The sequence below is a fragment of the Ochotona curzoniae genome, unplaced genomic scaffold (assembly GCF_017591425.1).
Source record: "Ochotona curzoniae isolate NIBS_2020 unplaced genomic scaffold, NIBS_Ocur_1.0 contig_293, whole genome shotgun sequence".
In the NCBI taxonomy this organism is placed as follows: domain Eukaryota; kingdom Metazoa; phylum Chordata; class Mammalia; order Lagomorpha; family Ochotonidae; genus Ochotona; species Ochotona curzoniae.
In genome coordinates, this window is record NW_024465655.1 from 873,394 (window position 1) to 1,013,007 (window position 139,614).

The 139,614-nt window shown below is 50.4% G+C and overlaps 7 protein-coding genes and 1 pseudogene across 7 annotated transcripts in view; 4 read left to right on the plus strand and 4 right to left on the minus strand.

Annotated features, from left to right (window-relative positions):
* Positions 1–1,264: 1,264 nt before the first annotated feature.
* MARVELD2 (MARVEL domain containing 2) lies at positions 1,265–18,103 on the minus strand. Its single transcript, XM_040979085.1, has 6 exons — positions 16,928–18,103; positions 13,485–13,520; positions 8,942–9,087; positions 7,176–7,347; positions 4,123–4,173; positions 1,265–1,657 (listed from the first exon to the last, which is right to left on the minus strand). The coding sequence occupies exons 1-6, from the start codon at positions 18,101–18,103 to the stop codon at positions 1,535–1,537; spliced, it is 1,704 nt and encodes a 567-aa protein (XP_040835019.1). The 3' UTR covers positions 1,265–1,534.
* Positions 18,104–23,403: 5,300 nt separating this feature from the next.
* On the minus strand, positions 23,404–52,728 carry RAD17 (RAD17 checkpoint clamp loader component). Its single transcript, XM_040979059.1, has 17 exons — positions 52,435–52,728; positions 51,277–51,380; positions 49,232–49,489; positions 48,599–48,682; positions 43,942–44,098; positions 39,473–39,609; positions 38,818–38,870; positions 38,112–38,237; positions 37,963–38,032; positions 35,582–35,693; positions 33,531–33,713; positions 31,580–31,665; positions 31,351–31,497; positions 29,302–29,451; positions 27,733–27,853; positions 25,849–25,906; positions 23,404–24,010 (listed from the first exon to the last, which is right to left on the minus strand). The coding sequence occupies exons 1-17, from the start codon at positions 52,448–52,450 to the stop codon at positions 23,779–23,781; spliced, it is 2,094 nt and encodes a 697-aa protein (XP_040834993.1). The 5' UTR covers positions 52,451–52,728; the 3' UTR covers positions 23,404–23,778.
* Positions 52,729–52,841: 113 nt separating this feature from the next.
* On the plus strand, positions 52,842–69,571 carry AK6 (adenylate kinase 6). Its single transcript, XM_040979061.1, has 5 exons — positions 52,842–52,923; positions 54,972–55,064; positions 66,153–66,211; positions 66,311–66,456; positions 69,109–69,571. The coding sequence occupies exons 1-5, from the start codon at positions 52,896–52,898 to the stop codon at positions 69,299–69,301; spliced, it is 519 nt and encodes a 172-aa protein (XP_040834995.1). The 5' UTR covers positions 52,842–52,895; the 3' UTR covers positions 69,302–69,571.
* Positions 54,975–56,898, plus strand: TAF9 (TATA-box binding protein associated factor 9). Its single transcript, XM_040979060.1, has 2 exons — positions 54,975–55,064; positions 55,861–56,898. The coding sequence occupies exon 2, from the start codon at positions 55,878–55,880 to the stop codon at positions 56,670–56,672; it is 795 nt and encodes a 264-aa protein (XP_040834994.1). The 5' UTR covers positions 54,975–55,064; positions 55,861–55,877; the 3' UTR covers positions 56,673–56,898.
* Positions 69,572–73,879: 4,308 nt separating the features above from the next.
* Positions 73,880–98,125, plus strand: CCDC125 (coiled-coil domain containing 125). The gene is made up of 11 exons (XM_040979086.1): positions 73,880–73,975; positions 75,803–75,861; positions 80,105–80,191; positions 82,030–82,107; positions 83,019–83,104; positions 84,927–85,009; positions 86,780–86,889; positions 89,513–89,620; positions 91,566–91,740; positions 96,376–96,503; positions 97,311–98,125. The coding sequence occupies exons 1-11, from the start codon at positions 73,951–73,953 to the stop codon at positions 97,626–97,628; spliced, it is 1,257 nt and encodes a 418-aa protein (XP_040835020.1). The 5' UTR covers positions 73,880–73,950; the 3' UTR covers positions 97,629–98,125.
* A 5,094-nt stretch (positions 98,126–103,219) lies between these two features.
* On the minus strand, positions 103,220–122,551 carry CDK7 (cyclin dependent kinase 7). The gene is made up of 12 exons (XM_040979062.1): positions 122,375–122,551; positions 122,008–122,067; positions 119,898–119,931; positions 117,749–117,816; positions 116,992–117,060; positions 115,958–116,068; positions 115,001–115,119; positions 114,079–114,178; positions 111,038–111,124; positions 107,756–107,905; positions 103,836–103,983; positions 103,220–103,509 (listed from the first exon to the last, which is right to left on the minus strand). The coding sequence occupies exons 1-12, from the start codon at positions 122,438–122,440 to the stop codon at positions 103,481–103,483; spliced, it is 1,041 nt and encodes a 346-aa protein (XP_040834996.1). The 5' UTR covers positions 122,441–122,551; the 3' UTR covers positions 103,220–103,480.
* A 10,241-nt stretch (positions 122,552–132,792) lies between these two features.
* MRPS36 (mitochondrial ribosomal protein S36) overlaps positions 132,793–139,614 on the minus strand; it is a 10,557-nt gene continuing 3,735 nt past the window's right edge. The window contains exons 2-4 of the mRNA XM_040979063.1: positions 136,626–136,689; positions 135,684–135,862; positions 132,793–133,058 (exon numbers count right to left, since the gene is read on the minus strand). Coding sequence (XP_040834997.1) covers positions 133,041–133,058; positions 135,684–135,862; positions 136,626–136,689 — 261 coding nt within the window. The 3' untranslated portion in view covers positions 132,793–133,040. The remainder of the gene's footprint in view (positions 133,059–135,683; positions 135,863–136,625; positions 136,690–139,614) is intronic.
* Positions 134,115–135,286, plus strand: LOC121155635 (annotated as a pseudogene).

Below are 139,614 nucleotides of genomic sequence, written 5' to 3' on the forward strand. Positions count from 1 at the left end.
TCCCTCTGTTACTCTTTCGAATTAACAAACAAAAACAAAAGGACTGGTGGTCTTAAAGTGAGATGGTTACATGGGTTCCCAGAATATACAACAGAATGTAAAATTCACTTGGGGGGTACCCATACGGGCCTCAAACTTCCTCGATGCTATCTCCTAAGTCATAGCTCAATGGCACAATGACTCAACTCGCCTATCTTCTACCTGAAAGCGCTGGCATCCCATATGGGCACTGGTTCAAGTCCTGGCTGCTCCACTTCTGATCCAGCTCCCTGCTTACGTCCTGGGAAACTGGCAGAGGATGACCCTAAGTTTTAGGACCTGGCACCCTCGAGGGAGACCCAGAAGAGGCTCCTGGCTTCAGACTGGCTCAGGTTTGGCTGTTGCGGTCCTCTGGGGAGTGAAACAGTGGATAGAAAGTCTTTGCTTCTATAAATCTGCCTTTCAATTAAAAATACATAAACTAAAAAAAAAAAAAAAATAGTGCCACCAGTCTGTGTATCCCAGGATTCTAACGATCCACACTGACAAAGGAAACCCAGGCAGTCCACTCAGCGCACAGCACTTGTGGGCCTCTGCTCCTCCGAGAGGATCTGTCGGAAAGCTCCTGGGTGAGTGTCCGGTCAGCAACCATAGGACGGAGGCAGAAACGTGTGTGTAATGCCGTGTGAATGTGGCCAGGGCAGCAGACACACAGGTGCACCTGTGTGACAGGGAGGCTGAGCTGAACCACGGGACACGGAGCCTCCACCTGCTGGCCCAGAGGCACAGGTAAGGAGCCCGCGGATGCACGCACGCACACACACATGCGTGGACCTGCAACTGGGAGCAGCAGGCCGAGCTGGCTCGTGTAGCGGCACTTTCTTGAAAGCTCATTCATTGATTCATCACACAGCTAGCATCATGCTCACAGGGGCAGGCTCTGTTGTAAGCACTTTAGACTTCTGACTCATATACTCTTCCTAACCATCCTGTGAGGCGGGTGCTGTCACGTGCCAGCCTCCTATTACCCACGGCAACCACACACAGAGACCGAGCTGCCTCAGATGGCACTGTGCATGCGTGGGTCTGTGGTTTGAACCCCTCCGAAGGTAAGGGGGCAAGTGACTTCTTTCAAGAGGGGTCATGTAACAGCCCCGGGGGAGACTGTATCGCGATGTCTCTGAGGATGAGAAATCTCGCCCAGGACAATGCGAGGAAGCTGAGGCGAAGCCAGAACGGATGGCTCAGGTGCTGGTCACCCAGCCAGTGGGGACACAGGGACAGGGTCTCAGAAATGATACACTGACAGGCGGCAGAGTGACATGAACCCCGCCCCTCCCAGGGATGGATGCAGGCACACTTCCATTCTCATAGAGGCCCCGGGGTGAGTCCATCTTTTGAAATGTTTGAGTCCCGCTGTTGAACGCTACATCCTAGGATAACCAACCGGAAGCTAATTCAGGCAGCACTTGCTCCCCTAACACAGAGACGAGCATCGAACAGGCAGGAAATAAATAGTGACTTCGCTCCTTCGAAAAGCCGACTTGAACACAGCCTAGGAATAACCTTGCACGTCCCAGTTCATGACTTTATCATATTCCTGAATCCTCTGCTTTATGTGTGAGAGTTTGTTCTTTAGGTAGTCGCAGCGTTCCTTTTTCTCCAGAAATGAAGGATCCTGTAAGAGAGACACAGTTACCGTTCAACCCAGCTGCCACGGCAACGGATGCAAAAACGCAACCCAACATAAGCAGGATTGCTGCTGTGGGTTTCAACTAACAGCCAACTCTCTACACACAGGAAATAAGACAGCTTTGTTTCAATATTAAAATGCATTTATGATTAAGAGAGGAGAGAGAGAGGCGGGGGAGGGGAGTTCCATTGGCTCATTCACTGTCCAAATACCTATATGGACCCAGACCTGGCTGGGAGCTGGGAACCCAACGTAGGCCTGCCACGTGGGTGTGAGAGACCCACCACTGGAGCCGTCATCACTGCCTCCTAGGAACGTGTCTGCGGCAAAGTGGCCTGGGTGGCCTGAGTCAGGAACCCAGACACGGCCAAGTGGGATGTGGGTTTCCTGGATGGAGTCTTAACCAGTGGGTTAAATGGGTATACATGGGTGGCCATGTATACGGAGAACTATGTCTCATTTTAGTTGGTCCACAGTGTTTCTGCACGATACATGTATACAATGTGTGGTGATCAGAGCCTGGCGCATCCATCCAGTTCTTTGTCTCGGGAACATTCAAAGTCCCAACTGTTACTCTGAAATACGTAGTGAGTTATTGTCAAGTTTATAACCATCCCGAGTGGGAGAGCCTCGCCTCGCCCTTGTTCCACGCAGCAGCGCCGCTGAGCCCATGAACCTCGGCCCTCCCCACCCCGACCTCCAGCTGTGCCCTCATGCCCACCACCCTCCCCCTCGCTCTTCCCTCCTGGTCTCTGGTTCATCCTGACCTCTGCCACACAGGAGTGAGGACATTTGTCTTTCTTTCTGTGCTGTGCTGACTTTGCTTTCTACTTTTTAAAATACAGACTTAAACTTTTTTTTGATTTATCTCTTTGTTTGAAACACAGAGTGACAGAGAGATCTTCCACATGCTTTGCTTACTGCCACGAAGGACCCACAGCCCGGGCTGCTCCAGGCCAAAGCCAGGAAAGGCTCAAGGAGTTCCATCCGGGTCCCCCAGGTGAGGAGCAGGTGGCAGGTGCCCATGGACTTGGGCCATCTTATGCTCTTTCCCAGGTCCTTTATCAGGAAGCTGAATCGGACATGTAGCAGCTGGGACCGGAGCAGGGGTCAGTGTACAGGTGATGGCTTAACACACTGTGCCACACAACAACCCCCTTTTTAAAGCAGTTTTAGGTTCATGACAAAGTTAGGCGAGAAGTGCAAAGAGCTGGGGCACCTTCAGTCATGTGAAGTATAATAAAAAAAAATAAACAGAAAAAAAAACATGAATAAAATGTCTTGCAAGTGTACTGATTGGTGAGATTCAGTTAAGGACGGGGTTGGAAAGCTGCAGAATAAACTGTTATGAAGGGTTACAGTGTGCACTCCATGGCTGTGAGTCAGCATGGCAGGATGCCCCCGGGACAGAGCCTGCCAGGCAAGGTGAGCGCGGTGGACCCTGGAGCAGAGTCAGTTAAGTCATGGCTGGGACATGTGCGTTCCATACAGGGGCCCCCTCCTGAGTCCTAGCTACTCCGCTCCCATCCAGCCCCCTGGTAATGTGCCTGGGAAAGCAGCAGAGGATGGCCCAAGTGTTTGCGTCTGGCCTACCCACTTAGAAAACGGTTGGGAATTTCTGGTTCCTGGCTTCAGCCCAATCCAGCCCTGGCTTTTGTGGGGTGAACCAGTGGGTGAAAGAGAAAACATACTCTCTGTCACCATGCTGTAAAAACAAGCTAACTTGAAAAAAAAAGAAAGTTCTACAGATTAGGCACCACTTGCAACATGGGCAGCCATTCTGGGGTACCAGTTGGAGTTGCAGCTGCTCTTGGCGATCCAGCTCCCTGCAAAGGTGCCTTGAAGGGCAGCAGAGTATGGCCCGGATGCTTGGGCTCCTGCTGCCCTCGTGGGAGACCTGAAGGAGCCCTGGACCTCTGCCTTCAACCCAGATCAGCCCTGGTCATCCTAGCCACTTGGGGAGTGAGCCAGCAGATGCAAGATCTCTCCCTCTTTCAAATCACCCATCCACTCAGTCAGTAGCCTGACACGTGATTCCCTCTTGCCTGTAAACTTGTGCAATAAGTAAAGAAATCTTAAAAAGGAAGGGGCAGCACAATGGCTCAACAGACTAGTCCTCCACCTGCAAGCACTGGCATCCCTTATGGTCACAGGTTTTTGTCTTAGCTGTTCAGCTTCTGATTCAGCTCCCTGCTAACGGTCTGGGAGAGCAGTGGCGGACGGGCCCCTGCACCCACAAGGGAGACCCGGAGGAAACTCCTGGACGAAGGCAGTTCCAGCCGTTGCAGCCATTTGGGGAGTGAACCAGCGGATGGAAGATCTTCCTCTCTGCATCTCCTCTTCTCTCTCTGCAGTGTTGACTTCCCAGCCAGGAAAGAAATGACAGAAGGCAAAGCTGTGGCCAAGAGGCGGGCTGAGAACACACGCGGAAGAAGGCTGTGACTACTTACATTTTTTTTCTTGGCAAACTCTTCATGGATTCTTGAAATTCTCTCATGTTCCTAAAAGTAATAACAGATGTTATTTTTATGCAACTTGTGTTAAACTTCAAATAACTTGTGTTAAAAAAAAGGCCTGCATCTACTCCAATCAGCTCTGAAAACACACACACACACAACTAATTTTTACCAAAGATGACCAGGAAACTATTTAGCCAACAATCTTCAATTTTGAAAATAACTCTTATAAGATCCTAACTGAGCCTGGCACGATAGCCTGATGGCTAAATCCTCACCTGGCATGCACCTAGCACATACGGTTTGTATCCCAGCTGCTCCACTTCCCATCCAGCTCCCTGCCTGTGGCCTGGGAAAGCAGTTGAGATGGCCCAAGGGCTTGGGACCCTGCACTGGCATGGGAGACCTGGAGGAGGCTCCCAGCTCCTGGCTTCAGATCAGCACATCTCCAGCCACTGCGGCCATTTGAGGAGTGAACCAATGGATGGATGATCTTTCTCTCTGTCTCTCCTCTTCCCTGTATATCTGAGTTTCTAATAATAAACAAATAAATCTTAAAAAAAAAGATTATAACTATTGCCAGTTTTTGCAATAAAGATGACATTTATTCAGGGCTTGGATCTTCCGCACTGGATCAGACTGCCAGAGCCAAGCCCTTGATGATCTGTGATCTGAGCTGCCCAGGCACAGAGACTGCCACATGTGGCCCACCTCATCAACAGAACGCAAAGGCAGTGCCTTCACAGCCCTGCCCGGGCACCTTCCCCAGCCCCTACCCCCATCCTTTCCTGCACTGTCTTGAATTCTTCCATGTTCGCCATAGATTATATCTCGAGATAGGCTGCTTTTGTATTGCTTTGCAGTAACCACAATGAACTTGATAATGCCAGGGCCATCCGTGCCAGCAGGTCCTGGACCATGAGTAAACCTGCTGCTGGGGCTGAGCTGCCAATGCTGGAGACGCAGGCAGAGGCTAGAGCTGCTGAAAGACTCCTCTACAGTGTGTCAGGGAAAGACAGAATCTGAGACCTTCTCCCTGCTTGTTAACTCCCCAGATGGCCACAACAGCCAGGGCTGGGTCAGGCTGAAGTCAGGAGCTTTTTCTATGACTCCTGTGTGGGGATGGGGGCCCAAGAACTTAGGCTGCCCTCTGCTGCTTTCCCACCTGCATTAGCAGGGAGCAGGACTGGAATTGGAGTAGCCAGGACTTGAACGGGGGGCCTATACGGGATGCTGGCTGGCAGGTGGCTGGCCCTGATGGTTATCGTTTGAAGGGTGCACAGCCAAGTGAGGAAGAGACCTGTGGTTTGCTGGGTACAAGGGAGCCAAAGGAACGGGCCTGGCAGGACGCTGCCAGCTCAGCAGGTGCCAGTGAGAAGCTAACCTGTGTGACAGTGACGCAGCATGCCTGAGGGAAACGTGGGCAGTGGCTACGGGCCTGTCACTCTTGAGTACTTATTTGCCAGGGTCTCGTAGCAAACAGAGAGGTCATGCATGCTGTGTGTCTGCGCGGGAGCATCCCCGGATCTCCACTCTGACCAGGGCGCCCTATCCTTTCCCCCGAGAGTGTTGGGCGGCCCTGTGCTGCTGGCTCCTGCCTGCACTGCTTGGGGGAGGCGGGCTACTCTAAACCTGGCCACCTTGCTTGGGCCTGTGGATCCCGCCTCTTTCCCAAATGGAACCAACACGCGCCGCCCTTTTGGTACCCGGATTTCTCCCGCTTTCCGTGCACATGTCTCCTTAGCCTCTGGGACTGGATGTCTCGGCTGCACACCATGGCCTAGGGAGCTCATGGCAGACACTGAACAGTGGGCACCTGAAGAGCTGGGCTTGCAGCTGAGACCTCCTACTGACACGGGGGTGCAGGGTTTACATACACGCGCATGCGCTCATATTGTCTTAACATTTCTCTGAAAGTTGTGTGCACTTTTAAAAAAATTCATTTATTCACTTGAAGCACAGAGTTGCAGCGCAGGGGAGGGGTGTCTTCCATCTGCTGCTTCACTCCCCAAATGGCCTCAATGGCCAGAGCCGGGCTGGTGGGAAACCAGGAGGACCCATGAGCTTTGTCTGAGTCCCCCAGGTAGGTGCTGGGACCCATGGCTATGGAAAAACAGCATAAAGATAGCCCAAGGCCTGGGACGCTGCATCCACTGGGAGAGCTCGAAGAAGCTCCTGACTCCTGGCTTTAGATCAGCCCAGCTCAGGTCATTGAGACACCTGTACTAACAGAGTTAGTTACTCTATGTGAATCATTGTAAGTGGCTGGTTATGTGGCACAGCGGGTAAAGCCGCTGTCTATGAGGCTTGGCACAGGTTCGAATCCCAGCTGCTCCACTTGCGGTCCAGTTCCCTGCTCACTTGCCTGGAAGAGCAAGTGCTGGATCCACTGCACCCATGTGGAAGAGCTGGAAGAAGCTTCCGGTTTGCCACTGGCACCTAGCTCCAGCCCTTGCCGCCATTTGGGGAGCAAACCAGCAGTTGGAAGAACAACTTCCCTCTGGGCTCCAGGACCCCCAGCCCCGAGCCTTGTGGGCTGTGTAGCTCTGCCTTTCAAATAAATCAGTGAAGCTTCAAATAAAAGCCACCGATCATGAAGCATCCCCATTTCAGAGAAACAGTGAGCAATGAGGCCAAAAAAACCCCCAACAGCCCAGAAGTTTCAGCCCCAGTGTAGCAGTGCTGGGCCCCGGGTGGCAGGGATACTGGTGGGGTGGTTGACAGGGGTGCTGGTGGGGTGGGTGGCAGGGGTGCTGGTGAGGTGGGTGGCAGGGGTGCTGGTGGGGTGGGTGGCAGCAGTGCTGGGCCCCGGGTGGCGGGGATGCTGGTGGGGTGGGTGACAGGGGTGCTGGTGAGGTGGGTGGCAGCGGTGCTGGTGGGGTGGGTGGCAGGGGTGCTGGTGGGGTGGGTGACGGGGTGCTGGTGGGGTGGGTGACAGCAGTGCTGGGCCCCGGGTGGTGGGGATGCTGGTGGGGTGGATGGCAGCGGTGCTGGTGGGGTGGGTGGCAGGGGTGCTGGTGGGGTGGGTGCCGCGGAGGGTCACGCACCTGGCGGTTGTCAGAGCGCTGTGGCAGTCGGCTCATCACCGTGTCCAGCTCGTCCAGCTTGCGCAGCACGGCCTGCACCTCGGCCGACAGCTCCTTGTACTCCGAGAACTGGTCCTGGAACACGGCCTTGTAGCGCTCGCGCTCGTCATCCGTCTGAATGGCCGGGTATTTTCTGGAAAGGGGAAAAGAGATGGCCAAGCTGCTGGCTTCTCCCAAGTGTACTGCTCCTTCAGGGACCGCAGGGAGCCCTCAGGCCCGCCTTGGCAGAGCACCCCTCACCAAAGGGCTTCCGTGATTTGGGTGTGCTGAGATCCTAAGGGCACACACAGATCTTGCAGATGTACAGTCAAGGTTTAGCAGGAAAGCATCACGTTACCCCCTAAGATGATGTCGCACAATGTTTTAAATAATTTTGTGTACAAAAGTTTCCTGCTGTGGAATTTCTCGCTTGCAGCCCTCATGGTGATACAGGAACAGTTTCAGATTTGGGGTTATAGATGCTCAACCTGTGTGACTCCGATAACAGCTTTTCACATAAACGATTTTAAATAGTGTATCCTAGATTTAGAAAAATTGAAAGACATGCGCGTCCGTGTGCAACACACGTGCATGTATGGAGAGGGGGAGATGCCTGTGGCAGCTGAGAACGGGAGCTGGGAATGCCCACGGAGGTGGCTGAGACTTCACTCGCACACCATCAGCGTGCACATGACACGAGCAAGATGCTGGCACTTAGCTGAGCCTCCAGCGGAGGTGCCAGGCTTCCCTATGGGCACTAGTTGCTGGATTGTGTCCCCGTTGCTCCACTTCTTATGCAGCTCCCTGCTCATGGTCTGAGAAAGCAGCAGAGGAGGGTCCAAGCCCTTTGCACCTCCTAAGCCACAGCCCAGTGTGGGGCTGGTGTGATGACTCAATTTGCTAATTCTCCACCTCCAAGTGCCAGCATCCCATATGAGCACTGGTTCGTGTCCTGGCTGCTCCACTTCCCATCCAGCTCCCTGCCTGTGGCCTGGGAAAGCAGTCAAGGATGGCCCAAAGCCTTGGGACCCTGCACCTGCGTGGGAGACCCCGAGGAAGCTCCTGGGTCCTGCCTTGATCAGCTCAGCTCTGACTATTGTGGCCATTTGGGGAAGGAACCAATGGTTGAAAGCTCTCTCTCTCTCTCCTTTTCTCTCTGTAACATTGCTTTTTAAATAAAGAAAATGGGATTAAATTTTTAAAAATAATTAAAAGCAGGGCCCGGCGCGGTGGCGCAAGTGGTTAAAGGTCTTCGCCTTGCACGCCTGGGATCCCATATGGGCGCCGGTTCTAATCCCGGCAGCCCCGCTTCCCTTCCAGCTCCCTGCCTGTGGCCCGGGAAGGCAGTCGAGGACGGCCCAAAACTTTGGGACTCTGCACCCGCGTGGGAGACCCGGAAGAGGCTCCTGGCTTTGGATCGGCATAGTATCGGCCCGTTGCGCTCACTTGGGGAGTGAATCATCGGACGGAAGAACTTTCTCTCTGTCTCTCCTCTCTGTATATCTGCCTTTCCAATACAAAAATAATAAAAATAAATCTTTAAAAAAAAAATAATTAAAAGCAGCAGCACTTGGGAAAGCAGCTGGGCCTGGAACTCAGATACCCCACTACTGGGTAAAGACAGGTCAAATGGCATCTTCATGGTCGCGCAATCTGTCCCCCCCCACCAGGGAGCCACACCGGAGGACCACAGGCCTGCAGGGAACTCCTCCACCTCTCCCTCCCAAAGATCCCTGACTGCCACTCACGCCACGTAGTCGGGCATCACGATGGGTTTAGGGGTGTAGCCTGGCGGGATGTGTCCGCTCAGGAGCTCCGGCTTCACTTTTGTTGTCCTTAACTCTTTGAAATTAACGTCCGGGTCTCTGTGTCTGTCGCTGGGGGCCATGTCACACTGCAGTTCAGGAGAAGAAAACAAATGTATAAGCAAACCAAAGCCTGGAGTTGTTATTCTTGGAGGAGAGTGAGTAGAGAGGGGGGCAGGAGGGAGGGAAGCGGCAGTGGTAACAGACTCTGCCCTTCAGAACTGCGTGCACCGTGGGCGTAAAGGCATTCCCATGGCTTTTGCACAGGCTGAAGGGAATCATGCTGGCATCCCGGCGTACACAAGGCACCCTCCAACCCTGAGGGCTGCCTTTCAAAGGTGGAGGACGAAATGAATGCAAGGGGTTGTGAATGCTTCATCTAGGATCTATCCCTTACCTGTCAAATAACAAAACACGGTGTGGCACGTGGCACGTCAGTCCAGAGGCTGACCACACGTGTGCGCACGTGTGTGTGTGTGTGTGTGTCTGTGTATGTGTTTTACTGGAACAGCTTAAGCTTCTGCTTGCATCGCCCGGATCCCACATTCAGTGCAGGGTTCAAATCCCAGCTACATGGCTTTCGATCCAGCTCCCTGCTAATGGATCTGGGAAAGCAGTGGACGATGGCCCAGGGATTCAGACCCTGGCCGAGGTTTCTGGCTCCCGGCTCTGACCTGGCCTAACCCTTGCCTACTGTGGCCATCTGGGGAGTGAGGCTGTGGATGCAACATCTCCTGGACTTTGTCACTCTCCCTTTCAAACCAATAAAAGGAATTAAAACAAACCAAAAAACAGGCAGGTTCTGGGTGTCTGCACCTATGGGTCCCTGCCGAGGCTCGATCAGGAATCCTGGGTGCAGACAGCAGCTGACGTCATCCCGGCTTCAGCACGGCCGTGGGCTCTTCGAGGCCTTTTAGTTAAAGGAAAGAGAGCACCAGAAACAAGAGAAGGCAACAGGTTTCAGAGGATGCATTCAGGCGTGGACAGACACACGGACAGTCTGGCAGGTGCAGAGGGATGCAGCTGCAACAGGCAGGTGAAGGATGCTCGGCCTTGAAGCAGGAAGAGGACCGTCCAAGGCTCCACAGACAGCACTCGGAATGGCACCCCTGTTAGTAAGAACGGAAGGGCCAGAAGGGAGATGTCCACTTTTTCACTTTATACATCCTGACAGGGCACGGCAATTTTTATTTATTTTGATTGGGAATTCGGATATATAGAGAGGAGGAGAGACAGACAAGAAGATCTTCCATCCAATGATTCACTCCCCAAGTGGCCACAACGGCCAGAGCTGGATCCAAAGCCGATTCAAAGCCAGGAGTCAGGAGCTTCTTCTGGGTCTCCCACGCAGGTGCAGGATCCCAGTGTTTTGCGCCGTCCTCAACTGCTTTCCCAGGCCACAAGCAGGGAACTGGATGGGAAGTGGGGCTGCCAGGATGACAACCAGCACCTATATATGGGATTCCGTGTGTGTAAAGCAAGAACTCTAGCCGCTAGGCTACTGCACTGGGCCCACAAGAAAAAAAAATTTTTAAAAGATTATATGAGAGAGAGAGAGATAAAATCTTGCATCCACTGACTCACTACCCAAATGGCAGCATTAGGCTGAGCTGAGCTGAAGCCAAGAATTCCTTCTGGGTCTCCCACAGGTGTGCAAGGAGCCATCCTCTGCTGCCTTACAAGGTCACAATCAAGGAATTGGACTGGATGTGGAGCAGGCAGGACTAGAATCGGCGTCTACAACGGATACCAGCCCTGTAGGTGAAGGATTAGTCTGTTGAGCCACAGCACCAGCCCCAGGGCAAGGCAATTTTTGCAGGCTCACAGGGTCATTAGGGGGGAAAAAAACCCCACAATTATAACCCACAACTCTTTGGCTGCTTGAACATACTGTGCTCAGGTCCTGTGGTCTTGGGATGGAGAGGCAGTGGGGGGCATCCACTTTGGGGACCTGCTGCCTGGAAGGGGTGAACTTTCCAGCTGCACTGCCCTTCCGACTTCCAGAATGTGCTTACTGAACTGAGCCCGGAAGCATGGCATGGCCCCTCCTCGCCGCAGCAAACACACACAGAACTTTCAACCCTAGCTCTTGATCTCCCGGGGTGGTTTTTGAAGTCCTTTGTTTCCTCATTTCCCTACTGGGGGTGGGGGAGACGGGGAGACTGGCTTTGAGGTCTGGATAAATAGGAACTCGCCTCAAAGCCACCAGCACGGAATTCAGCACTACCAGCACCACCCCTACCCCGCCCCCAGCACCCTGGGATTGGCTGCCAACGGCGGGGGGGGGGGGGGGGGGAGGGAAAGGGTGTGGAATGGAGAAGCCAGCCTGGGGCCGGGGGGGGGGGGGGGGGAAGTGAAACCGGAACCCAGGTGCAGGCAGGTGACCACGGCACGCCTGGCATGGGCCCCACCGGCAGGAGACGGAGCAGGGAGGAAGCTAGGGTGCTTGGGAAAATGCCTTTTGTGGCTGGGCCTGCTTCTGCTGCCTTCTTTGCTGGTTAGGGACCTGTTTCTTCCGCCTCGTGAATTCCTGCGTGTTTAATCTTGGAAGTGAAGCACCAGGTTAAGACACGGCACAGCTCTCTTCTTTCGGCTCAGATACATGGGTTTCGATTTCATGGCCTCTCCCCGTAGCTTTTAAATATTTCACAGAGCCGTAGGCAGGTGGTTGCCCGGAGAAGCTGCCATGTGGCCCGGCAGGTGCTCCTCCCAGTCTCAGCAGCAGCCCGGCCTTCAAGCTTGATTTCCTGGTCAAAGTCACGACTATTGATCCAGTGGTGTCACAGGGTACGAGATGGCATGATAAGTTTTTACTTTAGAGAAAGTTCCCTCGCCCCAGGGAAGAACTATCCATTTCCCTCCACTGCCCATCCCTAATGAGACAGCTTCATTTTTTATATAAAAAGGAAATTTCAAGAAATCAGAGGGTGCCAGTATTGTGGCATGGTGCATTAAGCTGTGTCTGTGACACTGCCATCCCATATTAGGTACCAGTTCCATTCCTGACTACTCCACTTCCAATCCAGCTCCCTGCCAACAGCCTGGGAAAGCAGGTAACAATGGCCCAAAGGCTTGGGTTCTTGCCATCACAGAGAAAAGTAAGAGGAAGTTCATGGCACCCGGCTTTGGACTGGACAGCTTTCAATTCGGTTCAACTGAGAGACATACACAGTTTTCCGTGTTTTCATCCAATGGTTCATCCCCCACAGGCCCTCAACAGTAACACCAACAGCTCCGCCGTCCAGGTCTGTCCAGGTGGGTGGCTGGAACCCAGGATTGCTATCTCCCCAGGAACGAAGCTGGAATTAGGACCCGCACCGAGGCCCCCCAACATGGAATGCAGGCAGCCCGGGTGGTGTGTGCACACTGCACCAAGAGGCAGGATCCTGTAGGACTGTTTCCACCGTGAACGCTGGGAAAAGACCTCAATGCTCACGTACGGTTCGATCAAGTACAGTCCACCTACTCAATGCAGCATTACAGAATTATAATTTTATATCAATAAGAACCATCTTGCAAATGGATGCATTCAGTGAAAGGAACGACATAACTCAGACATCGCTCAGAAGCAGGAAGAGGGTAAACACAGGTGGGTGTGTGAAATCTATGCAGTGAGTTCAAAACATCTTCAAGTCCAAATAAGCTTCTCTCAATTCCATGTTCCCCAGGAACTTTCTGGAAGTAAATTAAAGCTCTGGGTAACAATGTTCCTTCCAGCTGGGTAGGCGTTTGTGCTAGAGACCCTTTGGGTTGTAAAGAAATCGAGTCCCTTTTCAAACAAACAAATCTAAAGGTTGGATCCTCAACTTCCTGTACAGAAGCAATGCATAGCATGTCGAGAATTCTTAATGAGGATAAAATTCTGATGATTAAAATACATTAAATTATGACATGCATGCAATTAATTATATTAATAGCAAACCAAGGACTCCTCTCAGTAAACTCAACACGTGGAAATTATTATTACTGAGCTGGCACTGTGGCATGGTAGCTAAAGCCACAAGCTATGATGCCAGCATAGTATGGGCATCGCTTCGAGGCCAGGCTGCTGCACTTCTGTTCCAGCTCCCTGCTAATGGTCTGGGGAAGCAGCAGCAGATGACCCACGGCCTTGGGTCCTCGCACCCTTGTGGGAGACCCAGAGGAAGCTCCAGCTTTTCCTGGTTTCTGTCTGGCCCAGGCATGGGCATTGTGGCTAATCAGGGGGTAAAGCAGCACACAGACGAGCTCTCTTTCTCTCCAACTTTCAAAGAAATCATTTTTGTTAAAGAAACAATTGTTCTTATCCCGGTGCTGCGGATGAAGAAACAGAGGCAGGCTAGTAGGCGGTGGGACAGGAACCCCAGACATCGCAAAGCGAGAAGAGCTGGAGACGAAAGAATTCCATGTGACAGCTATTCAGCACTTGACCATGCTGACACAGAGCTGGGACAGAGAAGCTGCAAGCAAATCCACAGGCAAAGTATAACATGAAGGAGACTCTTACCATTTTCCTTTTTGATGGCAATGATGATTCATTCATCTGGAACAGAAAGCGTTACAATGAGGCTACTTTGTGACTGCTTCCATTCACCTGCACTTGGTAAGTACAAGTTAACCTCAAGTTTACGGAGGTGGAGCCTCAACTTGCCAGACGCCCCTCCCACTCTCCAGCCTGGTGCTCCACGGGCTATGGCAAACCAATGCAGGGACGAGACCCAGCCTGCCTGTCACTCCAGAGCAGTGGTGGGACGGTGGGGGCTATGAGATTAGCTGCCTGAAATCACGCAGACTAAACCCTGGCTCCCATACCCTCACACAGTTCAACAGTTGGCATGGTTACCTTACTCCTCAACAGAAGGCAGCCTCAGCCCATCTCATCTAACCTCCAGGAGATGCCAACGGCACTCAGGCAGGTCTGCCTTCAGCGTCAGGGGGACTCGGGTCCCGTCATGCACTACCAAGTCTCACGGCCGTGAGTCTTGATTGAGAAAGGAGAAATAAGTAAAAGTATCAAGTTGACAACTAATCATATTCCTGCAGAATTTTGAAATACTGTCATTATCTGAAATATTATGTTGTTGAACCAGCAGAAACTTGTAAGGAAGTGTGTGGGTTTTATTCTCTGGATTCCATATTGACTCGCATGCCCAATTCTCCATTTTATAAGGAGATGTACACTTAAGAAATGTGCTTAGGAAAATAAATAAATAAATAAAAATAAAATAAAAGAAATGTGCTTAGGAGGCCAGCATGGGTGGCTCAACAGGCTAATCCTCCACCTTGCAGCCCTGGCATCCCATGTGGGTGCCAGTTCCAGTACTGGGCGCTCTACTTCTAATCCAGCTCTTTGCTTGTGACCTGGGAAAGCAGGAGATGGCTCAAGTCCTCGGGCTTCTGCACCCATGTGGGAGATCCAAAAGAAGCTCCTGGCTCCTCGCTTTGGATCAGTTCAGCTCTGGCTGTTGCATTCATTTGGTGGTGGTAGGGGGGAGGGTAAGCCAGTGAAGAGCAGGTCTGGCAGGAGAACTTAAGGAACTCCCCTGCTGGGTCTGTAGTTCCCTCTGGGGTGCCAGGACTGGAGGCAGGCCAGGCCAGGCTATGCCAGGTCTTAGTACCTGCTGGCAAGCACGATAGCCAGGGCAGGTGTGGGCCATGCCTGGCTGAGCCACAACATCTGCCAGCAAGAGTTGAGACTGTGGACAGGTTATGGCAGTTGAGTCGAAGCACCTGCCAGCACACACAGGAACTGAGGCTTGGGAACGGGTCTGGTAGGGGAACCCTGGGTACTTCCTTGTTGGGCTGCAGCTCACATCAGTAAGTGACAGAACTGGTGTTGTGGGTGGACCAGGCTGGGCAAGGTTGCAGCATGTATTAGCATACCTGTGTCATGGGTCTTGGGGCAGGCCAAACTGGGATGGGCTCCAGCACTCGCTGGTGCTCCTGAGTGCCAGGATGGGTGTGGGACAGACCAGGCTAGCCTATGGCACCTACCAGGTCACATAAGAGCTGGGTCTGGGGGTGGGCCAGGCTGGGCTAGGCCACAGCACCCCTTGGTGAGAGCCAAAATGAGTATTGGCCAGTCAGGTTAGGCTGTAGCACCCACTGTTGAGTGCCAGATTGGTAAGTACCAAATTGGCCTGGGCAGTGGCACCCAATGGCACATGTATGAGCTGGTTCTGGGGACAGGCCACACAGGGTCTGTCCACACAGTGGCATGAGTGTGAGCTAGGACAGGGTGCAGGCCAGCCTGGGTTAGAATGCAACACCTACCAGTTCACATGAGTTCTAGGGGTGGGCCAGGCTGGACAAGGTGGAATACCTGTCGGCATACATGAGGGCTGATTTTGGGGGGCAGGGCTGAGCTCAGGCAGGGCTGAGCTAAGCCTTAGCATCCATGGGTGTACATGGGAGTCGGATGGGACATGGGCTGAGCCAAGCTAGGCCACAGCAGAGGCTGGCATGTGCAAATACTGGGTCTGGGGGAGAGCCGGGTGAGAATTATTGGGGCTTGCCCCTACTACGTCATGGCACCCACTGGTATGCATGAGGCCTGGGTCTGTGCTGGGCTGGCTGGGTTGGGCCACAGTACCCACTGGTTTGTGTGAGCTTTGGGGCTGGGATGGAACAGACCAGGCAGCTGGATCCATTGGTATGTACACTGCTGGTACAGGTGACAAACTTCACCTGAGCCTGCACTGGCTGGCACACCTAAGAGTCAAATCTGAGGTCATCCCAAGTGAGGCTTCTTGGGGGGGGGGGACTCCCCGACTAGACCCCTGAACTCAGACCTTGGCCACAGGAGAACCACAGGCTGTGTGGTCTGACTTTGGAGTGCATGTGTCAGGACCAGGCCTCCTCAGCTGCCGATGCCTGTGCAGTGGAGACAACATCCAGACACACATGGGGCTCCTGCTGGCCAGGTCATCTAGGCCAGAGGGGCCTGTGAACGGCCTCGTCAGAGGATGGAAGGCAGACCAGGTAGACCACTCTCCTGGCCAAGCTTTGCAGCATGTTCCTGACTCTGTGGCTGCACTAAGGTGGACTCTCTTAACCAGAGGACCTTGGAAAGATTTTCTCAACCCTGGAGCAACAAAACCACCCTTGCAACACCCTTGGAACACCCTTCCTGACACTGCGAGCTCTAAGTGTCATCAATGCACCGTCTCCCACCCCGGGGTACTGATGTGGTGTGACAGCAAGGAGGGGGCCCTTGCTCCCTCCTTCCCTGCGGGCAAGGGGAAAAAAAAAACCTGAAAACCTGTGTCCGCCATCTTCCTCCACGCCTGACTCCCCACCCTAACCAGAGGCCCATAGGCGTGTGCATCCCTCTTAACCGTGTAAACAATATCAAAGTTAACATTTTTTTAAAAGGTAAAAAAAAAAAAGGAAGCAAAACATCAAGTTCTCTCAGGGTGTATCAAAACTAGAACATACCTGAAACATTTTTTGCCACCAATTAGCTTAAATAATTTTAAACAGTGATTTTCCATCATCACAAACATGGTGAATTAAACATCAAAGGCTGGGGGCGGATGCTGGGGTGCAGCTAGTAACGGCACAGCCTCTTGGGGCCAATACCCCATACGGACGCAAACTTCCGTCCCAGCTGCTTTACTCCCAACCCAGTTCCCCACGAATAGCCTGGGAGAGCTGAGGAGGATGGTCCAAGTGCTTGGGCCGCAGCACCCACATAGGAGACCTGAAAAAAGCTCCTACTCTGGGTCTCCCAGTGGGTGTGTGGGGGACGCTAAGCACTTCAGCCTTCTTGCACTCTTCCCAGGCGCACGGGCAGGGAGCCGTGTAGGAAGTGGAGCAGCTGGGACTTGAACCAGGACCCAGCTGGGATCCCAGCCTTGCAGGCGGAGGCTTAGCCTGCTATGCCACAATGCTGCCGGCAGTCAAGGACAGTAGCCAACCTGTAAGAAGTGACAGTAGGCAATGGCTCACCTCCTGCTGTTCCATGTACTCCCTGTGCCTCCGCGCTGCCTCGTGCCGCCAGAGCTTCAGGCACACCAGGGCGCTGATGAGATAAACCATCATGGTGACGAAGAGGAAGATCATGGCGGCTATCTGGCCCCCCTCCACGCGGCAGAACACCGCATTGACGGGCGTGTTGAACAAGGGGTAGTAGCAGAGGCCGCCTCGGTTGGTGTCGTTCACGTAGACTATGGCCGCGGCCATGTACAGAATGAACAGGGCCACGTTGATGCCAAACTCCGTGAGGGGCCACCAGTGTGAGTCCAGGAGGATGGTCCGGTAGTACATGGACATGCCCAGCACCAGGATGATGAGGGTGGTCACCCACGCCAGGCCGGCCACCACCAGCACGAAGGGGGTCTTGGGACCCGTGTAGTAATAGCCTCCGTACATGCTGCCCAGGCCGCCCGCGCTGCCCACTCCATAGGGCTGCGAGTAGCCGAACAGGTTGTACCACTCGCTGTCCTTGTGGATGTAGGCAGTGACACAGGCGAACACCCCTGCACCCAGCAGCAGCTCCACCACGCCCAGCAGCCGCAGCAGGCCGGCCCACGACTTCATGTAGGAGTAACGCAGGTGGTACTCCTCCACCTTCTCGCTGTAGGTCCGGGCGGACTGCGTGTGCCGCCCCAGGGAGCTGTCGGTGCCAATCATGAGCTCAGTCTCTCTCCGGGCCTGGAAGGTTCCTCCCGAGGGGCCGCTGCCGCTGTCACGGTCTGGCTCTTTGCAGGAGGAGCTGGGCGCAGAGCGCTGGTTGGCTCTGCCCGGGGAGGCGGGAGGGGAGCACTCCACGCCATCCGAGATGTACGGGACGTCAGACAGCGACGATGTCTCCCATTCCGGCTGCTTTCTCTTCCCCCTGAAGAAGTTCTTCCAGGAGTCGGGGATGAAGCGGTGGACAGGTTTGAGGTGTGGAGCGACGGCGGGCGACTCTGTGTCACTTGAGGAGAAGGCGGGGCCGAAGGGTGGCTGTAACGGGAGAGGCGGCGGGGGCAGGGGATCTGCGCTCAAGGCCAGCTCGCTGTCCTGAAGGCTCTGCAGGGTCCTCAGAGTGCCGTCCTCAGTGGGCACGTCCCCCGGGACCTCACGGGGGACCTCACGGTAGCCCCTGTCCCGCGTCCTGGATCTCCCATCACTGGACGACATTGGTGATGCCCACACCTGCGGTCAAGGGTGAAATGTTCATTTATCCTCTGGACAATGCTGATATCCTTCCCAGAGTATTTGGGGGAACTGAACACGACCGTGGTGACTTGTTACGCCAAAAATGACAAAAAAACCAGCCGTGTCTCTGTCACTACTGCATTGCCAGGGATTTAGCTATTATTCCAAGCCACTCGGAAGCAAATGCAACGTTTATGAGTCTGATTTACCTATAAGCAACAAAATGCAAGAAACAGAAGGAGTAGTTTCCAGTGCTGCAGCATGGTGGGTTGAGTATAGCTCACACTGTGTGAACATAATGAACAAAGGCACTCGGACCTTCCAACCATTAGTTACAAAGTAGAAGGTGAGAGGCCAGAGAATGATGCTGTGGCTTAGGCACGACCTGTGAGGCCAGCACCCCCTTCTGACCCAGCTCCCACCTAAAGCCCATGGTCCTATTGTTGGGCTCCTGTCTGCACCCATGTGGGAGACATGGAAGGAACTCCTGGCTCCTGGCTTCAGCCTGGCACAGCCATTGCAGCCCTTTGGGGAATGAGCAGGGGATGGAAGACGTATTTCTGTCTGTCTCTCCCTCTCTGCAGTTTTGCCTTTCAAACAAAAGTCAAATATATCTTAAAAAACAAACAAACAAACAAAAAACCAAAAAAAAAAAACCCAAAAAGAAGGGGACAGGCCAGGCCTGGCACGGTAGCCTAGTGGCTAAAGTCCTTGCTTTGTACACGCCAGGATCTATATGGACGCTGCTTCTAATCCCAGCGGCTCCACTTCTCATCCAGTTCCCTGCTCATGGCATGGGATGGCACTGGAGGACAGCCCAAAGTCTTGGGACCCTGCATCCACATGGGAGACCTGGAAGAAGCTCCTGACTCCTGGCTTTGGATTGGCTCAGCTCCAGCCACTGCTGCTGCTGGGGGAGTGAACCATTGGATGGACGATTTTCCTCTCTGTCTCTCCTCCTCTCTGTATATCTGACCTTTTAAAAAAGATTTATTTATTTTTATTACAAAGTCAGATATACAGAGAGGAAGATCTTCTGTCCGATGATTCACTCCCCAAGTGAGGGCAACAGCCAGTACTGCGCCGATCTGGAGCCAGGAGCCAGGAGCCAGGAACTTCTTCCAGGTCTCCCACATGGATCTAGGATCCCAAAACTTTGGGCTGTCCTCTAATGCTTTCCCAGGCCACAGTCAGGGAGCTGGATGGGAAGTGGAGCTGCCGAGATTGGAACCAGCACTCATATGGGATCCTGGTGCGTTCAAGGCTAGGACTTTACCCGCTAGGCCACACAGCCAGGCCTGTATATCTGACTTTTTAATAAAGATGAATAAATCTTTAAAAAAGAAAAGAAAAGAAGGGGACATGTTGATCACCCTGATTTAATCAGGCACATTGTACGGATATCACTTTGTAGCCCCAAACACGTACAACCACTGTCAGTAGCAATACATTTTAAACCCTGCCCCCGTCCTTGCAAATCACTGAATGTCAACAAGACGGGGAGCTAACACACTCCCAGTGGAATCCTTTCCTCAGACATCTGAATCCAAACATTCGCGCACCCCGGGACTTGCTGGGTCAGCATGTGTGTCACTTCCGGGAACTTCCGCCTGCTGTGCGACGGCCAGGCAGCAGTCAGGGAGACAGACCACCTGCTGGCCAGAGTGCCAGCCTGCCCACGCCACGCGAGCCATCACAGGACTCGCCTCTCCCACTCAAAAACACTAACACACGACCTGGGATTCGAAACCCTGAAATCTCAGAGATAAAAAATCCGCAATGTGATCCTGAGCGCCACCAACAGCATTCCTTCCACCATTGCTACAGCACGTCATCAGGGGGAGACCCAAGCATCCTGGGACGTATTCCCCCCTTGTCGAAAGTGAATCAACGGAGCATGTTCACTAAAGGGCATCACTTGCTGACGTAACTCACGGGGCTAAGGCACTAAGAACTCCTCCCTCCGGCGGCTTACATCGAAGTCAGGATTAAAGACCTACCGGTGCGACACTTCAAAGCCCCCAAAACTAAAATGGATCCTCTCAGTCCCAGGGGGCCGCACTATACCCAAGGCTTGATTTCTTTTGCCTTGGACAATACAGGCCTGTTATTTGACAAGTATTAAGCCAGCACCGTGTATGCATTGGGCACATCCAAGCTTCAGCAGGGAGCAAAGCAGGCTGGCGTCCCAGGCTTCATGGGGCTTACATGTCACTAAGTGGGGAGACAGGGGACAGTGACAATTTAGGAGGCTAAAAGAACAAAAGTTAAGTAGGGTAGTAAAGAGAACAGCATTTGCCACCTGTAGCACCAGCATTCCACGTAGGTGTCAGGTCTAGTCCCTGCTGCTCCACTTCCCATGATGCTCCCTGCTTGTGGTCTGGGAAAGCAGTGGAGGATGGCCCAAAGCCTTGGGACTCTGTACCCATGTGGGAGACCTGGAAGAGGCTCCTGGCTTCGGATGGGCTCAGCTCCAGCCATTGTGGCTGCTTGGGGAGGGACCCAGGGGATAGTAGATCTCTCAGTCTCTCCTTTTCTCTTTCTCTAAATTTTTCAATAATAAAATATATATACATATTTTAAAAGGTGGTAAGGAGTGATCGGAAGGCAGATGTAGCAATTTTATTTATGTTTTATTGCAAATTCAGATATAAAGAGCAGAGGAGAAACAGAGAGGAAGATCTTCTGTCTGGTGATTTACTCCCCAAGCGTCACAACAGCTGGAGCTGTGCTGATCTGAAGCCAGGGGCCAGGAGCCTCTTCTGGATTCTCCATGCGGGTGCAGGGTCCCAAGTCTTGGGCCATCCTCCACTGCTTTTACAGGCCACAAGCAGAGAGCTGGATGGGAAGTGGGACTGCTGGGATTAGAACCAGCACCCCTATGGGATCCCGGGGTGTGCAACGCTAGGCTACCGCGGTGGGCCCAGATGTAATTATTTTAAGTAGGGACCAGGGAAGTCACCTTATATTGCCAACAACATCTAAATATAGGATTGCAGGTGGGGGCCCAGCAACGTGGCCTAGTTGGTAAATTCCTCACCTTGAAAGTGCCAGGATCCCATATGTGTACTGGTTCTAATCATGGCAGCTCCACTTCCCATCCAGCTCCCTGACTGTGGCCTGGGAAAGCAGTCGAGCATGGCCCAAAGCCTTGGCACTCTGCACCCGTGTGGGAGACCTGGAAGAAGTTCCTGGCTCCCGGCTTCGGATCGGCATAGCACTGGCCATTGCAATCACTTGGGGAGTGAATCATCAGATGGAAGATCTTCCTCTCTGTCTCTCATCCTATCTGTATATCTGACTTTCCAATAAAAATAAATTAAAACAAACAAACAAAAAGGATTGCAGGGAGAGGGGGAAGCCAGTAGACGTTAGGGGAGAAGGTGCTCTGGGCAGTGGGAACTGAGACAGGGTTGTCCCCAGCATGCTCCCAACCCTGCTCCAGGCAGAGGGACGGCACGGCAGAGGTGGGTGGAGCAGCAGTCAGGGGGTAGACCTTGTGGTACATCAAGTGAAGCTGCCTTCTGCAATGCCACCACCCCACACCCGTGAGCCTCTCCCATCCAGCTTCCTGCCAGCGCACCCGGGAGGCAGCAGATGCTGGCCGTGGACTTGAGTTCGGGGCTGGCATTCCTGGCTCCTGGCTTTGGCCCGGTCGAGCCCTGGGAGTCATGGGCATCTGGGGAGTAAACCAGTGGATAGAAGGTACCTCTCTCTGCCTTTCAAACCAACTAACCAATCATGAAAATCAAAAGAAATGTGGCAGGAGATGCCCAGCAGGCAACAGAGGGCCTGCTGTGACTCGGTCAGCCGAGGGAGCTGGTGCAGGTGGGTGGTGGGGCAGCGTGTCCCACAAGGCACTCCGGGGGTCTGCCAATGTGGGTTCCAATTACATGATTAACTGGGACAGCCTGAGGCCGCACCACCGCAAGGGAGGAGCCCGTATGTGACAGTAATGCATTGCTGGTGTTTTTCTGTCCTTTCTGCTGTAGCTGCCTGAAAAAGGTGAAGTTCCAGAAACACAGCAGTGCTCCGACAGTTTTTGAAACACTCCTAAGAAACGCTGATGAAGTTACTTCAGAAAGTTTCCCAGCACACCTGCGGGGTACCCCGCTGCTCAACCTCACTCCACAGGAAAAGTGTGAGTCACTGGAATGGATTTAATTCTCCTTCAGCTGTGAAAACCGACAAACCACTTTCATCAATTATTAAAAACAAAGGAACATTCAGAAATCTGGCGGGGGGAGGGGGAATGTGCAAAAATAAACTACACGACCTCAGAAGGCCACGGTGGGCTGAAGTTTGTTACTGAAATTGTGGTCTCATCACTGGAGCTTTGGTCCCAGCCCCGCCGGATCCATTCTGAGCCCCAGCGCGGTGGAACACAGCTGCCCTCGCCAGGCGTTGAGGATCCGGCCCTCCTTACCTGTCTGCAGAAACCACCTCTCCCGCAGGCTCCACAGTTTCGCTGGGCCCACGCTGGGGCAATTACAGAGATTTCTGGGTTTCGGGGCAGGGGAGGCCTCTGCTGGTTCTAAGAACCCAGGACAGCCAGGGGGCCTGGGGTCCCTCAGCAGGGGTCTCTCCCCCCGCAGCCAGCCCCACCACGCCGCGCCCCAAATCCCGGCTCTGGGTGCGCTCCACCCTGCCCGGTCCGGATGAGAGTGGCGCTCCTCGTGGAAAATCCACTTTAGATCTTCTGTGAGTCCACCCCAAAGTGGCTGGAATTCAGGCGGGCCAAAAAGTTCTAGGTCAGGAAAAGCCAGGCGGCCGGCCCGCGCGCCCCGGAAGGCCGGCGCACCTGTGCCGGCTGCGGGGGAAGCAGCGGGCAGCGACGCCGTGGCCCCGGGCTCCAGCGTGCGGCCGCCGAGAGGGCCAGGGCTCCCGGGGCCGCGGGTTACGGCGAGGCTGAGCTTGCAGGTGGTCTAGGGGGCTCCGAGGGGCCGGGGAGGAGAAAGGCACCCAGAGCGGCCCCACCCCTCCCCGCACTCACCTGCGCGCCGGCCGGAAAGGCGCGCGCTGCGCCCGGGGCGCTGAAACCCGGCTGGCTCCCGGGGCGGGGCGGCCGGGCAGGGCCGAGCTTGGCCCCGCCCGGCTCCGTCAGTCCCCGGCGGCCGAGGGCCCGGTGCCGCTGCTGCTGCTGCTGCTGCTGCCCTGGGCTGGTGACCTCTCCCGGGAGGCCCCGCGGCCAGGTGGCCCGCATCGTCGCCCGACCCAGCCCCCGACCGGGCGTACCCCGGCTGCCAGCCCCCGGCAGGCGTGCACAGAAGGGAGAGACAAAGTGGGATTCAGGGTTTTAATTTTGATATAAAGTATGTATGTTTTCCCCCAAAGTATCTGAGGCACTCCAGTGTACAACGTACAAAAGTGGTATCTGAGACGACACTGCAAATAAGGCACCGAGTTTATTTACACCTGTCCCTGCACTCTGACAGCTTTCTGTCCATATTTACAACCCCGGGAGAGTACTGGATACTGGATTATCCTTCACATTTTCTGATATTTGGCATCGGGTTCAGACACACTTCATACACACTGGCCTCCTCTCCCTAAACCACTCGCAGAACTAAATAAATACTAGAGAGGGAATCACAGAGCCCCGTCGGGCTTGGTCCCAGGCTGCGGAGGAGGAACCCCGGAACCCCGACGGAGCCCGTCTAGGGCCCGTCGCTCTCGTACTCCTCTATGACCAGGTCCTCCTCGTCCACCTCCGCCTGGGCTGAGCAGGGCTGCGGCTGGCTGGCCGGAAGCTCGCTGCTGCTGCTCTGGCTCAGGGGGAGCGAGCAGGAGTCGGCCCTGGGGCGCTGAGCGGGTCCCCAGGGCGCCTCGTCTCCGCTCTCGGGCTCCGGCAGCGCCTGCTCCCTGTCGGTGAGGGCCTCCATCTTCAACCTGCAGGACATCCACAGGAGCCCATCAGTAACAGGCAGGGCGCAGGTCCTGCTGCGGGAGCCGCGCAGCCTCTCCCGTGCTGGCCGGCGTCCCTCCCGGTCCCTTCAAACACCTCTAAGAGGGAAATGACACACGGCAACCTGCCCACCCTCACTGAGAACACGATAATGGTCAGAAAGACGTGCGACAAACTCAAACAGAAAGGACTTAAAAATAGAGAAAGGCTAAAAAACAAACGTTACTGAAGTAAGTCACTCAGCTCAATTGGCAATTTTTAAAATGACTGCGACGGCTAGAGTAGGGCTGGGCCAAAGCCAGGAGCTCTTCCTCCAGGTCTCCCACGCAGGTGCAGGGTCCCAAGGGCTTGAGCCTTCCTCCGCTGCTTTCCCAGGCCGCAAGCAGGGAGCGGGATGGGCAGTGGAGCACCTGGGACTTGAACTGGCACGATGCTGGGGCCAAAGGTGGAAGATTACCATGCTACACCACCGTGCCGGCCTTTCTGAAACAGGGGACGCTGCGATCATTGAGGCATTTCCGGTCATTCACGTGATATACTGACAATATTCCTTGGCTGGGAATGGGCGTCCTGATTTGTAAGACTATGTTGAACCCTCTGCCTTTGTAATTCCATGATTCTACCTAGTTTTATATACTCCTTTGGAAGTAGGTGAAAATATGCTGTATCGGGCCCGGCATGATAGCGTAGTGGTTAAAGTCCTCGCCTTGCACGCCCGGGATCCCATATGGGTGCCAGTTCTAATCCCAGAGGCTCTGCTTTCCATCCAGCTCCTGCTTGTGGCCTGGGAAAGCAGTCGAGGGCGGCCCAAAGCCTTGGGACCCTGCACCTGCGTGGGAGACCCGGAAGAACTCCTGGCTCCTGGCTTCGGATCGGCACAGCTCCAGCTGTTGTGGTGCTTGGGGAGTGAATCAACAGACAAGATCTTCCCCTCTCTCTCTCCTCCTCTCTGTATATCTGCTTTTCAACAGAAATAAATAAATCTTTAAAAAAAAAAAACCTTAAAAAAATATGCTGTATAATTTAATAAAACTGGGGTGGGAGGGAGTGTTGTGGCGTAACCATGTAAGTCGCTGCCTACAATGCTAGTATCCTATATGAGTGCTGGTTCGAGTCCCAGCCCTTCTGCCTCTGATCAAGCTCCGTGCTGATGTGCCTGGGAAAGCAGCAGTGACCCAAGTCCTTGGGCCCTTGTACCCATGTGGGAGACCAGGGGCAAGCTCCTGGCTTTGGACTGGCCCAGCCCAGGCTGCTGTGGCCATTTGGGGAGTGGGTGGAATATGTGGCTTTCTCCCTCATCCTGTAATTCTGCCATTCAAATAAATAAAACATAAATACACAAAAAAAAATTTTAAAAAGGGTTCAAATGCACTTGTATGGTCTTTGATTACTGGGTAAATGTACAATTCTTTTTAAAAGCTTTTATTTACATGAACGGCAGAGTGACAGAAAGAGATGGAGGTCCTGTAGCTACGGGTTCATCCCCAGACGCCTCGAACAGTTCAGGCTGGGCCAGGCCGAAGCGGGGAGCCGGGAACTCCATCCGGGTCTTCAGGTCAGTGCTAGGGGCCCAAGCACTTGGACCATTGTCTGTTGCCTCCCAGAGATATTGGCAGGAAGCCAGATCAAAAGGGGCAGAATTCAATGCCAATCTCTCAGACACGGAATGTGATACCCAAAGTGCCGGCTTCACGCTCTGCCAGCGCAGCTGCCCGCGGCCGGTGTTCCCGGCTCGTATAGATGACCTCTGTCGGCCGTCCACTAAGCGTATTCCCTGGCCAGTTCAGTAACTGCTCTTTGGAAAACCAGAGGATGAGTTTACCTTCCAAAGTGTCGCTTCAGGGGAAGTCTTCCAATATCTTGGATAAAAGAAATCTGAGCTGAAAATAAAGATTAAAAGTTTTAAACAGACAATTCGAGAAAGAAAATATAAAATGACTAGTAAATATGTGAAAAGGTGGTGTTTATATAGATTTTTATCAGAACAACAGAAAGACACCCAGAGTGAGCGAGAGTACTTTCCACCTGCCAGCTCACTTCTCAAAAGCCTTCAACGGGGCCAGCGCTTACGGCATAGCAGGTTAGGCCTCAGCCTGCAGTGCTGGCATCCCATATGAAGGTTGGGGTCCTGGCTGCTTCGCTTTGATCCAGCTCCCTGCTTATGTGCCTGGGGAAGCAGCAAAAAGATGACCCCTGTTGTTGGATCCCTGCTCCCACAAGAGACCCGGAAGACAGGGGAGAGGACAAAGAGAAGAGAAGCCTCTGTCACTGCTGGTGAGAATGTAAACTGGTATAGCCACACTTTATGTAAAGCTATTTGGTACGCGGAGTATGGATATGGGTTCCCCCATGGCTGAACTGAGATGTTTCTAGTTGTGGCCAGATGTCCTGCATAAATGAACGGCTAACTGCACAGCCATGCTCACGGTGGCTTGTGGCCAACAGTCAGAGCTGTCAACAAGCCCCGTGTCCAGACTCGGGTGATATTTGTGCAATATGAAATATGTGAATACCATCAGGCTTAACAGGGAAGGGAAGTGTGACACAAAGGAACCTCAGGTGTAACTGATGACTTACGCTAAGTGAAGTAACACACAGGACACACACTGCAGGATTACGAGGCTGTGAAGTATCTGTAAGAGTTAAATTCCCAGCAGTTGTCCAGGCTACGGGGAGGGAGGAGCTCTGGATGTGCCCGCAGAGCAAGGTGAATACATCCGGTGCTAGGGAACTGCATAACCACAGCGGTTAGGATGCTGTGCATGTTATGGTGAAACATGTCAGGGGGGAAAAAAGACACAGCAGGCTTCCTGGATGACTGCATGAACTCTTCTGTACACATTCCCCAGGGAGATAAGCAAATCGGTGAAAACTCCCAAAAATAAACAAACCAAAAAGAACAATCATTTAAACTCTATGGAAACTGTTGCAAGAAAATATGGTAAATAAGGAAGGACCAATTCAAGGACGAGCGGACAGGCAGCGTCCATGCGGGCCTCACTGCGGGCTCAGCGGGCAGGCGTTGGCTGGGGACGGGCCGCAGGGGGAGGTCTCTCCACCCACCCCACTCACAGGCTGGCTGCCCCACCCAGCGTGTGCTCATCGAACACGGCCGTGGGCCTACAGCAGCAGCAGAGGCTGGGCACCTCAGCAGGTGGCAGCTCAGGAATCCTGCCCCGAGAGAGGCAGCCCACAGGAGAAAGAGCTATGGAGCTCTGTCCAAAGGAACTGGCTTTATCTGAAGCACAGGGTGGGCAAGTTCAAGTCTAAGGGACTGTTGAAACCAGTCTTCTTTTCTTTATAAAACTGACTGACTTATTTTGAAAGAGTCACAGAAAAAAGGAGAGGGAAAGGGAGAGCGAGAGAGAGAGAGACAGTGAGAGAGAGCGAGCGAGCTTCAGCCCACTGTTACTCCCCTGAGTGCTGCAACAGCCAGTCATGGCCCAGGCTGAAGCCAGGATGGCATCTGGGCCTTGCCCGTGGGTGGCAGCATCCAGACGTTCCAGTCACCCACTGCTGCTCTGCCAGGCCATTAGCAGGGGGCCGGGTCAGAAGCAGAGCATCTGGGATGCGAACCGGCATCCTTGCGGGATGCCTGTCATACAGGTGGCAGCTTAACCTGGCACACCACAGCCAGTTCCTTTCTAAGTCCCCTCACTTAGCAATGGTCATGATGTTCATTAGGAAAAGGAAGACCTGTTATTACCTTGGGTTCTCATTGGAATGGTCAGCATAGCAAGGTACGGCAACAGCTGAGTTTGGAGGCATAAAGCCGACACACAGAAGTCAGAAAAAAGTGCTCTTGCTGCTACGCAATTGTCCCGATACTATATGGGAAAGAAAAAAAAAATTATAAAACAAGAAAACCAAACAAAACAAGGGCTAAGTGTTCCTGGAGGCCTGAAGCATAGAGCACAGGCATTCCTCAGAGCTCCTGCAGGGACAGCGTGTGCTGCTGGCCTCATACCCCGGGGCTCTGCTCCGTGTCCGTCCAGCTTCCGGCAGACCAAAGAGGCGCTTTATCATCACAGTTACTATACTGTAACAGCAATTTTAAACTTCCTTTTAAAAAACATGCTTTTGTTTTTTTCGAAATGTAAAATGACAGAGGCAGAGATCTTCCATGTGCTGGTTCACCCTTCCAATGCCCGCAACAGCCAGGGCTGGCCCAGGTCAAAGCCACGGACAGCTGCCAGCTCCATGCAGTTCTACTGTGTGAATGGCAGACACCCACTACTGGGCCACCATCTAACACATTCAAACACGGACTAAGCATTAGCTGGATGGACTAACTGGTACTCCAACATGGGATGCCGGTACCTCAAGCAGCCGGATAGCTTGCTGTGCCACAACACCCACCCTTACGCTATTTTAGTATGTATTTCTATTAACACACAAAAATTGTAAGGTAAACAGCGTGGCATGGCATGGCAGCTGCGGCCACCTCCATCTCATGCCTACCATGTCTCTTGGTTACCTCAAGAAGGCATGATGGGTGATGGACCTGCCCAACACTGGCTTGCCTACAAACACTACCACTTCATACAATAACAAAGCTGGCTAAGGTACCATCTTCAGGACACAAAGTAGAGCATAACCATGCACTGTTACTAAATTACAACAGGCAGCATGTTGTACAATAGACCTCGAACTTATGCTTCCTGTCTAACCGAAAACCTTTTTAAAAGCTTTATCTGCCATTCGCTGGTTCCCTCCCCAAATGGCTGCAACAGCCAGAGTTGAGCTGATTTGAAGCTAGGAGCCTGGGGGCCTCTCCCAGGTCTCCTCTGGGAGTGTAGGGTCCCAAGCCTTTGGGCCATCCTTGACCGCTGTCCCAGGCCACAAGCAGGAGGCTGCATGGGAAGTGGAGCTGCCGGGATTACAACTAGCACCCTTATGGGATCTTGACACTTTCAGGGAAAGAATTTCGCCACGGAGCCATCATGCTAGGTCCTCTAAGTGAAATCTGTATTCTAGGTTTAGTTTAAATCAAAATCCAAGTATAAATCCAAGTATACTTTGATTCTAATAAAGTCAACTAATACATTAATTAGGTATGTGCTTTCAAATTTTGCTTCCTTTCATAAAAATTACTAGAAAATTTGGCATTTTATGTTTCTCTATAGCTGTAAAAATACATGGACCTTAGCAAAAATTTTCTCAAGATAGGTGCATCATTTATTGTTCAAATTTGATTTTACTGAGACATAGCTCACATATCTGAAGTTGATGATTTAAAATGTATACAAAATATATCAACTTTTTTTTTTCTTACCTTTTTATTTATTAGAAGCCACTGGGGTTTGTGCAAGGGCCGAAAACTGGAACCTCCTCCCTGGCAGTGAGCGAATCCTCGGGCCTTGTTGGAATGCATCACACCTCGGGTGGCTACAGATGTGCTGTACTCGTGCAGCAGAGAGCGGGTCTAACAAAGGAGACAGGACGAAAGACAAGAGATTTATCACAGAGCATTATGGGTACCTAAAAATAAGGCCCTAAAAATAACAGTGAGACAGAAGTAGTTAGAGCAAAGTCAACCGAGACACAGCAGCCAAATGCAATGGGTGAACCAGGAGCACGTCTTGGATGGCATGAGAAAGTAACATCCTGGCACAGGAGGGGAGGCTGCCACCTGTCAGGCCTTCATGGCCTGCGGGCACGGTGGTCCTGGCCTGGCCACTCCACCTGGGATCCATCCCCTCTCTGAGGGCCTGGGAACGGCAGATGTCCCAAGTAAAGTACTTGGGTGCCTGTCACCCGCTTGGAGACCTGGATGAAGTTCCTGGGTCCTGGTAAGTATGTGGGCACGTGTCGCCCGCGTGGAGACCTGGACGAAGCTCCTGGCTCCTTGCTCCGGCTGGTCCAGGGCTGGCCTTCGCAGCCTCTAGAGGGTGATCAGTACACAGAAGCTCTCTCTCCCTAACTCTTTCAAATAAATTTGTAAAACCTTAGAGCATTTTGGAAACACCTGGAAAATCGGAACCCAGTGCATATGTTGCTAAGTGACTGTCACCGTTCTTAGCTATGATGCTGACTGTAACCGAGCAGTCTCTAGTCATCCTTTAGTAGCAGTTGTCACATCGGTAATCACCTTCCAAATAAAACCAAACGTGCAACCAGGAGGAGTGAACTGTGCCAAAGTGTGAGCTGGTAGGCAAGTGCTAAGGGTACACATGCATTCATTCGAATATTCTTTCAACTTAGCTCTCTACAGGTTCGGAACTTTTGGCAATGAAAAGAAACAAACAGAGAGAGAGAGAGACAAAGCCTGTGATTGAGCTTCCTGTTGATGCGTGGAGGAGAGACTGATGCTCTGAGGTCTTGGGTTCTTGTCACCCACATGAGAAACCTGGACGGTGCTCCTGGCTCCTGCCCCAGGGCCACGCGGAGAATGAACCAGTGAAGCAAGCATTTGTCCTTCCCTTATTTTCTGTAATCCTGCCTTTCTTCTAAAAAATTTATTTAGCCGCAACGGCCGGAGCTGAGCCAATCCGAAGCCAGGAGCCAGGAGCTTCTTCCTCCAGGTCTCCCACGCAGGTGCAGGGTCCCAAGGCTTTGGGCCATCCTCGACTGCTTTCCTGGGCCACAAGCAGGGAGCTGGATGGGAAGTGGAGTTGCCAGGATTAGAACCGGTGCTCATATAGGATCCCGGCGCGTTCAAGGTTGAGGACTTAAGCCGCTAGGTCACGCCACCAGGTTCAATAAATAAATCTTTTTTTTTAAAGATTTATTTTTATTATTTTTTCATTGGAAAGGCGGATATACAGAGAGGAGAGACAGAGAGGAAGATCTTCCGTCCGATGATTCACTCCCCAAGAGAGCGCAACGGGCCGATACTATGCCGATCCGAAGCCAGGAGCCTCTTCCGGGTCTCCCATGCGGGTGCAGGGTCCCAAAGCTTTGGGCCGTCCTCCACTGCTTTCCCAGGCCACAGGCAGGGAGCTGGAAGGGAAGCGGGGCTGCCGGGATTAGAACCGGCGCCCATATAGGATCCCGGCACATTCAAGGTTGAGGACTTAAGCCGCTTGCGCCACCGCGCCGGGCCCCAATAAATAAATCTTTAAAACAAAACAAAACGACAACAACAAAAAAGCAATCTGAAAAAAATGGAAATTGAAAAAAAAAAAAACATAATAATTGTAGAACAAATGTAGTGCTGTTGCCAGAGAAGTCGGCGTTGGCCGTCCACTACACGCTGCGCGTTAGGTGTGAGGCTGGTTAGGACAGCAGGCAGGTGGCAGGCCAGTGCAATGAGAGGGCCAAGAGCAAGCCGCGTGGCTCGGTTACCGAGGGAACAAACACCACCCACGTCCGACGGACTTACATTCCAGTCCCCGGCGAGCATGTCCGCAAAGCTGAGCAACTCACTGCCTCTCTCCAGGTCCTCCACTTCCAGGAAGAAATCTACATAGTTCTGGTGAAGGTACAGATTGAACAGCTCTCCCGGCATGTGGGACATCTCCACCACTTCCTGGAAGAGAGGGGAGAACACCAGTGGGGCAGCGACACCTGCACCGACGGGAGACAGGCACCGAGCGCTGACGAGACATTACCTCCGGGCAGACAAGCAGCGGGTCCCGCTCATGCTCTGACAGGTGAGATGGCAAGCGAGGGGAGACCAACTCTGTGGAAGGCGCTCCTAGAAAAGTGTTGAGAATCGTTAAAGATGACACCATCTTTATAATTACACAACACCTCCATTTAAAAAAAAAAAAAGATTTATTGATTTTTATTGGAAAATCAGATATTTAGGGGGGAGGGCACAGGTAGGGGCTGAGGGAAACTCAGAACCTATGAAACGATGTCATAAAGTGAAATGCAATAAAAAAAAAAAAGAAAATCAGAGACAGAGAGGAACATCTTCCATCCATTGACTCACTCACAAGTGGCCAAAACAGCCAGAGCTGAACCAATCCGAAGCTCCCTGCCGGTGGCCTGGGAAAGCAGTCAAGGTCAGCCCAAAGCCTTGGGACCCTGCACCCGTGTAAAAGACTCAGAAGAAGCTCCTGGCTCCTGGCTTCAGATTGGCTCGGCTCTAGCCATTGTGGTTACTTGGGGAGTGAATCATCGAATGGAAGATCTTCCTCTCTGTATATCTGACTTTGCAATAAAAATAAACAAACCCCCCCAAAAAAGAGAAAATGCTGCAGACACTTAATGTCACAATAATATGCAAGGTGATAAAATAAAAAACAAGAGGCATGCCTTTGGCCTAGTGGTTACACCATTGGTTGGTTGAGTTGCATCCTGTATGAGGATATGCCATTTTAAGACGCTACTCTGCTCTAAATTCCAGCTTCTTGTTATTGCACAGCCTGGGAAGCAGAAGGCCTAAGCAGCTGGTTCCCTGCCACTTGTGTGGGAGATCCTGTGTGAGCTCCAGGCTGTGACCTGGCCCAGCCCCAGCCTTGATGGCACTTGCGAAGTGAACCAGCAGATGGCAGTATTCCATCACGAATGAATACATACACACTGTAACTTGCTGCAACTGCAGGCTTATGTGATTTCAGGTGTGGGAATCCCTTTTAGTGCCAACGGCAATCTGCATAATTATAAACTCATTTCCAGGACACAAAAAAATTATCCAGTGAGGGGCCGGCATTGCAGTAAACAGCAGGTAAAGCCACTGCCTGGGATGCCAGCATGCCATCGTGGGTGCCGATTCATGTCTCAGCTGCTCCACTTCTGGACAAGCTTCCCGCTGATGGCCGGAGCAAACCAGCACACAGCCATCATGTGGGAGAGCAGGATGAAGCTCCTGGCTCAGGCCGTCTCAGGCCGTCTCAGGCCGGCTCAGGCCGGCTCAGGCCTAGCCACTGCAGCCATCAAGGCAGTTAACTGGATCGTGCAAGATCTCTGCGTTTTTATTAATTCTGATTTTCAAATAACATGAAAATCTTAAAAACAACAACAACAAAAAATGCCCAACTTAAGAATCAGCCTGGCATAAATGTACTGAATTTCAAGTCCTGCCTCCAGTTGCCTTGGTACGCCAGACCTAATGCCTCATTTGGTCCACGGACGAGATGCTCACCATCTCTGCTCAAACACAGTAGCCAGAAGGTGGGGTGAGGGGCACAGGCATTGAAGGAGACAGAAGGCAATGGGCTGGAGCACAAGGTCAGGGAGGACAGAGCAACACAAGAGGACCACAGCAAACTCCATGCTACCTGCAGCTTGCTGCGGGCTCGCCTCGTGCTCAGGGACCCCAGGAGGACAGCACTGGCCACTTACAGCCTGTCCGGCGTGGAGCACGCCACAGCCCTCAGGATTTCCGGACACAGATAATGGACTACAGGAGCCTTTGTGCCATTCGACCCTGCTCGGGGTTGGAGAACACGGACCAACACACATTTCCCCATTACGTGTGGGGTCTTGCAGAATAAGATCTGATCTGGTCTCTGCTCGTTCTTATAACATTTAAAACAAATATATTTCATTTTTCCATTGTAAGACTCATATCCAACAGATTTTAGTCTTTTCTAAAAGAGTACAGATTCTTACTTTTACAGTACAGAATTTTGCCCAATGCTCTGAAGAGAAAGAGAGAAACATCTTTGCCACCAATAGCTTGAACCTCTTGGTCTTCAGAGCCCACATCAGGTTTTCGTCTTTGCCTGGACTTGGACAGCACAGCATCTGATTTTAATGAAGTTCCTTTTTTCCTTGGCCGGAAGTTGCTCCCTCCTAAATGATACACAACCAAGTGATAATAAGTAAGACAGATTCAGGCACAAGAAACAATTTCAAACATAGCTAAATAAAAACAAACACATTTTAAATACTGTTACAACTATACAACTATTCATGGCTGGGCCGTTAGTGGACCCAGCTACTGCACAAAGCTTTCTGTATGTACTTAGCTTTCCTTCACACACTTGAGAAACCCGTGCAAATCACAGAACATGAGGATGCTCCCAAAGCCTGCAACCACGGGTCCACAGGACACCAAGGCTCCTCATCCAGGAAGTCCCACTTCCAATAACTTGGCAAGGTAAAGTAGCAAACGACACAGATGAATCAAACTTTATCTCAAAAACAGAAGGCTGGTGACACAGTCACAGGTGGGACACACGCATGTGCACATGGATAATTTTTAGACACCATTTCCATTTAAGCTGCCACTTGAGCATCAACATCCCTGACTGAGTGCTAGCTGAGATCCTGGCCTCTCTACTTCCAAGCCCTGGCTTCCTGTTAGTGCCCTGGGAAGCAGCAGGTGGGCAAACGGGATGGAGTCCTAGCTGCTGGCTGCAGCCTGGCCCAGACCTGGCTGTGGCAGAGCAGCACTCGGGGAGCGAACCAGCAAATGCAAAACCAGTCTCCCAATGCATCCCTCTCCCAGTCCCCCCTGGTCACTACGCCTTTCAAACAGATACACTGTGAAGTGTACAGAGCATCCTTGGGGTTGGGGAAGCACATCTGGGACCCCGAGTGGACACTGGAAATCAGTACCAAACCCTCTACACACTATCGTTTTTTCCCTGTACATCAAGAAGTAAGTTTAACGCCTCCTCCTGACCAAGGATGCTGCATTCTCTGACTATATGTCACATGCAGCTTGAGGTGGCAGCAGGATGAACATGGCATTTTTCCTTCCTCACAACTTCATGGATAGAAGTCATTCCTACTGTAGATCATAGCTCAGCATGACTCTCCCCCCTTCGCCCCTCTTTTTATAAATTTATTTTTATTGGAAAGGCAAATTCACAAGGAAGGAGACAAAAATCTTCCGTCCGCTGCTATACTCCTCAAGAGGCTGCAAAGGCCAGAGTTGAACCGATCGGAAGCCAGGAGCTTCCTTCAGGTCTCCCACATGGGTGCAGGGTCCCCAAGACCTTGGGCTGTCTTCGACTGCTTTCCCAGGCCACAAGCAGGGAGCTGGATGGGAAGTGGAGCAGCTGGGAAATGAACTGGAACCCACATGGGATCCTGGTGCGAGCAAGGCAAGGATTTAGCCACTCAGTCATTGTGCTAGGTCCCTTCCCTGCCTTTTCTTATTAAGTAGAGAAATACTGTTGACTTAAAGAAGCACAGGGCAGTCTGTTTTTCTCTGGCATATCCTAGTTAGCACCGTCACTACTCCTGTGCTCGTGGGTTTCCTGAACATTAGTGCTGATCACCAAGACGGCCACAGGGCGAACAAGGCGTGGGCAGTGTGTGCAGCATGGACACGCTGGACAAAGGGAAGTGCCACTCCCCGGGTGGGAACGTAGCACATCTCATCACACTTCTAAGAACAGCGCACAATTTAAAACTTGCGAATTTAAGTGGAAATTATCAGAATAATTTCTGATAAGGCCGTAGTGGATTATTTGGGCTGGACAGAAGAGATTTCTCCCTCTGTGTCACTTTGCTTTTCAAATAAATAAATAAAACAAAAGCCCTCATGACTTATCTGGAATGTTCTACCAAACATTTCTGGGTCACGAATGTCTATGAGTAGCTGAAACTTGAGTAAGTAGAGAACGCTGTTTACCTGGCTTATCATTTAGTTGAGCTCATTTAATAAAGTCAGCCATACAACGTGACATGAGTCCACTGCCCAGAGTTACCTTGAGAGGAAGAAAACTGCAGGCTGTTTATGGCACTTCTGATATCACCACTACATCCTTGACAGAGCGAATCTAAACAAGCTTTATCAGGGACAGAGATGTTCCTTCCATTCTAAAAGGAGAAAATCAAACGAAAACATTTAAAAAAAAAAAAAAAAACCTTACTTTCTAAGCTTAATAGGAAGAAATGAAATTCTTTTAAACTCGAAGGCATAAAGGCCTTCATTTTGAACACCAGTCTACCTAGAAAGTCTACAAGCCTCGATGACTTAGCTCCAAATCCAAAATATTCAATCTAAACAACACAAATCTGACAAATCCCCAGAGCAGAGCTTGGCACGCCGATACAGACTGGCTTTTCATTCCAGCTTTACGTATGTGCCGCCGAAGTGAGCAGACTGTTGATTTTCAAACAGCCCCAACTGAAGGCCGGCACTGTGGTGCTATAGGTTCAGCTAGGGCCTACACTGACGACACTCCATATGAGCACTGGTTCAAATCCTGGTTGCTCTCCTTTGGATCCAGCTCCCTGCTAATGTGCCAGGGAAAGCAGCAGAGGATGGCCCAAATGTCTGGCCCCTGCACCCACGTGGGTGACCCGGAGGCCAGAAGAGCCTGGGCTCCTGGCTTTAGGCAGGTCCAGGCCTAGCCATTTGGGAAGAGAACCAGGGAATGGAAGATCCTCTCTTTCTCTCCCTCTCTGTATCTCTGCTTTTATACCTTTCAAACAAATAAAAAGCAAAACAAAGAGAAAAACCACATTTATATCAAGTTACACTGAAAGCCCAAGTTCGGGGCTGGCACTGTGGGGCTAAGGGCAAAGCTGCCATCTGCGACCGTGGTACGCAATGTGAGCACGAGCTGTGGCCCGACTCCTTCACCCTGGACGCGGCTCTCCGGGGGCGGCCTGGGAGAGCAGCAGGGCACAGCCTATGGGCTGGCTTTCGTGTTCTCCACGAGGGAGAGCTGGATGCTGCGCTGCTGGGGCGGCTTCAGTCGGGCTCCCCTGCTGCTGAGGCCACGGCAGGAGCCAAGCAGCACAGCAAAGGCGTCTTTGTGGCGAGATCTCCATAGCAATACTTTCAAAAATAACTGCTCTTAGGGGAGACATTTTGGCTTAAGCAAGCACATTTTTGCTTGGGATGTCCTCAACCCCTATGAGAACGCCTGGGTTTGAGTCCCAGATATGCTCAGATATGCTCTCAATTCTAGCTGCTGTTTTTTTTTTTTTTTTTTTTTTATTGGAAAGACAGATCAGATTTAATGAGAGGAGAGAACAGAGAGAAAGATCTTCTATCTGCTGGTTCACTCCCCAAGTGACTGCAACAGCTGGAGCTGAGCCGATCTGAAGCCAGGAGCCAGGAATTTCTCCACACAGGTAGAGTCCTAAGCCTTGGGCCGTCCTCTCCTGCTTTCCCAGGCCACGAGCAGAGAGCTGGATGGGAAATGGAAAAGTCGGAACACAAACCGGCACCAATGTGCGACTGTGGTACTTGCGAAGTAAGGGTGTAGCCATTGAGCCATCCAGCTGGGGCCCCAATCCTACTTCTTGACGCACACCTGGGAGGCAACCAAAGAAGGCTCAGGTATTTAGGTCCTTGAGACAGTTGAACTGTTCTGAGTTCCCAGCCAAGACTGGGAAGGCCAAAGGCAGGAGCCTGGAACTTCACTTGGGTTTCCCATGCAAGTGACAAGGACTCAAATACTTGAGTGATCATTTGTTATCTCCAAATGTGTGTATCAGCAGAAGGCTGGAGTGCAGTGTGGAACCTGGATCTGTTCCCAAGCACTTCAATCTGGGATGTGGGAGTACCAAATGGTGGCTTAACCCACTGCGCCATAATGCCCACTCCAAGCTCAGGAATTTTTAAATCAATACTTCTTAAAATGACGTATCTCAGGAGTGAATTAACATTTTCTAATTGTAAACACCAAAACACTATGTCTCTAAATTGTATACCCTTACTAAAGATGGGATTTCTGGGAGCCAGCATGATGGCTCAACAGGCTAATCCTCTGCCTGCAAATGCTGCAAATGCTGGCATCCCATATTGGTGCCAGTTCATATGGCAGTGGATCCACTTCCCATCCAGTTCCCTGCTTGTGGCCTGGGAAAGCAGCTGAGGACGGCCCAGAGCCTTGGAACCGTGCATCCACGTGGGAGACCTGGAGGAGGCTCCTGGCTCTTGGCTTCAGATCAGCTCAGCTCTAGCTGTTGCAGCCATTTGGGGAGTTTACTAGTAGATGGAAGGTCTTTCTCTCTGTCTCCTTCTGTCTGGAAATCTGTCTTCCCAATACAAACAAATAAATCTTTAAAAAAATATAAAACAGATGGCTTCTCCATGACTGTGATATAAGATTCCAATCATTCCGAAGCTTACCTTACTAGCTTCTATTGTCACGATCCGGTTAAGGAACTTCATCATAATCGTTGGAGCCACAGGGTTAAAACTGTAAGGAAAGACGGTGGCTGAACAACTCATCTTAAAAGACCAGATGTCAACATGGTGAGTGGAGAATTCTTTCTCACCTGATATGCGAGATAGAACACTCCTCCTGAATTTGTTTGGGAAACAGCAGCCTGTGATTGCTGTCTCCGCTGGCGCTGTCGGAGACGATAAAGACCAGAGGACAGCGGCCGATCTGCACGTACTTCCTGCAACGGGAACACAGCAACGCTGGCATCCATGCCGCACAGCAATGCTGGCATCCACGCCGCACAGCAATGCTGGCATCCACGCCACACAGCAACGCTGGCATCCACATCGCACAGCAATGCTGGCATCCACATTGCACAGCAACGCTGGCATCCACGTCACACACCATTGCTGGCATCCACGCCGCACAGCAATGCTGGCATCCACGCCACACAGCAACGCTGGCATCCACATCGCACAGCAATGCTGGCATCCACGCCACACAGCAACACTGGCATCCACATCGCACAGCAATGCTGGCATCCACGCCACACAGCAATGCTGGCATCCACGCCGCACAGCAATGCTGGCATCCACGTCGCACAGCAATGCTGGCATCCACGTCACACACCATTGCTGGCATCCACGCCGCACAGCAATGCTGGCATCCACGCCGCACAGCAATGCTGGCATCCACGTCACACACCATTGCTGGCATCCACGCCGCACAGCAATGCTGGCATCCACGCCGCACAGCAACGCTGGCATCCACGTCGCGTGCCGGCCAATCGGACGCTCTAGAACACTGCAGAAACTTACCTGAGAACTTCATGTAGACTATGAGAATCTCGATAAAACTGGTTAGGCAAATCCTACAAAAAAATACAGAATGAATATAGTTGCTTCATTCCATTTCAAATTTATTTCCAGATTTAGATTTATCAAGACAGGAATCACGCCGGGCCCTCCTAGGCTTTTTCACACTTAAGTTATTATCCAGCTTTTATTCAGCTACTGAAAAAGACTTTAGATTTCTATTGCCTTTGTGTTGCATTTTACCAGTGTCACTGCTACGGAGCGTTCATGTTTTAAGACACATCTTGGGTCCGGTGCTGTAGCCTAGCCAGGATCTCATATGGGCACCAGTTCCAGTCCTGGTGGTGCCACTTCCCATCCAGGTCCCCGCTTGTGGCCTGGGAAAGCAGTCGAGGACGGCCCAAAGCCTTGGGACCCTGCACCCACGTGGGAGACCTGGAGAAAGTTCCTGGCTCCTGGCTTCAGATCGGCACAGCACCGGCCATTGCGGTCACATGGGGAGTGAACCATCAGAATGGAAGATCTTCCTCTCTGTCTCTCCTCCTCTCTGTATGTCTGACTTTGCAATAAAAGTAAATAAATCTTAAAAAAAAAAAAAAGACACGTCTCACAGTTCTTTATTCAAAAGCTACAGCCGGATGTGAGAAGCGGTCCTTACTTCCACCAGAATTATCTTCTTGTTAGTTCTCAAGTCATCCCCGAGCATCTGTAGTTTGTTGTACTTTGTCGCTCTCAGCAGAAACTCTTTGAAAACTGCCAACTGAGACTGATAGGCAAGCACAGGGAAGCTCGCTTCTGAAAAACCGAACACATGAAAAATAAAACACCGATCTTATTGTTTAACAAACCATATACATTACTTTTATACTAAAAAGGTACTACAAAAGCCTCACCAAAAATTAGAATGAAAAGACAAGCTTATTTCAGGGCAAACCAGTTTTCAAATCTGAAAAGAGTGTTTACATTACAACTCTTCCGCAATTTTGGAAGATCCCTTGTACATTTAACTGTATAAATTTCATTTTATTTTTGAATAAACTTACCTTTAAAATCTACTTTCTACAAATTTTGGAAGTACTCTCATGTTCAAACACATTTACAAGATACTTTGTGCGGGCCCGGCGCGGTGGCGCAAGTGGTTAAAGGTCCTCGCCTTGCACGCCCGGGATCCCATATGGGCGCCGGTTCTAATCCTTGCAGCCCCTCTTCCCTTCCAGCTCCCTGCCTGTGGCCCGGGAAGGCAGTCGAGGACGGCCCAAAGCTTTGGGACCCTGCACCCGCGTGGGAGACCCGGAAGACTCTCCTGGCTTCGGATCGGCATAGTATGGCCCGTTGCGCTCACTTGGGGAGTGAATCATCGGATGGAAGATCTTCCTCTCTGTCTCTCCTCTCTGTATATCCGCCTTTCCAATGAAAAAATAATAAAAATAAATTTAAAAAAAAAAAAAAAAAAGATACTTTGTGGGACCCAACGGCATGGCCTAGCGGCTAAAGTCCTCGCCTTGAATGCGCCAGAATCCCATATGGGCACCGGTTCTAATCCCGGCAGCTCCACTTCCCATCCAGCTCCCTGCCTGTGGCCTGGGAAAGCAGTCGAGAACGGCCCAAAGCCTTGGGACTCTGCACCCACATGGGAGACCTGGAGGAGGTTCCTGGCTCCTGGCTTCGAATCAGCACGGCACCGGCTGTTGCGGTCACTTGGGGAGTGAATCATCGGACAAAGATCTTTCTCACTGTCTCTTCTCCCTGTATATCTGCCTTTGCAATAAAAATAAAATAAATCTTTAAAAAAAAAAGTACTTTGTGGAGTAAATTCTTGTCAACTATATTTTTCCTCGTTTTTTAAAAAAGACTACTGGGGGAGCAATGCAGTGGCTCAGAAGGCTGAAGCCCTGCCTGCCAGCACTGGCAAGTCTGTTTGTGTGCCAGTTTGTGTTCCAGATGCTCCACTTCCCATCCAGCTCGCTGCCTAGGGGCTGGGAAAGCAACAGAGGGTGGCCCATGTCCTTAGAACCCTGCACCCGCGTGAGATACTTGGGAGAAGCTCCTGGCTCCTCCTCAGCTCAGCTACGGCCTCTGCAGCCATTTGGGGAGCAAAGCAGCGGATGGACCATCTTTCTCTCTGTCTCTATTTCTGTAAAATTCGTCTTTCAAATAAAAACAGCTCTTAAAAAAAAAAAAGACTATCTATTAGAAAGGCAGAGTTAGAAAGAGAGAGAGAGAGAAGCAGAGATTTTTCAGCCATTGGTTCCTCCTGAAGTGATCCTGAGAGCTGGCCCATCCAGTGCCCACAGATGGCAAGGGCCCGAAGAGGTCCAGAAGCAGCAAGCTGGACTGGAAGTGGAGCGGCAGGGGACCCTGCACGACGGCTCAACTGGCTAATCCTTTGCTTGTTAGCACCGGGACCCCACATGGCCACACAGAAGGTGCTCCTGGCTCTTGGCTTCAGACAGGCTCAGCTTCGGCCACTGCAGCCACTTGGGGAATGAGCCAGCAGATGGAAGATCTTTCTACCTGCCTCTCCTTCTCTCTGGAAATCTGCCTTTCCAATAAAAATAAATGAGTGTTAAAAAAAAGGTTGGGGGAGGGCAGAGCAGCAGGGACTTGAATAAGCACTCACTGCGGCTGCCTTATCCTGCTCTGTCACAATTCTGGCTCTTTCTATTTGCTAACGATGCAAAAAAAGTTATTCAAATTTGAAAATAGGACATTCGTTTCCAAAGACAAGAGTTAACAAGCACTGGAGTAATTTTTCTATACCAGTAAACTAGTAGTAACACAGGATTAACTGCTTTAGCACAGAACTGCCAAAAACATGTATCACTTCAGTCTACACAATGAAGTCTCTGAACCTGTAACCGAATTAGCTTCAGTAACAAAGGTTCAATGAAAGAATGACTGAGTAGTGACCTTGAGAATAAAGGAAGTAGATTGCCAACATTTAATGCCAATATCTAGAAAGCAACATAGTGGTCACTCTGACTGTGTGAAGGCAGAGTGTGTTGTGGACAGACTTGGTCTGGGCCACAGCATCCGTGGTTTGCGTACGAGATGGGGCTGAGGACAGAACTGACCCAGAAACTTCAACCACCAGTTTGTGCCTAGGCTGATGCAGGTGATGGACCGAGCTGGACCCCATATTAGCTGGCACACGGGAGTTAGGCCTGGGGTTAACTCTAGCGAGGTTTCTTTGGGGAACCCCCAACTGGACCACTGGACTTAAAAGTTCCCACCATAGGGAAGCTCACAGGACCTGTGATGACCACAGAGCGCACATGTCAGAACTGGGCATCCTTGGTTGCTGAAGCCTGTGCGGTGGACATCATGCCTGATGCACATGGGGGACATGACAACCAGTTGACTGGGGCCTAACAGGACATCTAGTACCATGGAGGACAGAACAGAATGGACAACGCTCTCGGCCGAGCTTTGACTCTGATACGGACCGGGTCAGCCAATGGACCTCGGAAGGATTTCCTCAACCCTGAAGCAACAAACTCGACAGCATCTCAGAACAGAACCACTTAGGCAGTACTGTCAGAGCATGCTCCACACTGGGGACCATGGCACAACACTGAGTGGCCGTCCCGCATCCCGGGGACTGCTACGGTTAGGCTGCTGGGAGTGGCCCGCTCCGCTTCTCTCCTCCCTTCCCCCAGACACGGGAAGAATAAAAAGGAAGACTGGAGACAGTTTTCTCATCCACACTTCCTCCATTTCTTGACTGTTCCCATCTGAATTTGTGGCTCACACGATTATACATGCTTCTCAACTATGTAAACATTATAGAAAATAAACCCATTAAATACAAAAAAAAAATTCTAAAAAAAAAGCAAGCAATACAAATTGAAGGAACAGCCTAAAGATATGGACTGGCTAGGGCATATTAAAGAAAAGCCCGGAGAAGGAGCTTCGAAGGCTCCACATGCAAATAACGCTGTGTTCCTACAGACCCTGCCTTAGCCAACCACTGGGTCAGAGAGAAACTAGAGGGACCCAGTGAGAGTGCAAAGAGGACAGTGCATGTTTACATGCAGGCAAAGCATCCTTGGGTGGATCCTGTCAGTGAGTTTTTTCCAAATATATATCTGTTGGGAAGTAAGAGTTTAACACATCTTGAGGCTTGACTTGTAATTAAATCAATCAAAGCTCTTTTTTTAAAAGGATTTATTTATTTTTATTGCAAAGGCAGATATACAGAGAGGTGGAGAGGCAGAGAGGAAGATCTTCCGGCCAATGATTCACTCCCCAAGTGACCACAACAGCCAGAGCTGCACCAACCCGAAGCCAGGAGCCAGGAACTTCCTCCTTTGGGTCTCCCACGTGGGTGCAGGGACCCAAGGCTTTGGGCCATCTTGACTGCCTTCCCAGGCCACAAGCAGGGAGCTGGATGGGAAGTGAAGCTGTTGGGATTAGAACCGGTGCCCATATGGGATTCTGGCGTGTTTAAGGTGAGGACTTTAGCCACTAGGCCACCATGCTGCGCCCTCAAAGCTCTTATTGACACTCCCTAACTGCCTACCCAGAACCTGCAACACAAATCCCACATAATGCAAACAGACCTTCCAATCCAACCTAACAGCTAAAAAGACCAAGTCTCCAGACTCAGCGCCGTGGCCTAACGGCTGATGTCCTTGCCATGCACATGCTGGGATCCAGATGGGCACCGACTCTAACCATGGCAGCCCTGCTTCCCATCCAGTTCCCTGCTCGTGGCCTGGAAAGCAGTGGAGGACGGCCCAAAGCCTTGGGACCCTGCACCTACCCGCATGGGGAACCCTGGGAGAGGCTCCTCACTCTGGTATGGCTCAGCTCTGGCCATTGCGGCTGCTTGGGGAGTGAACCATAGAATGGAAGATCTTCCTGTCTCTCCTCCTCTCTGTATATCTGACTTCCCAACAAAAACAAAATAAATGCATTGCCTCTGTCCTGGGCAAGCGCAGTTCTCTTCCTTTCTCTAAAGAAACCTCTCTCGGAAACTGGGAAGCAGAGGAGACAAACGCATTCCTGCCCCTGCAGCCCCCCCCAGCCCCGGTTATTGCTGCAGCCCCCCTGAGCCCCGGTTATTGCTGCAGCCCCCCTGAGCCCCGGTTATTGCCACTTCTACTACTTTTGCCAAAACCTTACCATGATTAAACATCTCTTTGAAATCATCTTTTTGGAAGTCTGGTAAAACTGGATTAATCCACTCTTGCACGTGAATACCATGCTCCTTTGACAGGACTTTCAGAGTAGTTGTCTTCCCACAGCCAGGAGGCCCTGTTACTAATAAGACAGATCCACCCTAAAACCAAACACAGTCATTAACATTCAGGATCACTGCAATGCTATGCTGTTTCTGCATTTCTTCCTACATCTTACTTCCAAACTATTTTAATAAAAATCTAGTACATTAAATTCATCACGCATGCCAGCTAGAATAAATCTGTTTGAGACAAAGCATAGTATCTGATTCTGAGCTTGTCCGCAATGCTGGTCTGACGTTCCTTCCACTGAATAGTTGCCTAGACCGAGGAAGTGATGCTTGAAAGAAAAATGTTAGAGACTTCCCTGTACTCACCAAGTTCAACCTTAATACAGATCTCCCGCTGAATACAACCTCACAAGAAAAGCATTGTTATGGGAAGACTTCAGTTTGGATAAGAGATTCTTAAAAAATAAATAAACGAATAAATAAAGGCTACAGAGTTTCAGAGGAATTGCTTACTGATATATTTTCTCGAATTAGAGAAGGTAAAACCTCTGCCTGTTTGGAATCCGAACAAAGCCATTTTAATTTTTTTAAGATTTATTTATGTTTATTGGAAAGTCAGATATACAGAGAGAGACAGAGAGGAAGATCTTCTGGCCAATGATTCACTGCCCAGGTGCTGCAATGTCTGGAGCTAAACTGATCTGAAGCCAGGAGCCAGGAGGTTCTCCTAAATCTCCTGTGAGGATGCAGGGTCCCATGGCCTTGGGTCGTCCTCGACTGCTTTCCCAGGCCACAGGCAGGGAGCTGGATGGGAAGTGGAGCAGCTCGGATTAGAACTGGCACCCATTTGGGATCCCGGCATGTCCAAGGCGAGAACTCTAGCTGCTAGGCTATTGTGCTGGGTCCATTCAGTTCAATTTTTAAAAAATATTTATCTTTACTTGAAAGAGTTACGTGGGGCCAGTATGGTGGAACAGCACGCTCGCTCACTCTGTGGTGCCTTCGCCCTACACGGGCACTGAGCTGTGTCCTGATTACTCCACTTCCCATCCAGCCCTCTGCTTGTGACCTGGGAACTATGGAGGATGGCCAAGGCTTTGGGAGCCTACTCCTGTGCAGGGACCCAGGGAAGCTCCTAGTCCCCATGTGGATCAGCTCAGCTCTGGGCATTTGGAGAGTGAAATGGGAAGTTATTCTCTAGCTCTTCCTTCTCTGGAAAAATCTACGATTCAAATGAAAATTAACTATTTTTTTTTTAAAAGTTAGAGAGAAGCAAATACAGAGGGAAAGTTGTCTTGTTTTTTTTTTTTTTTTTGATTGTTTTCAAACTATATTTCTGTCTTCTAATGACCAGAGAGATTTTACACCTGCTGGTTCATTCCCTAAATGGCCACAACAGCCAAAGCTTAGCTGATCTGAAGCCAGCAGTTAGGAGTTTTCTGGGGGTCTCTTGCCTGGGACCCTCTGCTGCTTTACCAAGCCCTTAGCAGAGGGCTGGATTGGAAGTGGAGCAGCTGGGACTAGAAGCGGTATTCACATGGGATGCTGGTGCTTGTTATACCACTGCAGCAACCCCAAGCAGCTCTCTTTTTTTAATGGTCGTTTATGTATTATAGCACTATTGCCCATGGGTTTCGTGCTTGCAAATCAATAACATATACTGATGACTGTGCCTGTAAAGAGAAATTCACAGACCAAGGCTATGGGGCTGGCACTGAGGAACAGTGGGTTAAGCTGCTTTCAGTTCCAAATGCACCAATCCAGATCCAGCTTCTTGCCAACGTGCCTAAGCAGGCAGCAGCAGATGGCCAAGTATTTGGGATCTGCCTCTCCTATGACAAAGTAGGAGTGCCTAGCTCCTGGGTTCAGGTTGGCACAATCTTGGCTACTGTGGCCATTTCGGGAGGGAATCTGTGTAGGAAAAATTTCTTTCTCATTTTACCTTTCAAACTGACAAATAAATCCATAACATACATAGAGAAGGGGTCAACATTGTTGTCTGCAGTGTCAGCCTTCCATGCAGGCTCTACTTCCAATCCAGCTTCCTGCTAATGGGCTGGGCAGAGCAGCAGCAGATGGCCCAAATGCTTAGGCTCTGCTACTCCACACGGGAGACCAGGATGAAGCCCCTGACTCCTGGCTTCAGCACAGCTCAGTGCTGGCCTCTGCAACCATCTGGGGAGTGAACCAACACATGGAAGACTTCTTTCTCTCTCTCTCCCCACCTACACTGTAATTCATTCAAATACATATATAAGTATTCAAAAGCAAAAAAGTAAAACAGGGTTATGTATTTATCAGTTGACAAGAATGTGACTTGATGCTGGCAAAATTCAAGTATAAATTTCTTTTTAGGAACAATGCCTTAGTGTGTGCTAATTCAGCAACTTCAAACTTACAAAAAGATAATTTTTTAAAAGGAAGCCCATTCATGGGAGCTGGGCACTATTCTCATGTAAGGATTAAGTGTCTGCTTTCTGACACAGTGTATACAGCCACACAGAAAAGCCTCCAGTAAGAGAGCTAGAAGATAATCTAATCAGAACAAAACACAAAACTTCTGTTAATCTCCCCATTGTCTACACTGTGTAATACATTTATCACACTGTCTTAAAGAAGTTGCCTTGAGAATTCAAACTTAGCAAATATTTGACCTATTTGCAAACAAGAAAAAAATTTTTTCAGGGCCCAGTGCAGTGGCCTAGGGCTAAAGTCCTTGCCTTGAACACGCCAGGATCCCATATGGGCGCTGGTGCTAGTTCAGGCGGCCCCACTTTCCATGCTTCTCCCTGCTTGTGGCCTGGGAAAGCAGTCGAGATGGCCCAAGGCCTTGGGACCCTGCACCCATGTGGGAGACCTGGAAGAGCTCCTGGCTCCTGGCTTCAGATCAGTGCAGCAAAGGCTTTATGGCCATTTAGGGAATGAGATAGCAGGTGCAAAGTTGGAAGATCTTTTTGTTTCTCCTTTTTCCTATAAATTTGATCTGTGTTTCCAATAAAAAAATAAAATAAAATAGGGTCCAGCACAGTAATCTAGCAGCTAAAGTCCTTTCCATGCATCTGCATGGATCCCATATGGGCACCAGTTCATGTTCCCGTGGCCCCACTTCTCATCCAGCTCCCTTTGCGTGGCCTGGGAAAGCAGTCGAGGACGGCCCAAGGCCTTGGAACCCTGCACCTGTGTGGGAGACCTGGAAGAGGTACTGAACTCCTGGCTTCACATCAGCTCAGTTCTGGCCATTCTGGCCTCTTGGAAAGTAAAGCATCAGATGGAAGAGCTTTCTGTCTCTCCTCCTCTCTGTAAATCTGACTTTCCAATAAAAACATAAAATAAATTGTAAATAATGCCTTTTTTTAAATTAGAAAAAGGAGCTGGGCAGTTGCTTAACCTACCAGTTAAGACACTCAAATGCCAGGGCCTGGTGTTGCAGCTTAGTGCGTTATAAGGTAGCCCCGTGCCAAGCTGCCTGGGAAAGCAGTGGAGGCCCCAGTGCTTGGGGCCTCAAAGAAGCTGCCGGCTCTTGGCTTCAGCTTGGCCCTACCCAGGATGTTATGACCATTTTGACAATGAACCAGCAGATCAAAGAGCTCTCTCTCTTTTATTTTCAAATAAATAAAACCTTAAAAAAAAAAAAAAGATAAGTTCTACATTAGAGTATCTATATTTGATTTGAAGCTGGTAACTACAAACTCAGGGAGTAAGCCGTGATGGCTCAAGTTTAACTGGTATCGGCTATCCAAGTGGGTGCCCGGGGTTAAACTCCAAGTTCCCCTTCAGCCCCATCCCAGTGCCACCCGTTATGGGCATCTGGGAAGTGAATCAGCAAAGGGAAGCTCTCTCAAATAAAGAACACTAAATATCAACAGCCTGAAATGCCCTGAAGCTAATAATTTACGTTAAGTCACTTGTGGGGTTGTTAAAGAGACACACAGGCAGTTCCTGGCCAAGGCGCCCAGGAAGGCAGTTCCTGCTGACCCAGACTTCCTGGCTATGGCTGGCGCAGCCCCGACAGCGTCTCACTGGACACCCAGGCCCCTCCACCCCAGCAGACGGGGTCAAATCGCTTCCTCTTCCTCACTCTGTGTCCCTGCCTTTCAAATACACGAATCCTAAAAGAAAACAAACAAACAAACAAACAAAAACCTATATATGATGAATACATGAGTACTTTCACTAGTTTATTTACCTTGGTCAAAATATTTCAAACAGAAATTAAGAAGATAGATTGCAAGGAGGAAATAGTCCACTTTGGGGGCTGAAGGTAACTCGAATTGGGAAGTGAAACCAAGAAACACCAGGTTGAGACCACGCTGGCTGTTTTCAACTATATTTAGCGCAAAAACTACTGTGTGTTTTGTGGTGTTGGAGGTGTTCATTAGATGACAACCCTAACTAGTTACTGATCCTTCTGCTGACCAGAGGAGCCGGGCAGGAGAAAGAGGCACATTTACAGGGGAATTTCAAAGTGACCAGCAGGCAGGTCCGGGAGCGCTCCACCCCAGCCCATCTGGACGCATCTGACCAAAACCATCCCGGAGGTTCAGAGAGACAGCTGGCGTCCCACGTTTCTAAACACGCTTATTTAATTACCTGTTTTTGTTGTCTTTCCAAAACTTGAGCCTTTAACCAGGCTTCAACTTCTTCAATTTTCTTCTTATGCACAGCAAGTTCATGCTAAAACGGAAATGCGAAGTTGAAACTTTTCAACTCAAGGATTTTTGGCATATCAGCACTTATTAAACCAAACATTTTAAACAAAAAAAATCATCAAACTAGTAGCATGTCGTATTGTAATAATGCAGGACCTTTCGATCACACTTGAATTTTTATATTATTATGGAAAAAAAAATGTATTTTGAGCTGACACCACTGTAATCTTGGGCAAGTTTACAATTTTTTTCTCTAATCTAGAAACACATTTGGGGAAGGGCATAGGGAGGAATATGACATTTCATAAAAAAATAGAGATCATTTTTTGGTTGGGGTTAAGTTCATCCTAAGATAAATAACCAACGGTTCAACTTCAGAATAACTGTTAGGAAAATCTGGAACTTAGAACGCAAACACATATAACCGAGGAAGAACTATTCCACTCCAGTTCATTATGCATTAACAATGCTGAGTGAAAAAAAAAAACAATGTGAGACTTTACACCTCTTTCTTCCCACCCGCTCTCATCCTCCTTGAAATAAAATTACAGTGCTGCTTGCTGTTACTCAGTACCTGAGTTTCTGGTTGGTATCTGTCCACCCATGAGTCATCTTCACAGAGGTGCTGTTTGGAATTTTCTAGACTGTAAATCGATTCTGTGGCAGCCTGCTTCCCTCTTTTTCTAGCTGGAAGTCTGCTACTTTCTAATGTGGAAGGCACATGTTTTCTTCTCTGGGTCGAGTTATTCACACCTAAGGATGCGGCGCTAACAGCAGAGATGCCTACATGCTCTGTAAAGTCATCAAACGACGGGTCCACCCAGTCTGTCACCTGAAAAAAAGGTCACACCAACATCGTTACATCTGATGCACCCATTCTCTACACAACTGAACTGCTCACGAAGCAAAATACGCATCATATGTATGGTATTTAAAAAGAAAAACCTCAGAAATTAATTCTTTAAATAGAATTGTCTCGTTATATGTTAGTTCCGTCCCACTTCACAGTAACTGCAACCACATACTTGTCCGCTAAGCAGCTTAACGATGAATACCACATGCACAACATAAGCTGTATTGTTTTTATTAATTGTAATTTTCCCAAGGTAACAGGCAGCACAGGAAATGCTGCCAGCAACGTTAGCGTCACATACGGGCACTGGTTCAAGTCCTGGCTGCTCCGCTTCCCATCCAGCTCCCTGCCACAGCATCTGGGAGAGCAATGCAAGGTGGCCCAAACGCTTCGGACCCTGTGCCCATGTGGGAGACTGGATGTAGGATCCTGCCGGGCCCAGCCCTGGCTTTTGTGGCCATTTAGGGAGTGAATCGGTGGATGGAAGATCTCTCCTTCTATAACTCGACTTTCAGACAAATAAAATGTATAAAAAGGAGACAGAGAGAAGCACAGTTCTTAAAAACACTCTGGGGGAGCTGGTGTTGTGAGAAGGAGTTAAGCTACTATCTGTGGCAGCAACTTCCCGTGTGCGCACAGGTTTGAGACCAGCTGCTCCACTTCCGGTCCGGCTGCCTGCTGACATGCTGGGACAGACTGGAGGGGTGTCCGAGTGCTTGGCTGCCCGCACCCACATGGGAGACCCAGACAGATGGAGTTTCTGGTTTCTAGGTTTGGCCTGGCCACAGCACCAGGAGGCAGGGCCTGTGGCTGAGCTGTATCGCCAACTACCATTTAGACAGCTCTTTCCTCTATGTTGAGCTTTCAGCCTTTTGTTTCTTTTTTTTTTTTTAAGATTTATTTATTTTTATTGGAAAATCAGATATACAGAGAGGAGGAGAGATTGAGAGGAAGATCTTCCATCTGATGATTCACCCCCCAAGTGACCACAATGGCCAGAGCCGAGCCAATCCGAAGCCAGGAGCCAGGAGCTCCTCGGTGTCTCCTACATGGCTGCAGGGTCCCAAGGCTTTGTGCCATCCTCGACTGCTTTCCCAGGCCACAAGCAGGGAGTTGGATGGGAAGCAGGGTCGCTGGGATTAGAACCAGCAATCAAAAGGAGTCCCGGGCATGTAAGGTGAGGACTTTAACTGCTACGCTATCGTGCCAGGCCCGAGTTTTCAGCCTGTTCTTGGTCAATGGGCTTTTCTAGATGCTCTTTCAAAATAAAACTGTGCTTTGGTGTTGTTTCACAACTCCCATTAGCCTTGTTTACATTACTAATTACAACAGTTCTGAATACCACAGTTGGAGAGTGGAAGCTAAGTCACTAGGAGCATATGAGAAGGGGCTGACACCAGATACAGCAAGTTAAGCCCCCGCCTACAGCGCCAGCATTCCATATGGGACCCGGCTGGTCCACTTCCAATCCAGCTCCCTTCTAAGGCACCTGGGGAAGCAGCGGAAGGCGCTACATCCTTGGGCCCTGATACCCAGGAGGAAGCCCACAGCTCCTGGCTTCAGTCTGATTCAGCTCCAGCCGCGACAGCCATCTGGGGAGCAAATCATTCCGCACCAACCCCCCCAACTGCTATGGAACTTTGCTTTTCAAATAGGTAAATGAATCATTACCCAAAATAGTCAATATTCACAAAAAATGACCGACAGATGTGCAGACATGCGGTTTAATTAGGTAATGACCCCATGGGCATCTTAGTGCATCATACCTTTGTGGAAGATACCTTTGTTCGAAGCAGAGTGTCTGACATTATAAACCTTAATAGTTCCCATCCATAGTACACAGCCTGTAGTCCAATAAAGTATATTTCACCTAAGGAAAACAAGAAAACACTTCAAATCAAGAAAGACTATAAATACAATATTACAGTAATCATTCTATATTGATATAATCAATAACAAAAGGCTCAAGAACTAGCAAAGCAAAACACGGTATGTAGCAAAATTAGAACGCTAATGTAAGTATAAAGTAATCTACTTGTGGTGTCATCATGGAAAGTTTTCCATATGAATACAACCATGTTTAGAAAAAAACCAGAAAAATAATATATTTGATGCTGACCTCTTTTCAAAACGAAAAAGTAGAGAATTCTATTCTAGCTTTTATGCCCCCGAAGTATTTCATACAACAAATTAGCTGGTTTCCAAAATTTCAAAAAAAAGCAGAATACAATGAATTGGATGAGTCATTTCCTTTAGATAAAAGAAAAACCTGAAATCTCACTGAAAAATGTTCTAAAACTGTATTTGAACTTGCTACTAGGCAGGATCTTGGCAACTCCGCTTTTCAGTTTTCGTAATTTATCATTCCTTAAGCAAAGTGGCGAGTTCACCCATGTTACATTAGCCAAAAGTAAAGGCTTGAGGCCAATCGACCTGTACGCTGGAAGGTGTAGTCGACTTACGGGGGGCACAAGCTCCAAGGACCCCCCCACCCTATAAGTTATTCATCTCTGCCCCCGCCCCCAACATCGTTTGCCATTAGGTAAGTTTCAGAAACACACACTGTTGCAAAAACAACAACGAAAACATTCAATGCAAGCCGACGGGTGGAAATAAGGACCTGTGGTAGGGACTCTAATCGCTCTATGGAAAAAAAGAGAGGCCGACAGTGACATCCTCTGATTAGCGGGGACCTGTCCCTGAGGCGACACGTCACGGGGAGAAGACACTACCGGGGACGGACTCCTGGCGCAGCCCGCTGCCCTGCACGCTGCACAGGCGGGGCTCAGCTCGGACACTGGCCCGGACTCGCCCTGCAGTGAGCCGGGAGCGGGGTGCGGGCCAGGACCCCGCGATCGCGTCCTCCCCATCGCACTGGGTCCAGGACACCCACGTCACACACACCCTCAGCGCGACGGCCTTACTTTGCGGGAGCTGCATCCCCTCGCGGACGGGGAAGAGCGAAGCAGCGCGGGGCCGGCCCCTCGCGGGCGGGGAAGCCAAGCCAACCCGACCCTCCCTGGGCTCCCGCCTCCCGGGGGACCTTCCAGAACGCTCGGCGCATCCGTGACGCAGGCTGAGGGGGCGGGACAGGCCCCGAAGGACTTAGGCAGCCGGCGCACTGCCTGCCTCAGGCCGCGGAGCCGAGTGGCCGATGCGCCTCGGACGCTGCCTCCGAAGCGTGTTCTAGAACACCAGGTGACCGGTGGGCGGCGAGTGGACGGCGGAGGTGGCTTGGGGACGGGCGCCCGGGCGCGGACTTGGGTTCCTCAGGCCCCGCCGGCGCCAGCCGCCGCCCGCGCTCCGCCCCTTCCGGCTCCTCCTGGCGGTGCGTGAGCCGCGCGCGTGCCGAGAGGAGGTGCTCGGAGGCTCCGCCGGGAGGACTATGTTGCGGCCGAACATTCTGCTCACCGGTCAGGACGCGCGACGGGTAGAGGGGCCCGTTGGAGGGGCCGGGCGGGGGGCCTTGAGGGCGGCTCGGAGAGGCCGGGGGTCGGCGGCTTCTAGAAGCCGGGCTGCGGGATCGGGCGCTCGGGACCGGCGAGCGGGCTCCGTCGTTTGTGTTTTGCCGGTGGAGGTAGGCTGTGGCGTCTTGGGGAGGGTCGATGCCGAGGTCTCTCCTTGAAGAGACGAGCGCGTGCAGGCTCTTCTCGCCCTCGACCGTCGAGGGACGCTTGCGGCCGAGCAAGGCCGCCCGGCTCGGGGTGCGGGTGCATGGGTTTGGGGTGAGGGGTTGTGGCGGAGGCGTGTGGGGCCTCCCTTTGGAGAAAGGAGCTCTGGTGAGGGGCTGGACGGCGCGGCGTGGCCGGGGCCGCTCGTGGGCTCGCTCGCTTCCGGGGGACAGCGATCCATCGGGCTGCAGGTGCGGGGCAGTTAGGATGAAAACAGACGCTCGTTGGCGGAGACCTCTCATGGGTTGTATTTGTTACCACCACGCACCGAAAGACTGTGAACAGCTCGAAGAAATTAGATATTTTGGGTGGAAAAGAGAGGGACAGAGGTGTGTCATCTGGTGGCCAGGGTCTCCCCTGTGCTGGCTCGGATCTGAGCCCCTGGCCATCTTCTGTTCTCTTGGGGCCGTTAGCAGGGAGTGTTAAAAGTCCGGGCTAAAGCCCCCAGGACGTCAGGGTGCGAGCTAGTCAGCCCCCAAAGAACGGCAGAGAGTCTCACTGGTAATGCAAACAGCAAACAGTTTATTGCGCTAGCATGCTGGGGTCAGACGGCACTTGGGGCACGCAGGCCAGCCAAGCAGGGCGATCAGACCCTGAACAGCCCCAGACAGAAGCTTATATAGGCCCTTTGGGGCTGGGAACTACATCAGAAGTAACAACCTTAGACATGTTCGTTTTTATGGCCTTCAGGCACAGGCAGCCTGTTCTGTTCTCATACCCATTATCTATGGCTCATCCCATTCTCACGCCCTTATCTTCCTCCTGTTCCTGGGACCAGAGAAGAATTGCGCCCTTGCCCCCCTGCACCTGAGTTCACAAAGTTGCAGGACAGCAAAGAACGGATTTATCACTAAAGCGGAATCCTCCCAAGCTCCAGGCGCCTCCTGGCCTAGCAAAGTAGCAGTTTTCTCTACACAAAGGAACCTCATCACACTGGCCAACAATAGCGTTTTACCCACACTCTTACAGGAGCTGGGTCGGGCTGCAAGCCTGTCAGGCAGCTCCCTGCTGCATAGTTCCTTCAAGTGTTTTGTTTTTTATTTTTGTTTTTTGTTTTTTTATCATTTAATGAGACTTAACCTTGTGGGTGGCTCACAAATCCTGCCTCAGGGAGCTACACGTGAGCTCCTGTGAGATTCCTTATCAGGCAGGTTTTACAGCATCTGATTGGCTGTGAAACAGCCCAGGGGTCCAGAGCTGGTGGAATGTAGTCAAATACTCTCCTGCAAGTGGAGGTTTCATTCATACCTGTTACAGTGCTCAGATTTAATCCTTTTACTGCCGTTAAAGCTGAGCATCTGAGAACCATGAGTTTGTCTTGCGGTAGAAGTGTTCTAGATGTGAAAGGGGGGAGGGAAAAGGCAGGTCCCTGAGCATGCGCATTGGCACACAGCACGCTTCTCTAGAAAGCCAGTATGCAATGGGCTTGTTAGAAAGGTAGGCCAGAAACTGGTTTATGGTGGCTCCCAGCCCAAGGCTTGTTATGCAAACAATTTCTATATGTTTTTCAATGAAAGCGCATAATGACAGTGGTTTACTTGAGACTTGAGGCTTATTCTGGGCAGTCCTGGGTTGGTGACAGCAGGCAGGATGTGTATCCCGCCCTGGGAGACACGCGGTGACTCTCAGGTTAGCTTGGGAAAGCGTTTTTAATTTGGGAGAGCAGTCAGGCATGTTCTCATCCACTTGTTAGAGAAGCTTCTGTGTGGGTTGTTGCAAAATTCTCAGGGCACAGGAGTTGAAGTGTGAGAATTAACGTTTCATGGGCATCTCTCTGGTTTGTCTTACAGGTACGCCAGGGGTTGGGAAAACTACGCTAGGCAAAGAACTTGCCTCGAGGTCAGGACTGAAATACGTTAATGTGGGTGACTTAGCTCGAGAAGGTAAGAGGCCCTTCAGTGTGGGGTTGGCCCTTCTGTTTGTGTTGTATCTGGCAAGTGTGGCCACTGGGGCTGTTAGGTGTTACCCGAGGGCACAGAGGCAAAGACAGGCTGCCAGTGTGGCATCTGTGCTCCATCCGGGCCCTTGGAAAAGGAAACAGCAAGTGTCCTGTACCATGTCCTGGTTGTCTGGATTATTTCTAGCTCCCAAAGTAGCTAGCAGTTCTTGTGTGAGGATTGTAATGGGGAAGGTTTCCAGGAAGAGATTGGACTTGGGGTCGGCGTGAGGCGGAGGGGAGGGTACTCTAGTTGGGTAGGCACTGGGTGTGTGTGGTGCCCCCCACATAAGGAGGACAGGGAGTGTGTGCCAACCCTGGGAACACAGCCTTTGCAGTGGAATAGGACTCTCACAGTATTGAGTTGGTTGGATGGTTGCATGCCAGCGCACAGCTGCATATATTTCAAAGTAGTATGGTTTTAATTCTTTTTTACTATGTTTTCCCCTAGTTTTTTTTTTCCTTTATTTTTTTCTCTTTTTTTTTAAGTAAATCCTATACTTGCATCATCATCTTTTTATACTCTACAATGATTTTTAACAGGATAGGAATTTAGTACATTTAAGTAATGGGAACTTGAAATATGTTTTGTTAAAATTATTTAACATGATTTAAAATTTTAAAAAAGAATTTTTTTTTTGCAAGAATGTAACACATTTTAAAAATGAAAGTTCCTAGACGTTGCTACTGCTGAAGTATTTCAGTTTGATCTAATCCACATATTTTTTTCGAATGATCCAAAGTCTGATCAGCAGATATCATGGAGTCTGGCAAGATGGCTTCTCCCAAGAGCATGCCGAAAGACGCACAGATGATGGCGCAGATCCTGAAGGATATGGGCATCACAGAATATGAGCCGAGAGTGATAAATCAGATGTTGGAATTTGCCTTCCGATATGTGACCACAATTCTAGATGATGCAAAAATTTACTCAAGCCATGCTAAGAAAGCTACCGTTGACGCAGACGACGTGCGCCTGGCCATCCAGTGCCGCGCGGACCAGTCTTTCACCTCTCCTCCTCCGAGAGATTTTTTGTTAGATATCGCAAGGCAGAGAAATCAAACCCCTCTGCCACTGATCAAACCGTATTCGGGCCCTAGATTGCCACCCGATCGATACTGCTTAACAGCTCCCAACTACAGGCTTAAGTCTTTACAGAAAAAGCCATCCACTTCTGCAGGAAGAATAACAGTGCCCCGGCTCAGTGTCGGGTCGGTCGCCAGCCGACCAAATACGCCCACATTAGGCACGTCGGCTCCGCAGACCATGTCTGTCCCAACTAAAGTGGCTGCTCCGATGTCCCTCACGGGCCAGAGGTTTACCGTGCAGATGCCAGCCTCACAGCCACCTGCTGTGAAGGCATCGCTGCCTGCCACCTCCACGGTTCAGAATGTGCTCATTAACCCCTCGCTGATTGGGTCCAAAAACATTCTGATTACCACCAACATGGTGTCATCCCAAAATACTGCCAATGAGTCGAGTACATTGAAAAGGAAGCGTGAAGATGATGATGATGATGACGATGATGAGGATGATGACTATGACAATTTGTAAGCTCGATGCATGTAACATGTACCCTTGGTCTTGAACCCATTGTACTGCAATTAAACAAGTATGTTCTATGTTTTCAAGCTGTGTTTGAGAAAACTTGTATAGTATTTAATAAGTGTGGTTTTTCAGTTGGACTGTTGAATGTTCTTTAGCAAGATTAATGATGGTTTTTCATAGCTTTCCAGTGTAAAAAAAAAAATAAAGTTGTTTAGCTGTTTGATTATTTACTGTGCAATTATATTTTATAGTTTTTGCGCATTAACAGGAGTAATAGGTGCAGCAACTTCAGGCTATTTTAATCCATTACTGTTGCTGCGTCTCCTCTGGTACCCTTAGATGGTTAGAGCATACGGCGAGCTCTGGTGTAGCAGTCTCTCTTAGCGTGTGTTCTCTCAGATTGTTGAGTTACAACTGACTCGCCAAGGCAAGGTTTTCTCAGAGTGAATCCTCTACTTGGATTTATTTTTCTCAATTCCTCAACTTCTTTTTAATAGATTATTTTTTTCTTAAAGATTTATTTATTTACTGTTTACTTACTTATTTAAAAGCAGAGTTTGAGATCCTCAGTGTGCTGTTTTACTGCCTACATGGCCTCATCGGCCTGGATCCAGGCTGAAGCTAGGAGCCTGGAGCCTCATCAGGGTCTCCCATGGCGGTGTCAAGGCCCCATATTTGGGCTCTTACTGCCTTTGCAGGTCCATTAGCAGGCAGTGGTCAGACGTGTAGCAGTAGGGATTCAAACATGCAACCATTTGGGACTGAGACCCCTACGCCCCACCTTTAGGTACCGTGTTTATATCTCGTTGGTTATATTTAAGCATCCTTGGCATTTAGGATTATTTTTAGTGCAAAGTCATATATAGAGAGAGGAGGAGAGACAGGAAGATCTTGCGTCCAATCAGTCGCTCCCCAAGTGACCCCAATGTCCGGAGCCACACTGATCTGAAACCAGGAGCCTCTTCCACGTCTCCAGCACAGGTGCAGGGTCCCAAGGCTTTGGGCCGTCCTCAACTGCTTTCCCAGGCCACAGGCAGGGAGCTGGATGGGAAGTGGAGTAGCCTATATTAGAACCAGCGCCCATATGCCCATATGGGATCCTGATGCGGTCAAGGCGAGGACTTTAGTCACTAGGCCACCCGCGTCAGGCCCTCAGCTCAGATCTTTAAAAGTGTTCCATTTGAAAGGTACAAAGAGACAGATCTTCCATCTGCTGGTTTGCCCTGTTGCACCCTGGGCTGGGCCAGGCCAAAACCTGGAGTTAGGAACTCCATTTAGGTTTCCCATTTGGGTAGCAGGGACCCAAGTATGCCTGCTGCGGGGCATCAGGAAAGGAGCCGGGTGGGAGGCCGGAGTGGGCTCGATGCCAGGTGCTCTGGTCAGGGGATATGGACATCCCCAGTTGCAGCTGGGCCTGCTAAGCCGCATCTGGGCCAGGCCGAAACCAGGAGCTTCATCTGAGTCTTCCGCGTGGGCACTGGGACCCATGTTTTTGGGCCACCCTCTGCTGCTGTCCCAAGCACTTTCAGCAGGGAGCTGGATCGCAAGCAAAGCAGCAGGGACTGATATTGGTGTCTGTTTTGAAACTGTTGGCGTTGCAGGCGGCAACTTAACATACAGTTCTGTCTCAGGCATGAATAATTGTGCTCAGTTTTGGCTATGTTGAAGTCCCAGCAACTCAGTTGGACATTTCTGAATTTAATGACATATGTACAGAATCTCAGGGTGTATGCGTTCAGGGGAACGGTCTTGCCAAACCAAGGGTGGTAATGTCAGGTTTCTGCGCTGCCTGTAGTCCTGTCCTGTTAGGTGACTGTCCCAGCCCTCCAGGGATGTTGTTTGGTACAACCTAAGCCTTAAGGGAGAGCAGTTTCCTTTCCCTGGTGCCAGACGAGGGGTTGCTGGAATGACCTAACTTGGAGGTGCAGAGTGGTTTCCGGGATGCAATTTGAGCACAGACGCATCCTGTCGCATCTGCCACCTTTCCCACCTAAGTGGCATTGTATTTTTAGAAAAACAGGCTGTCATGTATAAAGCAGTGGCTTGTCAGTGGGTGGGTTTTTACCCCTCAGGAGACATTGTCGCAACTGGGAGAAGGGACTTGGGGAGGGGTGAGGCTTGCTGTTGACAGTTAGTGAATGCCAGGGATTATGCCAGCAGCCTGTAAGGCCACTCCCCTTTCTACTTCCCAGCATTGAGATTGAGAAATCCTATATCCACCTGGCTTTAAACCTTTCTGAATGGGACTTATTGTGAGAGCAGCCATGATCCTTCTAAGAGGTCATCCTTAATCCAGTTGCAGCCAAGACAGAATTACACTGAGAAATAATCTTAGGGGACTGCTATGAGCCAGAAGGTGGCGTACCTGGAAGGGTGCTTTCCTTTCATGGTCTCAAGAGTTCTCAATTGATGCTGTTTTCCAGAGGCAAACATTCAGTTTCGGTAGCATCTTTAACTTTCCTGACACCATTTTGTCAAGGTTGTTTTTTTTTTCCCCCCAAGATTTATTTGTTTGAAAGACAGAGTTCTGGAGAGAAACACTGAGAAATTGCATTTGCTGTTTTTCTCTTTTTTTAAAGATGTGTTCGAAAAGTAGGTTTTACAGAGGAGAGTCGGAAATCTTCCATGTGCCGGTTCATTCCCCAATTGGCCACAACAGCTAGAGCTGAGCTGATCCAAAGCTGGGAACCAGGAGCTTCTTCTGGGTCTCTCACATTGCTGCAGGGGCCCAAGGACCTGCCGCTTTCCCAGGCCACTAGCAGAGAGCTCGATTGGAAGTGGAGCAGCCGGGACATGAACTAGTGCCCATGCTTCATGCCGACGCTGCCGGCAGAGGATTAGCAGGGTACAGTGCCACACCAGTCAGATGGTCAGAACTTGGCCAACTTGCTATGGGCAGAACTTGGCCAATCCTATGCCAGGAGCCAGGTGTTTCTTCTGGGTCTTCCACGTGGGTTCAGAGTGCAAGGACAAGAGACCTTCTGCCACCTTTCACGGTCACAGAAGCAAGGGAGTGGGGCATGAGCAGAGATGACCCTGTGTCCACATGGGATGCCAGCACTGGAGGTGAGGGCTTTTCCCAAAAGCCAGCAACACCACAGCACCATTTTACCATCTTGAGCCTGTTCCTACTCCAGTATTCCCAAAGATCCAGGTGAAAAAATTCCCGGGGAAATAGTGGGTGCATTGCAGGTAGAGATCTTTTTTTTTTTTAAAGATTTATTTTTATTATTTTTTATTGGAAAGGCGGATATACAGAGAGGAAGATCTTCTGTCCAATGATTCACTCCCCAAGTGAGCGCAACGGCCGATGCTATGCCGGTCCGTAGCCAGGAGCCTCTTCCGGGTCTCCCACATGGGTGCAGGGTCCCAAAGCCTTGGGCCGTCCTCGACTGCTTTCCCGGGCCACAGGCGGGGAGCTGGAAGGGAAGCGGAGCTGCTGGGATTAGAACCAGCGCCCATATGGCATCCCGAGGTGTGCAAGGCGAGGACCGTAACCACTGCGCCACCGCGCCGGGCCCGCAGGTAGAGATCTTAAGGTATGCAGCACGTACGTCATACTTCCAGAAACCAGGGGTTGGCAAGCTACTGGTTTTTTTTTTCCTCCCCCCTGTGATTCGAAGACTGAACTAAACAGCCTTAAGTGCATATTATCTGACCCTTTGCAGAAAAGATCTGCGAATCCCTGCTCTAACCTCTTCTGAACCCGACTGCTGCCCCATCAGCTACCCCTGGAAGACTGAAACTAATCAGTCCCATTGTCCCTTCTCCGCCTCTGTTCCTCCCACGGGTCCCCTGCAGCCACTTCCTCTGACGGTCTGCTGAGGACCCTGAAGCCACCATCTAGGCAATCTATCATCGAAGCAGCCCTGTTTCTAGACCCCTACATCAGCCCTGTTAGTTGCCAAGTGATATCCAGTGTTGCACAAAGTAAGTCCATGCTCCCTGGCTCCACAGGCGTCCTTGACCTCTAAACCCCATGATAGCTTGGCACAGCTTCTAGTGTCCCTAGCCCAAGGCTGCAGGTGCTGTGCCAGACTCCCGGAATCAGAAAGCTCTTCAGCATCTCTTCCACTCCTCTTCTGCATTGTCATTTCCTTTAGAAGGTGGAGAGGGGAAATGACACGATTTGAACCCGAGCTGTGCAGTCTGCAGGGGTCACGGTTCACTCTCCGGCCGGCCCCTTGCTGCTTTCTGCACTGTGTTCACAGTACGTTGTTGTTGTTACGTAGATGATCTCCCACCGCCAGTTTCAGTACATGCTGCTCTCTAAACGTGGAGATCCTGTTATCTGCCTTACAAACAACCCCTTGTCCAGAACAGCTGCCCACTTAAATGTCACATCTTGGTCTCTAACTTTATGTGAACTTCATGACTTTTCTTCTCTCTACCTAAAAACGCTCTGAAAGCACGGCGTCCTTTTGGCACTGTGGCTTGTAACATGCAGTACATATAAATGTGTGGCTATGTAGTTTGTTTCCAAAGGAAGACATATGAGTTGTTTTAATTATTGACAGCAGCATAAAAAGAAATATTTAGTCTCAGTATAAGTAACAGCGTTAAGGAAGATGTCATCATTTAATACTAGAAAAGAACTTTTAATATAAAAATTAGCAGCATAAGTCTGACCCCCATAATCAATTTTTTCTGAAATTAAAATGTCTTAAAAGTTTGAGGGTATTTTTTTTCCTACATTTTCATTTGAAAGTCAAAGATGGAGATTTTCCGTCTAACTAGTTCACTCCCCCAGTGCCTGGGCAGGAATGAGTCGGAGCCAGGAGCCCAGCACTCAGTTGGGTCTCCCATGTGGACAGTAGGGAACCAAGGACTGAGTCATCACGTACTTCCCGCCAGGGTGTGCATTCGCAAGAAACTGGCCGGGAAGCAGAGAAGCCAGGCACTCTGGTAGGGACTGTGCTGGTAAATGCTCACCCCTCTAACATAGCTGTATTTGGATTTTCTTGAAGCCATAAAACTTATATTTTTTGAAAGATGTGTTTCTTTTTATTGGAAAAGCAGATTTACAGAGAGAAGGAGAAGCAAAGATCTGTCCACTGGTTCATTCCCCAAGTGACCACAGCAACCGGAGCTGAGCTGATCCGAAGCCAGGAGTCAGGAGCTTCCTCCAGGTCTCCCACACAGGTCCAGGGTCCGGAGGCTTTGGGCCATTGTCTACTGCCTTCCCAGGCCACAGGCATGGAGTTGGAAGGGAAGCAGAGCTGCTGGGGTATGAACTGGCACCTTGTATGGGATCCAGTGCAAGCAAGGGAAGGACTTTAGCCAGTGGGTTACTGCACCAAACTCCATAAAACTTTCTTTTTTTTTTTTTTTTTTGACAGGGAAAGATCTTTCCATCTGTTAATTCACTCCCCAGGTAGATAAAACAGCTTGAACTGGGCTGGTCCGGAGCCAGGAGCCAAGAGCTCCCATGTGGTTGTAGGGACCCAAGGAGTTAGTCCAGCTTCTGCTGCTTTCCCAGGCGCATTAGCAGAAGGCTTCATTGGAAGTGGACCAGCCAAGGCTTGAACCAGCATCCATAAGGGATGTGGGTCCCAAGCCATAAAAGTGTCATAAAAAATTGACTTAATTTTCTCATCTTCCATCTAACCAAATCGAACTTTCAGTGTCCACTGTAGTATATCCTTATGTCTAGATAACTATAGGTTTCCTTGCAGAGGAAGTGAATCTAGCCTAGATTCCCCCTTTTTGACATTCATTTGAAAAGTTTGAAATCCATGTGATTGTCTCCATTCTGCAATCACTAGCCTAGAACATATCACGATGGTCGCTCCTCTACCCTCCATCAGTGCCCTGCTGCCTTTGCTGCCTAACTCCTCATTCTCCACCCGCAAACCAAAACTAGTTTTGAAAACTTGGGAAATGGACGTCACCTCATGTTTCTAAAGCTGTAGGATTCCCTCTGAAGTCAGCACAGCCTTAAGGGCCCTCTGCAATCTGACCTCCACCTGCATGTCCCCCTCACCACCTCTTCTGCTGTTCTGGAACCTTCCGTGCCTTGAAAGGGCCTGATCTCCACTCTGCTCTGCCTGCTTCCCTTCCTTGCTCACTGCTTCAGGTCTGCCCGGAAGTCCTCTCCTCCAGGAAACTTTCTGATGTCCCAAGTTAATGGGAGGTGACCACCCACTGTTGCCACAGGACCGTGGACTCTAAGTCCCAGGTGATCTGTTCTCTAATGAGGCAGACTCCTTGAGGCAAGGACAGTGTGTCCTGCTCATTTAATTCACTATTACATCCTCGTCGTCCCTTTAGTCATTGTGCCTGGTGTTTGATACATGTCTTTGAAATGAATGTTTTAAAAGGATTCAAGTATTAAAATCCATTATCATAAGACATTTTGCATTGCATTATAAAGACATTACTTCTAAAAGGTCATAATGCTATAAATGGCAGCACAGTTTTTTAAAAGATTATTTCTATTGGAAAGTCAGATTTACAGAGGAGGAGACAGAGAGGAAAATCTTCCCATCGGATGATTTACTCCCCTAGTGGCTGCCACCGCCACTTGATCTGAAGCCAGGAACCCAGAGCCTCTTCCGCATCTCCCACACAGGTGCAGGGCCGTCCTCGACTGCTTTCCCAGACCACAAGCAGGGAGGTGGATGGGAAGCAGGACCGCCGGAATTTGAACTGGCATCCATATGGGATCCTGGCACGTGCGAGGTGAGGATTTTAGCCGCTCGGCTACAGTGCCAGACCCAGCGCCGAGTTCAGTACTGTTTTAGAAACAAGAAATTAAGCCATGAAGAAACCTTTGTCTCCTCAAGATTACCACATTGTCCACAATAGGTGTGAGTACTGATGGGTTATGTGGCATTGTTTCAAACACTGGTGCAGGTGGCTGTTCCTCCACATCAGGACTCCACCCACAGACTCAACCAACTGCAAGTCAAAACCATCAGGAAAGGTATTAGCATCTTGATGTAGTACGCTAAGCCTCCAGCTGCAGGACCAGCACCCCACATCGGTGCTGGACTCCACATCGGTGCTGGTTTGTAGCAGCTCTACCTCCAGTCCAACCCTGCTTATCGCCTGAGAGGGCAGGAGGGGGGGCTCAAATCCTTGGGCTCCTGCACCCCATAGAAGGCCCAGAGAAGTCTCCTGGCTCCTGGCTTCACATTGGCTTGGCTCTGACAGTTTCCAGGCAATTGGGGAGTGAATCAGAGAATGGGAAATCTCTGTCTCCTCTCTCACTCCCTTTCTTCCTTCCTTTCTCTCTCTCTCTCTTTCTAAATTATTTTATTTTTATTGGAAAGGCAGATATTCAGAGAGGAGAAACAGGAAGATCTTCCTTTCACTGGTCCACTCCGCGAGTGGACGCAACAGCTGGAGCTGAGCCGATCCAAAGCCAGGAGCCAGGAGCCTCTTCCAGATCTCCTACACATGGGCAGAGGCCAAAGGACCTGAGCCATTTTCACTGCTTCCCAAGGGCACAAGTAGGGAGCTGTATTGGAAGAACAGCTGCCAGGACATAAACTGGTGCCAGGGCCAAAGGTGGGGCTTAGCCTAGTATGCCACAGTGCCAGGCCCAGACTTTTCCACTAGTTTTGTGTTAATGAAGAAGTTAGTTCTTCAGAGTTTGTGGCATAAAGTAAAGGCAGTTTTCTGAATCGCTACCTAGTTTTCTCCACACGAAGACAGTTTATACATTTTTGACTGAAAGAGCCCCGAGCAGCAGCCCAGTGAGGCCAGGGCGAGGATGGTGGGGCACAGGTCAGTGCCCAGACCTCCCAGGCCAGACAGAATCCCAGCTGCCTCGGAGCCCTCCTGTCATCCAGAGCTAATGGCAGTCTGATGTTTCCCTGTCCCAAAATACTAGGGCGGAAGAGGTGGGAAGACTCGCCATACACAGTAAGATGCTTTTAGGGATGGCCAGAGGGTGGTGTAAGCCTGAGGGTACGTGCTGTGGCAGAGCAGAGAAAGCTGCTGCCCGCTGTGCCAGCGTACCAGTTGGAATCTGGGTACCAGTTGGAATCCCTGCTGCTCCACTTCCTTGCTCATGTGCCTGGGAAAGCAACAGGAGGTGGCCCAAGTTCATCTTCATGGGAGATTCATGAAAAGCTTCCAGCTCCTGGCTTTGGATTGACCGTTGTGTTCATTTGGGGAGTGAACAAGCAGGTGGAAGACCTCTCTCTGTCTACATCGCTCTGTAACTGCTTTTATTTTTGTTAAGATTTATTTATTTTTCTTGCAGAGTCAGATATAGAGAGGAGGAGAGACAGAGAGGAAGATCCTCCATCTGATGATTCACTCCCCAAGTGACCACAATGGCTGGTGCTGTGCCGATCTGAAGCCAGGAACCAGGAGGCAGGAACCTCCTCCAGGTCTCCCACATGGGTGCAGGGTCCCAAGGCTTTGGGCCGTCCTCCACTGCTTTCCCAGGCCACAAGCAGGGAGCTGGATGGGAAGTGGAGCTGCCAGGATTAGAACCAGTGCTCATATGGGATCCCAGTGCTCAAGGCCAGGACTTTAGCCACTAGGCCATAACTTTAAAAAAAAAAATTTATTTTTTAAGTTTCATATCCTTGGCCTAATAAATCACTTTCTCTCTTTTTAGTGTTTATTTTACTTTTTTGAAAGGCAGAATCACAGGGGGATAGGCCTGTCTCGTGGTTGCTTTCTGATAAGGCCACGATGGCTTGGGCTGGACCAGGCTGAAACCAGGAGAACTGTATGCCATCCCGGTCTCCCACAGGGGTGGCAGGAATACTGCTGCTTCCCAGGCACATTGGCAGGAAGCCCGATCGAAAGTGGAGCAGCCAGAACTAGAACTGTCGCTTCTATGGGGTGTGAGCATGGTAGGCCCCAGCTCAGTGTTGTGTGCCACAGCTCCTGTCCCTGAAACTCTGTTCTTATGTATGCGTTTGTATCTTTCCGTGTTTCCCCTTGCTACCAATCTCTTAACTTGGAAAAAAAAAGTTTTCATTACCTCAAAAATTGTGAAGTTGTTTATTCAGAAAGGCTCAGTTACATAGAGAGGGAGAGAGAGATTTTTCTATCCAGCACCTCACTCCCCCGGTAGTTGCAGTGGCCAGGGCTGGGCCACACAGAAGCCAGGAGCCAGTCATTTCTTTAGGGTCTTCCACATGGGTAAGGGGGTTCAAGCACTTGGGCCATCTGCTGCTGCTTTCCCAGGCACACTGGCAGGAAGCTGGATCGGAAGTGGGGCACTGGGAACTTGAACTAGCACTCATATGGAATACTGGTGTCACGGGCAAAGCCTTTACGCGGTACGCAACACTGGCTCGTTGAGTCGCTGTGTAGTTGATGTTTAAAACAGTTTTAGATATGTTTATTTTGCTACTCATAGTTCCCTCAGCATAAAATTCTGCTGTATCAGTATTGTTCCTTGCATTTGATATGCCTGTGACATCTGCTGGTTAGTGATTTTCCCACTTAAAAAGAGTAAGCCATGATGTATTTTTCTTGAAAATGCAGTTTTAACAGGTCAGCATCGTTCTCTTGCAGGGGAGCTATATGATGGCTTTGATGAAGAGTATAATTGTCCCATTTTAGATGAAGACAGAGTAAGTATGACTTCTCACGAAGTCTGTGTTTGTTGAATTTCCCCGGAAGGTTGACGCCAGTTTTCTTCTTTCCTCCTTTCTCCTTGGTCTTCCTTCCAGGTGATAGACGAGCTGGATCACCAGATGAGAGAAGGGGGGGTTATCGTCGATTACCACGGCTGTGATTTTTTCCCCGAACGTTGGTTTCACATAGTTTTTGTGCTAAGAGCAGATACCAGTGTGCTGTACAAAAGACTGGAAACAAGGTAAGAAAAAAAAAAAATTTGAATTCTTATTCAAGTGTAATATAGGCAAGTGTAATAAGTGTAATCCAGAACCCCGAAACTGGCCATACCATTGCGATAAATGATTTTATTTCAAAGTGTGACCATGCCAGTTTGGTGCGAGGCCACACCTTGTGGTTCCATCATTCTGAATCGAAGAGACAGGTGTGTCTGTGTGTATGTGTTAGCTGCAGGCAAGTGGTTTAACTCAGGAATGAGCGTGTCAGCTGAGAGTCTGGTTCCCTAACATGTACCGCGGGGACACCCTTTGGGCCGTGCCTTCTCTGATAAGCCAGCTTTCCCAGGAGAACAGCCCGGCCGGTGACTTCCTGTTTGTTACCTGGATGGCTGTGATTCATTCCAGTTGTCCCTACGCCAGAGATGGAGAGGATAAGGCAGAGCCAGCCCGAGTAAATACTTTACAGTCTTCAAGAACTGCTTGAGTTAATCCTCACCAGTACAGCGGCAGCTTTGACCTTAATGGCAAGAAAAAAAAACCAAACAGATTTTAGCCAAAGCTGTTTTGCACTGTCTTTGATCCGCACTGAGCAGCTGGCCGGGGGTCTCAGGAAGACCCCGGGCTTTGCCTAAGGTCCAGGGTTTGTGGTTCTCCCTGACTCCCTGCTGTCGGGCAGGCTGTTTGTAAACTGCACGGAGGGTACAATAGAACAGCTAATGGGAAATTAAGTTGGAGTTGGATGGAAAACTTCCACCTTTCTTCTGTAGGCGGTGAAAGGCCATTGGAAGTTTTTGAGCATTGAAGTATTACAGTCTGCGTGGTGTGGTATATGTCCCTTTCAATTAACTTCAACTTTTGATGAAAATGTTTGTATTTCTATAAATAGTCAAGAACTGGGCCTGGCGGCATGGCCTAGCGGCTAAAGTCCTCACCTTGAATGCGCCAGGATCCCATATGGCTGCCAGTTCTAATCCCGGCAGCTCCACTTCCCATCCAGCTCCTGCTTGTGGCCTGGGAAAGCAGTAGAGGACGGCCCAGAGCCTTGGGACACTGCACCTGTGTGGGAGACCTAGAAGAGGCTCCTGGCTCCTGGCTTTGGATTGGCACAGCACCGGCCATTGTGGTCACTTGGGGAGTGAATCATCAGATGGAGGATCTTCCTCTCTGTCTCTCCTCCTCTCTATATCTGACTTTGCAATAAAAATAAATAAATCTAAAAAATTATAAGAAAAAAGTCAAGAACTAAAGATATCAAACAATTAAGAGAGATAATGAATGTTTTTGTATTTTAACCACTGATTTATTTATTCGAAAGATGCAGAGGCAGTAGCAGATTTTCTGTCTATTGGTTGGCTCTCTGGATGGTCATGGTGGCTGGGCTGGGGCAAGGTTGATGCCATGAGCCGTTAACTCCAGCGGGGTCTCCCACGTGGGTTCAGGGGCTCTCAGCCTCGGGCCCTCCACGCCGCTGTCCCAGGCCTGTGGCCAGGGAGCCGGACTGCGTGGCTGCCCATGCCTGTGTTGAAGGTGGTAGCAACACAGGCCCCAATGTTCTCTGGCCATGTCTGTATCTTCCAACTGCTTTGCCTAATTTCAACTGCGTCGCATCTCTTTATTGTTAAGTTGTAAGTGTTCTTTTTGTATTTCAGATGCAAATCCTTTAAAAGCTACACTCGGCAAATATTTTCTTCAATTGTGTGGGTTGTCTTTTCCATGAAATTAGTCACCTTTTGTTAGGGGCTTTGATTTCATTATGATTGATAAAGAGTTGAGTATGAGTTTGTAGCTTTTTAAGCTAGAGATTTAGTTGACTAATTTGCATGTGCCTAAAGAGCACGTAAATTAATTGCTCATTATCTTTGCAATTATACATGTACAGACAAGCCATCAGGTGTTCAGCTCGCATATGATATTCGTGGTCGCATACATTTCATTTTCTTTATCTCATGATTGAGGACCTCTGGCTGGAGGCAGGCGGTTCTCAGGGTTACTGATGGGTTGGTAATCCAGGGCCTGCCGCACCTGATGGGGGTCACCTCACTGCTCAGCTCCGTGTCAGGGAAGCCTCTCGCATCTGCAGGCGACAGTCCCTGGCCTAGACAGAGGGGCCACCTCGCTGCTCAGCTCCGTGTCAGGGAAGCCTCTCGCATCTGCAGGCGACAGTCCCTGCCCTAGACAGAGGGGCCACCTCGCTGCTCAACTCCGTGTCAGGGAAGCCTCTCGCATCTGCAGGCGACAGTCCCTGCCCTAGACAGAGGGGCCACCTCGCTGCTCAGCTCTGTGTCAGGGAAGCCTCTCGCGTCTGCAGGCGACAGTCTCTGCCCTAGACAGGCGACAGTCCCTGCCCTAGACAGAGGGGCCACCTCGCTGCTCAGCTCTGTGTCAGGGAAGCCTCTCGCGTCTGCAGGCGACAGTCTCTGCCCTAGACAGGCGACAGTCCCTGCCCTAGACAGAGGGGCCACCTCGCTGCTCAGCTCCGTGTCAGGGAAGCCTCTCGCGTCTGCAGGCGACAGTCCCTGCCCTAGCTCCAGGCACTGAGAGCAGGAGTTCTGTGCTGGATTTTTTTTTTTTTCTTGTATTCAAAATGTCCAGTGTGTGTTTTTTTCCTGGAACTCCAGCTGATACCAGTTAACAACAATGTGCTTCCTTTCTTGCCTGATCTCTTTGGCTTCCAGGGGTTATAGTGAGAAGAAACTAAACGACAACATTCAGTGTGAGATTTTCCAGGTTCTTTACGAAGAGGCCATGGAGTCATACAAGGAGGAGATCGTGCATCAGTTGCCCAGCAACAAACCGGAAGAGCTGGAGGAAAACCTGTGTCAGATCCTGCAGTGGATCGAGCAGTGGGTCAAGGACCACAACCCCTGACTCACCGGGCGGGCCTCTTCTCACTGCTGTCTGCCCACGCCGCAGCAGCAGCTGTGTGGTGTGAAGGTTTCTCCCTCCATTTCTTTTTCTCCATGAGAAAACTTTGCAACCTTAAGTGTCATGAATATAATATTAAGGATTGAGAATGAAGATTATTAAATGTTCAGATTGTCCGGTAATAAGCAAGTACGAATCAGTGATTGGGCAATGGAAGCCTGTAACAAGAAATTGCAGATAATCTCTTAATAAAATCAAAGATAAAATATCAGAGTATTGCCTTTTTTTTTTTTTTTTTTGCTTTTTAAATTTCTCTTGTCATTTACAGACAACAAATCTCATGTATTTCACATGTACAGTTTTAGGAATATTCTGATAATTTCCCACCCGGACTCATTTTGAATTATTGCAATGACATGCTTTAAATTTCTAATCTTGGGCCCGGCACTATAGTGTAGTGGTTAAAGTCCTGGCCTTGCTCACCCCGGATCCCATATGGTCACTGGTTCTAATCCTGGCAGCCCTGCTTCCCATCCAGCTCCCTGCTTGTGGCCTAGGAAAGCTGTCAAAGATGGTTTAAGACCTTGGGACCCTGCACCCATGTGGGAGACCTAGAAGAGGCTCCAGGCTCCCGGCTTCAGATCGGTGCAGCTCTGGATGTTGTGGTCACTTGGGAAGTGAATCAGTGGATGGAAGATCTTCCTCTCTGTATATCTGGCTTTCCAATAAAAATAAATCTTTTTAAAAACATGACATATGGAAATTTCATATACGTTTAAGTTATATGTGATGTGATGGTGAAAATTTAGGTCAGAGTAGTCATAGAAACTCAAATAAATAACCAAAACCATGAATGAATAAATAAATGAAAGTCCTGAATTCCAGACTCAATTTTTTTTTTTTTTTTTAAGAGCTGGGGCAGAAGCCAGGAGCCAGTGACACAAGCCCAGTGTCCCACAGCATGGCAGGAACAGGCCAGCTGCAGCATCCACCACTGCCCGGTTGAACTCGGGGCCTCCGACCGCAGACGGAGGCATCCCAACCGGTGGCCTAAACACTAAAGCAAACCTGCCCCCCAAAGCGTCAATGCTGACATGCACGCCCCCCCAGATCTGAGTTCTAATACAAAATCGCGCCGTGGCTCTGCAGGTTCCGACCGCTCGCGACACCGCCCGTCCCCGGTCGGCGGGAGGCGGCGTCGGGTTCAGGAAATCCGCAGAGCCAGGTCGTCCACACCGCCCTCCTCTCCCTGGGCCTCCGAAGTCAGCTCACACCCGGGTGTCCTAGGGGCTCCCAGGCGCGGGCGCCTACCCTCTCCGCCCTACACCGAGGGGCGCCGCGGGATCGGAGCACGGTGGGCGCAGCTAACGTCCAGCTCGCTGCCCAGCCTCCTCTCCGGCCCGGGCTCCGCGGGTCGCCGCCGCTCACCTGGCCCGGAGGACGCGCCGCGGCGGAGGTGCCAGGTGAGCGCGCGGGTGGGGACGCCCGGGTGCCCGGGAGGTGGGCCTGCGCCGGAGCCCGCGCCCGGAGTTCGGGTCCCCGCAACAGCTGCAGGAGGATGTCCGGGGCCGGGCAGGTGGAGGCCGGGGCCGGGCAGGTGGGGGCCGGGCAGGTGGGGACAGGGCAGGTGGGGGCCGGGGCCGGGCAAGTGGAGGCCGGGCAGGTGGGGGTCAGGGCCGGGCAGGTGGGGGACTGTGCAAGTGGAGGCCAGGCAGGTGAGGCCGGGCAGGTGGAGGCCGGGGCAGGTGGGGACCGGGTAGGTGGGGGCCGAGGCCGGGGCTGGGTGACTCCGGGCTCGGGGTGCAGCTGCACGTGGGGATCCAGGCAGACTGGGGGACCTTCCCATGGACTCCCGACCTTGCCACGCGTTTTAGGGACACTTTTCTTTTTTCTCTCCCGCTCCTCTACGGAGTTTCCCTATTAATGTATGAGTTGAAACGACATTGTGCTAAATGCAGCATGGTACGTGGCTTGCATCCCGGGCTTTGTGGCGAAAGTTGGGCCAGATCCTCACGGAGCCTGCGGTGCAGTCAACAACCCAGCTCCAACGTGCATTTCTTTATTTTGATCGACCAACATATTATCATTAGAGGAGTTTGGGTAAGGTGTTTACAGCAAGTTCTTATTTCTAACTTTGCGACTTACTGTGGGTCTAAAATCATTCTAAAATAAAAATGTCTGAAACAAAACTCTGGAGCCAAGGAAAGCAGGCTGTTTGCCAGGCTCATGGCCAATCCGGAAATAAGTGTCTGTTTGACCAACTTGTTTGCAAAGGCAAAGTTGTCAAGGCCACAGGTGGTTGAATTTTCCAGGCAGGAGCTTCCTATGGGTCCTACTGTGCTTGCTTGCAATGCACAAGTGTGCGGCAGGCTCTCTTTCATAGGAGTTGGGAAGGAATGAGCCCTCTTGTGGAAAACAAGGTGTGGGACATGACGGATGTCTGCGGGGGAGCCAGGGAAGTGTTTGAGGACGAGAGAAGGGCATCCTAGCGTCGGGGTAATGGACTTGACAGCAGCGTGTAGAGTGGTCCCGAGCAGTCTAACCCACAAATGACTGGTTCAGACCAGAAGTCAGGAGACATTCCAGGGGCTGCGTCTACAAAGAATGAATCAGTTGGCAGAGAGTCACTCAGTCTTGCAGGCATAGAAGATCCTAAGGAGTGAAAGAAAATGGAAAGGCCACACTGGCTCCACTGGTGTTGGAGCCAGTGGTGTTTGGCAGGGCCTGCAGCTGGAGTGAAGAGTGGATGCCACACATACCCCGGGGGGACAGGAACAGGAAAAGGAGTCTGAACAGACAGCCAGGAGGCAGTTGGGAACAAAGGAGGGTGTGACTTATGTTGGGATCAAGCAGCAGTCTGGGCTTCCAGTGTCCCAGCCGTGCAGGGATGGGGGGAGGCTGAGCAGGGTGGGCTTTAATGTTGTAAATTGTTGATGTTATGTTGGGGCTTTTAATTGATCAAGATGATATTCTGCCAGCTCTACCTTCAGACTAGAGATGGTCTCCCCAACAAACCGTTGAATGTATCTGGACAATTAGATGCTGGACTCCATGCTTGGTGTATGCTTGCAGTGAAAGAATCTCAACTGAATTTGATCTGTAATACTGCAACAAGGTGGAGGAATCCACCATGGGGGGAGGGCGCGGGGAAGGGTTGGGGAATCCCAGAGCCTATGAAACTGTGTCACATAATACAATGTAATTAAAAAAAAAAAAGGTGGCATGGGAGTTTGCTGGTTAGAATCAGTGGGTGTAGTTGGGCCATGGCACAGGACGGACAGGAGTCGAGAAAAGGGGTGTGAGAAGGCCTTTGAACCTGCGCCTTCTGAAGTCATGCTTTTACATCGTCTCATGTTCAGAAGTGGCTGCTGCAGGGTCGCCAGGGGTGTGACCTTCACAGTATAAGGAGCCATGAAAAGCCAAGGTCAGGTGCACAGATGTCAGTCACTGAGCTGGCTGCAGCCAGTTCTGTCCGGTTTGGTCAGGGACCCTAAAGAGAAATATCAACTGACTTAAAAAAAAATGATTTTATTTATTTTTATTGGAAAGGCAGATATAAAGAGAGGAGGAGAGACAGAGAGGAAGATCTTCCATCCGTTGATGTTTTTCCCTGACTTCTTATATTCCTATCTCAAGATGAAAAGAGCTGTGCTTGCATGTCCCAGGTGGAGTGACCCCAGGTTTAGCGAAGGTCTGAAAACACTCAAGCCTGGTTCTTGGAGCGTTCCCACGCCTGTACCCCAAATAACACGAAGCTGCGAACAGACGTCTCCTGTCCTGTCCTTGAAACAACCCGTCCAAGGCAGGGGGCACATTTTTTGATGCAATCTTTTTTATATAAATGCTTTAACCTCAAATCACCTTTCATTGAATCTCGACAATACTTATACCATCTTTTTTTCTTTTTTTAAATATATGTCTTTTATTAGAAGAGGTTCGCTCTTTGGCAAAGTGGAGGGCAGAGGAGTCTTCATGGTTTCTGGGGGAAGACAGTAAGAGAGAGATCCCCCAAAATGAAAGACCAATTTCATTTATTTGAAACGTTGGGAAAGCACATAGTTCCTCCTTGGCAGGTTTTTTTTTAGAGCAAAGTACAGGGGATGTGTGTTTCCTCCACGCCCCAGGGTAACATTGAGAAAAGCACGAGGTCTCTCTAAATAGTTGAGGCGGAGCAGTTCTTTTGAAACGCTGGGGTGGCGAAAGTTCCTCCCTCTCCTAGTGCCGCAGGGACGCGGCCAGGCGAGCTGTTTCCAGTGGGGGTCTATAGTGGACTGACACAGCGAGGGTTCTGTCTCCGGGGATTTGCTGATTCCAAATGATGGCACGGCTGGAGCTAAGACTGTCCAAAGCCAGGAGACAGTAGCTTCTTCCAGGTGTCCCAGGGGTGATGCAGAGCCCCCAAGGACTTGAGTCATCTGTCACTGCTTTCCTAGGCCATAAGCAGGGAGTTGGATCAGAAGGACGGTAGCCGGGACTCGAATTACCGCCCATAGGGGATGCCAGTGCCACAGGTGGAAGTTTAGCCCCTTTGATGTGCTTTTCTCCCCCCCACAGAAGCGTGTTTTCCTTCTGCGCAGGACGCAGCTGGCCCATGAGCAAGCTGGGGAGGGCCCTGAGTGAGTCGGAGGTGCCGGCCTGGGACAGGGACGAAGATGACATGTCGGCAGGCGATCTCGGGTATGGCCTGGGAAGGAGACCTGGTGGCATTTACGAAGCGGCAGGTTCGCGGTTCTGCACGGCTGGGGACAGAGCCGACGAAAGGCACTGTAGCCCTCCGCCGTTTCCGAGAAGGGGGCAGGAACGAAGCGGATCCATCTTTCAGTTTCCCAAGCAGAGGAGCTTGTCCGACACCTTGCCTCCTGGGCCCGGAAACTCGGGTAGCAGAGCACACAGCAGCACTGGTGAGAGCCCGGCTCCTCTCTCCTCCTCCTTCCTCCGTCTTCCTTGCCCTTCCTCTCCTTCCTGCCCCCTTCAATTTCTCCTCTCCCTTCCCTCCTCCTTCTCTTCTGGGCCTCTTGTCAGTGCACTTCTGACTCCCCAAAGTGGACTGTAGAAAGCCGTGCCGTGCAGTCATGCACCCCTCCGGGTTGGTGGCAGTCCAGCTGTGGCCACTGTTTATTCCATGCGCGCATGGTGCATGCTGTGAAATGCGGTGATGGCTACTAGCTGGTGACATCAGCGAGCAACGACCTACCTTGCTTTTTGTATATTTCTATTATCTTTTATTAATATTATTATTTCTGTTTTGTCAATGCCAGGCACAAAGTGTAGGTTCTGGAAATAATGTGGAAAAATGCAGGCAAAGGCCCGTTAGCTGTGGATTTGTAATTCTTTTTATTTTTTAAGATTTATTTATTTTTATTGCAAAGTCAGATATACAGAGGAGAGACAGAAAGGAAGATCTTCTGTCTGTTGATTCACTCCTCAAGTGACTGCAATGGCCAGAGCTGAGGCAATCCAATATCAGAAGCCAGGAGCTTCTTCCGGGTCTCCCACACGCGGGAGCAGGGTCCCAAGGCCTTGGGATGTCCTTGACTGCTTTCCCAAGGCCACAAGAAGGGAGCTGGAAGGGAAGTGGAGCAGCCGGGACAGGAACTAGTACCCTTATGGGATCCTGGTGTGTGCAAGGCAAGGACTTTAGCTGTTAGGCATTGGCACTGGGCCCTAACATTCAGTTTTACCTCAGTGTTTTTCAAAACTTTTTTTTTTCAAAGTATGTGTCTTATTTCTGAAATGTTTTAGCTATATATGTTTATTATATTTGAATCATCACAACGCTTTTTAAAAAATGATTTATTTAAAAGGCAGAGTGAATTATGAAATTGGAAAGACAGATAGTGCATCCAATGATCCACTCTACAAATGGCCACCATGGCCAGGCTGGGCCCAGCTGCAGCCGAGAAGCAAGAATTCCACCCAGGTCTCCCACGGTGGGGGCAGGGATCCAAGCAGTGAAGCCCTCTTCCACTGTCTTCCCAGGCACGTTGGCAGGAAACTGTGTTGGAAGCAGAGCAGTTAGGACTTGAACCTGCGTTCCACTATGGACTGCCAATATCCCAAGTAGAAGCTTAATTGAACGCATCACAACTTGCGCTCTTCCCCCTTCTTTTTTTAAATCTGAGAGCCAGAGATGGAGAGAAGCAGAACTTCTATCTGCTGCCTCTCTTCCCACATGCTCAGGATGGCTGGGGCTGACTCTGGCAGGAGCTGTGGACCAGGAATTGCATTCAGAGGTCGCGTGTGGGACACAGAGACCCGATCCCTGCTCCATCACCTGCTGTGTCTCAGATCCTCTTGAACATGAACTTGGAACCTGAGAGCAGGGCCAAGAGTCTCAGTATTGATTCACCTCTATGCCAAACGCCCAGTCCTACTATTATTTTCTTTTTGCAATTTAAGAGAAAATATATTTGCTTTTTTAAAAAAAAAAAGATATTTTGACAGTTTGTCCTATATTTAACAAATGAAAAGGCTCAAGTTTTTGTTTTTATTTTTCTCTAACAGACACTAATTCAGAGCTGTCACGTGAAGAGTTAAGGCAGCGTCTCCTTGAAACTTTACAGGTAGGTATTATTAAAACTCTCATGGGAATAAAATATGCTGCTTAGATGCCAGTATGAAATAGAAGGTAAATGCTGGCTTTCCAGGTCTTCCTGGAGAACCACAGTCTAAAGCACATGGGTTTTTTTTTTTTTAAGATTTATTAATTTTTATTGGAAAGGGAGATATACAGAGAGGAGGAGAGACAGAGAAGATCCTCCGTCTGATGGTTCACTCCCCAAGTGGCCACAACTGCTGAAACTGGGCCAATTTGAAGCCAGGAACTTCTTCCAGGTCTTCCCCGACTGCTTTCCCAGGCCACAAGCAGGGAGCTGGATGGGAAATGGAGCCGCTGGGATTAGAACCGGTGCCCATATGGGATCCGGGGCACATTCAAGGCGAGGACTTTAACCACTACACTATTATGCTGGGCACAGCACATGGTTGTCAGTTGGCCTTCTCTGCTTCCCATCTTCATTTTGTAAAGTTAATTAGTTAATTTGACAGGCAGAGTTACAGAACGGGGAGAAACAGAAAGATCTCTGCTTGTCCACACCCCAGTGGCTACAATGGCTAGAGCTGGATTAAGCCAAAGTCCAGAGCTTCTTCTGGGTCTCCTACATGGGCTGGCAAGGGCCCAAGCACTTGAGCCATCATCCCGTGCTTTCCTAAGCACTGAAGTAGCAAGCCGAATCATGTGGGAAGTGGCCAGAATTCAAACCCATGTGCACGTGGCCAGCGGCGGGCATGGAGGGGGTTTACTCCTCTGTGCCCCAACACAGGCCCCATCTTCATTTCTTACAAGGACCCTTTAGGATGTCCCCCAGGTCTCCTGCCCTTAGGTCTCTAATCTGCCTCCCCTGGCTTTGAAATGGCCTGACTCCAAGCCCTTGAGGTCAGCGGATGGGGGGCGGCTCCCAGGTGGCCCAGGGAACAGGAGCTGCCCTGAGGGGCACCCCTGGGAGGGCAGACAGAGTGTGCTGTGGAAGCTGCATGTCCTCAGGCCTTGACAGCCAGGAGTCTGTGAGCGGCCCTGTAGGCGGCTGGGAAGGCCACCTCCGCCTCCTTTGCCCCTTGCTTGGCTCCGGTGAGCGCCGTGGTACCTGTGGTGACCCGCTGTGCCTCTGTTACTATCACCCGCACGACTTCCTTCCCTGGGTGTCCGTGTCCATGTTCCCTTCATTTTAATGAGAACGTGAGTGGCTCACTGGAATAACTCAGTCCCCAAAGGGCACATATCGTGGTTCTCTCTCATATAAGGCAAGTTTCATGCAGAATACAAGCTCAAGGACCCGGCACTGTGGCTTAGTGGCTAAAGTCCTTGCCTTGAATGCGCTGGGATCCCATATGGGCACTGGTTCTAATCCCAGTGGCCCCGCTTCCCATCCAGCTCCCTGCTGGTGGCCTGGGAAAGCAAAGCTTTGGGATCCTGCACCTGTGTGGGAGACCTAGAAGTTCCTGGCTCCTGGCTTTGGATCAGCGCAGCACCGGCCGTTGCGGTCACTTGGGGAATGAATCGTCAGACAGAAGATCTTCTCCTCTGTCTCTCCTCCTCTCTATATCGGACTTTGTAATGAAAATAAAATAAATCTTAAAAAAATACAAGCTCAACAGATATATGGGTAAACACGCATGTACATATGGTCATCTAGAGGAACTGCATAATCAAGACTATCATATTGAGATGTGAGGGCGCAGGGCAGGGTGCATCTCTACTTGCAGACTGGAGATGGACCCGCAATGAAACTGTTGAATATGTCCTGACAGTAGGATGCTGGGCTCTCCCATTGGCCGTGCCTACAATGTCAGGATGCACTTAAATAGCATAACGATAGGCTTGTGGCTGTTTTTTTTTAAGGACTACACTATTGTACTAACGTAGGGAAAATCAGTGGCGAGAGGGGATTTGGAGGGAGAGGGGAAAAGAATGGAAATCCCAGAGCCTCAGTCTACAATTGCCAGCATCCCAGTGTGTATCCGGGCTGCTCCACTTCCCATCCAGCTTCCTGTTTGTGGCCTGGGAAAGCAAGCAGTAGAGGGTGGCTCCAAGCTTTGGGACCCTGCACCTGCTTGGGAGACTCAGAGGAAGCACCTGGCTCCTGGCTTTGAGTTAAACTCATGGTGCCCCCAGAGCCCCTCCCGTAAGTAACTACAAGGTCAGAAGAGCTAACTGCAAGCCGGATAGAGTCTGCTTTTGGTACCAATAGTTGAGGCTCAGCCCGGCAGAGCAGTTGAGATTCAACCAGTCGCAGGCTGGCCAAGTCCCATCGTGCACACAGGTGAGGCGGGCGCTGTTGAAGCCCAGTCAAGCTGTGTCTTAGCTGGCTTCTGCCTGCCGCGGGGCAGAGGTGGCTCCTCTAAACTCCAACAGCTCTGAGCCTGCCCGACCTGTGATCAGTGAAACTCTTTAGCCTAATCTGAATTTATTATTAATGGAATTATTTTAAACACATCTGTAAAAGTCACCTTCACGGTATTGGGGCTTAGAACATTTTGGGGGTGAACATTATTCAACACACAATAGTACCTAGTTGTAATTGTATAAGCGGTCATGTATTGTTTTATGTGACTTAAATTTTTTTTTTAATTAGTAGCTTTGTGGCCTCGGTGGCTAAAAAACGATTTGGGTTTGGGGGCCTGCCCTGTACTGACGGAGTTAGCAGCCTCCTGCAGTGGCTGGCATCCCATCACAGCACTGGTTTGAGGCTAGGCTGTTCTGCTCGTGCTTCAGCTCCCTGCCAATGCATCTGGGAAAGCCGTGGAGGATGTTCATGGACACCTGCAGCCCCCATGGGAGACCCGGATGAAGCTTCTGGCATCGGCCCAACCCAGCTCTGGCCATTGTAGCCATTTGAGGAGCAAACCAGTAGACTGAAGATCTCTCTCTCTGTGTCTCTCTTTCTCTCTCTGAGTCTCTACTTTTCAATTAATTAATTTATATCATTAATTTATAATCAGAAGTAGAGACATTTGGCTTGCCTGCTTCATGTAGCTTGCCGAAGGCCAGCTCCAATCGAGTTCAAAGCTTGAAAAGTGAGTGTGGTGTTGGCAAAAAGAGACCCAAACACAGTCACTTGGTGCCTTCTTTGTAACAACTCAAGAAGCTGACCTTTTGTATTTTCCCAGCCCCATCATAAGCTTCTGCACAAACATTTAATTGTTCTATTTTTACTTCCTGACTCAGGGGGGAATGCACAGGCATTTGGTCACTCTGTTTGTACTTCAGGGCTAAGCAGGTGCCCCTAAAGATAATTCTGCAAAATACTGTATTCCTATTCTTCAAAGCAAGCCATTGTTCATTCTTCAACAGTGGCCACGGAGCGACAGCCAGGACTCCAAGGCCAAGGCACATGCGATTACCTGCTAATCAGTAACACATTCCCACCACATTTCTGTTTCTACAATTTGCCCATCACTTATTTGGAAAAATACATCACAAGAGAAGAAAACATAAAGATCCAAAAGTTTCAAATATTAAACCCCCCTACAACTGTAGGCTCTACAACTGCATAAACAATCAAACAATAATTAAAAGGATATCTCTATAATATTAATAAAAGCATCCTTTAATTCCTCTAGGCAAAAATTATGCAAGAGGCTAAAACAGATACATTTCCTATGCTCCAAAGAAACTGCAAGGACAGGCTAGCCTTTGAGGTCACAGTAACTGTATTTATCGCCCTAGCAGTTTCAGCTCACATCCCATCACTTTCATTAATTTTTAGGATACTTACCAATCCATTTCCCAGAAGGCGTGCCACATGTCTGAGCCAGATTCCTGGGCAATGGGTAGATACACAATAAGGTGTCCAGAAACGGCATGGGCTTAATTGTATTCCTGTGTGCAAATTATTAAAGGGCCAATCACCAAAACATGATCCCATGCAGCATTAAGTCTCAAGCTCACGTTGGTTGCAAAACCCATCTCCCACGGGCAAACAACAATGCCTCAATAGATGACAGAAATCTTAGCAGGGTGGTTAGCGTGTCATGCAAAAGGGGGTGAGACTGCGTTAAGATGGATGGAGAGACATCCGCCGTGCCCTGCCGTACAGCTGGAAGCTCCCTGCGGCCTTGCCAACAGGGGAGCCGTTCTGTTCACACCTTTGTGCCATCCACACCCACTGCATGGACCCCAGCACACCCAGCATAGAGGCATTCCAGGCCGCGTTCGCACATGAGCCAACGGCAAGTGTGGATGAACTCCAGAAATGACTTCGGGTTTGCCCGTGTTGTGGAAAGATCTAATTTTATCCCTGTACTTAGGAAGTAGAAATTTTAAAAACTGAACTTGAGGCATCCCAAAGACAACTCGAAGGTAAAGAGGAAGCATTGAAGATCCTTCAGAGCATGGTAAGAAGTCATTTTTGTAGTTCAGCTATTTATATTTTCAATAATACATGATGTGGTTTTTGCTTTTTAAAACAGGAGTGTTATGGGGCTGGCTTTGTGGCATAGCTCATCCAACCTCTGCTTGCAAAACCCAAAGCTGCCATCCCACGTTGGAGCACTGGTTCATATCCTGGCTGCCCCATTTCTGAGCCAACTCCCTGCTAATGAATGACCCTAGCGCTTGGGCCCTTGCCACAAACATGAGAGACCCAGATGAAGTTTCACAGCACCAACTCTGTTTCTTTTTAACTTTGACAGCTGGGAACATTTTCTTTGTTTAAAATTTATTCACTCCCATATTAAAGAACCGAAGAACTGACTTTGGAATTGTCAGATTCCCCACAAGGCGGGGGTCACTGTGACAGGAGCTTAATTTTCTGCCTTAAAACATAAATGTGGGGTAGGAGGACCGGCATGGTGGCTTAACAGGCTGGTCCTTTGCCCGTGGCACGAGCATTCTATACAGGTGCCCGAGTGTCAGCAGCTCCGCTTCTCATCCAGCTCCTTGCTTACGGCCTGAGAGAGCAGCAGAGGACGGTCCAAGCCTGGGGGCCCTGCACCCGCACGGGAGGCCCGCAAGAGGCTCCTGGCTTCAGATCATCTCATCTGCCATTGTGGCCATTTGGGGAGTGAACTAATAGATCAATGGATGGAAGATCTCTCTCTCTCTCTCTCTCCCTCTTTCTCTCTGTATCTCTGTCTTTCAAATAAAAATAAATATATATTTTTTTAAAGTGTGGTGTGGGCATTTGGTGCAATGGCTGCCATGTGGCATCAAGTACCTGCTTTCCCCATTGACAGTCCTGAGCTTGATTTCTGCCTCCCCTACTTTTTGTTTGTTTGTTTCATTTATTTGAAAAAGAGAGAAAGAGAGGGTAATTATCTTCCATCTGCTGGTTCACTCCCCAAATGGCTGCAACAAGCCAGGGTTGGGTCAGGCCAAATCCAGAAGCCAGGATATCCATTTTGGTCTCCCATATGGATAGGAGCGACTCCAGCCCTTGGACCGTCTTCTGCTTTCCCAGGCACACGTCCAGGGAGCTTGACGGGAAGTGGAGCAGCTGAGAGTTGAACCAGCACTGTTGATAGTGATGCTGGCATTGTGAATGGTGGTTTAACCTGCTGTGCTACAGCACTGGTCTCTGGCTCCACTTCCGATTCCAGCTTCCTGTTAACACTTACCCTGGGTGGCAGCACGTGACGGTTTGAGTCCTTGGGTCCCTGACACCCATGTGGAAGACCCGGAGTGAGTTCTGGCTTCCTGGCTGTGGCCCAGGCCGGGTTGCTGTGGGCATTTGGGGGCAAACCAGTGGGATGAAAGATGTTGGCCTCTCTGTCTGGTTTAAAATAAAAGGAAAGATGGGCCCGCCAGCATGATCTAGCGGCTAAAGTCCTAGCCTAGAACGTGTCTGGATCCCATATGGGCACCAGTTCATGTTCTGGCGGCCCCGCTTCCCATCCAGCTCCCTGCTTGTGGCCTGGGAAAGCAATTGAGGACGACCCAAAGCCTTGGGACCCTGCACCCGCGTGGGAGACCCAGAGGAGCTCCTGGCTCCTGGCTTTGGATCGGCATAGCACCGGCCATTGCGATCACTTGGGGAGTGAATCATCGGATGGAAGATCTTCCTCTCTGTCTCTCCTCCTCTCTGTATATCTGACTTTCCAATATAAATAAATAAATCTTTAAAAAAAATAAAAGGAAAGAAAAGAAACATCTTAAAAGAAAAAAAGTAGGAAATTTGAGTATTGCCTTGCATGGGACATTTAATCCACACTGATGGTATTTTTATTTTCTGTAGGCAATACTGGGCAAAGCCACAAGTCATACCCAGGCAGCACTCCAGAAAACTGTGGAACAAAAGAGATCCTTGGAGAAGGTATTTGTCACTAAGCTTGAGATGGGGTTTGCATAAACTCGCCATGCTTTTGAAACAGGAGTCTCTTAGCAGCGTGTCTGCGTGTCCATCTCCCTGCCTTCTCCTTGGGAGCCTCAGCAGAAGCCCACACTGGCAAAGAATCCAGCTTTCCCCATTTCGTGGAAGTAGCAGGCCTTCCAACGCACACTTCCACTCTCTCTTGTTTATTCTTCCTGCCCCACTGCGTTAGCACCACCAACCTAGTTTGGGATCATTCTAGATGGTTCCTTTCCTGTGCCTGTTAGGCGCCAGGACTCTCAGGGGTGAATTTTGTTTGCAGCATGACACCGGGGTAAATCCTGAACAAATAGACCTTCAGTCTAGCCCATCTTGAAGCCAATCAGGAAGTGAGCACAGACAAAGCTTTTTTGAGTGCCAAAGAAGCAGCTGGTCCTCTCTGCACCTGAACGTCATAGGTTTTTTTTGAACAGTAATTTTTTTCTCTTTTAAATGTCTCTGTGAAATAATTAAATGATTATTGGGATTAACACTGTGGCATGTGGTCTAAACCTGCTCCAGCAGTGCCGGCATCCCAAATGAGTACCGGTTCGTGTCCCGGCTACTCCAGTTCCAAGCCAGCTGATGCTCTGGGAAAGCAATGGAGGATGGCTTGGGCCCCTGAATCCAGGTGTGGGGCTCGGATGAAGCTCCTAGCTTTCGGTCGGCTCAGCTCCAGCTGTTGTGACCATTCAGGAGTGAGCCAGCACATGGAAGGTCTCTCGTCCTCTTTCTGTAAAATGTGCGTTTCAAACAAAAATTAACAAACCTGTAAAGAAAACTAAATGATTATTAATGGTGGTAGCTTATTCACCTTATCCTAAAATGAAATTTTTACAATGCTTTACCATGGAAGTACTGTTTTCTTTCTACAGGAAATAAATGCCTTGCAGTGGGAAATAGAATTTGATCATAATAGACTTAAAAATATAGAGGAATCTTGGACTCAAAAATACGACAGGTTTGTATATTTTTCTGCTATAACTTTCCTTTGAAAGTCATGAAACGTGTATAATTGAAATTTAGCATACACTTTCATCTGTGAACTAATGAATGGTAAATATGGTAAAACCCGTTATCATTTGCCAATGCTGTAGTTTGCTTTTTGTGTTAATTGCATTCTTCTTTTTTCCTTCCTTCCTTCCTTTTTTCCTTCCTTCCTTCCTCTTTCTTTCTCTCTCTCCCCCCACTCCATGCCTCCCTTCCTGCCTCTCTCTCTCTTTCTGAGCCGATCCAAAGCCAGGAGTAAGGAGCTCCTCCCGGGTCTCCCACGCAGGTGCAGGGTCCCAAAGCTTTGGGCCATCCTCGACTGCTTTCCTGGGCCACAGGCAGGGAGCTGGATGGGAAGTGGGGCTGCTGGGATTAGAACCGGCGCCCATATGGAACCCAGGAGTGCAAGGCGAGGACCGTAACCACTGCGCCACCGCACCGGGCCCTCTAGACTAACTTTTGTTGCATGAGTAGACCCATTTGGTTTACCCTTTCATCAGTTGGGCTAATTCTACCTCTTGGCTGTTTGGGATAATGCTTCTGGGAACTTGGCTGTAGGTTGTGTGTCTCTGTCCTTCTTCCCACTAAAGAGCTGACTTTATCTTGCTGGGGAAGTTGCAGGCTCCCTGCAGAAGGTACCAAAATCACCCACATTCCCCTGCTGACTACACAGCAGTCTCCGTCGCCATCAGCATCCCCCTCTGGGGCACTCCGTGCATTCTGCTCCCTGAGCCCGCCTTGCTCCATCCTGTTTCTCAGAATCCAGTATTAAGATGTGGGCCTGTGCATCTTTCCGTGCAAGTGTCTGAAGGTGTCCCGAGCTTGCAAGTGGTGTTGGCATGGTTATTAACTTGGGTTAGAACTTCAGGAAAAAGGAATGGGTCCAAAATGGGTGGTTCTGGGCCCGGCGCGGTGGCGCAAGTGGTTAAAGGTCCTCACCTTGCACGCCCGGGATCCCATATGGGCGCCGGTTCTAATCCCGGCAGCCCCGCTTCCCTTCCAGCTCCCTGCCTGTGGCCTGGGAAGGCAGTCGAGGATGGCCCAAAGCTTTGGGAACCTGCACCCGCGTGGGAGACCTGGAAGAGGCTCCTGGCTTCCGATCGGCATAGTATCGGCCCGTTGCGGCTCACTTGGGGAGTGAATCATCGGACGGAAGATCTTCCTCTCTGTCTCTCCTCTCTGTATGTCCGCCTTTCCAATGAAAAAAAATAATAAAAATAAATCTTTAAAAAAAAAAATGGGTGGTTCTGCTGAGAACTAAGTAAACCAAGGGGGTAAGATTATGTTAAACATCCTAGTCCTTTCAATTAGTTTATTTTAACACTGTGATGCATCTCAAGTGTTGAATATTTTGGAGGAGGAAGGGACTGCAGGGTTAAGCCAGGTTAAGCCACTCCTTGTGACACTGGCATTCCATAGCCAAAGACCAGTTCAAGTCCCCGCTGCTCCACTTCGGATCCCACTCCCTGCTAATGTGCCTGAGGAATTGGCAGAAGATGGGCCAAGTGTGGGGGTGCCAGCCAGCCTTGTGGGAGATGTGGATGGGGTACCAGGCTCCTGGCTACAGCTTGGCTCAGACCAGGCCGTTGTGCCCATGTGGGTGGTGAACCAGTGGGTAGTGGGTCTCTCTCTCCCTTTCTCTGTTGCTTTGCTTTTCATATACATAAATAAATAAACTTTTAAAAATACTTAGGGAAAATTGTGTTTATGTATGCATGTTTTGTTTGTGGAAATAAAGACAGTACCTAATGAAGAAGCATTGTTTTAACTCTTTGAAGGTATTTTTTTTCCAGATTAAACTATGAAAATGCAGTCCTTACAGAAAATTTGAAGCTGAAAACACAAGAAATCAAAATGCTAAAGTCTGAAAATGCAGGTAAGCAAAAAGTGGTATTTTGATGGTTCTTTCAAAAATATAGTGAAAGATCAGTTTTATGTGACTGCCCTGTGCTTCAGGACGCACGCATTGGCACAGGTGTTATGGCTCTGTGGTTAACATTCCGTACTAGAGGGTCAAGTTCAAGTTCCAGCTTGAACCCCACTTCTGATCCAGCGTCCTGCGGCCCTGCACCCTGGGAGGCAGTGGTACTGGCTCAAGAAGTCCCTGTCCCCCACATGGGCGTCCGGGAGCAGGTCAGGCCTTCTGGCTCTGACCTGGACCAGTTCAGACAGCAAGAGGCATTTGGGGAGTGAACAGTTAGATTTCTCTCTCACTCTCTCCATCTCTCTCTTCAATTAATTAAATCAATTTTTAAAAAATATTTATTTATTTTTATTGGAAAGTCAGATATACATACAGGAAGAGAGACGGAGAGGAAGATCTTCCCTCTGATGATTCACTCCCCAAGTGGCCGCAACGGCTGGAGGTGAGCCAATCTGAAGCCAGGAGCCAGGAACCTCCTCCAGGTCTCCCACACGAGATCAGGGTCCCAGGGCTTTGGGCTGTCCTCTGCTGTTTTCCCAGACCACAAGCAGGAAGCTGGACGGGAAGTGGAGCTGCTGGGATTAGAACCGGTGCCCATATGGGATCCTGGGCATTTGGGGCGAGGAATTTAGCCACTAGGGCCCTAAATCAAACTTTAAAAGAAGAATCTACACATATTGACAGAGACCAGAGATAGTGGAATGAAGGAATGCATCCTTCCAATTTTTTGAAATTAAGCGGCCTGTATGCTGGCGTAGTGGAGATCATTACCTGAAATGGCGGAGTCTCCTATGGGCACTGCCCCCAGTCCCAGCTGCCCCACTGCCAATCCAGCTCCCTGCTAACAGGCCTGGGATCTCAACAGAGGGTGACTCGAGTGCTTGGGCCCCTGCAGCCACATGGGAGACCCAGAGGACGCTCCTGGCTTTAGCCTGGGCCCAGTAACTGGCAGTTGCGGCCATTTGGGGAGTGAGCGGGTAAGTGGGCCATCTCTGTCCCCTTTGTCCCTTTGTCCCCAAGGTCAAACCTGATACCCACGAAGCAATTTCTTCGCAGTCTCGACTGGCGCAGCACCTGATGTTTGAGGAACTAAGTAGATAGGACATCTCTTCAAAAAACTCGTGACAATTCACACTAAGAAAGCACTGCACAGGGATCTCCTTAAGTCTAAGGTTTTAGTATAAAAATAACATAAAATAAATAATTTTTAAAATCCAAGGTTTTATTCGTTTATTTGAAAGAAGGAGACCCATGTGGGGTTAGTCATTTGAGGTGGAGGATTAGCCAGTTGAGACAATGTGTTGGCCCCATAAATGCCCCTTTCCATTTCATCCCAACTTTCCACGCGCCTTCATTGTACTCTGGCGTAACGATTTTAGGAGTAGATGTCAATCCTCCCTTCCCTTCTTAGTGGGAACTAGACGGTAGCTCGAAGGAGGCGAGGCCGGGGGTGGGCCGGTGGGTGTCTGCACCGCACTCGGCAGCCCTGCCCAGCGGAGTTAGGGGGCTTCCGCGTGAGAGACGGGGGTCAGCTTAGCTGGCATCTCACAGGGATGGTCTCCTGCGTCGCCCACGTTCCATCCGATGGCCTCTGTCTAGACGTCATAAGACCGTGGCGTGCGCCTCGCTGGTAAGGACTGGGTGTAGAACGTTGGCTTCACTAGACGAGGCGAGGCAGGGGACCGACCTGTGACTGACACGTACTGGTGTGGCCTGCCCTAGCTTTGAACCGGCGGTGTTTGGAAGCCCTGTCCGTGCTGGACGTCACACAGCAGCAGGTGGCCCAGGAGAGCCTGCACACCGCTGGCTCCGCGGAGGTTTCCACGCTGGAGGTAGGAAGCGTGCGTGCCTGCTGAGCGACTGGCCTGCCTCCCTTCTCTCTCCCCTGGCACCTTGCTTTGGCCGTGCCCTCCGTGCGTGGCAGCCCTTGGCTGGCCACTTTCTGTTCCGTGTGTCTCCTGCGTCCGCAGCATCGTGCCCTTGTTGTGTTGGGGCTCCCGGCTGCTCCGTCCCTGACTGTCAGCCTCGCCTTCATCTCAGCTTTTAGCCTCAGGGTCAGAGGAGGAGATGAGGGAGGCGGGGCGGGGTTCAGGGAGGCTTCCCAGGAGAGGGGCTCGGCTGTGATGGACACACACCTGCTGGGGCCTCTGTGCTGTTCCTTGCTGGCCTGTGAGCACACTGTGTGTGCGAGTCTGTAGGACCCGCAAGCTCCTGAACCTTGCAGGAAATAGGGGTAGGCGTTTGGGGTGGGGGCTAAAAGGCCCCCGTCCCATATGGGAGTGTCCGGGTTGGAGTGCCAGGTCTGTTGGCCATCTAGCTTCCTGGGAGCCCATGTTGATGGCCGTGCCTGGCACTCAGACTCGAGTAGGACTTTGAACTCCTGACTTCAGCTTGGGCCATCCCTGCCTGTTACAGGTGTTTGTGGAGAGAGAACTTGTGGGTGGAAAATTCACTCTTTATCGCTCAAATAAAGAAAAACAAAACTAAATGTATTTTTTTAGCAATGTGGCAGTGGAGGGAGAGAGGCCCACCACACTCACTGTGAAATGGCAAAAAAAGCAACTGTAAATACTGAAGTTCAGGCCCGGTGAGGTAGCCTAGTGGCTAGAGTCCTTGTCTTGAATGCCCTGGGATCCCATATGGGTGCCGATTTGTATCCCAGCGGCTCCACTTCCCATCCAGCTCCCTGCTTGTGGCCTGGGAAGGCAGTCGAGGATGGCCCAAGGCCTTGGGACCCTGCACCCGTGTGGGAGACCTGGAAGAAGTTCCTGGCTCCTGGCTTCAGATTGACTCAGCTCCGGCCGTGGCAGCTACTTGGGGAGTGAATCATTGGATAGAAGATCTGCCCCTCCTCCTCTCTGTATATATCTGACTTTCCAATAAAAATAAATAGAGCTTTAACAAAAATATAATAAATAAAATAAAATTTTTCTTTCCTTTAATTTGAAGTTCAGATTCACATAGAAAAGGACAGACACAGTGGTCTTCCATCTACTGGTTCACTCTCCAAGTGGCTGCCACGGCCGGAGCTGAGCCAATCCGAAGCCAGGTGCCAGGAGCTTCTTTTGGGTCTCCCATGTGGGTGCAGGGTCCCAAGGCATTGAGCCATCCTTGCCTTTGCTGCTTCCGCAGGTCATGAACAGAGAGCTGGATGGGAAGTGGAGCAGCCCAGACTGCTGTGGGATGCTGACCTGTGGTATGCTGACCCTGTAGGCAGAGGCTTAGCCTGCCTCAGCATGTGGTGGCTGCTTACTTTTATTGTCATTTCTTTATTTATTTGAAAGGCAGAGCAAGAGAGCGAGAACAGAGAGAAGATATCTTCTATTCATTGGTTTACTTCCTAAGCGGCCACAACATCCGGGGTCATTTTGCACTGCCCTCCCAGATGCGCGAGCAGGAAGCTGAGCAAACAGACCAGCTGGGGTTCAAAGTGGAGCACTGACGTAGGACAGAGTCACCGCAAGCCAGAGCTTAACCCACTGTGCCACAGCATCTGCTCCCAAACCGGCACGTGTGTGTTTCAGTGGGCTTCTTCTTTCGTATTTCTTTATTTGTAACTTTTTAAAACTTTGTTGGGCAAGTAATATTTGTGCCCCTTGACCGGCCCTGGAGCACTATTTCAGCACACACGAGCTGAGCAGATGAGCGATCACAGTCCCGGGGTCCCCCAGCTCCTCCCCTGCGTGTCCTGGACGCAGCGCATCACTGCGAGCTGGCCCGCCGTGCAGGGGAATGGCACAAACTGTTCCTTTTGTTCTGGGCCCTTTGCCCAGCGTCCCTCTGTCCCTCTACTCATGCCCATTCTTTTCTTTTGAAGATATATTTGTTTTCATTAGAAAGGCAGATTCATTTACGGAGAGAAGGGAGAGATAGAAAGATCTTCCATGTGCTATTTCGCTCAAATGGCCGTAGTGGCTGGAGCCGGGAGCCTCTTCCGGGTAATTCCAAAACAGTGGGTCAACCCAGATGTCTTGAGCACGATGCACGGCTGCCGAGCCTTGGGTGGGAGAATGAAGCTGCTCTCCACCCTCCCTGACAGTCCCCCTTGGGCTGTCGCTTCTGAGCCTGACACCCTTCTTGGGGCGGGGGACAGGCTGGTCCAGGGGCGCTTGGGAAATCTTCAGTGTGGATGTTGGTGCTAAAAATACTGTTAGGCTCCGTTCCTGCCGCGGACAGAAAAGCTCTCGGAGTGAGAAGAAGGAAGGTGCTATTCCTTTTTTAAGTTGTCATTCCAAACAGTGAGTTTGTTTCTCTCATGTGGCCAATTTCCCCTTGCACCCCAAACTCCTGATCCTGGCGTTCTTCTCTTTCCCTTTTTCCTTTCTTGGGTTTCTTTGCTTGAATAGTGAAGGGTGTGTGTGTGTGTGTGTGTGTGTGTGTGTGAGGTGCCCCTCTGTCGCGCGTGGCTAATGCAGCATGGCCCTTCATCATGGAGCAATGCTTTCGGATTTGCAGCTAGCAGTCCTCGGAGCCTGCCTTTGTCCCGGTCCTGGAGGGAGGCCCTGTCCTTGTGCCCAAACGGCGGCATCCAGCCGGAAGTTGGTGCTGCAGCTGAAGCAGGAGGTACTGCCCCCATCGCAACTGCCCCAGCCGTGATCCCTGCTCTCTGTCAGCAGGGCTCAGTGGGAGCATCTGTGATAATGAACTTGGCTGGAGGGGCTGTCACCTAGAGGTGCATCCCTCAGCATTTCCCCCTGCACCGGATTTTGTCCACGTGGCATCTATGAAACCATGTAAGGTCATTGACCTCAGGATAGAGTGCATGTGCATTTTTTTAAAAAGATTTATTTTTTTGAAAAGAGTAACAGAGAAAAAGGGGAGACACCCGTGCAATTGCTGCGGCTTGGCCAGCCGGAAGTCACGAGTCTGGAATTACATCTGGGTCTTCCATGTGTGTGGTGGGGACCTGAGCACATGGGCTGTCTGCTTTGCTTTCTCAGGCACGTAAGCAGAGAGCTGGAGCAGACGTGGAGCAGCCAGGCCTTGAGTGGTACCCAGATATGGGATGCCACAGCACTGGTCCTTGTAGTTGGTGTTTCTAAATTTTCTGTTCGTGGACCTAAAAGGAACCCTGCACATTGATGGTGAGAGCCGCTGGGTCAGCAGTGGACAGGAAAGTGACCTGTGCACCTGGCAGCTTCCATCATTTACCAGCTGCGGCTTTGGGTAGACCAAGTCTGTTTTCTAATGTGTTTATTGAGGAAGTGCTAATGCCCTGAGAACAGAGGAAACAGACATGGATTTTTTTCTTGGAAGATTTATTTATTTTTCTGGGAAAGTCTGATATACAGACAGGAGGAGAGACAGAGAGGAAGATCTTCCTTCCATTGATTCACTCTCCAGAGCTGAGCTGATCCGAAGCTAGGATCCCGGAGCTTCTTCTGCGTCTTCCACACACAGGGCTTTGCGCCATCTTTAACTGCTTTCCCAGGCCACCAGCAGGGCTCTGGATGGAAGTGGAGCAGCCAAGACAGAAATTGGTGCCTGTATGGATGTCAGCACTTAAGAGGGAGGATTAGCCAACTGAGCCATCGTGCCAGGGCCACCATGGAATGTTTAGCATCCTCCCCTGAGCCTGGGATGCAGTTAATCCAACAATAACTACCGGCAAAGTAGGGCTTTCATTGCAAATGCAAAAGCATTCAAAGAGTTTGCGGCTAAAAAATTGAAACATAAGTTTGGGGGACCTGGCACTGTGGCCTAGCGGCTAAAATCCTGGTCTTGAACATGCCAGGATCCCTTATGGGCACTGGTTCTAATCCCGGAAGCTCCACTTCCCATCCAGCTCCCTGCTTGTGGCCTGGGAAAGCAGCAGAAGACAGCCCAAAGCCTTGGGACCCTGCACCAGCGTGGGATACCCGGAAGAGGCTCCTGGCTTCAGGCTTCCAGCTTCAGATCGGCACAGCACCAGCTGTTGTGCTCACTTGGGGAGTGAATCATTGGACGGAAGATCTTCCTCTCTGTCTCTCCTCCTCTCTGTATATCTGACTTTGTAATAGAAATAAATCTTGTTTTAAAAAGTGTTTTGGGACCAAAGCAGTCTCGAAACTCATGAAGCTTGTTTGTTTTTAGTACATTTTAACTCTGAACTTGTTGAAAATACCCGTGTGCAGTCTATGGACCATTAGTGGAAATGTTGCGCCCTCTGTAGGCGGCATGAGCCTTCGGAGCCTTCAACATAGGATGGCGTGCCAGAGTCCAGCTCAGCGGAGGGAGGCCTTGAGAGTCGGCGTTTACTGTCCCTTTCGGTGTCCAATCAGAATGTAGCTCTTGGCATCACCCCCGTTCTTTCTCCCTGGGTCCTCCTTCCCTGGCATTTGGGCAGGATGCCCCCAGCGGGGTGAGGCCCAAGAGCTGCATACGGGGAAACTCTGAGAGCCACCGACATGAGTCACATGGATGAGTCCAGCGCAAAGGGCAGCGAGGCAGGGGGGACTTGATTCAGTTGTCCAGCAAGAATTGTTCTGGCTTTGCCGCTGATGCCTCCCATCCTTCCTTCCAAAACCAGTTGGAACTTTTGCGGAAAAGTAAAGAAGAAGCGTATGTGATGGCCGATGCGTTCAGGATTGCGTTTGAGCAGCAGCTGATGAGAAGAAGCGACCAGGCCCTGAGATGGACACAGACGGATAAAATGTGGCAGACAGCAGCCAGACGAATCAGTTGGAAGCACCTTAAAGAGGACGGTAACTGTGCATCTTCATGGCTGTAGCAGGTGTCATGTCAGTGCTGTTAATGGTTACAGTCAAAGCACACCAGTTTGGTCCAATGTGCAAGGAGGTAATTCAAGTTCACACGTAGGTGTGAATTACTTAAAAAAAAAAATGTAGCAACTATGGAAAAAAGGGAGTCAGCGCATGTTACATTTGGAAATGAGTTCCTGAAATCAACAAGCGTAACGGGAGAGCCTCTGTGTTGCTGTTCTTGCACTTTACTTAGACAACGTTTGCGTTTAGCGGAAAACCTCGCAAAGGAGGCCTTGTGAAAGGAAATGGCTAAGGCGCTGCAGCACAGTGGGTTAAGCGGCAGTCTGCAATGCCAGCATCCCAAGCGGGTACCAGTTCATGTCCTGGCTGCTCCACTTCTGATCCACTTCCCTGCTAATGGCCTCAGAAAAGCATCAGAGGACGGCCCATGTGTTTGGGCTCCTGCCACCCACGGGGGTGTCCTGGAAGAATCTCCTGACTCCCGGCTTTGGCCTGGTCCAGCCCCAGCCACTGTGGCCACTAGGGAGTGAAACAGCAGAGGGAAGACCTTTCTCCCTCTACGATTCATACCTCTGAATAAGTTAGTCAATAATTTCCAAAAAGAAAATGACCAAGAAGGAAGTAAAATTGGTAATGGTATTTCAATTCAACAGAAATGTATCTGTCATTCATTAAGCATGTATTAAAAATGTATGCTTCCAGAGGAGACATTTACAGAAAGAGAAAATATATTAGGCTGGAACTTTCAGAAAATTGTCTTAGAGGGCCCGGCACAATAGCCTAGTGGCTGAAGTCCTCACTTTGCACACACCAGAATCCCATATGGACACTGGTTCTAATCCCAGTGGCTCTGCTTCTCATCCAGCTCCCTGCTTGTGGCCTGGGAAAGCAATTAAGGACGGCCCAAAGCCTTGGGACCCTGCACCTGCGTGGGAGACTCAGAAGAGGCTCCTGGCTCCTGGCTTTGGATTGGCTCAGCTCTGGCCATTGTGGTCACTTGGGGAGTAAATCATCGGATGGAAGATCTTCCTCTCTGTCTCTCCTCCTGTGTGTATCTGACTTTCCAATACAAATAAATAAATCTTTAAAGAAATCATCTTAGAGAAGAAGAAGTAAGCTTTGGCTTAGTTTTGGTGGTCCAGCAGTCACCGTTTGTGGATGTAATGAAATCCCTGAGGGTGTCACGGGATGCAGTGGCAGTACAGCAGCGCCCCCGTGTGGTCAGCCGGCGGACGTGGTCGCTGCCCCGTCAATGGCCAAGTCGTCTCAGCATCTATTTTTCCATCAGGCCCCCCCCCCCCCCCCCCGTAGATTCCATGTCATTTCACTCAAAGATGCAGGTTAGGTTCTATTTGAAAACCATTTATCAGCCCAGAGGGTCAAAATGAAATGTGTAGCAAGTTGAAATGTTTTAATATGAAACATGAGAAATAACTGTGTTTCTGTGTTGTAATATGCCACATCCATCTTCACTCCACAATTCCTGAAAATCAGGTGAACTTCCTAAATAATAAGCTGATTATAATAGTAGCAATTAAGCTTTTAAGAATTGATACATCTGTTTTTTTTTTTTTCAAAGTTAGGAATCTGCAACTTTTTTTTTTTTTTAAAGATTTATTTTTATTATTGGAAAGGCGGGTATACAGAGAGGAGAGACAGAGAGGAAGATCTTGCGTCCGATGATTCACTCCCCAAGTGAGCGCAACGGCCGATGCTATGCCGATCCGAAGCCAGGAGCCTCTTCAGGGTCTCCCACGCGGGTGCAGGGTCCCAGGGCTTTGAGCTGTCCTCAAGTGCTTTCCCAGACCATAAACAGGGAGCTGGAAGCGAAGTGAGGCTGCTGGGACGTGAGCCAGTGGCCATATCGGATCCTGGGTGTACAAGGTGAGGACTTTAGCTGCTAGGCTATCGCACTGGGCCCTCAACACCTATTTTTTTTTTCAATACATATTTTTAAGTACTGCTTTTCAAGTGGTAGTCAGTAGTAGTAGTGTAAGTATATGACAGTAATGTAGTTACTTTTAGAATCGGTAATGAAATGTTTGCTAGATTCACCGCTCGCCAGATTCGAGACTCGCCGAGCAGCAGGAAAGAATAACTCAGCCGAATATATGAAAAGCATTCAGATGGCCTTTATTTCAGGGAACCACGGTCACGGGCTTCCCTTCCCCGTGCAGCAGTCAGATGTAAAGGAGTATGCTGCACACGAAGAGGAGCAGTGGAAGAGGCTTTTTAAACTCTCCTTGACACGGAGGCGAGACGGGGGTCACCTCGGCCCCCATTGGCGGGGGATATGGGTCTGTGCCCCTCATTGGTGCAATGGGGTCTCACCGTCTGAGGGTCCCACCAGAATTCCACTGTCCGTTCTGGGTCTGGTTGGAGGCAAACCCCGCCCTTCTGCGGTTGCCATGGTAGCCATCAATGTAACCCCTACAGCTTTACTGAAAGCATGAGAAGTGGCTGATAGGGAAGGAGCAAGGAAAATAGTAAGCCCAAACTAAGAAAGTAGCAAAGACATCTTTTAAAAGTGATCTGTTTAGGGCCCCGCAGGGTAGCTCAGTGGCTTAAATTCCTGCCTTGCATGCACTTGGATTCCATATGGGCGCCGGTTCATAGGCCGCCTGCTTCCCATCCAGCTCCCTGCCTGTGGCCTGGGAAAGCAGTCGAGGACGGCCCAAAACCTTGGGACCCTGCACCCGCGCGTGAGAGACCCAGAAGAGGCTCCTGGCTCCTGGCTTTGGATCAGCACAGCTCTGGCCGTTGTGACCAGTTGGGTGAATGAGCCAGTGGATGGAAGATTTTTCTGTCTTTCTTTCTCTCTGTAAATCTGACTTTGCAAGGAAATAAATAAATCATTAAAGAAAAAAAAAGCGATCCAATAGCCGCTCATCAGTGGAAGTTAGGGCGAAAGAGACAATGTGGTTCACACTTCTTGTTCCCAAGGAGACATCCATCATCTTCTTTTTTTTTTTTTAAAGATTTATTTTTATTATTTTTTTTCATTGGAAAGGCGGATATACAGAGAGGAGAGACAGAGAGGAAGATCTTCCATCCGATGATTCACTCCCCAAGTGAGCGCAACGGGCCGATACTATGCCGATCCGAAACCAGGAGCCTCTTCCAGGTCTCCCACGCGGGTGCAGGTTCCCAAAGCTTTGGGCTGTCCTCGACTGCTTTCCCGGGCCACAGGCAGGGAGCTGGAAGGGAAGCGGGGCTGCCGGGATTAGAACCCCCAAGTGAGCGCAACGGGCCGATACTATGCCGATCCGAAGCCAGGAGCCTCTTCCAGGTCTCCCACGCGGGTGCAGGTTCCCAAAGCTTTGGGCTGTCCTCGACTGCTTTCCCGGGCCACAGGCAGGGAGCTGGAAGGGAAGCGGGGCTGCCGGGATTAGAACCGGCGCCCATATGGGATCCCGGGCGTGCAGCGGACTTCCACTGCCCACCGCCGGCCCATCCTCATCTTCTGAACTTACCGTCTCTAAGTGTTTCCTAACACGAAAATTTCAGAGTCCATTGACTTGCTCTGTCGTCTTTAATCATTTTTTTAAAAATAAATGCAGAATCGATATGCATGCGGGTGTTTTCTGCGATAACCGTTGGATGAAAACTGTCGGTAGGACGTTGCTGTCCAGCTCAGGGCAGGTGATTGTGCTGGGCGAGGCAGCTGGGGTGCGAGGGGCAGTGACTGACACCACTCGTGGGACTCCGGTGTGACAACAGAGCAGTGGGCTGCTCTGCTCTCAGCTGGGCCTGGGGAGCGAGCCAGCCTGCAGCAAGTTCAGGGCGTGCTGATGGAGCAGGGCTCTGGGGTCCCGTGTTGCTGACCGAAGGAAGTTGGGTTGTCCGTGTTGATGGAGGAGGAAGAGGGAGGGAGGGGAGAGAGAAGAAAAGGAAGAGAAGGGACCCAGCACGTAATGGTTACAGGTACCATTCTCTGGAAACTCCCCAAACCCAGTGTTTTGGGGTCTTAAAAAGGTTGGGTTTTTTTGTTGTTGTTGTTAATATATATATTTAAAGAGTTATCTATTTTTATCGGAAAGTTAGATTTTCAGAGTGAAGGAGAAACAGAAAGATCTTCAGTTCGCTGATTCACTGCCCAAATGGCCACAATGATTGGAGCTGCGCCTATCCCGAGCCAGGAACCAGGAGCCTCTCCCGGGTCTCCCACGTGGGTGCAGGGTCCCAAGGCTTTGGGCCGTCCTCGACTGCTTTCCCAGGCCACGAGCAGGGAGCTAGATGGGAAGTGGAGTAGCTGGGTTTAGAACCAGTGCCGATGTGGGTGCTGAGATAAAGGGTACAAGGCCTCAGTGCCACGACCCACCCTCCCCCATAGACTGTGCCCGGGATGGGTGTGCCAGGGCCTGCTTTGTTGGGCAATGCCTGTTGCTGCTAAGAGACACTGTGTGCGAGGGCCGGGCAGCACTCTCTGTCTCCCATTTGGTGGCACTCAGCTGCCTGCGGTGTCCTTCAGGCTGGCCGGCCACCCAGAGCCCTGCACACACGTGTCCCAGCAGCCTGAGAACACATTCAGAGGTGGCTTAGGTGACCCCTGCCACCCCCGTCATGACTGAGTGCGTTTTTCCATCTCAGCGGGATGTTCATGTTCAGTCTTAGGGTCTCCATCACTAAGGAGCCAAAAGACCTTAGGACAGAAACTCCTGGACCTGCTGCCTTCAGCAAACAGCTCTCAGAGGACAGGCCAGCATCACGCGCAGGAAGTCTTCAAGATGCTGGTAGATTCGGTCAGTATCTGCTCTCCCTGGGTTAGGGGTTGGAGGTAAACTCATCCGTGAGTTCCGCTCATTGCTGTCTATCCTCGCCTTCCATGTTCTTGCCCTGATCGGCCATCACGCTCCAAAACTGTGACCTTCGTCTCCCAGAACTCCCCGGATGCTGTGTCTTCTCCCAGCTGAGATCCATGCAGAACTAAGGCTCTGCCTTGGAGCAGGGGAGACTCCCACTGCTCACTCCGGCATGCCTCTAGGTACAGTGGAGACAACACCAAGTATTTATCCATGCATTTATTTGAAAAACTTAGGAGAGACAGACTGTGTAGTGCACCATCTGGCAGCCAGCATCCTGTAACGGAGCAGCCGCTCATATCCTGGCTGCCCCGCTTCCCGTCCAGCTCCTGCCTAGTGTGGCTGGGAACACGTCGGAGAGTGGCCTGTGTCTGTGGGCCCTGCAGCTGCGTGGCGGACCTGGAAGAAGCTTCTGGCTCCTGGCTTGGGACTGGCCCCGCTCTGGCTGTTGGGGGCCACCTGAGGAGTGAACCAAACCTGGATGTGATTTCTCTCTTGTTCTCATTCTTGCTCTCCCCGTCCCTATTTCTCTTGCTTTGTAACTCTGCCTTTCAAATAAATGCATCTTTTAAAAAAAAATGAAAAACAACCGTCAACGTGGAGTACAATGCTCAAGCATCATTTCATTGATTCATATCCGTTGACAGGTGTAAGAAAGAATGTTCTGGTAAAAGACTACAGTACTCCTTGCTTGGAATCTGTTCTGTGATTCGCTAACTGCTGCATTTTCAATTTCTATGCTTTCAGTTGAACGATAAAGAAGAAGCTTTGGCTCATCAAAGGAAAGTTAGTTACATGCTTGCCCGGGCGTTGGAAGGCAAAGATGCAACCTCCAAAGAGAAGAAAAACTCCCTGAGAGAAACTGTCCCCTGCCAATGCCCCGGGCATGAAGCGCCACCGTTGCCCATTGCGTGTGACCCTGTGCACCCACATGTCCAAGTGCTTAGTCCTGTGGCTTGCACCTGTGCGACCGCGCCCCCTCCGCCGGCTGCCCGGTGCACACGAACTCTTCCGAGGTCCCACTCTTGGCCATCGTGCGTCTCGCTTGGAAGAAAAGCCAGCTGAAGGCAGAAGCAAGAGCTGCCTGAGACCAGTGACTTCGACAGTGATGGTGTATGCTCTTGGAGTGTCTGCCTTGTAGCACATGGCTGTTCCTATGAGACATTAAGAGGTGGCAGTGTGGCATAGCGGGTGAAATTGCTGCCTGTAGTGCTGGCATCCCAGAGGGGCACCAGCTCACGTCCTGGCTGCTTCACTCTGGATCTCTGCTAACGCACCCAGGAAAGCTGCGAAGAATGGCCCGAGAGTTTGGGCCTCTCTCCCTGTGTGGGAGACCCGGGTGACACTCCTGGCTCCTGGCGTCAGCCTGGCCCGGCGCTAGCCTTCCTGGCTGTCTGCTGAGCGACACAGAGGGCTGGAGACCTTCCCCTGTCGCTCCCTCTCTCCCTGTAACGCTGATTTTCAAAATCAATCAGTAAACATTAGTATTCCACGTCATTTATAGCTTACTCTACTGTATTTTAGCTTTTCAGTGTGTACCAACATCTTAATCAAAAAGTAATGATTGCTTTGGAAAAAAAAAAAAGACCCATTTATACTGGCTGTTTTCTATTACAATAAATATGGGACATTTGAAACATTGTCATTTGCAGTGGTGTTCACGGCTTCGTGGCTTCCATATCATTACTTTCTTATAGTTTGCTTTTTGTTTCAATTAAAATTTCACATGATCTGTAAACACCACTTAAGTTTTGAGCTGCTAATTGGCACCACAGCTCATCAATAGGGACTGAGTATAGCCTTAAGTAATTATACTTATTACCACAACATCATACGAACAGTATTGAGCCTTTCAGGTTAAAGCGCTCAGGCTGGCTAATCGACAGTGTCATGGTGCAAGTGCTGTGCAGCTCAAGCTGCCTGTGGCTGCATACGCATGCGATGTCGGAGAGCCTGGGATGGCATCCTGCCTCCACGTCTGATGCACATTTCTGCCAGTGCACACCGTCGAAGGAGGCAGCTGATGGCCTCTGCCCCTGGGTCCTTCCCTGCCACCCACTGGGACGCTCCTGGGTTCAGTATGGACCAGTCCCGGCTGTCACACCGTCGAAGGAGGCAGCTGATGGCCTCTGCCCCTGGGTCCTTCCTTGCCACCCACTAGGACACTCCTGGGTTCAGTATGGACCAGTCCCAGCTGTTGAGGGCATCTGAGGAGTGAACCAACAGATAGATTTCTCTCTCTGTGGCTCTGCTTTTAAAATCAAACCTAAAAAAATTAACATTATTAATGCTCTGAGTAACAATGAGTACTGATTGTATTCATTCAACTTTTGTGATACATCTTTTTAAAATCTGCCTCCTGCAAGATTTTCTACTAACCTTATAAAGGTTTGTGTGTTTTTTTTATATCCATATTAAGTTGAAAGGCAACAATTTAACTTTGATGCAAAAATGATGGTAGTGGAACTTTGGGGGAAGAGTGTTCAGAGTCACGGCTACTTCCTTCAAGTTTCGGTGTGAGGGTGGCAGCGTCTTGTTGCCAAGGTGCCAACACTGCTGTGATGCTGCCTGCAGAGATGACGTAACAGTCCCAGGAACGCCAGGCTTGGGCATCTGGCGGAGCTGCCTAAGGCACCACATGCAGGCAGGGCCCACAGCGGAGCCGCTCCAGGCTGTCCGTTTCCACCAGCCAGGGGGTTTTACAGAAATGAAGATCAATCAATTGATCAGAGTCTGTGGAAAAAGGCAAATACTGATGGTCTGCAGTCCCGATGCAATGACCCAACTGGCTAACCTTCCTATGCAAGCGCGGGGTTCCACATAGGTGCTGGCTCATGTCAGAGCTGTTCAACTTCTGATCTAGTCCATGCTTGCGGCTTGGGAAAGTAGAAGATGCTGGCCTGTTGGTGCCCAGACAGCACATGCACCGGCCCGGAGGTGGCCCAGGCTCTGTGGCTCACCTGCCGGCTCCATGTGTGTAGTGGGTCTGCGGGAGGAACAGGTGAGGGGAGGCCCCAGAGGTCAGAGAAGGAGCTGAGTTCTGTCCTACGGGGCAGGGCCACAGGTGGTTGAAGCACAGTAATGCCACCCCCTATCCTCGGGCTGCGCTGGCATCTCTCATCCAGCTGCAGGGAACAGGGTAATCGGAGCAGACTGGGGAGACCCAGGGCCATCCCTCACCATGACCACTCTTCCGTCTCTGCACAGGAAAGGCTTCCCCAGAGGCAACCGGGCCTAGCACCTGCCTTGGCATAGGCCCCCTGCCCAAAATGCGAATACCAGAGAACCGGGACCCAGTACCTGCCTTGGCAAAGGTCCCTGCCTACCAGGCCACCCCCCCTCACCCCCAGACTGCTGTCTTTGCCATCCATCTCCCTTCTGACCTCCAGGATTTTTGCAAGATGAAGACCTGAACCCGGCCAAGCCCCCCAGAACTGCTCCACACCACAGCTTCAAGGAGAGAGAACAGCAGCCGGAAAGGCCCGAAAGGGTGGACATGACCCAGTCAAGTGACCTGAGGCTCCTGGGGGCCCATCCAGGCCACCTCTGTGACTCCCAGCAGGGTCTGGTTATAGGGACTGTGGCCCTGTGCTGTGGCCCTGGGGCAGGTGCACAATGCCAGCAGACCCTGTGTTCCCACACATCCCACAGGACTAAGTCTATGAACACAGCTGAGATTTTTATTCATGCCGCCACCTGCCAACTCCAACACCACGCACAGGTGGTGACCCACGTGGCACACCTGCAGCAGCCGGACGATGTGGTTGTGCTGCAGGGTGCTGAGGATGCTGGCTTCTTGAGCCAGCTCTCTTGAGCTGTTGGGGTTCACTCGGTCATCCATGGCCACCTTCACAGCCACTTTCCTCCCTGATGGCCTGTGGCGGGCCAGCAGCACCATGCCGAAGGTGCCCTAGCCGAGGAGGGACAGGAAGTCCAGCTCAGCCTGGCAGTTAGCATCAGCCAGGAAGTGCTCCTGGCCTTCCATTGGGGGGCCCTAACTACTCTCTCTCAACTACTCTTTCTAAGGGATCAACAAACTAACTAATCCACAACCCTGACTGCACTAGCTAAGAAACAAAAAAGGACCACGAGGGAACTAGCGGGTAAGACAACTAAGACACAACACTAGCTAACTACCCTAACGACGTGAAATGGCAAGACTAAGGGCTATCTAACCAAAACTGAAAACAACAAACAGGAAAACCACTCCAAACAGCAAACACCGCCTAACTGCACTGACACTGACCAGTCTAACCACGCTAACTAGCTAGAAGTGGGCACAGCAAGAAATGAGCAAAACTGCAAAAAAAGACAAACGGGCCAAAATAACAAATAGGTAGAAAAAAATAAACTAAAATAAAGTGGGAAAATGGATAAACCAAACAGAACAAGAAACCAACAAACCAACCAAACAGCACTCACCACCACCCATCGCAAACACTAGGGAAGATGGGGCCAAGTCACACAGGTCACCAAAACAGCTCCCTGGCAAAGTGGACCAGAACCCAGGCCCGCGCAGGGCTTATATAGGCTGCAGGAGTTCCATCACCATAGCAATCCTTATGACGTCAGGGGAGAAATGGACCAATCACGGTCCAGCAGGCCCTGGCGCACATGCTGGTCTGGTCCTTGTGAGGTCAGAGCAGGCAGGGACGAATCACAGTTGCAGGACTCCTGGGGTGGGGGAGGGTCTCATGAAGAACATTCCACGTGAATAAAATGGGGACCCCAGCAGCTTTTTTAATAGGTAGGTGATATAGAAGTACATTTTACATTAAAGAAAGTATTGTAAGTAATTTAAAAACCTGTATTGTGCTGTAATGTAGTTTCTTACATTACACTTGTGCTTCAAAAGCCTATTAGTTCCTAGGTTGAACAACCATAACTACACATTTATGAAACTGCCTTGATGTCTACACTCTGAACACACGTTCCTTGAAGCTCTGGGAGATGGCTCTCAGATGATGGCACAGCTACTCTGGCATCGCTGAGAGGAAGGTGTCTTCCATGGCCGTGTGCCCTACCTTCACCATCAGATCCCCCACCAGGAACCGCGGGGGCCCAGAAGGTAGTGGGGCTGGGATGGTCCAGGAATGGAGGGCTAAGTGTCAGGGGAGACAGCCACATCCTGCACAGTTGTCCCTCAGAGAGCAGGGAGAGGCTGAGGCCTTCTCAGGCCTTCCAAAGAGGGCCAGTGCCTTGTTGGGCGTCCTCCAGTGGTGACAAGCAGTAGCCCACCCTTCCAGCGCAGTGAGAGACCCCCCTTCAGGGCCCAAGGTTGTGGGTCAGCGGATTTGCTGCCAGCGTCTCAGTAAGCACTGCTTGGAGTCCTGACTGCTCCGCTTCCAATGCAGCTCCCTGCCAACGTGCTGGGGAAGCAGCGTGAGATGTCCCGAATCCTGGGTCTCTGTCACCCTGTTGGGAGACTCAGAGGTTCACCAGGTGTGGGTGATTTGGCTCAACACCACGGTTGCAGTCATGTACTGGGTCCTGGATGTGGGGGGCCCAGTAAGGCCCAGGTGCTCTGACCTCAGTACTTTGCTTTTCTGAGCAGTGGCCTGGGTCGCATGTCTTGGGTCCTTTGGCCCAACTTCGTGGTGGGTGCTGGGCTGTGAGGTCACCTAGTCTGGTTCCTTTGGCCAGCCCAAGTGGAGAAAGCTGGACAGGTTTGCTCCAGAGTGGGCCCAGTGCGAAGCCCATGGGCTGCCCATGGCACACACGTCACATGGTCAGGACCAGTGGGCTGACCATAGAGTGCATGTGTCAGAACTGGGGCCTCCTCAGTGGAAAAGACAGAGCAGCATCAGGTGCCCAGATGCAAAAAAAATAAATAAATAAATAAAATTAAGGGCAGATCCGATTTGCAGGGACTGAGCCATCACGCTGGGCCATGGGTAGGTATTTGATACACTTTCCCTAACTGTTATTTTGCATTTTACTTTTCAAAATTTTATTTTTCATTTTATTAGAGATAGAGATTGGTTTTTCCACCTGCTGGCTCACTGCCCATGCAGGGACAACAGCACCATATCCAGCCTTGGCCGTCAGTGGCAAGCGCCCAAGGCCTCGGCCTCCCACCACGCTAACTCTCCCCGAGGCTGGATGGGGAGCAGAGTGGACAGAGTGAAACGGACGCTCTGAGAAGGGGTGCTCTTGTCACAGGCAGAGAACCCACCAGGACAGTGCCAACCCTATGCTTTTCTATTTCTAGAAAAACTATCACCAGTTTGTGATGTTACATGGTTAGGGGCCCAACACACTTATTTTCCCAGGATTTGTCATAATACATTTTAAATTATACATCTCAGGGCCCGGTGGTGTGGTCTAGCAGCTAAGGTCCTCGCCTTGAATGTGCCGGGATCCCATATGGGCACCGGTTCTAATCCCAGCAGCTCTGCTTCCCATCCAGCTCCCTGCTTGTGCCCTGGAAAGCAGCCGAGGATGGCCCAAAGCCTTGGGACCCTGTACCCATATGGGAGACCTAGAAGAAGTTCCTGGATCCTAGCTTCGGATCGGCATAGCACCGGCTGTTGCGGTCACTTGGGGAGTGAATCATGGGACGGAAGATCTTCCTCTCTGTCTCTCCTCTCTGTATATCTGACTTTCCAATAAATAAATAAAAATCTTAAAAAAAAATATACGTCTCAGAGAAAGGAATTAATCTCATTTTTGCACTCTAATCAAGAAAATTGGAATTAATTTTTATTTTAAAATACATTTAATAAAAATAACTCATAGTTTTATATATCTTACACGTGTGGAGTATTTACAAATTCACTTCTACAGCATTTACTTAACTTTTCCCATTCTCTCATTATTTCCCTTCTTGACTATTTCCTAGTAGTCAACCTCCAGTTGTGCTGTGGGACTGGACAATGGACCTTAGCCGAAACGCCGAGAAGCGATGTTCTGTGTAATCAGAAAATGAGCTTCTTGGACAGCACTCCTGGAAGACAAAAGAAAGCCAAGGGCTGCCCACCTGCCATGTGAAGGATGCTCCCCACTTGGGACTGCATCTCAAGGACATCTCTGTTCACCTCTCTGTGCCCGATAAGCAAACAGTCCCTGGAGGGGTGAGGAGGGGAACTGGGCGGTCCAGCACAGCTTCCCGGGCTCAGGCTCACCCAGGACCTGGGGCCTTCTCAGGGGTAGGATGCCCAAGACTACACATGAGACGTCCTGCAGACTTCAACAATTTACAAAGGAAGAGCTCAGGCGTCACACTTCTCATGGCCTCTGTTCTCTCATCTCTTATAAAAACGAGAATGTCACCTTGCTCCAGGGCCTCCGTCCGTTTCCGCTTGGTCGCCATGGCTGGGTTGGACTGCTCCTTCAAGGCTTCTGCTGGGCAGTTTGGTCTTGGCAGCTGACATCCGGGTGTTGGTGCTGGACGGTTACTGAAATACCTAGTTTTCAATGCCTTTCAAAAGAAAAGGCATAATGTGAGTAACCTGTGTGTAGGAAAGAACTAAGCTCTTAAACTGCTGGCACCATTAGAAATATTACGTGAACACTCTCACCCCCTCCAAACACAAAAATATCAACGGCAAGTTTCACACATGCAGATTGCTACAAACACACAACACAGACTAAGGTCCCAGACGACCTTCCAACCCCGTTACTTCAGCGCCAAAGGTCGCCTTCCAATTTTTAAAAAAATTTCTTTTCACTAGAAAGGCAGGTTAATAAAGAGAAGGAGAGACATAGAGAAAGATCCTCCATCTATTGGTTCACTCCCCAAGTGGCCACGATGGCCAAAGCTAAGCCGATCTGAAGCCAGGAGCCAGGAGCTCTTCTGGGTCTCCCATGCAAGTGCAGTCAAGGCTTTCCCAGGCCACAAGCAGCGAGGTGGAAGGGAGGTGGAGCAGCTGGGATACAAACCAGAGTCGTATGGGATGCCAGCACATGCAAGGTGAGGACTTGAGCCATTAGGCTACCAAGTTGGGCCCTACTTTCCTAATTTTGCAGAGGAGCCTATGTTAACTATAAACCATGAACAGCCTTCATACTTCAAAACACCAAGAGGATTTTGCTGAAGAAGGACTTACATTAAAATTCATGAAGATAAGGGCTTCAGGAGCTAACCTGGTGGTGCAGAGGGTTAGGCTGCCAGCGGCAATGTGTGCATCTGTGATGGGCACAGCTAACAGTCCCTACCGCTCCACTTCACAGCCAGTTTCCTGCTGATGAGCCTGGGTGGCAGCACAAAGTGACCTAAATGCTGGGTCCTTGTCATCTACGAGCAACCAGATGGAATCCTGCACTGTGACTGGCCTGGCCCAGCTGATACCACTGTAGCTGTTGGAGGAGGGAACCAACCAGTGTTTGGAGTTTTGCTCCCTCCTTGAAGTCACCCTCCCTCTTCCATTCAAATAAACCACTCAATAAATAAGGTCTTCAAAAAGATGCAATAGGTTGAAACCAGTGGGTTACAATCTAACAATTCATCATGGATAGAAATCATTCATGGAAAGCTTGTCCAAGGTTCTCTCTTTAACTACCAGCCCAGGACTACTGATTGTATTTCCTTTACTTGTGGCGAAAATTCCAAGTAGTTCCATCTTGAAGAACAAGTTTGTCAAGTTTCTACCTGTTTACTTATAGCACTAGTTCAGCACCACTGCCCAGGAGCCATAATAACTTAATTCTTTTAGAAAATCCTTTAAGAAATCAAATGAACTTTCCAAACACATCCTCCTGTAACACAGTATTTACAGTAATACTTCAGAGCTTCTGTACTTCACAACCTGCATTTATACACCCGCTGCACAGGTAAATTAATCTTGGGACAATCTTTCTCTCTATATATGTGACTTTCCAGTGAAAATAAATCTTCGAAAAAAACATTTTGTCAAAATATAACCAAAACAAGTTACTACAACTAGTATTTTCTAAGTCTTAAGCTACACTAGTTATAAAAAATAATCTTCTAGACAGTTTGATCTAGTCTCAAATTTCATAGGATGAAAATAATGTATGCGACCATGCGACAAAGGGCAACAACAGGTTTCCTTCTTTGAAATTTGAAGAGTTCCCTGCTTATGGCCTGAGAACCTAGTAGAAGACAGCCTAAGTCCTGTGTTCCTGCATCCACATGGGGACTCAGAAGCTTCAGCTCCTGCCTTCATTCCAGCCCAGCTGTACCCATTGTAGCCATGTAAAAATGGACCAGCAGGGTCCAGCGCAGTAGCCTAGCGGCTAAAGTCCGCGCCTTGCATGCACCAGGATTCTATATGGACACTGGTTCTAATCCCAGCAGCCCTGCTTTCCATCCAGCTCCCCGCTTGTAGCCTGGGAAAGCAGTTGAGGACGGCCCAAAACTTTGGGACCCTGCACCCGTATGTTCGACTTGGAAGAAGCACCTGGCTCCTGGCTTCAGATCAGCTCAGCTCTAACTGTTGTGGCTGCTTGGGGAGTGAACCATCAGACGGAAGATCTTCCTCTTTGTATATCTACCGTTCCAATAAAAATAAAATAAATCTTAAAAAAAAAAAAAAGGACCAGCATATGCAAGATGTCTTTCTCTTTTGAAGTCCTTCTCTCTGTAAATCTGCCTTTCAAACAAAAATGACTAACAAAAACATCTGGCATGTATAGACTAATGGATAATATGTTGCTATGAGGATTCTAAAAGTAAATACAGAAACTGAAGTTTGACGGTCTGCGACAAAGCGGAAGCAGCGCCTGCACGCGTGGCATACTGCTCACCGCTGAGTGTAGCGACACTAACGCCTGAAGCTTTGGTTTAGTGAGGCCCACCTCTGGTGAGGTCAAATGAGTATGCTGACTGCACTTGCTGCAGTTAGGCATCACTATCTTTTTCGATGTGCTTGCTTTTTAAAACTAGCCTTTAATCACACGTGCAGGCTTTAAAGTTAGAGAACATCTCTCTGTCTGATGTCTCGTCATTTCTTGCAATGTGTACAACACTCTCTATGCACGATTATCTGCATGCACACAACATTATCTGCTTCTCTCACTGCGCCCCGTGGTCGTGTTCTTACTGACAATGCCTCTCTTGGATTAGGTTTTATGAAGGAATAAAAACTAAACCACTTTAATCAGGCTTGCCACAGATTTTAAAGACATGCAAGTCTGTGAGTAAAACATGCCATTTTTTCTGGAAAGGCTATATACTTAGCACATGCAAAAGCCTTGACCGAGTCCCCCATATAGGTGAACTACAAGTATGAGCAGGCGGGCACAGTCATGCAGGTTACGCTGCCGCCTGGGACACACCCCTTGCTGCTCTGCTTCTGCTCCAGCTCCCTGTGCGGCGCCCGGAAGCAGCAGACAGCGGCTCCTGCCTTGACTCCCTGCAGTCTACAGGAGAGCCTTGGCTGGAGGCCCCGCTTCCCGGCTGAGGCCTGCACACCTGTTCTAGGCCCTGGAGAACGAGACCGCTCCTACCGAGCCCACGGGCCGGGGCTGGACCAGGCTGGACCGGAAGCTCATGCCGGGGCTCCCGTATGGGTGACAGGGACTCAGCTGTCTCCCATGCTCTGCACTGGCAGGAAGCTGCCCTGCGGGGCAGAACTGGGCCTCAACTCAGGCACTCTGATCCGCGTCGTGGGACTCCCAAGAGGAATCTTCACTGCTGCCCAGACACCTGACCCTAGGTCTGCACTCACATCCTCCTATCAGGCAGGCATACACACCTTTATACTTACATCTGCAGGATCAAGTCGGCAGCGTGAATAGCAGTTTAAGGAAATGATACTAGGGTTTGTTTCTATTTCTTAAAGCAAAAATACTTCTTGATAGTATGTTAAAAAGTTTTATGACATTTTATTGGTGTTTTACCAATGCTACCGTTAACATTTTCAAATATTAAGAAGATGGGCTTGGTGCCGTGGTCTAGCGACTAAAGTTCTCGCCTTGAACACGCCAGAATCCCATATGGGTGCTGGTTGTAATCCCGGAAGCTCCACCTCCCATCCAGCTCCTTGCCTGTGGCCTGGGAAAGCAGTCGAGGATGGCCCAAAGCCTTGGGATCCTGCACCCACGTGGGAGACATGCAATAAGTTCCTGGCTTCTGGCTTCGGATTGGCACAGCACTGGCCGTTGCGCTCACTTGGGGAGTGAATCATTAGACGGAAGATCTTTCTCTGTCTCTCCTCCTCTCTATATCTGACTTTCCAATAAAATAAATCTTAAAAACAAACAAATATTAAGAAGATACGCTGTAGTACCTGTGTGGCTGTAATTCGAGTGCACGGATTAAATAAGAACAAGCCCTGTATGAGCTCCAGCAGGTCATCCCCCGCGGCACTGAAGATGTGTTGTAACGGGATTGCAGGGAAGCTTTTAAACGTCACGTAATCTGGGAGACTGCACATGTCCTGTAAAAACATTTTTCAAGTTCAAATTTAAGTGAAAGACCGAAAGACACAGTTCTCAAATGAAGAAATAAAACTATTTGCAGCTGGCACTATGTTCTATGTATAATATCCCAATAAAACTAGTAAAAACTACTAAAACCGAAAAGTATGGCAGGGCTACACCACACACACACACACACACACACACACACACACACACACTCCCCATAACCCATAACTATGTTAGCAATAAACATGCAGACACCAAAATTTAAAACATAATACCATTTATGATCGCATAAAAAGGGAAAATGAAATATATAGGTGGAAAAAGGAAAAACTAAGTAAGCAAAACTATGTACATGTCTCAAAAGCCACACAAAATCTGATGAAATAAAGCAAAGCTGTAAATAAATAGAGAGACCCACCATGTTTATGCATTGAAGCAGTCAACACAATAAGAATGTCAACTTTCCTCAAGCTTACACAGAAGCTTAACATAACTTTTATCAAAAACTGGAATGTTATCCTGGGTAGAAGCCAATTATCCTAAAACTATGAGCTAACGCAACGGGCTTAGACCTGATGAACACACGCGCAAGTCCTCCACAAGGTACTGGGAGATTGAATCCAACACCACATCATAAAGATCACCCACCCAGGTCAATGGGATTTATCCAAGGAATGTGGAATGGTTCCACATACGCAATCCCACTGAACACGAAACACCATATCATAAAACAAAGGATAAAGACCAAATGATTATCTCAACAAACGCAGAAGGCATTTGATAAAGATAACATTTTTCATGAATAAGAAATAACTTTAAAAATTTGAATCAAGGCAATATATGACTAACCCACAGCCAGCATCATGTTGGACAAGCAAAAGCTAGCTGTGTTCCCATTAAGATCTGAAACAGAGCAAGGATGCGTGCTCCCATCACACTGTTCAACATCGTTCTGGAAGTTTCAGCCAGAGACAACAGGTAAGAAAAACATATCGAAGAGTGTTATTGCAAAGCAGGAAGTCAAATTATTCTTGTTTTCAGATGACATGATTCCTCAGGCAGGGAAACCAAAAGTCTCCACTAACAAACCACTAGAATTTATGAGGGAACTTGGAAAAGTTGTTGGACTAAAATCAATGGAACTGTTACACACAGTAATATCTAGACTTAGAACTAGAAAAAAACAATCCTAAGAGTCACATGGAAACACAAAAGATCCCCAAAACACAAAGCAATTTTAAGCAATAAAGCAACACCAGCAGTATAACAATAAAATTTTAAGACTTACAACAGGATAGTTACAAGCAAAACACTAGTACTGGCATTAAAAATAGGCAGGCCAGTGGAACTGAACAGAAGCTTCAAAAAGTAACCCACACATCTAAAACCAGCTCATCTTTGACAAATAAGCTAAAAGCAAACCCTAGAGAAAGGATAGTTTCTTTAGCAAATTTTGGGAAAATTGGATTTCCACAGGCAGAAGTTTGAAACAAGACCCCCTGCCCGATACCCTATATTAAAACCAAGTACTGGTTTTAACTACTGATGGACCAAAGATCCCAACCGCAGACCTGAAGCCATCAAACTGCTGGAGGAAAGCAGGGACAATGCTGCGTGAGATTCACATAGGCAAAGACTCCAGAAGCTCAGGCAATAAATCAAGAATAGATAAACGAGATTCTAACGAGCTAAGACCCTCTGCACAGCAAAGGAAAACAATAAAGTGAACAGGCAATCGACAGAATGAGAAAAAAATGTTGGCAAACCATGCATCTGATGAATTAAATACATAAGGTATACAGAGCTCAAGAAATTTAGCAACAAAACAATCAATCTATTTAAGAAATGGGCAAAGAATACGAACAGGCAATTTTCAAGAGATGAAATACCAATATCAGCCAACGGACATACGAAAAAATGTTCAGGGGATCACTAACCATCAGGAGAATGTAAACACAAATTACACCGAGGACTTGTTTTACCTCATCCCAGTTAGAATGGGTGTCATTTAGAAATCAAAACATAACAAATGCCAGTGAGGATTAGAGGAAAAGGTATCCTAAGGCACTGCTGGTAGGAATGTGAACTAGTTCAACTACTGCGGAAAACATTTTAGGCCTGCCATATGACCCAGCTGTCCCATACCTGAGGATATGACCAAGAAACGGAAACAAGTGCATAAAAGTGTTAGCAGAACTTCATGTTTGCGGCAGCACAAATAGCAATCGCTAGCACCTGGAATCAACCCAGACTGTCCTTCAACTGACGAATGGATAAAGAAAACATGATGCATACATATGTATGGTGGAATACGGAGTCATACAAAACAAGTCCTCAGCTTTGCAACAAAAGGGATGCAACTGGAGGTCACTGCAAACTAAGAGCTAAGCATTGCTAATTCCCTAACTGCCCTCATTATTTCCTCCTCTTCGCTTTTTGTTTTAAAGACTAATAAGTCTTTCTTATTGGAAAGGCAGATACAGAGAGGGGGAGAGAGAGAAGATCTTCCATCTGATGCTTGTGGCCTGGGAAAGCAGTCAAGGACAGCCCAAAGCGTAGGGACCCTGCACACACATGGGAGTTCCAGAGGAAGCTCCTGGCTCCTGGCTCCTGGCTCCGGATTGGCTCAGCTCTGGCCATTGCAACCACTTGGGGAATGAGCCAACAAATGCAATATCTTTACCTCTCCGTTCTGTAAAATCTGTCTTTCCAATAAAAACAACAACAACAAAAAAAAAAAATCTAAAAAATTTTTTTGCTTTCCCAATAAAAATAAGTAACTAACTCCTAAGGGGAAAAAAAGATGGTAAATAACAGGAGGAGACATTGAATCTCACCTACCACTACAGAAGACAAAGCTATTGCATCAAAAAAGGCCCGTGACATGTATTAAAGAGGAAATTGAGCAAGTTGCTTGCAAAAAGAAAAACAACAGAAGGCTCAGCTGTGCTACGCTCTCCTCTGCTTATGAACACACACAGTGCGCTCTCCATCAAACGGGTAGCGGTCTCCCTTGGGATGAGGGCCCCAACCTGAACTGCGCCTCATCCACTGCATCGTCGCTTGAAACAGTGAATTAAGGTAACTAGTGACAAAATGTCTTCAATATTCCAGCAGTTACCACATTAAGGATAAGTGCTTACAGGCCACTGTTCCTCGGTTGGCGTGCCCAGAGTTTCAAATATTCTGGTGAGCTGATCGAGGTCTGAGTCTCCTGGCAAAAAGGGAACCTGAAAAAAAGATACACATTTCACAGTAGCCTGTTCCACGAACACTGGTGTTTGTATCTTTCTGGGGACACCCAGTGAGCAATCCATAATCTCACCTTTTCTCCACTTGTCTACACCTTATCTTTTGGCACACATTTTCAATAGTCTCACTGTTTTTAGCTATCGTCCCTGAAAAAAGTTTTAACTATTTCCTTACCAGTTGTCCCTTTATACAAAATAGCGTTGTGTTTGCTTTGCAGATTCAGCATCGTTTCGTTCTCTGGGAGGTAGTGAGGAATTTTCTGCTGCTTGCATGTGTTTTTAGTTCAGAGAGCTTTCCTGGAACACCTGCTATGGCAGGAACTCCCTCGCCGGGCTTCCCTGGGTGAAGCAGGCTGGCACTTCAGGTGAGCCCTGGCATTTCTGCTTAGCTTCCTTCCTTTTCTAGTCATTTCCATCACATGACTCAGGAAGCTGTTTTGACTTGTAAAGCACTCACTATGCTTAGTTCACACGTTAATTCTTTTAGCGAGACTCTTGCCTTTCACTTGCTTGTCACCATGCCAGCAGCATGCTGGGCAACACTGCAGACTCTCCCAGCTTTGCTGCTGTAAGACCTGCGCGCATTCCTTTCTGAGCAACACCCATTCCCTTAAGGTCCACAACATGATCTCTTGTTGATACGTGTGCAGGTGGCCAACAGCTGCACGTTTCCTGAGGGCTTGGAGAAAGTGTCCTGGCTGCCTCTCCTTCTTCCCTTCTGTCCGTCATCTGGGAGACGGAGGTTGTAGCCATCGGTTGGTTTGCGTCTATTTCCTGTCAAGTATCTGAAGAACCTCAGCTCACCATTCATGCGGGCAACACTTCCATGGGTCCCTTTCCTGTTGGGTCCAGGCCTGGTTTACACTGCAAAGCTTTTTCTCCAATTTTGTAGGACAAAGAGTATGACATGCTGGGATGATACAACTCAACAGTTCAGGCACTTCAGACCTGAATGTCATTCTCTTCTTCTTTTTTTTTTAAAGATTTATTTATTTTCATTACAAAGTCAAATATACAGAGAGGAGGAGAGACAGAGAGGAAGAACTTCTGTCCGATGATTCACTCCCCAAGTGAACACAACGGCCGGTACTGCGCCAATCTGAAGCTGGGAACCAGGAACCTCTTCCAGATCTCCCACGCGGGTGCAGGGTTCCAAAGCTTTGGGCCGTCCTCGGCTGCTTTCCCAGGCCACAGGCAGGGACCTGGAAGTGGAGCTGCCAGGATTAGAACCGGCGCCCATCTGGGATCCTGGCGAGTTCAAGGCGAGGACTTTAGTCACTAGGCCACCGCGTCGGGCCCAATTTTTCTTCTTATCCTTAATGATTCTATCAAGAATGGCACCAACCGTCATTTTCATTGCGCCCATGATCTCGAATTCATTTACTCCATTGCTCTCTTTTCCCACTTTCTTTTTTAAAAGATTTCTTGAGGCCGGTGCCATGGCTCAACAGGTTAATCCTCCACCCTGCCCTATGGCACTGGCATTCCATAGGCATGCCAGGTCATGTCTCAGCTGCTCCATTCGGATCCAGCCCAGCCCAGTTACTTCCAGATAGGTTACATAAATGGTGTCTAAAATGACCCTGTACAAGGGCCAGCGGTGAGGCGGCCTGAGAGTTTAAGCTTCTGTCTGTGCCGGTATCTCAAATGGAAGCTCCCGACTCAGGACCAGCCCAGCTCTGGCCGCTGTGGCCATTCGGGGAGTGAACCATGAACCTTCTCTATCTCTCCATCTCTGTGTAAATCTGCCTTCCAAATAAAAATAAATCAATCAAGATTTTTATAAAGGAAGTTACGGGTGGTGGTGGGGGGGGGACAGAAAAGAATGAGGAGGAAGAAAGAGAATTTTCTATGTGCTGGTTCACGTCCCAAATGGTCACACTGGCCAGGACTGGGGCACGCAAGAGCTGCGTCTGTCTCCCACATGAGTGCAGGGGCCCAGGAACTTGGGCCAACTTCTGCTACTCTCCCAGGTGCAGCAGCGAGACAGATGGAAAATGGAGTAGTCGGCGACCCTAGGGGATGGGAGCCCCACAGGCTTAACCCACCAAGTCACCAAGCGGGCCAGCCCCCCTCATCATTGACTTTCTAAAGACAGGATTAGTCACCACATTTAAGGACGTGGGATTTTCTTCTTGGTCATGAATGTATTCGGGGGAATCTCTGTGCTGCTGCTTGTTCGAACAGCAGGGCTGTGGCACCAGCCGACGTACAGGGCCGACTTGGAGCAGCAGGACAGCCACGTCATCCTCAGGGGCTTTACGCGCATGCGTGCCGACAGGAGTAAGCATCCTAAAGTGACGCAGGGAATTCGCATTCCTAGACAGTGTTTTAATAGGGTGTGCCTTTTCTCTCTGGTATCCAGTCTTTCAAGTACACCTGGCTGAGGAAAGCAAGAAGGTTGGAGAGTGAAGAGGGAAAGCTAATTTCAGTAGGATTCTCCAAGATTCCTTTGCTTTGATTGCATGGAAGGGCCCGTCTTCCTCAAGATCTAAACTTCACGATAGAGAAAGCTCCGCATCGGCGTGTTTCACCCACGCGGGCACGTGTGCTCTGTTGGAACGGGACCCCCTGACAGCATTACACCAGCTTTCAGTTACAGGCTGACAGCTGCAGTGGTGGGGAATGGCCCGTCGTGAAACAACCACACGCAGACACGGAAAGTCACCCACGCCGTTACTAAACCAATGCCCTCAACACGCGAGTTTCTGTTTCCTGTGTTCTGCAGCATGTTTATGATAAAACTCGCACTGACCTAAATGGAGGTCTACCCCTCTCACGTGAACATTATAATTAAATGAAAAGAAAAAGTTGTGATTGAGGAAGGCTTTTATAAAAACGGGCCTGTTTGTAGGCTTTTTACTGAAGGAGAGAGAACGGCGAGCAGAGACAAACTTCCACCATCTTGAGGTACACAGTTCATTAGGACTTACCCTTAGAAGTAACTCCGCTAATATACAGCCCACAGCCCACATGTCCACGCCCACGCCGTACATCCGGGCTCCGAACAGTAACTCGGGGGCCCGATACCACCTGCGCAATCAAAACAAATGTGATCATTTTAGAATGGACCTATTGCAGCATTTCTTAGAGAGGAGCTAATTTTACCTTTTGAAAAGCCAGCCCTTCCCTGAAGACCACAGATAGCATGCTCTTTTGTTCAGGTCGAGGACACTGCTCGGGCGCTCTCTTCCTCTCCCTTCAGGCTTTCTCCCATCAACATACACGCCTACAATCAATCACTACCTAGCCACGAACTCCTCAGGGACACTTATGTGGAAGACGAACCAATTGAAAGAACAGAAAATGAGAAGATCACAGACTCCCGGTCATCTTGGAAACAACAAATGCCATCCTGACAAGAATTATAAAACTTGTCATCCCAACCTGTAGAATGACTGCTTTTATCGGTATATCAGAAATGTGAACAGGAAGCATAATTACTATTGATATGAAAAATTCAAATATCAACACACTGCTTTCTCTAGCAGTTATTCACACATAAGAACACGGGCTCAGCACCGGCCGCTATGATCACCTGGGGCCACTACATCGGGCGGTAAGCCAGAGAAGTCAGATCCACTGACATTCCATTATCGCTATCGTAAAAATGATTCTCCAAAGCCGCCAGCTAGAAGTTAGAGGACTGAATTCAGACAACCCTGAGAGGCTGTTTTGTTTTCACTGGGGGGAGATACAGCATTTAAGAAAAACAAAACAAAACAAACAAACCAAAAAACAAACCAAAAAGCACAAGGATTTGAACTTGGCTCAGGCGTCTCAGAAAGCCCCACTCCTGCTGACCTGTGACCAGGGACCTGACAGAACCCGCTCGGGCATGGCAGGGCTTCTTACCTCGTCACCACCTGGTGCGTGTACACTCTGCTGGGGCTCCCGAATGACTTGGCCAGGCCAAAATCTGCCAGTTTTAGGACGCCATTTTCATCTAGCAACAAGTTGTTTGGTTTCAGATCCTGTATCATCGAAGTTGTAAGCAAACCAATAAACAGGGTTGGGGAGAATACCACAGTGATGCATTCACTTCACTTTGAATTGATCAAAAACAGGATATCACTGCAAAATTAAATCAGTGTTTTTTTTCTACAATCGTGAAACTCTGGGTAAGGCACTAAGTGTCACCAATCTTGAATTAACCTACTCCATGGAACTGCTGTAAGCTCACAGCAAGTAGCAAATAAATGAATGCTATTATTAACTTAATGAAGACAAACCTTAGCAAATAAAAACATCATGAATTTATAAACCTTGAAAAACATTTTTCTGAATCTACACTCCTTAATCAAATAAAATGATTTCCAGATTTACGATATGAGAATAGTTAAAAATAGATCTCATTCGTTATTTATCCAGATTACCTAAGCACCCATACTACGTAAACTATCAACTTTGTTACACAATCGAATATTCCAGAAATGAAAACTGCTTCTAAAATTTTAGAGCTACTAGACATGCAATCTTTTACAAGATGTTGTAGCACTATTAATCCAGGCAGTGTGCTTTCCCACATCACAACAGAGCTCAAAGAAAAGTCAAAACCCTTAGGTTATAGTACTCCACCTGTTACTATCTGACCTTGGGGGAAAAAAAAACCAACCTTACATCACTTAGCAACAAGGCTTAGATCTCTTCTAGTTGAAAAGTTCCTACAATATTCCGGACGCTCCCAGTGTACCCTACCGGAACAGCCCAGGCGGCATTCAGAGGAACAGGGTGGAATAAAGCACCCTTCCTATTCACCAACTCCCCTACTTGGACCATCGCGTGCTAAGCTGGCTCTGGGATCTGACTTACCCTATGCAGAATCCAGTGCTGATGTAAGTATTCCAAGCCTTGAAGCGTCATTAGCATGTAGGCTTTAATATGTGCTGGAGTCAGCACAAGGCTGTTGTCCTTTATTATAACCTGCAAAGCAAGCACGCCATCGAGTCACGCGCCTCATCAGCCCAAATTAACTCAATCCTACACAGCGACTGGCAGCTGGAAGGAACGTAGCCACACAGGCATCTCGCGAGAGACTGTCCAACTCTCCCGGGGCAGCAATGTCCTCGCTCCGGTTAGCAAACAAAGCAGTGTGTCATCTCGCAGAGTCTGGCCTCAAAGCAGTGAACACCTGTTTCCAATAATGCATTCAGAGGATGCCAGCACAGCCCACCTGATGAAGGCGGCACCGACTCCTCCCACGGGCACAGGACCCAGTCACGGGTGCCGTTTCTGACTTGTGTTTATTTGTCTTCATTCTTATTGGAAAGAGAGGGAAAGACGGACGAGGAGAGGGAGGCAGCTATATGCTGGGGCACCCTGAAAATGACCCTAAAGCTGGGCCGGCTCAAAGCCAGAGGGCCAGATCTTAATCCAGGTCTCTGTTGTGGGGAGCAGGGACCCAAATACTTGAGCATCCAGTTGTGGAATGCCTGCTTCAAGCACCAGCTCATCTCCTCTCCAACTAACTGCTAATGCATAACGTGAGACGTAGCAGGTGGCGGTTCAGGGACATGGATGCCTCCAGGAGGAGTTGCAGCCTCCTAAAGTTGCCTGGCACAGCCATGACCATTTCGGATATTTAGAAAGTGGATCTGCCTTTCAAATAAAAAATGCGAATAACTGTGAATTTGTAAAATATTTATAATGTTTTTAAAAAGATCTATTTTTTTTTTATTGTAAAGTTAGATACACAGAGGAGAAACAGAGAGGAACAGCTTCCTTTTGGCTTTAAAGTACGTCTAGAACTTCACAAAATTAAGTAGTTTTCACTACCAGGTATCTTCTCGGAAAATAAACATACACACTCTCTTGATAAAAAATTTCTCTCAGAATCTTAATCTTACCTCTAGATCAGTTTCCATAAAATCAAAGACAAGGCTAATGTTGGATTTATGTCCAAAGGCATCAAGGAGCTGCAAAGCAAAATTTTTTGCAAAGTTAAAATGTACTTCCCACATACTTGAACATACCATACTAATTGAAATGATTTTTATAAATTCCAAGAAACAGTATATTCCTTCTAATTCCCTGTGGCGCTTGTAATATATTATCTAATTTGAAAATCTGGGGGGCAATGTCAGAGCTGTTTGTTACATTGAGACATAAAAATATTGAACTTTAAAAAAAGAAAAATCGCTAAATACCTAAGCTCTCCCTCCAGTCTTTGGTTTTAATTCAGACACGAACGAAGGAAAACGTGACGTCAGTCCCCAGTTCAAACACAGTGCTTAAGAAAACCCTCTAAATGGGACTGGCCATCACTGAGCAAACGGGCAGGCACGGTCACAGTTCAGGTATTCTGGTAGCTGGTCCCCAAGGGCCATGACTGGGTGTGGAGCTCCAAGGGAACTTGCTCCAGGCCGGTCAGGCAGAAGGGAGCGCTCAGCATGTAGACTGACCCCCCCCCAATCACTAGGCTACATCGGCCTATGTCAACATGTGATTGATTTTGTCTGTTGTGTAATTTGAAAATCACAGTCTGCAGGGACATTAGGAGAGCAAGTAGTTCCAGACCGTTAGCTTCTAAGCGTGCCCTCTGAGGCTCAGCATGTCTGACATCTTCCCCCCAATCAGAAGAGGAACTACTGAAGCCATACTCACACCAATTATATTTGGATGACTCAGCTCTTGCAATAATTTGATCTCTCTCAAGGCTGTCCTGTTTATACCTATGGAAAAAATAAAAAGCCAAAAATAAACAATTCAGGTATCTCAAACTTTCTTACAAATATATCTTTTAGGAAAGGTCAGTCATCTTAGAAAATAGTAATGAACATTCCATGAAAAATTAAGGGCTGTTTATTTCTTCTTAATTTGAGGGAGAGACAGACGTATCTTTTGGTTCATTCCCCAAATGTCCCTAACAGGCTTGGCTGGGAATCAGGAGCTAGGAAAACAATTCAGGCTTTCCATATTGGTACCAAAAACCCAATTATAGGACGGAGGGTGGGGGCAGAGGGCAGTATAGCAGTGTTAGCAGGCTAAGCCTCTGCCTGCACCGCCTGCATCCCATTTGGCCACCAGTTCTAGTCCCAGCTACTCCATTCTCCACCTAGCTCCCTGCTTACAGCCTGGAAAAGCAGCAGAGGATGGTTCAAGTCCTTAGGCCTCTGCACCCATGTGGGAGACCTGGAGGATGCTCCTGGCTCCTGGCCACTGGATTAGCTCAGTGCTGGCCATTGTGGCCATTCTGGGGGGTGGACCAACAGATGGAAAATTTGTCTCTCCTTCTCTTTGTAAATCTACTTCTCAAATAAAAAGAAATGTTAAAAGAAGAAGAAGAAAGGGAAGAAGAAAAGCAAGCAAGCCGTCCAATCATGTAACTCCTAACATTGCCTTCTGGGATTCACACGGTCAGGAATGTGGACTAGAGCCGGCACTCAGCCTCAGGCACTCTAGTGGAAACACCGCATCTCCATCAGCAGCCCCACTGCTGTGCTAAAGGCTGGGCCCAAGTAACAGCTACAGTGACACGTTTTTATACAAATCTGCGTGATTTAGGAAGTGACTTAACAGCCTAGGATAAATGGGGAGGTTTCCACTCTGTCTATAGCATAACACATCTAAAACATAAACACTTGTACCATATAGGTGACAAGTAAACAACTCTTCTCTTGGGGGCTGACTCTGTGCTAAAATCAAATTAGTGATAATACAGTGTCCAGGCACTGGTGGTGTAGCCCAGTAGGTGGGACTACCACAGCGGCTTGTACCTGCCAGCTGGGGCCTTGATGCCCTGCTTCCAGCGCAGGCACCTGCTAAGGCACCTGGAAAGGCAGTGAGTGACGGCCCAAGTGCCAGGGCTCATGCCACCCACACAGGGCACCTGGATGGAGCTCCAGTCTTCTGCCTTCACCTACGCCATCGGCAACTTTTGGGGGAGTGCAATAGTGAATGGAAGGTCTTTCTCTAGTTTCTACTTTTCAAATAAGTGATAAAAAATTTTTCAAAAAGTATTACTTCCAATACAAGAATTTTAAAATTAAAAATAAGATATGGGGCCCAGCATGGTAGCCCAGTACTAACGTCCTCGCTTTGCTTGCACCGGGATCCCATACGGGCGCCAGTTCTAATCCTGGCGGCCCCATTTCCCATCCAGCTCCCTGCTTGTGGCCTGGGAAAGCAGTAGAGGACAGACCAAAGCCCTGGGACCCTGCACCTGTGTGGGAGAGGCTCCTGGCTCCTAATTTGGGATCGGCTCAGCTCCAACTGCTGTGGCCACTTGGGGAATGAATTATCGGACAGAAGATCTTCCTCTCAACCTTTCCTCCTGTCTGTGTATCTTACTTTGCAATAAAAATAAATACGTCTTTTAGAAAAATAATAAGATCTGGTGCTCCTACAGAGATGCCAGGTGTTTCTATGAGAATCACTCTGTGATGATCACTCACGCGGCTTCGAAGGATAAACCTTTTCCCTAAACATTCATTTCAGGGCGAGTTTTGTAAACCTCCACAAAAATCTATCCTGGATTTTCCAGTGATCAGCAGTCCAGAGCCATGGAAGACCAGCGCTTGTACCAGCCACACAAGCCAGGGCTAACCTTTCTATGTGATGGGAATGCTGCTATGAATAAGCAAGTGATGAAAAAAATCATCAACTCTCCTTCCCTGATCGTAAGGCAAAACCTTCACTCCTCCGACGCCGGAGCTCTGTCCAAAGGCACTGTCGGCTCTTGGCAACACTGCTCACGCCCTCCCTGAGAATGGGATACAAGCTCCCGTGCTGTCAGGTTACACGAAATACTTACCGTCTTTGGCTTCTGATCTGTGACCAAGCTTGATCTAGCAGAGGAAAGCAAACACATGATAAGAATATGTGAAGTGATGCAAAGGCGATGCACACTCCATAAACATTTCAAGAGTGCAGCCACGGCGAAGCCTGCAGCAGCTCACACGTGGCTAGCGGTCATGGCCACAAAGGCGCCAGGAGCCACGAATCAAAAAGGCAGAATTAACAATGGAAGAATCGGTTACCTACGCTTCTCCCTTACGTTCCTGAACTACACATTCAAACAACGGATTAAGAGAGCAAGTGTCTCCTTTTATCTTTTCAAGTTTAACTGTGGACCGAACAACCGAGGGCAGGAAAACACACAGAAAGCAAAACCTACAAAGGAAAAAAGGAACAAATTCAACCCTATGAAACTTTAACATGTCTCAAAAAGTTGACACAGATGAACTAAAAGCTTAGCTACACAGTGGAATGATGTCTGCCACATGCATTTCTGACCAAAATCAACATCCAGGATATTCAAAGATTTCCAACAACTTCACAGGAAGAAAAAGACAAGCAACCCGGGACTGGCAGAGTGGCATATTAGCCTCATCTTCTGCTTGTCGCGCCAGCATCGGGCACGGGCACTGGCTGCTGCACTTTCCACCCAGCTCCCTGCTAATGACCTGGGAGGCCAGCAGAGAATGGCCCAAAACCTGGAACCCATTTGGGAGACCCCGAAGAGGCTCCTGACTCCTGGCTTCAGATCAGCTCAACTACTTGCGGTCATTTGGGGAGTGAATCAGTAGATGGAGGTTCTCTCTCGTCTCTGTTCTGCTATTCTGACTTTCAAGTAAAATCAATCTTTGAAAAGGATGCACAAACAAAAAGGATAAAACAGGCAGGAGATGATAAAAGAAGCCAAGATGACCCATCTCACTAACAACCAGGAAAGCATTCACTGGAACAATCACTGCTTACCACTGAAACGCAGGACTGAGACAGAGCAGGAGGGCCAGGGAGCCCTGCCCATCAGCCGCTCACAACAGCCCTTCATCACTAAACAGAAGCCACGTGAACTCTCAGGCTATACAACTCAATAATCCAAAGGTACCGAAGAGATTATAACAGCCAGTCAAGTTCCAAATTTCATTTGAAACGCAGAGAAATAGAGAAATCGACATATCCTCCACCTGCTGGTTCACGCCCTACATGGGAGGCAGAGAGACCCAACATTCCCAGTGGGGGGCTGAGCCAAATGCACACCCTAATCCAACACATCTATAAGCAGATAGCCCTACGTACTGCATGGTGTTAAACTGACAAACTCAGAGAGGATTTCAGATTTTGATAAATGGCATTAAGACGCCAGAAAATGAAGCCATTGCAAAGAGCAACAGGGACTATGGGAGACACACTTGTTTTCTCTAGGACGGCTGGAAGACACGCGTGGGTGAAAGCTGCACGCACAAGCCATCACCGACCCTCTAATCTAGATGGACAGCACTCTAACCCCAAGGCACAGCACCGGGGGCGCAGGGCCTGTGTCCCAGACCCATAAGGACTGAGTGTCCGGATCTAGTCAGCCAAGGCCAGGAAGGAAAAGGCTAGCCGGACGAGGAGAGCCAAGGGCTTTACAAGCCAGTGGCTTCAGGCGCGCACCCTAAAACACCAAGCTGGAAATCAAGTCTGAGGATGTACATCCTAAGGCTTGGAAGGAGAAACAAAAGCAGCAACTGGACCGAGGAGCAGCAAGGGTCACGACCCCAACTGGCACGCTCTGGCGAGCGTCCGCAGTGTGGGACAGGTGCCAGGGCACCCGGGTGGTAGGCATGAGCAAATGAAACAAGGCAGGTGGACGCACCGGGGCGTGCTTAACGTCAGCTAAAGGGACTAGGAGGCCACCTGCAGCCCGCAGGTGCAGCTGAAAGCCGAGGGGCAGCGAATCTGGAACCCAGCAGGCCCCGACGCGCACGCAGTTGCGGCGGCAAACCCTCCGATGACCCCAGGGAAGGGCCGTCCCGGTGCCCCTGGCCAGTACAGGGGTTCACTCTCGCCCCCCACCCCCGCGTTCCAGCTCCGGGTTCAGGGCTGCCCGTTCATTCGTTTATCTCGGAAACCCACGCCGCCTGCGGGTCCCTCACCTTCTTAATGGCGACAATCTGGTTGGTGTTCTTGTCTCTGGCCTTGTAAACCGTGGCGAACTGGGGACAGAAGCGAGGATGTCTCAGTCCATGCTCTCTGCATGTTGGCACAGCCCTGTGCCCGGCGGCCTACGGCCCACTCCCCCAGAAGACAAACCCAAGGGGGGACGACCTCCAGGACCTACCAAGGGGCGTGCGGGTGTGGGGGGCCATGGGGAACCCCGCCAGGATGCGGGGCGCAGGTGTGGGGGACACACCGGGGAACCTCGCCAGGGTGTGGGGGACACACCGGGAACCCCGCCAGGATGCGGGGTGCGCGGGTGTGAGGGACCCTGCCTGGACCCCAACCCCAACCCGACAGCCTCACCTGGCCCTCCCCGAGAAAATCCAGCTTCTCATAGCGCTTCGCTCGAGACTTGACGTCCACAGCCATTCGGACAGCACGGGACCCACTCCAGCCAGAAGGGACAGGCGGCCCGAGCCGGGTGGAATTTAAAGCCACCTTAAAGCCGCCCCAAACAGCCCCTTCCGCCGCCGGGACGCCGACGTTGGCGAAACCCCGCCCTGCTTCCGGCATGGGAGGGCCGCGAGGAAAGGTTCCGGGCGGCGACGGCCTCACGGAAGCGGCGCGCCGGCTGACGCGCGCCGTCACGTGATAGCGGCGAATGCCGGAAGTGGGCTGCCCAGGGTTCCCTTTTCGTGGTGTTCAATGCGATATTGACCTTGCCATCGAGGGACAGTCGGAGTTGTAACAAATTCTGCGTTCGGAATGTTTTAGGCGTGTCTGAAGGGGGGAAGTTGGGCCCTACGGCTCACCTAGCCTTCTGGTTCTTGGCTAGGGTTTTCTGGCGTGTCGGTTGCTACGGACGCCAGACCCCGCGCTCACAGGTTGCTAAGGCCTGGTGCGCTCCCTGCATGAATCCAGCTCAGCGGGAACACGTTGTGTGGGGGATCAGGACTCTCGGGCGCTGTTTTCCTCTCTGTGAAGTGGAAATAGACATCACAGATGGTTACGAGGGGAATTGTAAAGTGCTCCTTTGTTAGTGGGCATCAAGCGTCAAGCGTAACGGGGATCCCTGTCTCCTGATGGGAGGCATTGCAAACGCGTCCGATGTGCAACGATCTGTAGGGCTCAGTGCTAGAGCGCTCACTCGTCAGGAAAAGGAGGTGAGGCTGGGGACAGGGCATGCGGAGTGCCGTTGTGTTAAAGAGAGTGGTAAAAGAAAGGTCACTGAAAAGCCACGAAGGGAGCTGAGCAGACAAGCGGTACGATCGGCCCGTGTTTGAAGACGATTACGCTACAGACTTAGGGAAAGAAAAGCGAAAGAGCCTGTTCAGGTCCCAGTTCACCTCCTGGCTCCAGCACTGGGCCAGGGAGGCAGCAGTGGTAGCTCCAGGCATAGACTCCCTGCCACCCGCATAGGACAACTTGGATCGCATTCTGGGTCCTGGCTGGGGCCTGGCGCCCGCAGTGGAGGATGCTTGGGGAGTGAGCCAACAGTTGGGCTTGCGTTTAAAGAAAGAGGACCTGTTACAGAATTACTGCAGCAATCCAGATGGCTGACTGTGGGTGATGCCAGTTTGATTTCTGCCCACAGGCTGCATATGGGACTGGGGGAACAATTGCAAAGGACCACCGAGCAAGTAATTCCCCCGTTGCATGTGTTGTTTCTAAGAGACGAGAATCCTGATTTTCAGAATACCAAGGCCAAAAACCGAGTCGTTAGTAGAGTAGAACGTATCAGTGTTTACTCTGGCACCAGACTGCCTGCATTTGAACACCCACTAGACGGCTGACTTGAACAAATCATCTCCTGTGTGTAGCTGGGCTCTTCTGCAGGAACCACTAAAATGATTGACTTCACACTAACTTCAGAGCTTCTAGAACAATGTCTGACATAAGCCCAGTACGATAGCCTAGTAGCTAAAGCCTTCACTTTGCAAGTGCCAGGATCTTATAGCACGCTGGTTCTAATCCCGGCTGCTCCACTTCCCATCCAGTTCTGTTTGTGGCCTGGGAAAGCATTCGAGGACAGCCCCAAAGCTTTGGGACCCTGCACCCATGTGGGAGACCAGGAAGAAGCTCCTGACTCCTGGCTTTGAATCAGCTCAGCTCCAGCCATTCCAGCCACTTGGGGAGCGAACCAGCAAATGATCTTTCTCTGCCTTTCCTTCTCTCTGTAAATCTACCTTCCCAGTAAAGATAAATTAAAAAGTGTCGGGTGGGTCTCAGGACGGGGCGTCTCATGCCTGGATCCCGGACAGCCGCCATGGGCACATGGTGAGCCGTTCTCCCCGGGCCTGCTGGGTTTCGGGGGCCGCTTCCTTCGGGGTGAGTAGACCGAGGGGGGGAGGCCTCCGGGACTGGGCAGGTCCGGGGCCCACCCGCCGCCTTCATGGGGCGGTGAATGGGATTTGGGAGGGGCGCGACCTTGGGCCTGGGTTATTTAAACCTCCAGCAGCCTCCTGGCAGCTGGTGGGTCTCAGGACGGGGCGTCTCATGCCTGGATCCCGGACAGCCGCCATGGGCACATGGTGAGCCGTTCTCCCCGGGCCTGCTGGGTTTCGGGGGCCGCTTCCTTCGGGGTGAGTAGACCGAGGGGGGGAGGCCTCCGGGACTGGGCAGGTCCGGGGCCCACCCGCCGCCTTCATGGGGCGGTGAATGGGATTTGGGAGGGGCGCGACCTTGGGCCTGGGTTATTTAAACCTCCAGCAGCCTCCTGGCAGCTGGTGGGTCTCAGGACGGGGCGTCTCATGCCTGGATCCCGGACAGCCGCCATGGGCACATGGTGAGCCGTTCTCCCCGGGCCTGCTGGGTTTCGGGGGCCGCTTCCTTCGGGGTGAGTAGACCGAGGGGGGGAGGCCTCCGGGACTGGGCAGGTCCGGGGCCCACCCGCCGCCTTCATGGGGCGGTGAATGGGATTTGGGAGGGGCGCGACCTTGGGCCTGGGTTATTTAAACCTCCAGCAGCCTCCTGGCAGCTGGTGGGTCTCAGGACGGGGCGTCTCATGCCTGGATCCCGGACAGCCGCCATGGGCACATGGTGAGCCGTTCTCCCCGGGCCTGCTGGGTTTCGGGGGCCGCTTCCTTCGGGGTGAGTAGACCGAGGGGGGGAGGCCTCCGGGACTGGGCAGGTCCGGGGCCCACCCGCCGCCTTCATGGGGCGGTGAATGGGATTTGGGAGGGGCGCGACCTTGGGCCTGGGTTATTTAAACCTCCAGCAGCCTCCTGGCAGCTGGTGGGTCTCAGGACGGGGCGTCTCATGCCTGGATCCCGGACAGCCGCCATGGGCACATGGTGAGCCGTTCTCCCCGGGCCTGCTGGGTTTCGGGGGCCGCTTCCTTCGGGGTGAGTAGACCGAGGGGGGGAGGCCTCCGGGACTGGGCAGGTCCGGGGCCCACCCGCCGCCTTCATGGGGCGGTGAATGGGATTTGGGAGGGGCGCGACCTTGGGCCTGGGTTATTTAAACCTCCAGCAGCCTCCTGGCAGCTGGTGGGTCTCAGGACGGGGCGTCTCATGCCTGGATCCCGGACAGCCGCCATGGGCACATGGTGAGCCGTTCTCCCCGGGCCTGCTGGGTTTCGGGGGCCGCTTCCTTCGGGGTGAGTAGACCGAGGGGGGGAGGCCTCCGGGACTGGGCAGGTCCGGGGCCCACCCGCCGCCTTCATGGGGCGGTGAATGGGATTTGGGAGGGGCGCGACCTTGGGCCTGGGTTATTTAAACCTCCAGCAGCCTCCTGGCAGCTGGTGGGTCTCAGGACGGGGCGTCTCATGCCTGGATCCCGGACAGCCGCCATGGGCACATGGTGAGCCGTTCTCCCCGGGCCTGCTGGGTTTCGGGGGCCGCTTCCTTCGGGGTGAGTAGACCGAGGGGGGGAGGCCTCCGGGACTGGGCAGGTCCGGGGCCCACCCGCCGCCTTCATGGGGCGGTGAATGGGATTTGGGAGGGGCGCGACCTTGGGCCTGGGTTATTTAAACCTCCAGCAGCCTCCTGGCAGCTGGTGGGTCTCAGGACGGGGCGTCTCATGCCTGGATCCCGGACAGCCGCCATGGGCACATGGTGAGCCGTTCTCCCCGGGCCTGCTGGGTTTCGGGGGCCGCTTCCTTCGGGGTGAGTAGACCGAGGGGGGGAGGCCTCCGGGACTGGGCAGGTCCGGGGCCCACCCGCCGCCTTCATGGGGCGGTGAATGGGATTTGGGAGGGGCGCGACCTTGGGCCTGGGTTATTTAAACCTCCAGCAGCCTCCTGGCAGCTGGTGGGTCTCAGGACGGGGCGTCTCATGCCTGGATCCCGGACAGCCGCCATGGGCACATGGTGAGCCGTTCTCCCCGGGCCTGCTGGGTTTCGGGGGCCGCTTCCTTCGGGGTGAGTAGACCGAGGGGGGGAGGCCTCCGGGACTGGGCAGGTCCGGGGCCCACCCGCCGCCTTCATGGGGCGGTGAATGGGATTTGGGAGGGGCGCGACCTTGGGCCTGGGTTATTTAAACCTCCAGCAGCCTCCTGGCAGCTGGTGGGTCTCAGGACGGGGCGTCTCATGCCTGGATCCCGGACAGCCGCCATGGGCACATGGTGAGCCGTTCTCCCCGGGCCTGCTGGGTTTCGGGGGCCGCTTCCTTCGGGGTGAGTAGACCGAGGGGGGGAGGCCTCCGGGACTGGGCAGGTCCGGGGCCCACCCGCCGCCTTCATGGGGCGGTGAATGGGATTTGGGAGGGGCGCGACCTTGGGCCTGGGTTATTTAAACCTCCAGCAGCCTCCTGGCAGCTGGTGGGTCTCAGGACGGGGCGTCTCATGCCTGGATCCCGGACAGCCGCCATGGGCACATGGTGAGCCGTTCTCCCCGGGCCTGCTGGGTTTCGGGGGCCGCTTCCTTCGGGGTGAGTAGACCGAGGGGGGGAGGCCTCCGGGACTGGGCAGGTCCGGGGCCCACCCGCCGCCTTCATGGGGCGGTGAATGGGATTTGGGAGGGGCGCGACCTTGGGCCTGGGTTATTTAAACCTCCAGCAGCCTCCTGGCAGCTGGTGGGTCTCAGGACGGGGCGTCTCATGCCTGGATCCCGGACAGCCGCCATGGGCACATGGTGAGCCGTTCTCCCCGGGCCTGCTGGGTTTCGGGGGCCGCTTCCTTCGGGGTGAGTAGACCGAGGGGGGGAGGCCTCCGGGACTGGGCAGGTCCGGGGCCCACCCGCCGCCTTCATGGGGCGGTGAATGGGATTTGGGAGGGGCGCGACCTTGGGCCTGGGTTATTTAAACCTCCAGCAGCCTCCTGGCAGCTGGTGGGTCTCAGGACGGGGCGTCTCATGCCTGGATCCCGGACAGCCGCCATGGGCACATGGTGAGCCGTTCTCCCCGGGCCTGCTGGGTTTCGGGGGCCGCTTCCTTCGGGGTGAGTAGACCGAGGGGGGGAGGCCTCCGGGACTGGGCAGGTCCGGGGCCCACCCGCCGCCTTCATGGGGCGGTGAATGGGATTTGGGAGGGGCGCGACCTTGGGCCTGGGTTATTTAAACCTCCAGCAGCCTCCTGGCAGCTGGTGGGTCTCAGGACGGGGCGTCTCATGCCTGGATCCCGGACAGCCGCCATGGGCACATGGTGAGCCGTTCTCCCCGGGCCTGCTGGGTTTCGGGGGCCGCTTCCTTCGGGGTGAGTAGACCGAGGGGGGGAGGCCTCCGGGACTGGGCAGGTCCGGGGCCCACCCGCCGCCTTCATGGGGCGGTGAATGGGATTTGGGAGGGGCGCGACCTTGGGCCTGGGTTATTTAAACCTCCAGCAGCCTCCTGGCAGCTGGTGGGTCTCAGGACGGGGCGTCTCATGCCTGGATCCCGGACAGCCGCCATGGGCACATGGTGAGCCGTTCTCCCCGGGCCTGCTGGGTTTCGGGGGCCGCTTCCTTCGGGGTGAGTAGACCGAGGGGGGGAGGCCTCCGGGACTGGGCAGGTCCGGGGCCCACCCGCCGCCTTCATGGGGCGGTGAATGGGATTTGGGAGGGGCGCGACCTTGGGCCTGGGTTATTTAAACCTCCAGCAGCCTCCTGGCAGCTGGTGGGTCTCAGGACGGGGCGTCTCATGCCTGGATCCCGGACAGCCGCCATGGGCACATGGTGAGCCGTTCTCCCCGGGCCTGCTGGGTTTCGGGGGCCGCTTCCTTCGGGGTGAGTAGACCGAGGGGGGGAGGCCTCCGGGACTGGGCAGGTCCGGGGCCCACCCGCCGCCTTCATGGGGCGGTGAATGGGATTTGGGAGGGGCGCGACCTTGGGCCTGGGTTATTTAAACCTCCAGCAGCCTCCTGGCAGCTGGTGGGTCTCAGGACGGGGCGTCTCATGCCTGGATCCCGGACAGCCGCCATGGGCACATGGTGAGCCGTTCTCCCCGGGCGGCCAGTGCGCCATTGGTGCCAGGCTCCGCCTGCTGGCCGCCCGGCCCGGGAGCTCTGGGGAGTTGGTTCTTTGAGTTGCTGCTTAATTAGCTCCAGGTTGAACCCATTGTGCTTCTTGGACCTGACACAGGCAGTTACTCTTCCTTAGCAAAACTTGTAATCACTAATAATGCTGAGCACCAAATACCAGTCATGCAGAAGCTATGGCTTGGGGCTTGTCCTGCACAAGTAGCTCCAACAGCTGGCCAAAGTGTCAACTGGTAATGGAACAGAGTAGATTAGGCACGACTGAGCAAACCTTAGCCCACAAGTAAAACTAGAAACCAGGAGGGAGCAGAGGTCATGCCGAGCTAGGCTCTTGTACCTGCTGGTCTGTGGGAGCCTGGGACGCTAAGCCACAGTGTCTAAGGCAGAGTTCGGGACAGGGGAGGGGCTGTGCCAAGCTGAGTCAGAGCATCCATTGGCAGGCATGTGATCTATGGCTGGGAACAGACCCGGTTGGGGAGCAAAGGGCACAACCCTAGCTGGGCTGAGGTTCCCACCAAGAGGCGCGTGGCCTGGAAGGGGGCTGCCTTCTGATCTGGAAACTGTTGTAGTCTCCCTTGGCACAAGTGTGGACTGGGATTGAATGCACCGAACTGGGCCGGACCCCGACTCCCCCTGGTGTTCTGGAGGACCAGGGCAGATGTGGGATGGACTAGGCAGGGTCTCAAACCCCTACTGAGCCATGTGTGAGCCATACGTGGGTATGGGCAAACCATGTCTGGGCTGGAACATCCAACAGCAAGAACCAGATTGGGTTGAAGGCCAGTCAGGAAAAGCCGCAGTTCCTGCTATGACAGGAGGTGGACTGAGTAGGGTTGGCTCATGGACCCACTGGTAAGCGTGAAACCTGGCATTGGGAGAGGTTCTGATGGAGGAGCCTGGGCAACTCCTCTGGCAGGGCACAGACCCAGCAGGTAAACGCAAGAAACATGATAGGAAACAGCCCAGAAAAAGCCATGGAAAACTACCCACTGGCATACAATTGGCAGACGTGGGGGCAAGACCAGGCTGAATCTGTCCACGTCATCCACTGGCAAATCCAGGCACCAGTGTGGGTCGACCCAGGTTCGGTCGCAACAAAGACTAGTGCACATTATGGAATGCCGAGGTGAGGTTGCCTGTACCGGAAGGGACCGCAGCGCCCAACCAGCCTGAGAACAAGAAAGGAAGTGGGCAGAGCTGGCAGGGGAATAAGGGAGGGTTCCTTTGCTGGACAGCTACTTCCACAGGAGAGCATGGGCTGGGATGGGGGCAGACCAGACTAGGCAGAGCTACCACACCTGTGCGCCTCATGTGGACTAGATCAGGGAAAGGCCAGGCTGGGCGGATTATTCCTACTGGTGCAAACAAAATTAAAGTGGGCGAGGTTTGTTTGGGCAGCATCAACTGGAATCTGGGAGTGGGAGAGGCCTGGGAGGGAAATAGTGGGCTCATCCCTCTTGGGTTACCACTTCCATGGGAGGACATAAAACTAAGACAGCGGCTGGGGTGGAATGGGATGTGGGACAGACTGGATTACTGCTACACTTACTGGCAAACCAGGGTAGGGGGTGGGCCTGGTTGGGGTTATTGTGGGTCGCTCCAACCTAGGCTACAGCTCCTGCTGGTTTATGTGAGGGCCAAGTATGTGCTGGGCAGAACCAGGCTGGACTGCAACACCCATTGGTTCCAGTGGAAGTCGGGAGTGAAAACAGAACCAACCCAGGAATTGCAACCACCAGCTGATTGGAGCGATGGACGGTGCCAGGCCCTGTACTTGTTAGCACATACAAGAAGTTTCTTTGGAGATCTTCCTAATCTAAATGCTGGACTCAGAACCCTAACGAAGAAAAGAGAGAAGACAGAACAGGTCAACCAACCATCTCAGCTATGATGGACTATGTCAATCAGTGGATTTTTCAAAGATCTCATAGTGCTTGGAGTGGCAAGATTGACAGTGATTCATAACTGTGGCAATATTAAGACCACCTGAGCAAGAACCTCAGAGCATGCCCTATATCCGGGACCTGGGGAGGGTGGGAAATTGGGTGGGCTTCTCCCTTTAATACCCCCCTTTGAATATGAAGCTAACAATATGGAAAACATACTAGTATTATCCACTTTCCTGTAGCCCTTGAACCTTCTTACCCTAATTAACTATGTAAAGAATGTCAAAATAAAATTTATTAATAAGAAAAAAAAAAAAGTGTCTGACAGCGAGGTGCTTAGCTTATGTTAGCTGTTACTGCTGCAAAATCTAGAGCCGTTTGCCAGTACCTGGCTGTAGGCTAGATTTGTATATTGCCGGAAATACACCCTCTTCATGTTTGATGGCACGTCGAGACGGACGCATGCTGTCATGGGACTTCTGCCCGTACTCTTTCTGAAATACATCACCTGTGACAGCAATCCCACCTCCCTTTACAGTGCTAGTGAGCTAAACAACAGTTTTACCTTTGAGGCTCTGGGTTCTCAAGAGTGCCACATAGCACGTTGCTGGCAACTGTTTAGTTGCTACTCTGGGCAATACACACTTCATTAAGCTTTTGCTTAGCACTGTCCAGAGGACAAACCTGCTGATCGTCTCAGAAACAGGCCAGAATGACCTTGTCTTCTGATGTGAATGTAGTTGTGTAAGGGCCCGGGGGCGGGAAATGAGAAGGCCCGACTGCTCGATTTGCGCAGTTATGTCTGAAGTTCGGGGAAAGTGAGCCCTCCATCCAAGAGCCAGCATCACTCACCTGCTGAGGGACCTACCCTGCAGGACCACTGGCCAGCTCCACACAAGCCTTCAGATGACTGCAGCACCACTGGGAGCCACTGGACTCTGGGGTTTGTTACAAACAGGTGATGCAATAGCTTGGTCCTATCAGACTGTATTGTAATAAAGAAGAAAACAAACAAAAGTAACTGGCTTGCTGATGGTTATAGATACAAAGGGGCCTCAGAAAGTTCATGCATAGCATGTATCATGGGGGAAAAAAAACCCTGAAGATTCCACAACTTTTCTACATGAAATCTAGCAAATGTTAATTCTGTTTTTCTTCAAACTTTTTGGCATACCCTTGTATATAAGTGCTTTACCCCTAAATGAAATTAGGCTTCCTGGGGGAGGGATTAAGGGTTAAACTGCCTTTGTAACTAGCATATAAGCCTTGGCTCCTCCACTTTCCATCACACTTCCTGCTAAAAGGTCTGGGAAAAGCGGCGGAGAATGACTCAACTGCTTGGGCCCTGGTCCCATGTGTACGGCTCAGCACCAGTTGCAGGCTACTGGCTTCAGACTGGCCCAGCTCAGGGTGTTGTCGCCATCAGGAAAATAAACCAGCAGGTGGAGCATCTTTCTCACCCACTCTCTGTAACTCTGCCTTTTAAAAAGAAAAAAGAAAGCAACTGGGACATTTGGGAGGTTGGGTGTGGCTTTCCCCTTTAACTCTCCCCTTCCCCCAGAGACAAGAATAAATAGAGAATTTGGAAACAATTTCACCCACTTTTTCCTAGCCCTCAATCCTTCCCACCCTGGTCAACCATGCAATCATCATCAAAAATAAAAGTAGACAAACCAAAGAGATTGCAAATGCACAAAGCCAGCAACTTTCTGACTTAGCCATATGAGGACTCTGTCTACAGCACCATGCTGGGAGCTCTCCCCATGACAGCGAATCCACCAACACGCTTCTTACCAAGTCTACACTGTGCCTCTCCGCAGATCCGATCTGCCTTTCCAATAAAAACAACCTGAGAAAAATATATTCTAGAAATCATTCAGATATGGAAGAGAATTTATTTAATATACATCTCCCTGGCACAGGAGGATCCTCCTGACGTTTTGTAAATTGCTTTAATAAATTACCCAACGTGATTTTGTGAGAAAGTTGGTGATCAGGATTGACACACAGGATCACAAAGGGATAAATGAGAAATAATACAACCTTCTGAGCATCTCCCAAGAGGCAGGAATCAACTGCATTTTATGATCAAAGTGACTTCTCTCTTCAGTTCCATCTCTTATTTTCTGAAAAACAGTTTTTTCCCTGAATCAAGTTACAAATAATCCTGACTTATCTTCCCATTCCTGACATCACAGCCACGTGCTTTATCGTGTGTCTATTTCTATTACTTGGAGTAGACCACACTTACTCAGCCAGGTACTCCAGTGACCTCATACTCAAAAAATGCTAGCAAGTGAAGAACAACAGTGGAGCCACGACTTCACTGTTTCCCATGTCATTTCCCGAAAGCACTTCTCCCAAGCACGAATGCTTCATGGTCAGTTCTTGCCCGGTCTAATCAGAACAGAAGAAAATTGCGGGGGTTGTATTACAGCTCACTGGACACTGTGTGCTTCTAAGCTCAACACTGAGAATGCTTGATAACCAGAGTAAACTGATAGGCTAACATTTAAAAATGTATATTTTAATAAGCATAAAGTATATAAACAATTAGGTAAGCTTGTGGTGAAGCTGACCGAGATACATAAATTAGGAGATATGGATGTCCATCTAAAGGTTCCATATTTTATGATTTTTACAGAATATTTATTAAAGTTGTTGCATATACAATTTTCCACGTGTCATTTTAGGAGTCCTTTATTGTACAGACAAGTCTTCTTTCTGTCTGGTGACAAGCAGCAGCCACGGTGATTATTCGGGACCTCCTCGCTGAAAATGAAAACATAAAACAGTAAGCTTCAATTGTAAATTGAGCAAGTAAATGTTTTCATGGCCACCAGCCAATTTCCACACTTTTAAGTGAATTACCTCAAGTTCTTTAAAATCAGTTTCAGGTTTCTCCTGGCTTTGGAACATTCACTGATACAGTATCATTTCAGATCTGGAAGGAATTCAACGCTGACCTAGGCGACCTGCCTCCATTTACCTTGGGACAGTTACTGGGCCTGGTGGTCAGGATGTTACTGACCCACATGGCTGCACGTGAGTTCAATGCTAGCACCTGCTCCCAACTAGAGGGTCTTGCTGGTGTAGACCCTGGCAGGAGGCAGCTGTAGCCTGAGCGGCTGCATCCCTGTAACCTACACGGAAGAGCTGGGTTAACTTCCTCCGATCCCAGCTCAGCTCAGCTCAGCCCAGCCGAGCTTAGAAGTTCAGCGCACAGACCTGTGGATGGAAACTCTGCTTCCCAAGTAAGTAAGCTGAAACAATCCTGTCTCAGAAGCCCTTTGCACTTGGAAGATTACGGAAGACTCAGTCATTCTCATCAAGTGGCTGCATCTACTGCTGATTCATGCAGAGATGAGGCTGTGGCCCGGGTCTGGCATACTTGCTCCTCTCTGTCAGCTGTGACCACATTTGACAAGACAATGTGAAAATGCGAACAGTATATACATCAGCAAATAAAACTGTGAAAGCCAAAATGTTTTGCTAAGTCCTAAGATAAAACAACATACCCAGGGCCCAGCAAGGAAGCCTAGTGGCTAAAATTCTTGCTTTGTAGGATCCATATGGGTGCTGGTTCATGTCCCAGCTGCTCCACTTCCCATCCAGCTCCCTGCCTGTGGCCTGGGAAAGCAGTCGAGGATGGCCCAAAGCCTTAGGACCCTGTACCCACGTGGGAGACCTGGAGGAAGCTTCTGTCTCCTGGCTTATGATTGGCTCAGCTCCACTTGGGGAGTGAACCAACTGATGGAAGATCTGTTTCCCCTTCTCTCTGCAAATCTGCCTTTCCATGAGGTACAGCCTTCCGCAGCGAGCAGTCGCATGTTCTCCATCATAGGGAGATGGTCTCAGCCATTGCACACCTTGGTGTGGGCTAAACCTTTCCACCCCCTGGGCCCTCCCTGCCGCTCCTGCAACCAGGCCGCTGTGGCCGTGGAAGAGTACAGTTGCGAATATGGCTCCATGAAGTTTTCTGCACTGCGGAGCTTTGGTGGGGTCCTAAGTCGTGGGCTGACACGCACTGCTCTGATTGCCCTGAATCTATGAAGTGCCGAGTGCAGGTTGACCCTCGGCAGTATGAGGGTATGTTTAATGGATTCTCAGTCACACTCACAGAGGATGGTATTCATGGTCTGGCTAAGGACGGGCCCTGACTTTGACCAGCTGCTCCATGCAGGGGCTCTGCAAGCTTGCTTTTCTGAAGTCTTCCAAGTGCTGTGCAGCAGCACGTACCATCTCACCGTTACGGGCTTAACTCTGGAAGCTGCCAAGGTTCCGATTCAAAGCCAGCCAGGTGATGTTACACTGTGATGGATGCAGCCCCCAAAACGTGAAAGGAAGAAGGGCTAAACGCGTCCTACAAGGGCGCTGCTCCCCTGCGGATGAGGCAGATCTCAGCTGCCGTGGTGAAGTGTGCCTGCTTGGGACACACTGTGGAGGCCGTGGACAAGCTTGCGGTTCCAGAGCCCTGCAGTGACTGTGCAAGGGCGGACAGCTGGCTGGAACTTCTGCTGCAGCTTACAGAGCTGGTGTCATGTGTAGCTGCGTCTCCCCCTGCCGACTGTGCTGTCTGTGTTGAGTAAGGAGAAGGGGGGCGGTGTTTCTCAGGTTCTCCAGAGACGTGCATTGAAAGGTGCGTGAAAGGGACCGTGTGCTTGCACTGGCATGACTGGTACCCTGACTGCCCTACAGCGAGCGGTTCATCCGTGACTCAGCGAAGGTCTGCTTCAGGCCGCCTCGCCCCTGCCCCTCCGAGATGCCAGTCTCTGAAGAAGCAGCTTGAGTTAACCCAGGAGACAGGTCAAGGCACACGTGGATTGCATCTGCTTGCTGATCAGTGTTGAACAAAGTGCAAAAGGGAGAACTTTTATGCATAGACAATGTAGGGAACTGTCTCTTCCTAAGTACTGTATAACCTTGCTTAAGGCAAGAGTTTGAAACTTACTATACTATTGAAATAAACCTCTATCTTCATGAAAAAACAAAACAAAAAACTGCCTTTCCAATGGAAAAAAAAATCCTTAAAGAGAGAAAATAACGGGCCCGGCGCGGTGGCGCAAGTGGTTAAGGTCCTCGCCTTCCACGCCCGGGATCCCATATGGGCGCCAATTCTATCCTGGCAGCCCCGCTTCCCTTCCAGCTCCCTGCCTGTGGCCCGGGAAAGCAGTGGAGGATGGCCCAAGGCTTTGGGACCCTGCACCCACGTGGGAGACCCAGAAGAGGCTCCTGGCTTCGGATCGGCATAGCATCGGCTGTTGCACTCACTTGGGGAGTGAATCATCGGACGGAAGATCTTCCTCTCTGTCTCTCCTCTCTGTATATCCGCCTTTCCAATAAAAAAATAATAAAAATAAATCTTTAAAAAAAAAAAAAAGAGAGAAAATAACGCACCTGGATAAACTCCATTTCCTCCTGAGGTACGGGTTTCCTTCTGTATTTCTGTGGCAGTGACTTGATGATTTCTGCAGTGTCTGGGGGGCCCTGGTACATCAGCAAGCCTGGCGACCTACTCCCCGGGGCGTGCTGTGCGGAGGAGTGAGGCAGGCCTGTGGCTCTCGAAGCTTCCGACACTGAAATGATACAACAGCCTAATTAGGTAAATCGTCCTGGTGTGGAATAAGGAGGTAGTTTTAAGTAGGTAAATCCCAAAAGTGAGTAATAATAAGTTTGAAAATGATTTATACTTAATGGAGTTCAACACATGATGTGTGAACTATGTCACTGGCATGATTGTCATGAAAGCCCACGTGGGACGACACATGGTGGAGTTTATATGTAAGAAATCGGCAAACACAAATAATTCTTCAATATACCGAGTCAGCATTGTGGCACAGCTGGTTCAACCGCTGCTTGCAACGCCAGTAGCCCACAGTGCAGTGCTGGTTCCACTCCTGCTCCAGCTCCCTGCTGATGTCCTTAAGGACGCAGAAGGCGCCCACGTGCTCAGTGGAGACCAGGATGGAGGTCCTGGCTCCTGGCCTTGTTGTGGCCCACATCTGGCTGCTGCTGCCACTGGCGGAAGTGAACCAGCAGAGAGGAAGTTCTCTTCCCTTTCTCTCCCTCTCGGCTGTTTTTTCAAACAAACACACTCCAGGTGCTGGCACTCTGGCGCAGGCTCAGCTGCTGTGTGCAGTGCTGGCAGCCTCGGTTTGAGTTCTGGCCGCTCTACTTCTGATCCAGTTTGCTGCTAATGTGCCCACGTGGCAGACTCTCTCACCCCCCCCCCTTCCCTGCCTCTTGCTTTCTGTCAGTCTTTCCAATAAATAATAATAAGAAAAAAAAAGCAGTAATTAAAAATCACTGCTTATAGAATCTTAAGAAAGCACAACTTACCATTGGGCTTAGGATTATCTCTCCGGTCGGGAAACCTTATTAACGGGGTATGTGGCTTGACTACCTACAGAAAAAATAACACGCGTTAAAAGGAATCTCATTGGCTAAAGAAGCAATTGTCACTGAGCCTCATCAAAAGATAACTTTGTTGAGATAACTATGACAGCAACATTCCCTAATTTTTCCTAATCAGGGAAGCTGCTCTATGAATTATAACTTGCTAACCTTTCATTCATTCATAGTTTCATACTTTGTGTCTCACGAGACTTTGTAATGCGTTGCCAACTGATGTCAAAATAACCCACTAGGAGCCAGCACTACGAGGTAATAGGACAAGCTGGCATCTCACATGGGCACTGCTCCACTTCCGACCCAGCTCCCTGCTAACACGCCTGGGAAGCAATGGAAGATGGTCCAAGTACGTGGGCCCTTTCCCCCAAGTGGGGCAGCTGGAAAGGGCTGCCGGCTCTCAGCGAGCCTAGCCTTGGCATTATAAGCATATGAGATGGGAGACAGCAATCTCTCTCTCTCTTGCTTTCTCTTTCTGCTTCTCCCTTCCTATAACTGTGTCTTTAAAATCAAATTAATAAAACTGAAAAATTTCATGAAGAAAACATCATTTTATGTTGCACGACTTATTAGTAAGAAAGGATGTGTGCTGACTTGAATTGAGTGTGGTTTCCTCACTAGGTCAATATCGGACAGTCCAGGATTGGATCAATTAGGTAAACAGCATCTTTTCTGACTACATAAGTAACACTCGAAAAAATTTGCAGAAAAATGTCAGGAAGCCGAAAGAAATGACTGTAATCCCAAACCCAGATACAACAGATAAAAAGCACTTGGTAACCTTTAGTCTTTTTCCCGTTCCTATAGAAACATACTTGTTTCGAATATGTTTTTATGACCGACCCTGAAGAGTACGAACATTTCGTCCCTAACATTCTCGAGGGTGCTACAGAAGGCTTTAAATATTAATATGAAAACATTTCAGTATGCAATGCCAACGAACAGAGCATAATTTTCAACTACAGTGACGTCTAGGCTGCTGTGTGAACCATGGAACTAAGGCGTGTTCTCTGGCAATCTCTGTTCCTACGTCCATCTCAGCATATCACACGTCAGCCAGCAGGCTTGCTGGGGCAGCCCGAGGGCCCGACACCCTAATCCTGCTGTTGCGACAAAGTGCTAGAATACATTCTTGTTCTCAACACGGAAGGATGCCCAACTCCTCAGGGTTACAAACCAAGGGAAAAACCTCACTTTTCTGTTGATTTCCTGGTTCCCGTCTTTCATAACCAACCCTCCTGCCACTGTCCTATTTCAGTGTCTGAGAATGCCCCAGTTTTCAGAGTTCACACTCTCCCTTGGCATGCAAAGGCCTGTCCCCTAGCGGCCTCTGGTTCCTCCGGCAGGACTGCCTCCCCAGACATCCTGAAGTGCCTGTCACCCCCCTGACAGACCCTGCTGCCGCCAGCCCCACTGCCACCGCCGAGGACTCTGTCCCACTTTACTCGCGAGCCTGTCCTCTGGCTGCTACGCCGTTAAAACAGCTCAAGTGTCACTCTTCTCTAAGCGACTTTCCTCGATTCCGAGCTCTGACTTAAAAACTGCTCCTTGGCATTTTCTGCCCGAGCGATAAACCATTACGGGAGCAAGCGAAATCTTGGAAAAGCGAGCATTCCTGAAACACGGTAAACGCTCACACATTTGTCAAATGCAGGAACAGACTATTTCTAAGTTATAACTAACTTGGGGCCAGTGGCACACGTACATGGAGGTCTACTTAATCCCAAAGCACAAAAGTCGCACAGGAAGAATCCAATATTGCTTTTCTGAGCTTGAAAACAATACAGCCGCCTTATAAGTTCCTGCTGTGATATTACCTTGTGATAGGACAAACCCTCCACGTACAGAAAGGATTATACACCCGCCGCTGCGCTTCATCAGCAACAGTCTTATTCCATCATTCCCTTCCGACATAAATCTCATCTCACCGATTACAACTTTTGTGTCAATGACAGACAAGGATGTTTATTGAGTCACACTCCAATGGTTTTGTCAAATCCAACAAATTACGAAGCTCTGTTTCTCCGCCTTTCAAATAAATAAATCTTTAAAAAAGTTTTTTTTTGCCCCAGCTGTGGGTAAGTGTCCGGGTTGCCTTGTACCTCGGCAAATGTTAACTGCTGGGAGCAAGCAGCCAGGAGCTGGCAGGCATGCTGGGCCTGGTTAATGCCTCATTTGTGTTAACTCTACCAGTGTATCAGCAGAGTTCCTTATTCTTTATTTACTTTAAGAAAAAAAAATGTGGGGAGGTTGTTGTGGGTCAGGGGGCCAGGGCACGCCACTTGGTGCCAGGCAGGGAGGCTGCAGTGGCCTGGGGAAGGAGTTCTGGGATGCCTTGGAGGAGAGTGGCTGATGACATGTTCGACAGGGAAGGAATGACCTCTCCAGGCCACCGCACTCGCAGGTGGGTACAAGAAGCGAGATGGAGCGGTTTCGAAGGGGGGAACCAGAGGGCATGCCTGGGTCAGGAGCGGGCCTACTAGGGGGACCTCGGGGATGTCCCTGCTGGTCAACTGCTTCCACAGGTGAGCATCATAAGAGCTGGGACAGGGGGCGGGCTGGTCCAGGCAGGACTGCAGTACTCAGCAGCTGGCACTGGGCTGAATCAGGGGGCAGGCCAGACTGCACTAGGCTGGTGCACCCACTGGCACGAGAGAAAGTCAGAATGGGCAGACTGTGCCTCTGCAGCAGCTGCCAAGTGCAGGACTGGGTGCAAGTCATGTCAGGCCGGACTGCAGCATCCCGTAAAAGGCGCAGAATACCGGGTTGGTAGCATGCGTGGCAGGGGAACGTTGGGTACTCCCTTGCTAGGCTGTATTCTCTGCTGGTGAGCATGAGAACAAGGGCTAGGGCAGGCCAGGCTGGGCTGAGCTAAGTTGCAGCACCCATGGGTGTGCACAAGAGCTGGGTGTGACATGGG

What these genes read in the sequence shown, in the direction of transcription:
- MARVELD2 (XM_040979085.1), bottom strand. Translation starts at nt 18,103, where the DNA reads ATGTCGTCCAGTGATGGGAGATCCAGGACGCGGGACAGGGGCTACCGT. An exon ending in GTGATGCCCGACTACGTGGC is followed by an intron (nt 7,348 to 8,941) that starts GTGAGTGGCAGT and finishes TCCCCTTTCCAG; the next exon opens with AAAATACCCGGCCATTCAGA. An exon ending in AGTTTGCCAAGAAAAAAAAT is followed by an intron (nt 1,658 to 4,122) that starts GTAAGTAGTCAC and finishes TCTCTCTTACAG; the next exon opens with GATCCTTCATTTCTGGAGAA.
- RAD17 (XM_040979059.1), bottom strand. An exon ending in TGTTCTATCTCGCATATCAG is followed by an intron (nt 38,033 to 38,111) that starts GTGAGAAAGAAT and finishes CTTTCCTTACAG; the next exon opens with TTTTAACCCTGTGGCTCCAA. An exon ending in CAAAATTCTGTACTGTAAAA is followed by an intron (nt 31,666 to 33,530) that starts GTAAGAATCTGT and finishes ACACTTTTCTAG; the next exon opens with GAGCGCCTTCCACAGAGTTG.
- AK6 (XM_040979061.1), top strand. Translation starts at nt 52,896, where the DNA reads ATGTTGCGGCCGAACATTCTGCTCACCG. An exon ending in GCCGAACATTCTGCTCACCG is followed by an intron (nt 52,924 to 54,971) that starts GTCAGGACGCGC and finishes TTTGTCTTACAG; the next exon opens with GTACGCCAGGGGTTGGGAAA. An exon ending in GGGTGACTTAGCTCGAGAAG is followed by an intron (nt 55,065 to 66,152) that starts GTAAGAGGCCCT and finishes GTTCTCTTGCAG; the next exon opens with GGGAGCTATATGATGGCTTT.
- TAF9 (XM_040979060.1), top strand. Translation starts at nt 55,878, where the DNA reads ATGGAGTCTGGCAAGATGGCTTCTCCCAAGAGCATGCCGAAAGACGCA.
- CCDC125 (XM_040979086.1), top strand. Translation starts at nt 73,951, where the DNA reads ATGACATGTCGGCAGGCGATCTCGG. An exon ending in GTCTCCTTGAAACTTTACAG is followed by an intron (nt 75,862 to 80,104) that starts GTAGGTATTATT and finishes CCCTGTACTTAG; the next exon opens with GAAGTAGAAATTTTAAAAAC. An exon ending in GAAGCACCTTAAAGAGGACG is followed by an intron (nt 91,741 to 96,375) that starts GTAACTGTGCAT and finishes GTTCAGTCTTAG; the next exon opens with GGTCTCCATCACTAAGGAGC.
- CDK7 (XM_040979062.1), bottom strand. Translation starts at nt 122,440, where the DNA reads ATGGCTGTGGACGTCAAGTCTCGAGCGAAGCGCTATGAGAAGCTGGAT. An exon ending in TTATGGAAACTGATCTAGAG is followed by an intron (nt 116,069 to 116,991) that starts GTAAGATTAAGA and finishes CTTGCTTTGCAG; the next exon opens with GTTATAATAAAGGACAACAG. An exon ending in GACGGAGGCCCTGGAGCAAG is followed by an intron (nt 103,510 to 103,835) that starts GTGACATTCTCG and finishes TTTGTCTTCCAG; the next exon opens with GAGTGCTGTCCAAGAAGCTC.